This window comes from Sarcophilus harrisii, chromosome 3 (genome assembly GCF_902635505.1).
Source record: "Sarcophilus harrisii chromosome 3, mSarHar1.11, whole genome shotgun sequence".
Classification (NCBI taxonomy): Eukaryota; Metazoa; Chordata; class Mammalia; order Dasyuromorphia; family Dasyuridae; genus Sarcophilus; species Sarcophilus harrisii.
Genome location: NC_045428.1, coordinates 312,156,142 through 312,300,320, shown reverse-complemented (window position 1 = coordinate 312,300,320; position 144,179 = coordinate 312,156,142). Strand labels below are relative to the sequence as shown.

Sequence of the window (144,179 nt, the reverse complement as noted above, 5' to 3'; positions counted from 1 at the left end):
CATGTGTGTTTACAGACATGTCTTAGTGATTTGTCCATAAGGTTTATTTGCAAAGAGGGCTAGGGGAATTTTACTAGAGGAGGCAATCTCCCTTGTTTGTTTGTTAAATAGCTTGTTTAAAAGCAGTAATAAAACAAAGAAACTGCTTCTAGTTTATACCAAAATATTATGTCTTGGTTTCAGCCTGGTCAAGGCTCCAGAAGTCTGAGTAGGAAAGTGATTATAGCTGTCTTGAGAGAAAAGGAATTCAAGATTAGATAGGAAAAGGAAGAAGATACAGAGGGATTCAGGGAAACATAGACAAAAGAGACAAAGAGATATATACAGACAGAGAGATGGGGAGAAGAGAGAAGAGAGGGAAGAAGGAAGAGAGGGAAAGGAAATGAAAGAGACAGAGAGACAGAGACAGATGGAGACAGAGACATAGAGAGAGACACAGGGAGAGGCAAAGAAAGATACGGAGGGAGGGAGGGAGGGAGGGAGGGAAGGAGAGAGAAAAAGGGGGAGGGGAGAGAGAGAGAGAGAGATTGATAGACACAAAAAATAAATCAACAAGGCATGGCTCTATCCACTGTCCCATCTAGTTGTCCCCTCAGACACTTATTAACTATGATCTTGGGTAAGTCATTTAACTTTGCCTCAGTTTCCTCACCTGTAAAATGAGTTGGAGAAGAAAATGGAAAACTATTCCAGTATCTTTGCCAAAAAAACAAACCAAAAACCTCAACAACAACAATAACTCAACTCACAATGATTCATGAAGAGTCATCACAACTGAACAACAACAATTAAGTAGGAATTAATTACCTCCTAAGAGTGGATAGATCTAATTGTTAGGAAAAAAAAGTTTTCTGTACAGTGAATCAAGGTAGTGGTTCAGGTCTTTACATACTTTAGGGAGGAAGAAAGAATTAGTCTCAGCTACTGGTGTTAAGAACAACTTAAAACTTCGACACAAGCTATCAGTTTCCAGAATAATCCTTTCTCTTGATCTTTATACATATATATGATCCTCCCCAAATCCTCAAGAAAATCAGGTTCACTTACCACCTGCTTATTCCATGCCCTTTCATGTAATTGTCTCTTATGACCCTGTGACGCTGTTCTTAATATTTTCTTGTAATCTGATTTCACCTGGTCTTACCTCTAGGGAGAGGTAAGAGAGAGGTCTTGGCTTGTAGAAATGTCTTTTCTATCATTGTTAAGTGAGCAAACATTTCTTAGGTTCTCAATATATACTAGGTACTGTGCTAAAAATAGGAAGTACAACTAAAAGCAGTTGGAAAGACAATCCCTACCCTCAGAGTGCTTCCCCCTTCTAATGGGGGAAGACAACACATAAAAAGAAGCTGAAAAAGGTGGTAGAGAGGCAGTCCATTTAGGGGAAGAATAAAAGAGGCTTGTAGAGTTAGGATGTAGCAGAAGAATGCTGATAAAGCTAGCAAGATTGAGGTTCTGGGAGGAATCAGCCAATCAGAAGGGAGTACAGGGACAGAACACAATTCTGTCAACCTGATAGAACTGGCTTCTAATCTGTGGATGTCTTTGGCAGAACCAAGCAAGCTAGAGACAGGAATCAAATAGAAGTTTAATTTCAAAATAAGGGAAAATAGTTAGCAAGTAAGAACACTTTTCTCTGAGCCCTGCCCTTAATGGGGGAAAGGGGAGGCACAGAACAGAGCTGAGGCATTGTGGGGAAATTTCAGTTCTTATACCTATCACTGTGTAATAAACTATAGCCCTGACACAATGAAACAAGTTTGATTTACAGCAGGACTTCATGACCAGAAACAATTCTGGGATTTTTCTGTGGCTGAAGTCATCTGGAGAATGAGCACAAAGGATTGTTGTTATGTCAAGTTCAAGATACAGACTGCTTGCTGGACTTTAGCTCAAGAGAATTGGATGTCCCCTATCATCGTCACAATTTCAATGTAAAAAGTCAAGGTCTGAAATAAACTTCAAGATTCAAAAGGTTTCTGTGGTTTGGGTGGGGGGAAAAAAAGAAGTATGGAGAATCAAGAATGGAGCTTGGAAAGGAGTGGATTGCAAGTTCTTGAAGGAAGAATTCATGTTATTCCTGCTTTTCCTTCTTTTTTAAAGAGGGAAGGCTGTAACACCTTGTGATGTCTTGGCTCGTGCATGAATTGTATTTAAATGATTATTCGGTATTGATGAAAACCTGAAAGTACCATCAATTTGTGTTATATCTGACTGGGGATCTCCAATATCTAATACTCTGCCTTGTATATGTTGTTGTTATCATTTTACAGGTGAGGAAACTGAGGCAAACAGGGTAAAGTGACTTGCCCAGGGTCACACAGCTAAGAAGTACCTGAGGCTGGATTTGAATTCTGGAAGATGAGTCTTCCTAACTCCAGACTTGGCAGACTATTCACTATTCACTTGATAAATAATTGATAGATTGAATTGGCTTTGAAAATCAGTCTTGGGAAGTTGAAGCTCTTTTCCATATTTGCATAAATATTTTTCTTCCATTTCCTTGTTTCCTTCAAAGCTCAGTTGTTATCAACACCTACATGACATTTTTTATTCTGTATCCTTAGAGAATAACACAGTTCCTGGCATAATTGTTGTTGTTGTTCAATCATTTTAATCCTGTCAAACTCTGTATGGTCCATTTGGAGTTTTTTTGGCAAGGATATGGGAGTGATTTGGCCATTTCCTTCTCCAGCTTATTTTACCGATGAGGAGACTGAGGGAAATAGACTTAAGTGATTTCCCAGTGTCTCACAAGTAGTAAGTGTTGGAGGTCAGATTTAAATTAAGGCCTGGCATTCTATCCACTGCACCACCTTGAATAAAATATGCACTTAATAAATGCTGGTTGATTTCTTGTTTCTTTCATTATACCCCATATGTCACACTAGATTCAGGCCAATGTCTTATTTGTTGACTTTCTCCACAATCAAAAATTATAGAATCCATGATGAATGGGTTCAAGGCAAACATTTTCAGGATTGCTCCTTCAAAACCCTCTTAGGCAGCTGAATCATTTCTAAAAATGTTAGGAGGAATTTTTCTGGGAAAAATTCCTTTACTGCTATTTAAGTGGAGAATGTGTGTACAATCACTCAAATAACATAAACAGAAATTACACAATAAAAATTAACAATATTTTATGGTGTATACAATAACTCATACCCAGATTTCTTCCTCTTTAAGGAGGAAGGAAGTAAGTTTTCTTGAGTCTGGGAACAAGTTTGGTTTATAATTATACAGTGCTTCTATTTTTATTGTTAATTTCTGTTTGTTATTGTAGTGATTACACACCATATACACACCCACACACCCACCCACACACACACACATATGTTCTTTTCCTCATTTCAATTCATTCTGAATCACTTATGTTCTCTGAATCTTTCATATTTGTATTTTATTCTATTTTGCTTCATTATTATTATTATTTTACAAATTCTCAACTCCTCTCCCCCAACCTCTTGAAACAAACATCTATAGTCAAGCAAAACAAATTACCCGTATTAATCATGTCAAAAAAGTCTCAATCTGCACCTTGAATCCATCACCTTTCTATCAGGAGATGGACAGGTTGTTTTGTCGTGAAGTCCTCTAAAAATGTTGATTCAACTATGTTAATAGAGTTCTTAATTTTTCCAAAGTTATTTGACTTTACATATTGTTATAATATATTATATTTATACTTATTTATACATATTATATTTATTATATAAATTGTCCTCCTATTTCTGCTCAGTTCACCCTTCATGTACTTATAAAAGTCTTCTTAGGTTTCTTTGAAACTGTCCCCATCATCATTTCTTATAGAATAATTGTATTCTTTTGCATTCACAAATCATAATTTGTTCAGTGGTTCCTCAATTGATGGCATCTCCTCAGTTTCCACTTCTTTGCTACCATGAAAAGCACTACTATAAGTATTTTTGCACTTATTAATCCTTTTCTTCTTTTGACTTCTTTGTTATATAAACTTAGTAATATTTTCATTGAATACTCATTATTTCTTATAGTATGATAAGTGTTTCCTTTCAATTAAAAAAGGTGGGTTTTTAAATCATTTTAGGAAGGTAAAAAAGATTTTTTTATCTTTATTTAAATTGAGAAGTAAATACTGATTTTACTTTATAGAAAATTGTTCCATAAATTATTTTTGCTGTAAATGTCACATAGATATTATTTATACATATGTATGAACATATCTTAAACTCATGTTAGCATGTTTTACAATTATGAAGTATATAAGTATCAAAAAATTCTGAAATGAATCATAATGTAACAATAATATCTATAAGTCTATATATTTTAAATATTATTTGAATAAATTTACAATATCTTATCATTTTCATGCACTATGATTTGTTGTAACTACCCACATCAAATTCATTTCCATTTCTTTGTTACCACAAAAAGTACAACAATGAATATTGTAAGATACATGTAGAATCTTTCTTCTTGTCTTTGACCTACCTGGCATATATGTTCACAGTGGGATGTCTAGGGCAGAGTGTATGGACATTTTCATCTTTTTTTTTTTTTTTTAGCATAATACCAAATTTGATTCCAGAATTGTTAGACTAATTCACAGCTTAACTAATAAAGAATTATTTAAAAGACTATTACTATTTCCATTTTTGCCAATCTTTTGAATTTGAGACATAATCTCAGAATTGTTTCAATCTAAATTTATCTTATTATTAGTTATTTGGAGCAATCTTTTTTTAAGTTGGAAATTTTTTGAGAAAATTTTTTGAAAAATTTTATTTTGAGAATTATCTATACCTTTCCCCTACATCCCATCATTAGGAAACAATTCTAAGTATTATTTAAATTAATCTTATATATTTGGGGTATTCCTGAATGATGAAATGAAAAAAAATATTTATTAACTATTTGCTTTGTACTTTATCAGAGGTATTAGATATAAAGGTTTCTTCCCCTCCCCCCAATCAATAGTTTCCCTTTTTATACTTGCTGAATGAATATTGTTCATGCAAAAGCTTTTCAGTTTAATGTAAACAAAATTCTTCCCTCAGCCATAGTGATGAAAGGAATGTAATTCCATTCTTTTCTAATTTTAATGGTATATATATATATATATATATATATATATATAAAATGAAGTTTATATTTATTTATATTTTTATATATATATAGCATGGTTTGGTCTTTTACTGACCATTATCTCCCTAAGTCCTCACAGACAAGTTTTTTAATAATGTGTTCTAAAATTTTCCACAGACCAGAAGTCAAACTATAGTCTTGCAAAATCTACCTTATTTCCCTTTTGGAAAGTGGGATGAAATCTACCTTTTTCCAAGCCCATCGTACTTCTTTTATTCTATAAAATCTTATAAAGATTGTTGATTATAGTGAACTTTAGAAAGATCTTAGAGAAAATATGTAGAGATGTTTTCCAGTTCATTCAATATCCTAGAACAAAGCTTCTTAAAAAGTGATTTGATGTGGGAATCATGAAATTATAATTTATATCAGTAAATATTTGATTTTATATACTTATTTTATTTATCTATATACCCAGAATCACATAAAAAAATTCTCAAGTGAAAAGAGTTATGAGGAAAAACTTTAAGAAACTTACTCTAGAATATAATTTTCCTGGGGTTATTAATTTAAAATTGTGAAAGGCAGCAAGATGCCAAGTGCTCATCTCCTCACTTGAGTTCCTTCTTCCTAGTAACCATCTTATTCTCTCTTTCCCAAAGATCCTTCTCTTTTGTTGAGATAATATAAATAAAATAAATGTTGAATAGTTCTGCCTTCTCACTATTTGTTACTATCCTCCTATCTCCTCAAAGAAATAATACTATTACTTCTTTAATTCTTTTCTTGCTTTTAACATTCTTTAAAATTTTTTTTCTTATCTTCAGCTTTCTTCTCCAGCCTCTATTCTGAACCAATGCTATGGCAGTTTTTACAAGACCACACCACTCTTTTGTATTAATTAATCATTGCTTACTTATCTTTGCTTCTATCTTCAATATTTGTCTCTAAGTACATGATTTTGTTGGTAGTCTGTGTGTACATATCTATCAAACTCTTTTGGCCACCTCCCTTTATTCATGAAAAACAATAATCTTTAAGAATGTCGGACAACTATATATCAATGCTCCAAGTATAGATAATCAATGGCTTGAGACTCATTTAACCTTTTTGAACCTCAGTTTCTTTATCTGTAAACTGAGGAGTTCAAGTAGATGAAGTCTCATTAAGGTCTGGATTGATGATCCTATGATCATGTGGTCCCAGAAGGCTCCTTGCCGTGTTTCAGATATGTGTCCTGAGAAGATGACAAACCTCTCTGTTACTTTTGTCCATCCTTATCTGATTATCCCCTTTCTTTATTCTTTGAATCTTCTCAGTTTCCCTGACAGGATATATTTGGAGGATCAGGACTTGGCGTTAGTTTCCTCCACAATCTTTGCTGTTGTTTGTATAGAGAAAAAAGTTTGACCTGAGTTAACTCTTCAAAAAGAGTGGGAAACCAGGACCAGTCTATCACACAATGGCACCTATTCATTTTTGTGTGATTGCAGTCTTCCTTTACCAGTATAGAGTGGCAGTGACAATAGAATCACTTTCATGCTGAGTTTTTAAAAATGTACATGAATATAATTAGATTTGGAAAATGTTCTTTGTAGACTAACAATAATCTTTTGGTTTCCTTTCATAGAGAGATAGGGCATCCATCTAGAATTCTCTTGAGAGAATTTGACAAGAGATAATTATGCTTTTAATGTAAGGAGCTAGAATGATAACTTGATAATATTTCTTTGGGATTGTATAATGTTTTATATTTTTCCAAACTCTTTCAAATCCATCATCTAATTTGATCTTTTTGACAACTTTGAGGTAAATAAAGTACCGGTTATTATTCTAATTTTACAAATGAGAAAATGAAAGCATATAGAGTATAAGTAACTTACTTAAGCTAGATCTAGAATTCAGGTGCTCCTGACTGCTTTTCAAAAGCAAAAAGATGCCAATAGGAAAAAAAAACATTTATAAGATTGACCTCTAATTGCATAATTAAAGAAATTGGTTTTTTCTTATCATATGACTTCAGAAGATTTAAATCAGAAAAGTGGGGTCTTAACTGGCTTTTTTCCAGAGCAAGAAATTTAGAGAGCAAGAAATTGAGAGGGTCATGACAAAAACTGTTCTAAGGATGTTTCCTTCTCTTCTCACCCTGATTCTACTAAGGCAGCAGTAGTTGCTTCAACTCTAATGTTCTTCTCCTTCCCTCTACAGATGAAAAATCTTATGATTTTTGGCAACCCCATGTGAGTCAAATCTACTCCCTTAACTCTCTCCCCTTCTACCTCACCCCCCAAAAACTACTTGCTATTTGTGCAGAAATTGTTATTGTTAGTTCCCTAGCCTCAGCTCAAAAAAAGGCTTTATTGATAAATGATCAGCTTATGATTGTCACCTTTGCCCCTTTCTTTCCAATTTTCCTTTGTTTTCTGGAGACTTTTTGGAACTTCAGGACCATTTTTGTGGTTGAGTGCCAATAACTTAGAGGGGGAGTGCATGATGAGATTTAAAAGGAAAAAAAGAAAAAAAATGGCAAAGGCATTTGTCCCCAGCTGCAGCCTCAGGAGGAGGTGCTAATTCTATGGGAACCTTCCCCCTTTCTTCTCCCCCCCACTCCCCTCAGCTAAGCCCTACCTTGGTCTTCACCATTAGGTAGGAATAGTATTAAAAAGAATTCACTTTTAGAACCAAGAGAATGCTGTACACAGCAGCAAGATTATGTGATGATCAACTATGATAGACCTGGCACTTTTCAACAATGAGGTGATTCAGGGCAATTCCAATAAATTTTTGATGGAGAGACATCTGTATTAGAGGACTATGGTGACTGAATATGGATCAAAACATAGTATTTTCACCTTTTGTTGTTATTATTGTTGCTACTTTTTTTCTCTTTCATTTTTTTTTCTTTTTTGGATCTGTTTTTTTGTGTGTGCAGCATGATAAATGTGAAAATATATTTGGGAAAACTGCACATATTTAACATATATTGAATTAGTATTTGGAGGAAGGAAGTGGGGGTAAGGGAGGGAGAAAAATTTGATATACAAGGTTTTGTAGGAGTAAGTGTTGAAAGCTATCTTTGCATGTATTTTGAAAATAAAAAGCTATTATTAAAATTATTTTTAAAAATTCACTTGCTCTAACTCAGCCAAGACTAAGATATGGGGAATGTCAGTTGAAAGGGACAAGTCAAAGAAATCTCCCAAACCTATTTGTATTTCTTGTGTACTCCTTGGACAAAAATAAGGAAGCTTTTTAATGGCAAAGATACAGATTATTAAATAGCCTAAAGAATGTAGTTTTAGGAGCCTTCCTCTAAAAAAAAAAAAAAGTAATAATGATTCCCCCATGCAGCAGCAGAGGTGGTCAAAACCTCATTGGATGACAATTAAGAATTCAGAAGTACAATGTCACAGTCAAAGAGAAGTGATAGAAAGCGACCTACTAGTAGCAAGAGAATTGGAATTCCTAGTCACTGTGGCTGTAGAGGAAGTGGACCTGAGGCACAAGAGACTTTGGACCATGCCAAGGAGTTATGCGAAGTAGAATTGTGCAGATTTGGGATGAAGGGATTTTCCAGATATGAAGTAAAGCAAAATAAGCTCTGAAGTTATATCAATTCCCCACTTTGAAGTTTGAATTTTTCCAGGCAATGGTTTCCTTTTCTATCAATGCACAATTTTATGAGACCTTATTAATTTCTATATGTTGAAGGAAAGGAAAAAATAAGGGAAAAAGTATTTATTAAGGGCCTACTCTATGCCAACTACTGTGCTAAGTAGCTAATAATTATTATTTTATTTAATTTAGATAACAATCCAGGGAGGGATGTACTAGAGAAGGGAAGTTACTGGCTCAGGATCATACTGTGTCTGGAACTGATTTTGAGCTCAGGCCTTGGTGATTCCAGATCTAGCATTCAATCTAGACTAATTAGCTAAGAATAGATCTGCTACTTGACTTGCCACACTATTTACTTTGCCATAATTTTCCAGTTAAAGATTCTATTTGCTATATGGCTCTCACCTGGTCTCTTGGTAGAAAATGCACTGGGTAGGGGCATGAATCCACAATTAATTACCTCTGCACTAAAGCTAAGAACAGTGTGATTACAAAGTATCTTGACTGATTGATTGCAATATAAGAAAACCTGAGTTATAATTTTTTAACTTTTAAATCTCTTATTAGAGAAATGGGATAAGGGTGCAACTGTCCTATTACTTTAATTATTTATAAACTGATATGGCTGGACCGGAATCTTTGGATTAAATAGTTTTGCATTGATTTGGGCAGATGCAATTATCATTTAATTCTATTAATTTGTTTATCTCTCAATCCATCCCATCCATATATTTGACCAACAAATGTTTATTGAACTATTATTGTATTCAAGGCATTGCACTAGATACTCTGGGGAATAAGTTTTATAGGACCAATCCTTACTCTCAAAGACTTTATTCTTCCAGTAATACTAATATGTGGTTTTATATATAACTGTATGTTATCATTGTCATCAGAGTGGGGAAAAGACCTTAGAAGTTCAGACATTAAAAAGAATATGTTCCAGTTGGTTTTGTCCTAGTTGAATTCATGGAGTAAATCACATTTGAGAAGATCCTTGAAGAATTGCTAAAATTTTGATTGATGGGGCTGTTTGGGAGCTTATTTCAGGAAGGTTTAACAAATGTATAATGGTACAAAGGGAAGCACCAGGTACATTTGAAATCCAGTATGGTGTTCAGTCTGATGAACACAGAGTTTTGTGAACAGGTGTGGATTTACTGGGGGATGAGATTAAACAACTAATTTGGGGCTAGGCTTTGGAGGATCTTAAATGCTAGTCTAAGAAATTTAGATCTTATTCACTGGTCAGTGGAGAGAGATTGTTTATAAAAAGGGAGATGAGATAATCAGAATTGTGCTTTAGAAACATTAACCTAATGGTAGGCTACAGGATGGATTGAATAGAAGACAACTAGATATGAGGGAATCAACTAGAGATTATCACAAAAGTTCATGTGAGAAATAATATATTTTAGGGTGGTGGAAGAGTAAAATTAAAGCTATTTTTATGTGTTTGATTTTTCTGTTTTGTTTTTAATCGCCTAATTTGATGAATCTAACAAGCATAGAAACTTTTACAAGCTAATAGATTTATACTACTTAATTTTAGACTGAATAGCCTTTACAAGCTAAATAGATTTATACTACTAAGTATTAGACTGAATAGCTTCAAGATGTTATTTGATCTCTTTATAAGCCTAGAAATGGCATAGCTGTTGCAAGGAATATATACAGTTTAGTGACTTTGGGGGCATAGTTGTAAATTGTTTTCCAAAATTGTTGGACCAACTCAAATGTTTCACCAACAATACATTAATCTACCTTTTCCCACAAATCCTTCAACATCTCTCCCTCTTTCTTTTTATGTCATCTTTGCCAATCTGATGAGCTCAGTAGAACATCAAAATAACTTTAATTTACATTTCTCTAGTTATTAGTGTTTTGGAGTATTTTGAATATCTGGTTGTTGATAACTTAGATTTCTTCCTTTGAAAACTAATTATTCATATTCTTATCAATATAAATCTATTTCTTATGTATTTTGTATATAGGACCTTTATAGAGAAACTTACCATAAAGATTTTCTCCAATTAACTATTCCCTTTCTAATGGTATTATTTCTAATAGAGAAACATCTGGAAATGATTGTTCAATGATTAAATAATAGCTGAATGAAGAATGATATATAAATGCAATGAAGTAATAATATAATAATGTTAAAATATAATAATAATGTTAAAAGCTGTTCTCAAAGTCAGGAAAACCTAGATTCTAGGCCTACCTCTGATACACTATGTGGTCCTGAATAAGTCATATAACCACTAAGTGTTCTCTAGGCAACATTCTAAAACTAAGTTAGAGAGAAAGAGTGCCAATCTACATTGACAGAGTTTCCACATTCAGGAGTTCCCTATACCAATGAAATCTCAGGTCCATAATCCATCCCTAATAATAAAAATAACAGCAATTATTTGTATATTGCTTTGAGAAAGTGCCTTATATGTTTTCTTATTTGATTCAAATGACTCATATGAATATCATAACCCCAGAAGAAATGATGACTAATATTAAAACAGTTATATACTATTACCAAATTGTATTTACACTAAGAATGCAGAATTGGCATAATTTTAGAAAAGCTATAAACACAAATAACAAAAAATAAAATATTAACAAATTAATAATATGTAAAACAAAAAGATGATGATATTAATAACATCAATATCAAATAATAAAAATATAGTATTGTATCAATAGATACAGAAAAAGGTTTTGATAAAAATATAATGCTCATTTGTGCTAAAACCCTAAAGAGAATAGGAATAGGTGGATCTTTCCTTAATATAATAGACAGCACTAAAAATAGTATTTTTAAAAAAATATTAATATTATAATAAATAATAATATGTTATTTATATAATATGCTATTATGTTACTAATATACTAATTAATACTAGTTACTACTAATAACTATTAATTATTACTATAACTATTAATTAATTATAACTATTAATATTACTATAACTATTAATAGTATAACTATAACTAATATAAATTACTATAATAGTTATAGTAACTAATTAGTAATTAACACTAAATACTAATACTAGTATAATACTAGTAGTTAATATGTTACTAATATTAAAATACTGTTTTAAATAAATAAAATAATAAAATATTAATAAAAAACAGACTAATATTAAAACAATAACATCAGGAGTAAAAAAAAACAAACAAACATGTCCATTATCAATATTATTGTTTTTATCCAAATCTTAATACAGTGCCTGGTACATAATTGTACCTAATAAATGTGTCTTGACTTGACATATAGCTATAAAAATGCCAGCTATTGCAATAAGACAAAGAAATTGAGAGAATAAAAACACACAAAAAGCCACTAAAATTATCATTAACTGTAAATGATATGGAGATTTACTTAGAGAAGACTTAAGCTTCAATTTAAAGCTTAATTGAAGCAATAATTTTAGTAAAGTAGCAGAATATAAAGTAAAAATACAAAAATCATCACGCTTTATGTAAATTCCTAACAAAAATCCAGTAAGAAAAGTTAGAAAAAGAATCTATTCAAAAAAAGCTACAAAATGTAGGTCTGGCAGTCTATCTGCCAAGACACACAAAGTAGTAATATAATAAAACTACAAGGGGCAGAGCCAAGATGGTAGAGAGGACACATGCTTCTTTCTGAGCTCTCCTTCTATCCTCACACTAAATATGAAATTCAGCCTCTAAAATAGTGTTAGACTGACAGAATTCATGAATATTGGGAGTGCAGCAAATTATCAGCAGAAGATAATTTCGAAAATCACCAGAAAAGGTCTTTTTTGATGGGGCATGGGCATGGGTGTGGGCGTGGGTACAGACAGGGCCAGGCACAGACCCAGAGGCCAGTGCTCACTAAGGAGACTGAGGTGGGGTGCAGCATCTGCGGGGTGGAGAATCTACAGTGAGGACTCTATCACAGTGTTGGCTACTCTGCCCTGGTTGCAAGCCAATAGATCAGTAGAGAAGTTATAAAACATCCAACACAAACACAAAAGTGCCAGAGTCTCACAGGACTGGCCACACCCACCCAGCACTGGGAGTGACTCAGCATGATCCCAGTGCAACTGCTGTCACTTCTTAGTCTATAGAGGAAGCTTGGAACCTCCTCACCCTAAAAGGAGATCCGAATTTTTTTTAAATGAGTAAAAAGGCAAAGTGAGCTCTTACTATAGACAGCTTCTATAATGAAAGAGAACAGATTTCAAACCCTGAGGACACTAAAAGCAGATTGTCTCCAGATGAAGTCCCAAAGGGTGATATAACCAGGTCTCCACCATAACACAAGCCTCTCCTAGAAGAAATTTAAAAGGATCTTAAAATAGAAGAAAAATGGGGTAAGGAAAGGAAAACTCTGCAAGAAGGTCTGGAAAAGGCATATAACTCATTAAAAGAAAGATTTGATAAAGTGGGAAAAGAAAACAACTCCCTGAAATGTGAAATGGAAAAGTAAAGAACTCCCAGGAAAACAGAATTTGTGAATTGTAAAAAGAAAGTAACTCCTTAGAAAAATTTTTTGTGAAATCGAAAAAAATTCCGTAGAACAAAACCACTCATTTAAAAACTCAATTGAACAATTACAAAAAGAAGTAAAAAAAAGTAAATGAAGAAAATAATTCATTAAAAATCAGAGTTGAACAAATGGAAATGCATATTTCAATGAAACATCAAGAATAACTGGCAAAACCAAAAAAAATAGAAAAAATATTTAATACCTGCTTGGGAAAACAACAGACATGAAAAATAGATCTAGAAGAGATAATCTAAGGATTATTGGACTCCCTGAAAACCATGATGAAAAAAAGAGTCTAGACATTATTTTTCAGGAAATCATTAAAGAGAACTGCCCAGGTGTCATAGAATCAGAAAATAAAATAGCCATTGAAAGAATTCATCAAAAACCTAATTAAAGAGACCACAAAATTAAAACCCCAAGAAATATTGTGGCTAAATTTCAGAACTATCATACCAAGGAAAAAATATTATAAGCAGCTAGAAAAAAAAAAACAATTCAAAAACCAAGGAGCCACAATAAAGATCACTCCGGATCTCGCAGCTTCCACCTTAAAGTATTGAAGGGCCTGGAATCTGATATTCTGAAAGACAAAGGAAGTTGGAATGCAGCCAAGAATAAACTACCCAGCTAAACTGAACATTTATTTCCAGGGAAGAAGATGGGCTTTCAATGAAATTGGTGAATTCCATTTATTTCTGATGAAAAGACCAGAGCTAAACAAAAAATTTGACCTCCAAATATAGGACTCATGAGAAGCATAAAAAGGTAAAAAGAACTCTTGAGAACTGTATTTCTGTTATGGGTATATGTAAAGAGTATATGTATAATTTGGTTTTACTCTTATAATATGAAAAAGGTATCAGAAAAAGGGAAAAGTGGAGGTAAAAAGAGGGAAATTACATCTCATGAAAAGGCAATGGAAACTCACTGTATCTGAGGGAAAGAAGGGAAGGGGATGAACATTGTGAGAATCTTACTCTCATCAGATTTGGCTCAAAGAGAAAATATTAGGCATATTTGGTCTACAGAGAAACTTCTCTCACCTTATTGAAAAGTGGGAGGGAGAAGGTGAAAAGGGAAGGGGTAGGCTAAATAGAAGGGAAAACAGAAATATAGGGTAAAGATATAAGGAAGGAGAAGGGACTCTAAGGGGGAGGTATTCTAAAGGGAGAGGGCTTCTTGAGGCAAGTGATGACCATAAGTTTAATACTGGGGAGGGGGGTAAGGGGAAAAGGAAGGAGAAAAGTATAATCTGGGGATAATAAGATGGCAGGAAATACAGAATTAGTAATTTTAACTGTAAATGTGAATGGGGTGAACTCTCCCATAAAATGGAGGCGGATAGCAGATTGGATTAAAAGCCAGAATCCTACAATATGTTGTTTACAGGAAACACATTTAAAGCAGAGTGATACATACAGAATAAAAGTAAAAGGCTGGAGCAGAATCTATTATGCTTCAGGTGAGGTTAAAAAAAAAAAAAAGCAAGAGTAGCCATTCTGATCTCAGATCAAGCAAAAGCAAAAATTGATCTAATTAAAAGAGATAAAGAGGAAAACTATATCTTGCTAAAGGGTATCATAAATAATGAAGCAATATCAATACTAAACATACACACCAAGTGGTATAGCATCTAAATTCTTAAAGGAGAAGTTAAGAGATTTATAAGAAGAAATAGAAAGCAAAACTATAATAGTTGGAAATCTTAACTTTGCACTATCAGAACTAGATCAATCAAATCACAAAATAAATAAGAAAGAAATTAAAGAGGTAAATAGAATACTAGAAAAGTTAGGTATGATAGCTCTTTGGAGAAAACTGAATGGAGACAGAAAGGAGTACACTTTCTTCTTGGCAGTTCATGGAACTAATACAAAAATTGACCATATATTAGAACATAAGGACCTCAAAATCAAATGTAGAAAGGTAGAAATAGTAAATGCATTCTTTTCAGATCACAATGCAATAAAAACTACATTCAATAAAAAGCCAGTGGAAAATAGACCAAAAATTAATTGGAAACTAAACAATCTCATCCTAAAGAATGGATGGGTGAAACAGCTAATCATAGGCATAATTAATAATTTCACCCAAGAGAATGAAAATAATGAGACAACATACCAAAATTTGTGGGATGCAGACAAAGTTGTAATAAGAGGAAATTTTATATCTCTAGAGGCTTACTTATATAAAATAGAGAAAGAGAAGATCAGTGAATTGGGCTTGCAACTGAAAAAGCAAGAAAAAGAGCAAATTAAAACACCCTAATCAAATACTAAACTTGAATTTCTAAAAATAAAAAGAGAGATTAATAAAATTAAAAGTAAAAATACTATTGATTAATAAATAAAACTAAGAATTGGTTTTATGGAAAAAAACAACAAAATAGATAAACCTTTGGTAAATTTGATTAAAAAAAGGAAAGAGGAAAATCAGATTGTTAGTCTTAAAAATGAAAAGGGAGAAATTTGCACTAATGAAGAGGAATTTAGAGCAATAATTAAGAGTTACTTTGCCCACCTTTATGCCAATAAATTTGGTAACCTAAGTGAAATGGATGAATACCTACAAAAATATAGATTGCCCAGATTAAAAGAGGAGGAAGTAGATTGCTTAAATAGTCCCATCTTAGCAAAAGAAATAGAACAAGCTATTAATCAATTCCCTAAGGAAAAATTCCCATGACCAGATAGGAATTCTACCAAACATTTAAAGAACAATTAACTCCAATACTATATAAATTATTTGAAAAATTAGGGAATGAAGGAGTCCTACCAAATTCCTTTTATGACACAGACATGGTACTGATATCTAAACCAGGTAGGATGAAAACAGAGAAGGAAAATTATAGATCTATCTCCCAAATGAATATTGATGCAAAAATCTTAAATAAAAAATTAGCAGATATTAGAGAAAATCATCCCTGGGATAATACACCACAACGAAGTAGGATTTATATCAGGAATGGAGGGCTGGTTCAATATTAGGAAACCTATTAGCATAACTGACTATATCAATAACCAAATTAATAAAAACCATATGATCATCTCAATAGATGCAGAAAAAGCATTTGATAAAATCCAACACCCATTCCTATTAAAAACACTGGAGAATATAGGAATAAATGGACTTTTCCTTAAAATAGTCAGTAGCATCTATTCAAAACCATCAGTAAGCATCATATGTAATGGGGATAAATTGGAACCATTCCCAACAAAATCAGGAATGAAACTAAGTTGCCCACTATCAACATTACTATTCAATATTGTATTAAAAATGCTAGCTTTGGCAATAAGAGATGAAAAAGAGATTAAAGGAATTTAGTAGGTAATGAGGAAACCAAATTATCACTCTTTCCTGATGATATGATTGTATACCTAGAAAACCCCAAAGGTTCTATTAAAAAGCTATTAGAAATAATCTACACCTTTAGCAAAGTTGCAGGATACAAAATAAACCTACATAAGTCATCAGCATTCTTATATATCACTAACAAAATCCAACAGCAAGAGATACAAAAGAGAAATTCCACATAAAATAATTGTCAATAATATAAAATATCTGCCAAGGGAAAGTCAGGAACTATATGAGCAAAACTACAAAACACTTTCCACACAAATAAAGTTAAATCTAAACAATTAGAAAAGTATTAAGTGCTCTTGGATAAGTCGAGCGAATATAATAAAGATGAAGATACTACCTAAATTAATCTATTTATTTAGTGTTATACCAATCAAACTCCTAAGAAACTATTTTACTGACCTAGAAAAAATAACAACAAAATTCATCTGTAAAACAAAAGTTCAAGACTTTCAAGGGAACTAATGAAAAAAAAAACAAAACCCTCAAATGAAGGTGGCCTAGCTGTACCAGATCTAAAAGTATATTATAAAGCAGCGGTCATCAAACCCATTTGGTATTGGCTAAGAAATAGACTAGTTAATCAGTGGGATAGGTTAGGTTCACAGGACAAAATAGTCAGTAATTATAGCAATCTAGTGTTTGACAAACCCAAAGACCCCAGCTTTGGGGATAAGAATTCACTATTTGACAAAAACTGCTGGGAAAATTGGAAACTAGTATGGCAGAAACTAGGCATTGACCTACACTTAACACTGTATACAAAGAGAAGCTCAAAATGAGTTCATGATCTAGGCATAAAGAATGAAATTAAAAATAAATGAGAACAACATAGGATAGTTTACATCTCAGACTTATGGAGGAGGAAGGAATGTGTGACCAAAGAAGAATTAGAGATCATTATTGATCACAAAATAGAAAATTTTGATTATACTAAGTTAAAAAGTTTTTGTACAAACAAAACTAATGCAGACAAGATTAGCAGGGAAGCAATAAACTGGGAAAACATTTTTACATTCCAAAGGTTCTGATAAAGGCCTCATTTCCAAAATATATATACAGAATTGATTCTAATTTATAAGAAATCAAGCCATTCTCCAATTGATAAATGGTCACAGGATATGAACAGACAATTTTCAGATGAAGAAATTGAAACTATTGCTAGTCATATGAAAAGGTGCTCCAAATCATTATTGAACAGAAAAATGCAAATTAAGACAACTTTGAGATGTCACTACCCCTTTCAGACTGTCTAAGATGACAGGAAAAAATAGTGATGAATGTTGGAGGGGATGTGGGAAAACTGGGTCATTGATGAATTTTTGGTGGAATTGTGAAAGAATCCAGCCATTCTGGAGAGCAATTTGAAACTATGCTCAAAAAGTTATCAAACTGTGGCATGCCTTTGATTCAGCAGAGTTACTACTGGGCTAATATCCCAAAGAGATCTTAAAGAAGGGAAAGGATCCCACATGTGCAAAAATGTTTGTGGCAGCCCTTTTTGTAGTGCTAGAAACTGGAAATTGAATGGATGTCTATCAATTGGAGAATGGCTGAATAAATTATGGTATGTGAATATTATGAAACATTATTGTTCTATAAGAAATGACCAATAGGATGAATACAGAGAGGCTTGGAGAGACATACATGAACTGATGCTAAATGAAACGAGCAGAACCAGGAGATCGTTATACACTTCAACAACAATACTATGTGATGATCAATTCTGATGGATGTGTCTCTCTTCAACAATGAGATGAACCAAATCAGTTCCAAGTGTTCAGTAAAGAAGAGACTCAGCTATACCCAGAGCGAGAACTATGGGAAATGAGTGTGGAAATAGCATTTCCATTCTTTCTGTTATTATTTTCTTGGATTTTTGTTTTTCTTCTCAGGTTTTTTCTTTCTTTCTAGATCTGATTTTCCTTATGTAGCAAGATAACTATATAAATATGTATACATATATTGGATTTAACATATACTTTAACATATTTAACATGTATTGGACTACCTGCCATTTAGGGAAGGGGGTGGAGAAGAGGGGAAAGGTTAGAACAAAAGGTTTTGCAAGGGTTAATGTTGAAAAATTTCTCATGCATATGTTTTGTAAATAAAAAGCTATTAAAAAAACCTACAAAAATTAATCTTTATAGAAATCAAGGCAGATAATGAAACAAATATTAAAATTTTCTTGGTTTGTCTATGCAAATATAATAAAAATGATTATATTACTGAAATAAATTGATGGATTTGTAATTCCAAAAAAACTACTAGGGCATAACTTTATAGAACAAAATTTTAAAAAATAATAATCTAGTGGAACAAATGTTCAGTAATCTCAATAAAAATTAAAAAAAGTAGACATGAAAGGGTCCTTCTGATATTAGATATGAAACCACAACATGAAACTATATTAATTATAATATAATTATATTATATAATATACAAATATAATATAATAAATAATAGTTATAAAAGTTATAAAAATGGAAAAAGAATCAATTTGGTCAACAAGAAATAATCAATATCATAATAATGTATAACAAATTCAAGGGCTCTACGACCTGGCATAAGAACTCTATTTAACAAAAAGGACTAAAAAAAAAAGTCTGGCAGAAATTAAGTTTACATAAATACCTCTTATAGTGTATTAAAATAAGTTGCAGATGCGCTATGACCTAAGCACAAAAGAACAAACATATCATAAAGGAATTAGAGAAGTGAGATCTATCATAATCATTGCTAGGAGAAACAATCTCAACTAAAAGATGCAGATGACCATAGGAAATTAAATGGATAATTATAATTATAAAAAACTGAAGAGGGTTTTACACAAAATTAATGAATGCATTTTAAAATAGAAGAGATAGTTAATTAGAAAAAAATTGCAACAAATTTCTCTTATAAAGATGATATCCAAGGTATCAAAAATTGATACAAAATTAAAGAAATGAGTTATTTTCCAATAAGTAAATGGTTCATTGATATTATATTAATTGATAGAATCATATAACTTTCAAATGAAGAAATGTGAGCACTATTAATAAAAAGAGAAATACAGTTCCATCACACACCCATCAAATTGACAAAAATAAAAGGAAAAAGATAATTGCTGGAGAGGCTGTACAAAGACTGACATAATAATGTATTTTTGATGGAGCTGTGAATTAGTCCAGTCACTGTACAAAGCTATTTGCAATAATAATCCCCAAATCACTAAACCATGCAGTATATATGTTTGATACCTACCAAACTATTACTACCAAATATTTCCAAATACTAACAAAATATTAGAAACAAAGTGGTTGTCTAGAAATTGGGAAATGACTGAACAAATTACCATATATTAAATAAATACATTTAAATATTAGTGGAATAAAAGAAAATTTAAAATGAATGCTTAGAGAAGTCTAGGATTACTTGTATTAAAGAATTAATGGAGAAAAATAAGTAGAACCAGAAGAACAATTTAGAAAATGGCCATAATAATTTAAAGAAAAACAACATTGAAAGACTGGAACTTTGATCAAGGAAGTGCATAATCATGTCTTCAAAATACTAATGATGTGTTCCTCCCAATTTTTGACAGTGAAGTGATCGACTAGAGGTATAGAAAAAAAACAACATATACTTTCTTTGTTAGATTAAATGTTTATTGATGTCTTCTTTTTTTGCATTATCATAGTTTTTTTCCCCCAGTATTCTTCCCTTAAGCCCTTCTAGAGAGATAGCTCATATAACAAATAGCATTTTTTTTTAAATTTAATAGCCTTTTATTTACAGGTTATATGCATGGGTAACTTTACAGCGTTAACAATTGCCAAACCTCTTGTTCCAATTTTTCACCTCTTACCCCCCACCCCCCCTCCCCTAGATGGCAGGATGACCAGTAGATGTTAAATACATTAAAATATAAATTAGATACACAATAAGTATACATGACCAAAACATTATTTTGCTGTATAAAAAGAATCAGACTCTGAAATATTGTACAATTAGCTTGTGAAGGAAATCAAAAATGCAGGTGGGCATAAATATAGGGATTGGGAATTCAATGTAATGGTTTTTAGTCATCTCCCAGAGTTCTTTCTCTGGGCGTAGAATAGCATTGTTTTAAGAAGAGAAAATCAGTGCAACTGACAGCATGTTGAAAAAGTCCAAAACCATGTATGATGTGTAATGCTTTGGGCCTCCCAAATCTATGAAGGGGTGAATTGGGGCTGTCTTCTCATAACTCTTCATTCAAGTCATGTTTGATCTTTATAATTTCATTACATTATTCACTTTTGATTTATTTTGGCATGTACTTGTTTTTTTCCCCATTTATGTTGTTATATTTGTTCTATATATTATTTTCTTGGTTGTGCTTACTTTAATCTGCATTAGTTTGTAAAAATATTTTCATGCTTCTCCATTTGCATCACATTTATCATTTTTATAGCAAAGTAATATTCTATTACCTTCATGTGCCACAATTCATTTAGTTATATTTTATATATGATATATATAATAGTTATACTATAAATACAGTTATATTTAGCTGATGAACATACTTTCAAAATCTTTGCTATCACAAAAAAATTCTGCTATAAATATTTTAATGTATAGGATGACTTTCTTTTTATTGATGGCTTCCTTGGGTTATAATTCCAGTAATGGGATCTCTGGTTCAAAGTTTATGGACGTCTAAATAATTTTATTTGCATAATTCCAAATAGTTTTGCAAAACCGTCTCATAACTTTACCAACAATGTCTCAGTGTGCTTTTCATTCTATAACCCCTCCAACATAGAGTATTGCCATTTTTTGTGTCTTTAATGGTTTGAAAAATATAAAGTGAAACCTAGTTTTAATTTATATTTCTACTATTATTAGTGTTTTGAAGCATTCTTTCACATAGTACTTTGCAATTCTTCTTTAAAGAATTGTTTGATTATATCTTTGACCATTTATTTTTTAGAGAATGGCTATTATATGTACATACACACATATTATATATTTATATATACTACATATATGTGGATATTTATTTGTTGTTTGTCTTGGATACAAAACCCTTATCAGAGAAATTTGATACAAAAATCCTTTCCATTTTGATTACCTCTCTTCTTATCTAAATGCAATCATGTTGTCTATGAAGAAACTTTTCAATTTCATGTAGTCAATTATTTGTTTTTAAGAAAAACATTTTGAAATATAGCCAAGGTGCTGATTTTACTTGTTTGTCTATATTGATGTTTCAAATAAAGCATGCTACTTGGTGAGTGAGATTATAGGCTGTAATAGATATGATTCAAAAGAAAAAAGACAAGTAATAAACAAATGTTAAATATTTAAAACATAATTATTTAGATGGTGCAGTAGAGCATCAAATTGGAAGTCTACAAACTTCAGTTCAAATTTGGACCCACTTTTTAGTTGTATGATCTTGGGCAAGTCATTTAACTTTAACTTATGTCTACCTCAGTTTTCTCATCTGTAAAATGAGGATGACAATAATAGCAACTACATCCCAAGATTATGGAAATGATAAAATGAAGAATTATAAATTATAAAATTTATAAAAATTATAAAACATTTTGCAAACCTTAAAGTACTTTATAAAGCTAGCTATCATCACTATCATTATGCAGAAAAGAGCAGAAGGAAATTCTGAAGGGATAACATAAGCAATATAATTTTGTTACTATCCTGTTGAATTTAACATGCAATTAAAAATAATGTAAAAGAAGTTCACAGTTTCATTTGAAATTTCTTTTCTGTTCTTTTTCTGTAACAACATTCATATTTACTGATGTTTAAGTTGATAATAAAAAGAAAATTTAATATAAAGAAAGAGTAGATTTGGAAAATTCAGAAAATATAGGAAGACATATAAAGTGACGGAGCAAATAAAATGTACAATCAACACAACAAATTTATTTACTTTTTAATTAATTAATTAATTAAAGGCACAATAACAACAACAAATCCATGTAAAAAGCACAAAACAAGTTGAAAGGTATCACTGAAACAAGTAGGACAATTTGGTGACTACTGCATTAAGGTCAACATGTATATCTTTAGTTTTGGGTTTAACAATCAATAAGAGAAATTGAAACATGCACACTCATTTACTACCTTATTCTTTCCTTTATTCAATTTTCTCATTTTCCTTTGTTCTGAATTATATATTTGAAAACATTTTCTTTTCAATGAAAGTTAAAACATAATTTACTTTTTAAAGTATATAACTCTCCTATTTTTTTCCTTCTCAACTAATTTCATTATATTTCTCTGTTTTCTTGTTATGATGATAATGATTATGCTGATTATTAATTACCTATACAACTGCTGTCAGTACATATTTTCATGTCAGTGCATTGTTCTGATCTGACTTTTTCCACTCTATTTTGACTCATATAATTTTCCCCATATTTCTTTGCACACTTCATAATTCTTATTTCTTATGATAAAATCACATTTTACTTCAATTTCATTTGATTACTCTGGTTTTAGCTACATTTGAATGATTTTGAATCCACATACAATTTGGGAAGATGTTGGAGATGTTGGAGCTCCACTGGCCTTAGCTCCACTGGCCCCTCAAAAGATTAATGAAAAGACAAAAGGAAAATCCACAGGAGAACAGGGCCATAATTCATTGGGTTCAATATTATCTCCATGGAGATTTCAGTGAAAAGTAAATTATTTCCCCTGGCTGTTTCCAGAGGAAATCCTGTATGGAGCAAAAAAAAAAAAATCCAAATTCTGCAGTTCACTGAGGAAATACTGAATAGGAAAATGGGATAAAGATTTTTAAGAAGTCTTGAAGATATAACCTAATATATAAAAATGTTAGAAATTGGGATTGGCGGTCAGAGGTTATAGTAGGATTGGAGTACTATAAATTAGAATGGGAAGGGACTACAAAGATTATCTAAGCCAATGTTTAAATGAATATGAATTGCTATAATGTGAACTCCCTCTAAGTCTCTTAAATATTTAATTTAATTTAACTTAAGTTAACCCTGGATCAGAGGTAAGATAGTGGAGTAGAGGCAGGAACTCATCTGAACTCTCCAAAGTATCCTTCCAACCAACTTTAAAATTACAACTCAAAATAAATCCTGGGATGGCAAAGCTAAGAAAAGTTTAAGGTGAAGCAATTTTTCAGCTTTACATAATTTAGGAAGTAGTCAGAAAATATCTGTCATCCCAGCGTGATGGTTGGTTCTGAAATGCAGTGCAGGCTATAGTGTATCAGTGCTAACAATAGGTTTTAGATTACTGCATCCGTTGCACCAGCAACTTTGGAGCTCTCAGCAAACAAGACAGTAAGGGAGTTAGAAACTGATCAGAAAGAGATTAGAAGGGATGCTTGTGGTGCTGGATTTAGGACCCTAATGCATTGCCTAGAATTATGTCTGGATTTCAATTTAAGGCTGAAAAGGAGTAAAAGGCAAGCAGGGGCTCTGGTCAAAGTTTTAGGAGGGAGAAAAGTGTTTATAGTCATATACAAAAGAGTAGGGACCTTGAGCTCAGTTACAAGGAAGAATGTAACACCAACATTTGGAGGTACAGGAAAGTAGGAACCCTGGATAAATAAGAAGGCCAACATTTGTGGCTTCAGGGGAATAAGGTTCTTTATTGTTAAAAACTAGAACACAAGACAGGACAGCAATGACCATATTTCTTCAATTACATCAGTTTGGAAGCACTACAAATTTATAGACCTCTAGAACTAACTGAAAAATTGTGTGAAAAAACCTGTAGCTTAGGACAGTGGGAGTACTGTCCAATGTTGAAACAGAGGTGAATGAGAGAGAGAGAAAGAGAGAGAGAGAAAGAGAGAGAGAGAGAGAGAGAGAGAGAGAGAGAGAGAGAAAGAGAGAGAGAGAGAGAGAGAAAGGGGGGGATTTTCAACAGGGGAAATTAATAATCATATCTGTGAACATGAATGCAATGAACTCATTCATAAAAAGAAGCAGATAGAAGAATGGATTAAAAAACAGAATCCAATAATATGTTGTTCAAAAAAAAAATACTTGAAGCAGAGGGACACACAAATAAAAATATATATGCCTAATTAAAAGAGGTAATCAGGAAAATTACATTTTGCTGAAAGGTACCTTAGACAATGAAATAACAATAATACTAAAACACATAGACACTAAATAGCATAGCAACCAAATTATTAAAGGAAAAGTTAAATAAGTTTCAAGATGAAATAGCAAAACTGTACTAGTGGGGTACCTCAACTTTCCCCTTTCAGAACTGTGTAAATCTAATTTAAAAAAGAAATTAAAACAAATATAATTTTAGAAAAGTTAGATATGATAAACTTCTGGAGAAAATTGAATAGTAATATGAAGACGTATATCTTTTCTTCAACTGTACATGGCACCTTTACAAAAACTGACCTGTATCAGAGCATAAAAACCTTAAAACCAAATACAGAAAAAATAGAAATTTTAAAGGCATCCTTTTCATACCAAAATGAAATAAAAATTATAGTCAACAAAAAGCCATAGGAAGATAGATTAAAAATTAATTGGATACTAAATAATCTAATCCTAAAGAATAAGTGGTCCAAAGAAGAAACCACAGAAATAATTAATAATTTCATGAAAAAGAACGACAGCAATATGACAATACACCAAAGTTATGGATTGCAGCCAAAGCAGTTAGGATAAAATACAATCTCAATGATTATATCAATAGAATAGAGAAAGAAAATTTCAATAAATTGAGAATATAATTTAAAAAAACTGAAAAAAGAACAAATTTTAAATCCCTAATTAAAGACCAGATTGGAAATCCTGAAACTCAAAGGAGATAAGCTAATTTGAAAGTAAGAAAATCATTGAGCTGGTATATAAAACTAGGAATTGGTTTTATGGGGGTGAGGGGAGAATGATAAAATAAGTAAATTATTGATTAATTTGATATACATTTAAAAAAAAGTTACCACCATAAAGACAAAATCAAAGCAATTACTAGGTTCTGTTTTACACAATTATATGCCAGCACATCTAAAAATCTAAATGAAATGGGTAGACATTTGCAAAAATATAATCTGCCCAGATTAACAGAAGAAACAGAATGACATTTTAGAAATAACCATCTTGGGAAAAGATATTGAATAAGCCATAAATTCCTTAAGAAATATCCCTAGGACGCAATAAATTCAAATGTGAATTCTACCAAACATTTAAAGAACAATTAATTTCAACATTAAACTATAATTCCAACTTTAAACTATATTAAACATATTAACTTTTTGGAAAAATAGACAAAGGAATCCTACTAAATTCCTTTTATAATATAAATAGGATGCTGAAATCTAAATCAGGAAGAAAACAGAAAAAAACTATAGACCAATTTTCCTAATAAATGTTGGTGTAAAATTTTTAATTAAGTTATTAGCAAAGGGATTATGGCAATGTATCACAAAGATCTTATATTATAAACAGTTGGGATTTATGCCAAGAATGCACGCCTGGTTCAACATTAAGAAAACTATAATCATAAAACATATCAATAACAAAACTAACATAAACTATATGATTATTTCAAAAAACGTAGAAAAAGCTTTTGAAAAATAGGTCTCATTCCTATTAGAATTACTAGAAAGTATACAAATAAATGAATATTTCTTTAAAATGATAAGTAGTATCTATTTACAATCATCAGTGTACGGGGGCTGAAACTCTAAAAAGGTGTATTTGAATCAGACAGCAGAGCACTTGAGGCTAATTACCCATTTGACATGAGATAATGGTTCTATATACATAGATTTAGATGAGATGCTGGCTCTCCTCACCATTGATGCTTGCTGAATGTGTGGTAGTGAGGTAATCACAGGCAAGGATTGGAGGGCTGAAGGAGAAAGTCAGAATTGCTTTGCCAAAGGACAAGAAGCTGCTGAGTGGCTTTACTTCTCTCCTTAAAGATCAAGGATTTTGACTGATCCTGACTCTGACTGATCCTGAGGCCCTCCAGAGAGTTAGCCCGGACATTAAAGAGTTAGTCCAGATGCTATATATTGGCGCCCCAACATGGACTAAGGACCTGAAGGAAGCTTGATTGTAATTTCAGTGAAGAAGTCCCTGTGACCAGGAAATAGGGTGAGCATTAAAATAGACAAGCAGGAAACTTTGTTAAGGGATGAAATGGGGCAGATACTAGGAAAAGAGCTTCCCTCCACCTCCACCCTCACCCCTACCCTGAGGGAGGGCCATAAAAAGCATATTTAAGTTAATAAAGAGGCAAGGTTTGCTTGTAACTTGGGAGCAGATTGATGACTCTTAGAAACATTCATGTCCTTAGAAGAATTCATGTCCCCTTGGTTCTCCAAGGAAAATGAAATAGAGGCAGATATATGGAAACTAGTAGGAAAGCAACTAAGTGAATATTACAATGATAATGGTCCTGATTCAATTTCTAAGGAAACATTCTATATATACAACATAATACAATTGGCCTTAAAGAATCCCACAAATTCTAAAAAGAAGAAAACTTTTAAGGAGACTAGCCAGACAACAAAGTGTGAGGAGAAAGAGGAAGAGAAGGGGGAATGGTACTGATAAAATAGCTGAAAGGCATGAGGAGTTGAGTGAATTTAAAGGGTGTGGTGATTCTCACTCTCACAGCTCAGCTTTACCTCCACTTATATCTGAGCAGGTTCTGACCCTCCCCCATCAATTTCACCTTCCTGGGTGAAGAGAGGAGGAGGAGTGGGAAGGGCAGTGATACTTCCCCCTCCTCCCAAGTAAACACCCTCCCCCATGACTCATTGCAAAAGGCACTACTTAAAGCTAAAGAGGGAGAATACAGCTGATTTGAGAATAGAAACTTATCCTGTGACTGAACATCTGTGACTCTTCAGGTCAAGGAAAAAGAAGATACATTCCTTATCTAGAAATTATCAAAGATCTGAAAAAGGCTTGCATTCTTTATGGGTCTACATTGTCTTATGTTAAGATGTTATTAGAGAATTTGACTTGTGAAATTTTAACCTCTAATGATTGGAAATCTATAGCAAGGATATGTTTAGAACCTGGATAAAACTTGTTGTGGCTTTCTGAGTATAGTGAACTCTGTAGGATACAACCTGGAGTTAATATAACAGTCACCTGTGACCAACTAACAGGTGTAGGTCCTTATGCAGACACATTAGTACAGATTTATTACCCTGAGCAAATTGCTTCTGCTACTATCAAAATATGGGGCACACTCCCAGGAAGGCAAGATAGAGGGGAAGCCTTCACAAAAATAGCACAAGGGCCAAATGAACCCTTTGATTTTGTGGGACGTCTGCAGACAGCTGTCATATGAACTATTGGTGAAAATACAGCAACAGAAATTATGATAAGATAATTTGCTAAAGAAAATACTAATGAGGTTTGTAGAAGAATTATACTAGGACTATGCAAGGATGCTCCTTTAGAGCAGATCATAAGACTCTGTGCCACAGTGGGCACAAATACCTTTTATACCCAGGCTATGATGCAGACTTCTCAAGATCTAAATATGGGAAGACTGGATCCCTTTTGGCAAGGGACTTCCAGAGAGACTCGTTGATGCTTTCAATATTGTAAAGTAGGGCATCTGAAAACTCAATCATAGAGCCAGAGTGAGAAAACAGGGTGGGAGAACAAAACCCAAAATCCCATGTTCAAAATGCAACAGAAGCTTCCATTGGGCATCAGAATGTAGATTGATTTAGGGAAATGGGATGTGGGGCCCAGCCCTAGGGCCCAAAACAAAAAATTCTTGGGACATGATGGCAGCCAATGCAACACCCACAGAGCCTTTAGAAGTACAAAACAACTTCTTTTTAGAACTCATGGGATTCTTTAAGGCCAATTGTATTATGTGGTATATATCACTCAGACATGACCAATCAGCCAAAAGCAATCTGATGGGAGAAAGGGATTACATAATCAATCAGCCAGGGAGCACCCTGATGAGAGAAAGGGATTACAATTGGGAAGAATAGAGTTGTATGCAGCTGGGATGACTGAGATATCCCCTGGAGAGGTGAAATCTGTTCCTCTTCAGGCTATGGATCCCTTGCCTCCAGGCACAGTAGGCTTGACCATTTCACTTCCTTAAGAGTGCTTACAAAACAGTGTTCATCCATACACTGATGTGGGAAACTGGGGAATGTGTAGATAATATCTCAGTCACTAAAAAGGTAGTCAAAGTGTGACTTACCAACTAGGAGAAGTAGTAGCATCAGGTTCATTGATACAGACTCCTATGCCAGGTATATAGGTGTCTACCTTAATCTTTAGCCAGTGACTGGGCCAGCTGGCACCTCTAATGACTGTATGATCTCCACTACCAATCTTTTTGTGTCTCCCAATCCTTCTAATGGTATGCCATTTATATAGATAGTGAGCATATGTCAATCAGCTGTAACTGTTGCAGTCTAGAATATTCCTGGATTCTGTTGTTGGGAGTTAGAATCTGGGCAACTATCATCAGATTGCCTATTAGGAGTCTGGATAGCAAGACACTCCTCCAAAAACAAAAGAAAGGGGGAGCCACAGGTAACCCTAGAGAACTTCTAAATTTAGCTCTTTATACAATTAACTTCTTGATTTTTGACAAAGATGCACTGGCTCCGTCAGACAGGTTTTATAACCCACTGGAAGGGCAGTGTCCAGTGCAAGCAGCTCCACTATCTTTAGATAATTGCCAGGTGATGTGGAGAGACCCAGAAATTGGTGAAAGGAAGGGACCAGATAGGTTAATTGCTTGGGGAAGAGGGTTTGCTTGTATCTCTAAAGATGGAGAAGGAATCAGATGGGTGCCAACGAGTCGTATTCACCTTGTTCATCGGAGAGGAATGGAGCAGACTCTTGAAAGGAAGGAGAAGACCCAAGAAACATCAGGTGGTTCCATCGCTGATTGTGCCCACCACTGAACGAGCCTGGCTGTTATGGCAATTGACTCATAGACATCAAAAATTTTTGATAAAACTGCTGTAGGAATTTAAAACCAGCAGGAATCATTGGATTCCCTAACCCATAATAAGACTGTTGTAGGACTTCAAAAACTTGCAGAGATCATTGGATTCCCTGACACATGAAGTAATGGACAATAGATTGGTTTTGAACTATCTCTTGGCTGATGAAGGAGACATATGTATGATTTTTATTTACACACCCTCCTTCTAGGACTTCTGGAAATCTTTTACAATACCATGTTGATTCATAATGTTTGTTATATCACTACTTGCATGTACAATTCATGTTTATTACACCACATTGAGCCTGCATCAGCTGTGGGGAGAGTCACCACTAATAACCTGTGCATTATTGCTATGTGCTTGTGTAATACCTCCCATGCTGATGGGTTTGTGCATGTCTGTTTCTAGTAAGACCCTTCAGTCCAGACACCCACTAACAATATCTGCCTTGACTCCCCACTTCCTTTTGGTGTTTTTCATCTCTCTTCCTAAGAAGCCAGGGAGGGTGTGACTCTGTGTTCTAAAACAAAAGAAAGCAGGAAATGTAGAGAGCTGAAACTTTGAAAAGATGTGCTTAAATCAGACAGCAGAGCACTTAAGGCTAATTACCTATTCAATGTGAGATAATAGTTCTATATACAAAAATTAGATGAGATGGTGATGTGATGGCTCTCCTCACCATTGATGCTTGCTAAATGTGTGGTAGTGGGGTAATCGTAGGCAAGGATTGGAGGGCTGAGGGAGAGAGTCAGAGTTGCTCTGCCGAAGGACAGGGAGGAGAGATATTTCTGGCTCCAGTCTCCAGAGTTCAGGATTCATCTTTGGCAAGCCACATGGCAGCTTGCCTGCCTCCTTTACTTCTCCCTTAAAGACCAAGGACTTTGACTGATCCTGACTCTGATCCTATCCAGAGAGTTAGACTGGACATTAAAGAGTTAGTCCAGACACTATACATTAGCAAGCATTATCTGTAATGGGGATAAGCTAGAAGTCTTCCCACTAATGTCAGGAGTGAAATGAGAATGCCCATTTTCATTACCATTATTCAATATTGTACTAGAAACACTGTTTATTCCAGTAAGATGTGGTGATTAAAGTTACCAACAATAACCTACAACCTACAATAAAAGATACTAAGAAGAGCTCTGAGCCAATGGCATTTTATTGAAGAGTCCCTCCAATGAAGTAAACTTCAGATCTTCCTCGCAATCTAAGATACCCCATTCTTCCAGGGCCTTATTTTTATAAGACTTGTACCTATTTGATACCTGAACTTTTTTTTCCAATAGTATTTTGTTTTTCCAAATATATGTAAAAATAATTTTCAACATTCATTTTTGTAAGAGTTGTGTGCCAAGATTTTCTCTTTCCCTCCCTCACCTTTCCTCTCCCTAAGACAGCAAGCAATCTGGCATAAATTAAATATGTGCTTTTCTTTTTAACATATTTCCATATTTGTCATGTTGTGCAAGAAAAATTAGACCAAAAGGGAAAAAATTGTGAGAAAGAAAAAATAAACAAACAAATAAACAAATAAGATGAAAATACTTTGTTTTGATTCACATTCAGTTTCCACAGTTCTCTGTCTGGATAACGATGGAATTTTCTGTCCCAAGTCTATTGAAATTGCCTTGAATGACCAGGGTTGAGAAGAGTCAAGTCCATCACAGTTGATCTTCACATAATCTTGTGTCACTATAATGTTCTCTTAGTTCTGCTTATCAGCAGTTCATGTGAGTATTTCCAAGCTTTTCTGAAATCAAACTATTCATCATTTCTTATAGATTAATTATATTCCATTACATTCATATACATAACTTTTTTAGCCATTTCCTAACAGATAAGCATACACTTAATTTCCAATTTCTTGCTATTACAAAAAGGGCTGCTACAAATATTTTTGCACATTCAAGTTCTTTCCCCTCTTTTATGATCTCTTTGGGATACAGACCCAGTAGTGAGACTGCTGGATCAAAAGGTATGTGCAGTTTAATAGCCCCTTGGGCATAGTTCTGAATTGCTTTCCAGAATGGTTGATTCATTTCACAACTCCACTAACTATTCATTAGTTGGACAGTTTTCCTACATCCCCTTCAACATTTATCATTATCTTTTCCTGTCATTTTAGCCAATCTGAGAGGTGTGAAGGGATACCTCAAAGCTGTCTTAATATTCATTTCTCTAATCAATAGAGATTTAGAGCATTTTTTTCATGAATATAAATGACTTTCATTTCTTCATCTGAAAATTGTCTGTTCATATCCTTTGATCATTTAACAACTGGGGAATGACTTTATAAATTTAAGTCAATTCCCTATATGTTTTAGAAATGAAGCCTTTATTAGAAACACTGGCTATTAAAAAAAATCTTTTTCCTAGCCTTCTGCTTCCCTTCTAATTTTGGCTACATTGGTTTTGTTTGTGCAAAATCTTTTTGATTTAATGTAATAAAAATTATCCATTTTGCATTTCATAATGTTCCTAGTTCTTCTTTGGTCATAACTTCTTCCTTCTCTAAAGATTTGATAGATAAACTTATCCTTTGCTTTCCTAATTTGCTTATAGCATCACTTTTTATGTCTAAATAATGAATCCATTTTGACCTTATCTTGCTATAGGATATTAGATATTGGATACCTCCTGAACTTTCTAAAGAGGTGATATAAAGTCCAGAAATCCCATTGGTTGAAAGATCTTGCTTTGGGGGCCAAAAAATGATGCATCAGCTAGAAATTGTATGTCATCAAGGAGGCCTTGGGTTGAATGAAGTATGGATTATATCCATTAAGTGGTTATAAGATAGTCATATTAGACATGGGAGGGTGGTCTGGAAATACAAAAATAAGTTGCAAGACTTTCCATATAATTTTTGAATCACCTATTCCATACTGGATCTGTTCATCATGATAAGGAAAAACAAGGGTGAAGGGCCTCTAGTTAGCTTCCTATGATTAAGCAAGTGAATTTATAATATATCATTCTGGGGCCTATTGTACATAAATTATAATCACTTCCCCTATGGAATCATATCAAACTGATCAATACTGATTGGAATAGAGTAGAGGTCCAAATGAATTATTTCTTACATTCCCCCCTTCAATTAACCAAAAGACCAGTCTTTGAATCTTTACAATCTAAATGCATGGAGTGCAGTCTTCCATGGGCAACACAAAATCAGAAGGGGAGCACTAAGTCATAAAGATTGATATTGAAGAAGAGGGAAATGGGAACAACTTACAACATATGACTATGTTCCATTCAACTAAATATTAACTTATAATATACCAAATATTCACTAAGTATCAGAAGTGATTCACTGACCAAGAATCACAAGAGCAGGTATCTCCTGGTAAAACATGTCCTATAAGATATATAAATTGGGAGTCCAAAAGGCATTTCTTCAAAGGCAAGCATTATCTGCCCTACATACAAGTTGGGGAAATCTTTTGAGTTTATAAAAAATAATTCAAGCAATTTTGACAAACAACCACTCCATTACAGTGACAAGAGGCCACATTCTTGTAGACAACACAGACTTAAATGGTTGTAACATAGGGAGTGGGGAAAATATAAGGAATAGGTTGAGGAAAAGTTCTGAGATTGGATATATACATACATTGAATAGTCAATTTCAAGACAGTAAAGATTAAATTAGTTATTTATAATAAAACATGTAAAAGATTGTTGGAATCTTTACAAAGTGTTAAGACATTGGAGTTGATAGAGACAATAGTTATCTGGTTTGGCATGGTTCAGTGTGATTGATTTGATCTTAGAAAGAGATATTTTGGGCCAGAACTTGAAACAAGGTACTAAGTGGAACTGATAGAACAATGCCTGTGTTCACACCTTTAGAGAGCTCATAAGTATCTAAGTACTCAATGGAGTTCACACGTTTGGGAGAGTTCAGGGTTAGGGTTTTGCACTCTGGGAGATAACCCAGAATCCCTCTCCCTCCAAAAGGCGGAGTTAACCTTTGGGAGATCACATATATAGAGGGAGCTCTTGGAGCTTGGGGACTGACTAGAGGTACTTACTTGAGTTAGTTACTTGAGGAGTTACTAGAAACTCTGGGAGCTCGAAAGAGTTTTACTTGGAGTAGGAGAGAGCTCTTGGAACCCACAAGCCCTATCTTCGAGGCAAGAGTTTCATTGTATCTTCCAACTTGGTGCTGACTGGAGGCTGAAGAAAGCAGAGACAGAAGCCAAGGACAAAGCTGTAAGATCTCTTGGAACCTAGCAAAGAGTTAGGCCTCAACTAACCGGGCTATTTTGGAAGGAGAAATAAACGTTTGCATTTTTACCAGCTGGCTGCATTTTGGAGTAATTATTTATTTCAACTGAGACTAAGGCTGCCTCCAGAAAACCTTCACAAAAGATGTTTACCTTTCAAGACATGCTCAATATCCAAGTGGTAATAGTAAATTTAAATAAAATTGACTTTTCTCATTCTGATAATACTAAATAGTCTAACATTCTTTTCTTCAAATCAAAACTGAAGATATTTGTTTTAGGCTTAATAAATAATAAAATAACACTTTGGTCTCATAGACTGTTCCATCAATATCCAATTATCATCACATTAATTTTAGGAAGAACTAAAAGTGGAGCTAAATAGCTCAAATCTTATACCTGTATTTTATTATAATAGCTCACATGTACTCCAATATCAACCTTTGAAATAAGGATTTCATATTGTATTCATGCTGATAATCTGCCATAATTATAAAAAATTTCCACAGAAAGAAAATAGGGATGTCATACAGTAAGGGAAAAAATGTTCCCTTAACTTCATGTCAATTCCAGGCTAGTGTCATATAAATGGTCACTTTTATTGAGTCAGGTTTAATAGGTGGGATATTTTCCATTTAAAAGGAAAAACATCCTGGATAAATTGAGTCAGATAAATCCTATTTTAGCCATGCCAAGAATGATTCTCCCAGCCTTCCCCATGAGAGCTCCACTTGTAGTTCATGGATGTCAATTTGATAGGATTACTGGAATCATGGTCATTGGTCTATTGGGATTCCGTGATGATCATACCTGCAATCAAACTCATAATAATATCAATTATAGTACCATGAGATCTAACAGCAAGTTCCAATAATCATAGCTTCATAGCTTTAGATGGGTACAGTTATTTAGACTCATATATCCTTGATGTAAATGAAAAAAGTCCAGAGTCTATAATTTTATATTTCTGAAATAAGCCACATTCTTAAGTCAATCCTGAAAGGGCTTCTTCCTTCTAGATCTAGATCTCAAGTGCCAAGACTTAACATAAACTCAATATAAAATAGAGCTATAAAAAGAATCATCATGTTAAGAATACACAATTCCCTTGAGACTTGAGAGAATTTCATTTGTAGCATCCTGAGTGCCTGAATTGGAAAATAAGTCTGTATTCCTCTTAATATACAAAGGTTTCAAGTAACTTTTGCATGTAAAATTCTTATTCTACTTTTTAAAAATTGTGTCACATTTCCCCTAAGTAACAAATCCCCTTAATCATATTTTCATAATGAAAATTTATTATAAAGTGATAGCTTATAAACTGGATAACCCACCAATTGAAAGGCAAATGACAATTGAAAATGATCCTTCATTATACCAGCACATACAATTTTATCAAATATCACCAATAGAATTCATCTTTTGTTTTTTTAATTTGCCCTTCTCAATGGAATCTATATGAAAAAAAAGCAATGACACAGCAGTATTAGTTCTGTTTTATTTCACTGCAGCCAATTTGTATGACACAATGTTATAACCAGCCTCAGAATTAACCAGTTGGGAAATTTCCTTATTTACCATGATAGGGATAGAGCAAGATAATCCTATCTTCATCTTTGCAGGGTTATTCTCTTGATTTTCCCAGGGATAGAGAGGCATCTGTGAGAATCCTCAGACTATAGACACACAGGATTTCCCCTAAATAATGAACCAGCAGTCTTATACAGGGTCAGGACATTTATACCTGGATTTAAGACTTAAAACAGGAACACATTGAAGCCCAAAAAAACTTTTACTCAAACACTAAACTTTCACTAATCATAGCTTAGGGTTAGATAATTGGTTTGTTTTTGCTGTTTTTTTCCCCCCAAACATTAGTTGTAGAAAGCTGAAACAAATTCATGCACTGAGGTTGGACAACCAAGCACTTAAGGCTAACTACCGATTGGATAATACTCTATAAGCATATGCTTGAGAAATGGCCTTTCCCACTATTCTGTGCTGGCTCGATAATTGGTGTATATAGAGAATTGTAGGAGGGACTAGGGGGTGGAGTAAGATTGGCCAGAGTCACTTCTGGGCAGGAGAGGAAGAAGGAAGGTCGAGGAGATTCTGCTTCCATCCAATTCAATCCTAACTCTAAAGACAAAGAATAAAGATCAAGGACTTTTACTTATCCTGACTCCAACTGATTCTAAGGTATCCAGGGTGCTAACGCGGTCACAATTAGCCTCAAAATCTCATCTAGAATTTTCAAGTACTCATAAATTCTATCTATTCACAATTATCATTTCCCATCTTGATCTGCAGATAAAACCAAAAGGAGAACATCAAATGATTTCTAGAATACAGTGGGATTATAATAAGATGGAATTCCCCCATCAGAGTCCATGTAGGCAAATAGGTCATGTCTGGACACAATTTCCTTGATGAAAGCTACAGTATCAGAGGAAGATGTGAGTTTAGAACCAGGATTCAACCTTGGTCAAAGATTGACTTGGATACAATTTTAATCTCTTTCTGAAAGTGTTTAAGGGGGAGGGGGGAGGGTTTACAAACTAGCAGATGGCCAATGTGACTTGAAATGTAAGCTGATTAAAAACTACACAAATTGGACCAGTGCCTTTCATTAAAGTTGCCACTGAGGTGATGTCTAGAATAAACTATTCTTGCTTGATTGAATCTATTATTCTTTGTATGCCTCAATGATACCACCACGCTCCCTTATGAACTAAAAATACACACTTGGTGATTGAAGTTCTGGGGATGAGTGGCTTCTCTTTCTCAGTACACTCAGACTAAACACCTGTTTAGCATTGTATTACTGTTTCCACTTCTTCACTTCAAGTTAATACATACTCAGTAGTTGGCTTAAAATTATACCATTAAAAAAAATACAATTTCATGAATTTCCAAATGATATTAAATGACACTCACTATTCAAATGTTTCCTTTCTTCATACTAAGTGGGAGAAGGCTGAGTTCCGCAAATGGCAGTGCTGTAGAGTTTCATGACATCTCGTCAGGAGGGCTTATCCCTAGGAAGCTCACAAAGATATCCCCAGAGGATTTTAACCATGTTTTTCTCCTAATGGTAAGTCATTTATCATCATCATGATAATGTAGGGTTTTTATGCAAAAAAAAAAAATGTACTCTAAAAATTACATAACAGATCTATTTGAAAAGAGGAAGAAACTTGCTTTAATGACTTTTTTTTTTGCATTCTTGTATTTTAAACATCATCAAGCAGGTAATAATAATAATTTAGTTAAATTCCTTCCACATATTACTTCATAGAAAGTGATTTATTTCACTTTTATTTTATTACCTCTAGGATTTTCATGTTAACTGTAATAGTTATATGCCTATTACATGCCAGTCTTTTTCTGTTTTATAAGTTGCATAAAACATTTTTTTCATAATACTGTATAATGTTTAGTCTATAATTTCTCAATTTGTTAACATTCCATGCCAGTTAGCAAAAGTACCTGGAAGAGGGATAGCTTTTTGTACAATTATATTTCTACAAGGACTCAAGGTCTGAACACTACAATGTTCATACGTTACATAAGTCAGGCACTGGGTTAAGCTCTTCATAATTGTGTTTCTCCCAGAAACCCTGGGAGATAGGTATAAATATTTATTATCCCTTTTGTACATAAAAGGACTGATTCGATTCTCCAATTTATTAGCATTAAAATATTTTCAAACCACCAACTATTATTTATAATGACTAGTGGCAATAACTAATTAGTAGTGGCAATAACTAGTAGTATCATTTCACATAAAGTTGCATTATTTTTAGTTGACTTATAATTTTAAAAAATCATGTTGACATTCTCAATTTCCCATTACTGTTTCTTTATTTCTTTGAGTTACTCAAAAAGCCAGACAGATTCCTTTTAATTTTCTAAATTACTAATCTTTTAGCAAAACTATTTAATCTATCAAAAGTTATAATTTAATAGAGATTCCAAATCACTGGGGTTTTTTAAGACTTTGCAAGCTTCAAACTGATAAGATTTTTTTAATATTGTAAGTTTCCATATTTCATCCTATAAAATGTTTATTTGTCCTGAAATAATTTGCAAGATCTTTTCCCTCTCAAAATTTTAATAGTTTATGCTTTTATGTTATATGCTCATTTAAATTTGATCTTTTATAATCGGAATACCCTTTATCAGATGTGTACACATTTCATTTGTTTTTGTATTTATCATTCTAAAAATATTTTTGTTCAATTCTATCTTCAATAATTTTTTTCTCTAACACATTGTAACCTTATTTATACAATACAAACTTATTTTCACTAAGCAACTGATTTTAACACATTTTATTGTGTTTCAATTGATTTAAATGGCAAAAGTATTATTAAACTTTACTTGCCTTTACTTGTTTTCTGATGTCAAAACAAATTTTCTTTTTTTCTGGCAGTACTTTGGGATTCATCTTCAATTCACCTTCAAAATAAAATTTCCAGATTTTTATTTCCTACAATCAGGACCTGCTTAGTGCCTTCAGGTTGGTTGTTGAAAAGCTATAAACAAAAAGGTAAATGAACTTCAGTTCTACCTGCTTTTATTCTTTTCTGAAGATGATCTAAAATTTCCTTATTCTGCCTTATAATAATAATAAATATTCCTACTTGCAATAAATTTATTCCAACTTGAAGTAGTTTTTTAAGTGTATTTTTATCCTAAACTAAAATTAAAGTCAGTTTCACAGAATGAGTCCCCAAAAGTTCAGACTTAAAGACTGGTTAACTGAAACCACTTCAGATTAGCAAATGGGCTTCCTTTTTAAAATTCTGAGTTGTGAAATTAATTACTTAAACTCACAAGAGTTTTAATCTAATTTCTCTTATGCTAGTTCCTAAGTTTTTCTTATTTTAACCATTTCCTTGAATTCCTATTTCACTGAATTTTTCTTCAACATCTCATAACTAATAAAACAGTGTCTAAAATTCAAATTACAGCTTTAAATTAATCTTTACTCATTTTAAAAGTCCCATTAAGAAATAACTGATCTGTGAATTTTTTTCCATTAAACTCTACAGAGTTTGGTAGTATCCTATAAGCTCATCAAAATACTTTGAAAAACATATAAATTATGATTCAGAAATTTAAAAATTAATTATTCTTTTTCACATTTGGTTTTATTGTATCTTAATTTTCTTTTTTTATTGAAGCTTTTTATTTTCAAAATATATGCAAGGATAATTTTTCAACACTGACCCTTGTAAAACTTGTGTTGCAATTTTCCCCCTTCCTCCCACCCCCTCTCCAGATGGCAAGTAATCTTATATATGTTTAACATGGTAAAAAAAGAATTATATGTAAATAAAATATAGACATACACATTTATACAATTATCTTGCTGCACAAGAAAAATCTGACCAAAAGGGAAGAAAAATGAGAACAAAAATAGAATTCAAGCAAACAACAACAAAAGAAGTGAAAATGCTACGTTGTGACCTACATGCAGTTCCTCTCTCTGGAAATGGCCAGAATTATCTCATTGAGAAGAGCCATATCCATCAGAATTAATCCTCATATGTATAATCTTGCTGTTGCCATGTATAATGATCTCCTGGTCCTACTTATTTCATTTAGCATCAGTTCCTGTAAGTCTCTCCAAGCCTCCCTGAAATCATCCCAGTGATCATTTCTTATAGAACAATAATATTACATAACATAACATATATACCATAACTTATTCAGCCATTCTCCAAATGCTGAGTATCCACTGTATCTTAGTTTTCAATTAATTTCTATATCTTTCTTTCATCTCAGCAATTTCCAACATGTTTAGTGTTGGAAACAGAGAAAAAAGATATTTGTCTTCTTTTAAGACTTTTTTTTAAAGTTTGCTTTTTTTTCTAACAGCCTGTTTCTTTTGGTTGATCATCCCAAAAGAAAAGTCACAGGCAAAACGTTTGTTGGTTATGGGTTAGCTCAAAGGATGACCAGCATAACACAGACACTTGTTTCCCATTCACTTAAAGATTTTACTAATTTTATTAAGTACCTTTCTATCCGAAATAAAGAACCCATTATTTCTAAATTTAGTTTCATCATTTGCAAAAGATGTACATATAGAATATATAACAAGAAACAAATAAAATCAAACCTGAACTTCTCAAAAAATTTTTCTCTAGGAGATTTTGAAGTCAACATCTTACCTGTCTTTTCTATGAAGTATAGAATTTATAATCATCTTGTTATTGGAGTCCCTCTGTCAGTCTAAGATAATTCCTTTGTTTCCTACTTATGCTAATACTTTTAGAATTTTATTTTAAAAATATAATTTAGTAACAATGCAAAATTGTTTTAGTCTCATTTGTCAATGGTGTTCACCCATTTAAAGTGCACTTTATATTCAAAACTAGTCCCTATTATGTAGAAGAGCTGGTTAAAGTTCCATTCCTCTAGACTTTTTGAGAAAATATAATCACAGGCAAAAAACCTAAGACTGATGAAGGATTTAGCAATATCAACAATTTGTTTTAAGCTGATTTGGGAGATAAAATTCCATAATTTTCTAAGTGGCCAAAAGTTCCATGCTTTGACCCAAATAATCCCTAAACTCTTTGCATTCTCAAATCAAATTTTAAACAGCTTAATAGATCTTCCTTTAGTTATCCAACTACAAGTTATCCAACTATACACCCTTGAGCCAATAGGGATTCTGTAGGATGCATTAAGCCTGATCCCATCACTCCTGGGGGTGTAGTGGTCCCCAAGCAGAAATGGCAATCTTTGGAGCAACTTCTGAGAAAATTTTTTACATTCCCAAGGTACCTGCCTTTTGTCTTATTCCATCTGAGAAGTTCTCCAATGGAAGATCCTAGAGATGGCACCTACCCATACATACTTTGATTACAAACCAAGGGAGGCAATCTTCTATCCACCCAGGTTCTACCTACATGGAAGTACTTTTCCTACAATTAATGCTGTAATATTCAGCAATTTATTTTGGCAAATTCTCCAATACTTCCAATTCTTAATTTCTGGACTTACCCTCTAGGGTCCTACAACCAGTCAACTAGGGAACTAAAAGTCCTTTATGAGTGAATATTCAACAAAATGTAACCAGTTTTCATTTAAAACTTCCAAAAAGTGCATACCCTTTGATCCAGCAGTGTCTCTACTGGGCTTATACCCCAAAGAGATACTAAAAAAGGGAAAGGGATCCGTATGTGCCAAAATGTTTGTGGCAGCCCTGTTTGTAGTGGCCAGAAGCTGGAAAATGAATGGATGACCATCAATTGGAGAATGGTTGAGTAAATTGTGGTATATGAATGTTATGGAATATTATTGTTCTGTAAGAAATGACCAGCAGGACGAATACAGAGAGGATTGGCGAGACTTACATGAACTAATAATGAGTGAAATGAGCAGAACCAGGAAATCATTATATACCTCAACAACAATAGTGTATGAGGATGTATTCTGATGGAAATGGATTTCTTCAACAAAAACAAGATCTAACTTAGTTTCAATTGATCAAGGATAGACAGAAGCAGCTACACCCAAAGAAAGAACACTAGGAAATGAATGTAAACTACTTGCATTTTTGTGCTTCTTCCCAGGTTATTTATACCTTCTAAATCCAATTCTCCCTGAGCAACAAGAAAACTGTTCGGTTCTGCACACATATATTGTATCCAAGATCTATTGTAATCTATTTAACATGTATAGGACTGCTTGCCATCTGGGGGAGAGGGTGGAGGGAGGGGAAAAATCGGAACAGAAGTGAGTGCAAGGGATAATGTTGTAAAAAAATTACCCTGGCATGAGTTCTGTCAATAAAAAGTTATTTTAAAATAAATAAATAAATAAATGAATAAATAAAACTTCCAAAAAATTTAGCTTTGATTGTCAATTACTGACTTAATCCTAAGAATTTAAGTGATAATAATCTTTTCCCTTCCTTATCTCTGTAAAAGTATAAGGAGCCTTCTTCTTGGGTCAGAAGAGGGTAGGATTGCTTATGGAATGGTCACAGGCCTTGATAGTTTATTGCTAAGGCAGGGAACCCCTCTCCTAAGGCTATGGGATTTGGCCTGAATAATTGCTTCCTCAAGATGAGATCAGAGCACTGTGTGAGGAAATCCCACTCCCCCAAATGCTACCCATTCAAGGGACTAGTCTTTAGTCCTCTATTTGGGTTCCTTGCCCTGCTGTGACCTTAGTAACATAGTGTGTGATAATACAAAGATGCTTTGGGGACCAAAGAACTCACTATTTAACAAAAATCATTGCAAAAACTGGAAGGCAATTTGGCAAAAAGTAGAGTTAAAGAAGCAAATCACAAACCACTCCAGAATCTATATCATACCTTATGCCAAGTTAGGGTAAAAATGAGAACATGATTTTGGCATAAAGGGTAATATGGCAGTAAAAGATGAAACGACTGAAAAAAAAAAAAAGGATAGAGCTTCCAAAGATATCAGTTTATTAAACAATGCATGCCAATTGCATAACAGATTAGGACTAGGCCTCCTTAGCATAGGCACTGCCTTTGGAATACTCAAGAAAACAGATTTTTATGCACTAAAAGCAATCAATTAAAAGGAAATTATTAGAATACAAAATTAGTTAACCTGGCTTCTAATTAGAGGAAAGATTAGGGACTTTCTAAGTTGGAAAGAAAGAACAAGCAGGAACAATTTCCTGATATCAGAAAAAGAATTATCTTACTTTCTTCCAACTGACTATATTCAGTTAAAAAAAAACCATGGAAACAAATACTGATTGACCAGGAGAGGCCAGTTTTCAGATAAAACATATGAGTTTATTTTAGATGTATAATTTTGAGATAAAGATAGTAAGTGGCATGTAAAAACTGACGTTCTCTGAAGATTCAGGTTTAGAAAGACAAATTTAAGAAATTGTACCAAATTATCAAAGAATCTCTACAAGTTATTTGGAATCAGAAAAGTAGAACTCCCTTCAGAGATACCCTGAGAATAGAGATTATTCCAGAATGTCCAAGAGAACATATTTCCATGGGCCATACTATTATGTGGGACAGCTGGGGTTCATGACAAGATGTGATGATTAAATGGATATTAGGAATATGTTACTGAGATACAAGGACACTTGATGTTATGTAATATTGATTATTGTCCTTTGAACTTTTGTTTCAAAATGTTTTTGTTTTCTAAGTGTTCTTGGTTAATTTGGTAAATTTCCCCTCTCAAAATTAGTACATTATGAGACCTCTAGGTGATTTGATTTTTAGTCTGATTTATGTAATTCTGATTATGAATATATATGTATATATATTAAACCTAATAGATTTGGTTTATAGATGACTAATGGGAGAAGTTGGCTGACCCCTCTCCCATGACTCCAAAGGGGAAATTGAGAAAATGGTGGGAATTGAGTGGTATTGACTCCATCTTGTGACTCAATTCTGAATCTAGGTCAGTTCCCTTTCTATTTAATTATGGATCTAATTTAATTTTCTGTCTTGTGGAAAAACTTAATTAAATTATGGAAATTGTTTGAACCCAACCCTGTTTGGCTAGAAAGCTGGATCACCACTACCTACTGCTTAGAGACCCTTAAATAAGAATTTAGATTATAATGATTAAGAAACCCCAATCTAGAAATGAAGACTGATATGAGAAATTTTCTCACAAATATGTTTGTGCATACATATACACACACATATAAATTCTCAAAAAAATATATACATGTATATAAATACATGCATATATATACACATAACTCCCACACTCACCCACCCATGCCTACATACACAGTATATATGTATATCTTATCATGTATAAACATGTCTTATCATATATACATATATTTCATCTGAAAACTGGTTCCATACTTGTCAATCAGTTATTGTTTCCATGTTTCTTTGATTCAATAGTCACTTGAGAAAAGTAAAACACCTCTTTTTCTGATTTTAGAGAATTGAATTTATTCATTCTCCCTTCCAACTTGAAAAGTTCCTAATCTTTCTTCCAATTGGAAATCAAATTCCTAATTTTGTATCATAGCTAATTGTTTTCTTTTAATTAATTGGTTTTATTTGATTAATTATTTTTAATGTATAAAAATCTGTCTCTTCCTGTATTTGGTGCCCAGTGCCAAAGCTGAGAAGACCTGATCCCAATTTCTTTTTTTTTTTAATTTATTTTAATTAATTTATTTATTTAATAGCCTTTTATTTACAGGTTATATGCATGGGTAACTTTATAGCATTAACAATTGCCAAACCTCTTGTTCCAATTTTTCACCTCTTACCCCCCCACCCCCTCCCCCAGATGTCAGGATGACCAGTAGATGTTAAATATATTAAAATATAAATTAGATACACAATAAGTATACATGACCAAACCATTACTTTGCTGTACAAAAAGAATCAGACTCTGAAATATTGTACAATTAGCTTGTGAAGGTAATCAAAAATGCAGGTAGGCATAAATATAGGGATTGGGAATTCAATGTAATGGTTTTTGTCATCTCCCAGAGTTCTTTCTCTGGGCATAGCTGGTTCAGTTCATTACTGCTCCATTGGAAATGATTTGGTAGATCTCATTGCTGAGGATGGCCAGGCCCATCAGAACTGGTCATTATATAGTATTGTTGTTGAAGTATATAATGATCTCCTGGTCCTGCTCATTTCACTCAGCATCAGTTCGTGTAAGTCTCTCCAGGCCTTTCTGAAATCTTCCTGTTGGTCATTTCTTACAGAACAATAATATTCCATAATATTCATATACCACAATTTATTCAGCCATTCTCCAACTGATGGGCATCCATTCAGTTTCCAGTTTTTAGCCACTACAAAAAGGGCTGCCACAAACATTCGTGCACATACAGGTCCCTTTCCCTTCTTTATAATATCTTTGGGATATAAGCCCAGTAGTAACACTGCTGGATCAAAGGGTATGCACAGTTTGATAACTTTTTGAGCATAGTTCCAAACTACTCTCCAAAATGGTTGGATTCGTTCACAACTCCACCAACAATGAATCAATGTCCCAGTTTTCCCACATCCCCTCCAACAATCATCATTATTTTTTCCTGTCATCTTAGCCAATCTGACAGGTGTGTAGTGGTATCTTAGAGTTGTCTTAATTTGCATTTCTCTGATTAATAATGACTTGGAGCATCTTTTCATATGACTAGAAATAGTTTCAATTTCTTCATCTGAGAATTGTCTGTTCATATCCTTTGACCATTTTTCAATTGGAGAATGGCTTGATTTTTTATAAATTAAAGTTAATTCTCTATATATTTTGGAAATGAGGCCTTTATCAGAACCTTTGACTGTAAAAATATTTTCCCAGTTTATTGCTTCCCTTCTAATCTTGTCTGCATTAGTTTTGTTTGTACAAAAACTTTTCAGTTTGGTATAGTCGAAATTTTCTATTTTGTGATCAGTAATGATCTCTAGTTCTTCTTTGGTCATAAAGTCCTTCCCCTTCCACAGGTCTGAGAGGTAAACTATCCTGTGTTCCTCTAATTTATTAATAATTTCATTCTTTATGCCTAGGTCATGAACCCATTTTGACCTTATCTTGGTGTACGGTGTTAAGTGTGGATCAATGCCTAGTTTCTGCCATATTAGTTTCCAATTTTCCCAGCAATTTTTATCAAACAGTAAGTTCTTATCCCAAAAGCTGGGGTCTTTGGGTTTGTCAAAGACTAGGTTGCTATAGTTGTTGACTGTTTTATCCCTTGAACCTAACCTATTCCACTGCTGATCCCAGTTTCTTATGTAATTCTCATGAATTGTTTATTCTCAATATAATCAGAAGCTCTAACCTTTGTTTACTCAATCATTTTATCTTTTACCTAATACAATGATATCACAAGAAAATTAGAGGAGCATGGAATGTTTTATCTAACAGATCTATAGATAAGAGAAGACCAAACAAGAGACTGAGAGTATTAGAAGATGTAAAATTTTTTATTTTGATTATGTTATATTTAAAAAGATTTTGCAAAGAGTGAGGAAGGAGAGAATTCAGATTTTAAAATTTTTAAAAAGCAAATGTTAAAATTTTACATGTAATTGAAAAAATGAAATCAAATTAATTTTTTAAATCTAAATTCATCCTGAACCCTCCCAAATTTCCACCAATTACAAAATGAAATTTTTCATTGCCATTGAAAGGAAAACATCAGAATACTTGGAATGAGGCTCAGTGGTATGCTGGTAAATATTTAATGACAAGTTCTTGGAAAAAATATATATTCATGACACATTTAAAAGTTTACTTTGCATTATTAGCATTTTCTCCATCACTTTCTTTCATCTAGACAATTAATGAAATAAGGATCCCTTATTTATAGAATTTGTAGATTTCTGACTTGTAAATATCTATATTGAAAATATAAAAATTAGCAAAACCATGAAGTAGGCAAAATTTCCTTTTGTTTCCTGTCACTTTTCCTTTCTTTACCTCAATTAATCTTATCTTTTAAGAACTCATTCTTACTGAACTTCCAAGGCTGTGCCTAATGGTTCAGAATTGCCTCCCACAACTACCCTCATCATTCTCATTTCCTCAGTGTCTGTCTCACAAGGGAAATCATGAAATGGAAAAATAATAAATTAATTCACACAGTGAGATACTAATACTTGATATTTTCTTTTCCTATAGTATTTTCAATTTAAGAGACGATTTTGAAGAGGACAATGACTCTACTCAAAGATACCCAAAGGACTTTTGGTAGGAAAATAGAAGGAGCTTTGCTGCTGTATCCCAAATCCCTAGAGGCCACTCTGTTCATGTATAATTTTGGTTTTCTAGAATGCATCCTCTTTTCTCTAATCAATTTGTTAAGCTTTGACTCAAGATGAATCATTACCAAGAATCCCACCCTAACTAACTTCAGTCTCTCTTGATAATTCTTATACTATAGTCCCTTTGGCACAAATCATGCTCTTTACAATCCATTATCTTGTATTTAAATTTAAATTGCTTTGTCCTTGTTCTGTTATATCATGCATGATTCCTTTGATCAGTTAAGTGGCCTTCTCCTGGACCTTCTCCAAACCTTTTCTAACCCTCTTGATCTACACTGATCAGAACTGCTCAGACACACTATTCCTATATCTCTCATCCAGACTCTTTCTTTTGACTTGGTTCACTTTGAAAGAACCTGTTACGGGATGAGTTAATTAGTAGCCTAATCTGAGTATAGTTATCAGCCTAAGCTTGACGTGGCTTAATCTTGTCTTGCTGTTCTTATAAGATCTTCTGACTGAGTTAAGAAATCTCCTTGCCACGTAGTAATGAATAATGATCTTTGCCCCATGGAAGAGATTGTTCCTGGATGGTAGAAGAAAGGAAACTGCCTTTCAGATGAGGTGGCCATTTGCACATCTTATCAGGGCATCAGGATATTGCCTTATGAGGACTTAAGAAAATTGCTTATATCTTGCAATTTGTGAATTTGATCATTCATATCCTATGATGATAAACCTCAAGGCCATACTAAGGCCCCAAACTACTTATGTCTAGGTGCAGTTATCCAGGGCTTTATCAAACCTGAGCTGGGATCTAAATACTACTCAACCTTTCAAGCTCAATGCAAGAGGCACTCCTGTGGAATTTTCTACATTATTATAACCTACATAGGTCTCTCCTTTCTCTGCATCCTTAGTTCTCCTAGTGTGAAGCACACAATCTGAAACCATAGTTCCATGTGTTGCTTGCTAATTATTTAATGTTTGTATATTTTATATCTTCCAACCATATTTTACAATCTAAAGTAGGGACTGTGTCTTCTCTTATAGAGCTCATAGTGAGTAACTATCATGCATAACTTCTTGATAAGTTCTCATTACTTGTTTGGTTGATACATTCAGAGTGCATTACCTTTGCTCTCTCTCCCTCTCTTGTCTAGGATCTGGTTCATTAAATGTTTTGTTTCTCCTAGGATACGAGGAGCCAAGGGCCCTGTCTTTTGGAAGGTGGGCTTCCCTTAAAATCCACAATAAACTGGAGAAATTTTGTTAGATATTCAGCTATGGCTTCATTTTGGAGGCCTTCAAAGCTACCTCTATGATTCAGGGCCTGAATCTGTAGCCTTGAAGATATAACTATATGTCTCTGTTGTCTTCCATCTCTGTCCTCAAAGTGAGTGTTTAACCTCTACAACCTTTCAGACTACAGCTCTTTCCTCTGAGATGATGAATGATCACAAACGCTCTGGAACCACTTCAGAAGTACAGAGCTGAAAACTGTGCAAAATGCAATTGAAACTAGATTAATAGAAGATTAATAGAATTAATAGAAAAATTATTTGTGACTGGAGGCTTTTGTCCAGCCAGGGTGATAACCATACTAGTGTAAAAGCAGTAGTGATAAAATTCCAACATAGGCTGGTACTCATTATCCCAACTCCCACAAACATTAACAGGTTGATTCCCTATCCCAGCTAAAATCCCCTCAAGGTTCTTGAGGGCAAATCTAAGGAATTGTCAGACTTAATACTATTCCTTATGAGCTTCCATCCATTGTTTCCTCCAATATCATTCAACCAGTTAAAATCTCCTGAACCTCAATTAACTAATTAAAATCAATTTCTTTTACAAATGGGTATTGACTAAAAAGCTATAGCAAGGACAAAACAAAAACCAGAGGTCTTTCTGTCCACATCTACTTGGTGCCTGGGAAGAGTAGTTTTAAAATTTAAAATGATTGTAACCAACAACCCCCATGCAATCTGGAACAAGGGGGCTACTTTATGGACCAAGTTCTTTTCTCTCTTTGTAGTATCTTGGTGAAGTTCATTCCAAAGGGTTCACAAAACCCTCATTGTTAAATTTTCAATGTGAGCATTTTCACCTTAGAAATTAACAAATGTTACAAATAAAAGCTTGTTTTTTGTGGTTGTTGTTGTTAAATGTTCAAACTAAATTAAGTGCTGGAGAAAAAGTTAATAAAACCGATTAAACTTAGAAATTTGTTGAGATTGGGGTAGCTTTGTGGTGCAGTGAACAGAACATTGGCCTTGGAGTTAGGAGAACCTAAATTAAAATCTAGTCTCAGACACTTACTGATTGTATGACCTTAGACAAGTCACTTAACTCTGATTCCAGCCCCACGTCTCTCCAGAAAAAGGAACGAAAGAAAAAGGAAAAAAGAAATGTGTTAAACTTTCTTTTTTTTTTTTCTCCTGCAGTTAGGTAATAAAACATTTACCAGACCACTGTTGCTTCTGGCTCTAAATCCAATACTCCCACGACACATTAGGATTGGTATAATCCTTGAGAAGAGACTTTGATTTGAAGTCTTCTTGGAAGGAGAGAATAAGGATGGATTGTAGGTGCCAAAGAAGAGAGCAGTGTCTAAGTATCAAATACCAGCCTTTCCAATTTAAAGAGCAGAATTTTTGGAAAAAAAATTTCTCTTGCAACAGGAGGGTTTTTAAAAATTTTTACTTATTAGTATTTTTTTTTCCTAATTACATATAAAGATAGTTTTCAACATTTATCTTTGTATGAATTTGAGCTCCAAATTTTTCTCCTTCCCTTTCTTCCTCCCTCTCCTAGACAACAATTTGATATAGATTATACATGTGCAATCATTTTAAACATTTTAAAAACAAAAATTATTTCTACATTATTCATATTGTGAAAGAAGACTCAGAAAAAAAAGGGAAAAACCATGAAAAAGAAAAAAAAACAACAAAGAGGTGAAAGTAGTATCTTTTGCCCTGCATTTGGTGCTTTCTCTGGATGTTGATGGCATTTTCTATCATGAATCCCTTGGAATTGTCTTAGTTATACAGTTATCTGTATTGCTGAGAAAGATTCATAGTTGAACGTTGTACAATGTTGCTGTTACTATGTACAATGTTCTCCTGGTTTTATTCACTTCAGTCATCGTCAGTTCATATAAGTCTTTCTAAGTTTTTCTGAAATCCACCTGCTCATCATTTCTTATAGATGAATAGGATTCCATTCCATTCATATACCACAACTTGTTCAGCCACTCCTCGATTGATGGGCATCTCCTCAATTTCCAATTATCTGCCATCACAAAAAGAGCTGCTATAAATATTTTTCTAAATGTGGATGCTTTTCTAAAAAGCAGAATTCTTAACCTTCAGAAAATTAGCTACTTTAAAAACTTTCCATCACATATTAATCTGCCACCAGTGGACACTGTGGCTACCTGAGGTAGACTCTCTTAGAGGAATGTTTAAGGAGTACTCTAAGTCATACTAAACAAGGTCACTGGATAACTGTCCTCTTGGTATGAGGCACCATCATCCCTCCTCAAAATATCTCTACTCTGACAGCTAAAATACCAACAGGTTTAGATTTCATGCAAATGTCACTAGAAGGCATTATATATAAAACAAAATTGTGATTGAGTTTAATCATCTGTTGTCTTCCTAACAGCCAGCCCCCTCCCAGATTTATTTATTTAGATTTTTATTTAGATTTTTTGCCTCAATTGCTACCTAGCCTTAATCACTGAATGAGTACAGCCTTAGTTGAACTGAGACCTATTGACCTTAGCTTAAAAAAGCCAAGGTCTCCTGCTACATCCAGGGTCATCTCCAGTAGTTCTCATATATCTGGCTTCTGGACCCAGATGGTTCAAGAGGGCAACATCAGGCAGGTGATGTTGCCCAGCCTTCCCTTACTTAAATCCAACTCACAGCATCACCTCCTCTTCTAGAACAAAGGATAAACAACAACAGTCAGTTATAAAGTTAGAGTTTTAGAGGTGGAAGGGAATGCAGGAGTTGTTGAAACTACTTCATTTAAACAGAGGAAAATGAAACTCAGCAAGTCTAAGGGACTTACCCAGGATTGCACATTTAGTAAAGACACAAGAAAAGATTCAAACTCAGCCCTTTCTGATTCCAGTCTGGCCTATTCACTATGTCATGTCCTCTTCTCTTGTTCACAGAAATGGAAGTTGTGATAGATTAGGAGGGGCTGATTTTGTAACCTAGTATCATAATGGAAAATAAGCATGGATGGGTGGGACACTTCAGAAGAAATCTTTTAATAGTGCTAGACATCTAAGGAATAAGGTATGAAGACCATGTAATGGGAAAGAATGAAGTAAAGGAACTTCAGAACAGAAAAATAAGCTCAACCTTCTTCAGGAATGTGTAACGGAAAGATACTGGGCTTAGAGTTAGGAGACCCAGAATTTGAATCCAAGCTCTGATACTTAACAATTGGATAACCATGGATGACTATTGAGCCTTAATTTCTGCCATGTATAAAATGAGAAATTTGATCTAAGTGAGTCTTAATATACCTTCATTATGTCACAGATATGGAAAATTTAGAGAACTAAGGAAACTTAGAAATCATCTTGTCTAATCCCTTCAGACACAGAAAAGTTAAGGAATTCTTGTAGGATCACACAGCTGATAGAACTGGGACTTGAATCAAGCACTTCAGAATCAAGCACTAAGCTAGCACTTTATGATTTTATGGGAATAAAAGTAGATGTGCACTATTGGCAACATGGTCTTGAGAAGCAACCCTTTTGTAATTCTTTATTAAGCAGTATGGAAATGTGATCTATGATCTATCTAAAAATTGCCAAGTAGGACTTGGATGTGTATTTCTTCACTCAGTGAAATTGTGGTTGTTTTGAGATTTTCCTTGGGGGAGATGCCAGCATGGCACACTGTGGAACCTGGACTTAGGTTTCCATTCTCTGAGGTCAATGTCTCAATGTCATCAAAGTCTAGGGCTTATCTGACCTAGATAAGAGTCAGCAGCTCTGGTGAGAACTTTTGGCCACCAAATAAATATTAATTACCCTAAAGCTCTACTATATCACAGGCTAAGTATTTTCTAAAAAAAAAAAAAAAAAATATATATATATATATATATATAGCAGTATTTAATTTTTCTAAATATTTTAAAAGATAGTTTTCAACATTCACCCCCACAAAACTTGATGTTCCAAGTTTTTCTCCCTTTCCTCTCCTCTCCTCCCCTCCCTACCCAAGACAACAAGCATCTCAATATAGGTTAGACTACAGATCACTCAAGGAAAGGGGTAGTATAGTGTAATGGGTGGGTACTGCATTTGGAGTCAGAAGGACCTGGCTTCAAATCTTGTTTCAGTTTCCCAATCTGGAATGAGGGTGTGTGTGGAATTGAGAACCTCTTAAGATTCTAAATCTATAATCCATTGAAAGAGATAGCATTCATTCTGCTTGCCTACTTGTAGGGCCCACTTTGCACAATAAAATGAGCAAAATAACCATGCCTCTGACAAGTTCTGTGGCAAAGAATTCTTGACTTATCAGTTGGTTTCTACCCTTGAAAAAGGACTAGGACATTTTTACATTTAAGAAAACAAAAGTTTATCCTTAGAAAAACTAGCTTTTCAATGGGATCTGAGAGTTCTCTTGGTCTCAGTTTCTCCTTTCTGCCTGGAGAGTACTCCCTTATTATTTCCCTAGGCTCATTCTTCAAGACCCAACTTATTAAAATTGTGAACCTAGAAGAAATACAAAAATTTAAGTGGTCCAAGCCTTTCCATTATACAGATGAAGAAACTGAAACTGGAGTATGTTCCATAACTTGCCCAAGGTCATATAGCTAGTGGAAAAGACAGGATTAGAACTGTTTTATATATGTTTCATACATATTTCTCTTATCTCTCCAACTAGATTATAAACTGCTTGAGGACCTGGATTGTATCTTCTGCCTCCTTAAGATCTAGAGCAGTAAAAGCTGCACAGTTGGCACTTAGAAGTGATATTGTTGATGGACTGATATTAATGGAGTTTTTTCTAGAGTTGCCTTCCTCTGGCTCATCACCAGGTTAGCTGCAGGGTGGTCAGACTTTGGCATGTACCATGGTATTTCATAGGTGGAAAAAATTTACAGTGATGACACCATGGATTTCTTGAGTATTGAAGGAAGCAGAAAATACATAGAAAGTTTATCTTTTTTTTAAAAAAAAAAAAAAAAAGCTAATTTGATTCTTATAAAGAAAAGTTTAGATTTATCACCCATCTTTGTTCATGGGGATGTGGTTATTCATGGGAAGGTGGTTGTTCATGGGCAGTGGTCTGCATTGTATGCAATGATATAAGATAATTTTAAAAGACTCTTAATGAAAAATATTATCTACTTCTAAAGAGAAAACTGATGGGCTCTAAGGTAATTGAAGTATAATTTTCTTACCTTTTTGATAAATGGCTAATATTGAGGTGTTTTGCATGATTTATCTAAAAGAATCTTTAGAGGCCCCCATGTGCAACTCCCTCATTTTTAGGAAACCAAGGCACAAAAAGATTAAGTAATCTTCATGGGGTCAAAAAGCTAGCAGGATTTGAATACAGTTCTTTTTTATTCTAAATCTAAAACTGTATTTACTGGGCCACCTAAACTGGCAAGTGGCCAAGCCAGAGTGAGTCAGCATAAGTGAAAAACAAGGAAGCAAAAGATTTTTTTGTGATTCTTTTGAAGCTTTAGTTAAAGTTCCTGATAAGAACAAAACCTTCCTTTCTTCTCCCTTCCTCATTTTATACTTTCACTGCATTGCCATGACTTCCAAGGAGGATTTGGAATTCTTAATAACCAACTGCATGAGACAAGGAGCCTACAGAGAGTGAGAAATCATAGTATCATCAGAAGAATAAAAACCAAATCTCTATATAAGAAAGCTTAGTTTAATAGTGGTGAGTATATAAAGAAGATCTTGCAGGGATAAATAATTTAAGGCTTAGTGTCAGAAACAACAACAACCCAACAACCCTCTACTAATGAGCGTTACCTAAAGGTACAATGGATTGCTTTATAAGGTTCAGGCAATCATTCTGTTCAATAATGATCAATTGTGAGAAACTTAGCTACTCTGATCAATATAATGATATAAGATAATTTAAAAAGACTCTTGATGAAAAATATTATCTACCTCTAAAGAGAAAACTGATGGGCTCTAAGGCAATTGAAGTATAATTTTCTTACCTTTTTGATAAATGGCTAATATTGAGGTGTTTTGCATGACTTCATATGTATAAAATCAGTCTATTATATGACCTCATATAATAGCAAGAACAATTCCCCAAAAGTACTTAGGGGTAGGATGAGAGGAAGGGAGAGAATTTAGAACTCAACTTAAAAAGAAAAGAATGTTTTAAATAAAATACATATATATATATATATATATATATATATATATATATACCTGCACATATATATGTATATATAAAAAATGTATATACATCCATGTATATGTGTAGGTATTTGTTCAAATTGTAGTGGGGAATCTTTTTCAAATATGGAATGGATTTAATAGATATGAAGACTCCTTCCAACTCTCTAATTCTGGTATTCAGTAAAAGTGAGAAGACCTTCTAGGAGACTATTGCAATAATCAAGGTAGTGAGTCTTTACTACTCTGATGACAGTGAGACTAGTGAAGAAACAAGAGATGTGAGAGATAGAGAGGTAGAATCAAAAGGAAGTCATATCTGTTTGAAATATGAAGATCTAAAGAGAATGCAGAGTCAGAACAGAGAGGATACTCAGAGCAAAAATGATGGTGATGATCATCAAAAGGTCAATCAAGCATTTATTAAGCAGTTATTATATAATTACTATATAATGTTAGATATTAGAGATTAAAAGATTAAAAAAGAACTTAAAAGACATTGGAGAAAAAAAACCAAAATAGCCTCTGCCCAACAACCTATTGATATGGACTAGAGAAAACAACATGTAACTTTTGGGTTCATACATGGTACAAACAAAGTAGAAAGGAGATAATCTTAGAGAGGAAGTTTCAAATGACCCATGCATCTCAAACTCAACATGGCCAAAAATGAGCTCATTTTCTTTTCTCTAAAACTGTTTCTCTTTCGGACTTCTACTTTACTATCACTCACATCACATATTCAATTCATTGCCAAATCTTGTCTATTTTATGATAATAATATATCTTTTATGTATTCCACTCTTTTAACTCAAAAGTTACCTTCTTCTGATAGATATAATTGTTCATAAGAAATGATGAACAGGTTGACTTCAGAAAAGCCTAGAAAGACACACATGAACTGATGCTGAGTGAAGTGAACACAACCAAGAGAATATTGTACACAGCAACAACAAGATTATGTGATGATCAACTCTAATGGACTTTTCAGCAACAAGGTGATTCAAGGCAATTCTAGTAAACTTGTGATGGAAAATGTTATCTGCATTCAGAGGGAGAACTATGAAGAGTGAATGTGGGGGTAGCTAGGTGGCACAGTGGCACAGTCCTGAAATCAGGAGGTCCTGAGTTCAAATTTGAGTTCAGACACTTCCTAGCTGTGTGACTTTGGGGAAGTCACTTAACTCCAACTGCATCAGGAAAAAAAAACCTATAACCTGAGGATTGCTAACTGTTTTGGGAAGAGGAGAGGTATGGTGACTGTGAATCAGCTGGAGTCAGGATAAGCTAAAGTCCTTGGTCTTTATTCTTGGTCTTTAGAGGTAGGATTGAATGGGATGGATGCAGAATGTCCACGACTTCCTTTTTCCTTGTCTACCGCCAAAGTGACCCTGGATAATCTTACTCCACCCCTTAGTCCCTCCTACAATTCTCTGTGTATACCACTTATCGAGCCAGCACAGAATTGTGGGAAGGGCCATTTTCCAAGTATATGCTTATAGAGTATTGTCCAATCGGTAATTACCCTTAAGTGCTTGGTTGTCCAACCTCAGTGCATGAACTCAAGAGTTTCAGCCCTCTACAGAGAGGTGAGGGAGAGGGGGAGAAAAATATGGAACACAAAGTTTTATAAAAATGAATGTTGAAAACTATCTTTACATGCATTACTATTCAATTCAATTTAATGCACAACAAAACAAAAAAAGTTATTCAGAGGATCAAATAAAATGAGCATGTAAGATGTTTTGTAAAAACAAAATGCTAAATAAATTATGAATTCCTAATATCTTCAAAAAACTTAACTTCTTAATTCAAGCTCTCCATCACTCTTTACCTGATTTATTATAATTGCCTTCTAACTGTTGCCCTAATTCAAATCTCTTCCCACTTGAACCTCTCCTTTATATAGCTGCCAAAATGATTTTCCTAAAGCATAAAAAATGATTCCTACTGTATCACTCACTTTTCAAAAAATCCAAGAACTCTCCATTATCTCCAGAGCCACATAAAAAAATCCTCTGATATTTTAAGGCTATTCACAACCTAACATCTTCCTACCTTTTTACACTTCTCACAACAATACATGTCTCTGTGCACTCTAGTGTCAAGCACTAGCATCATAATTGCTATTTCTCACCAGGGATGGACAGCTAGCTAGCACAGTAGATAAAGCACTGGACTGGAGTCAGGCAGACCTGAGTTCAAATCTGGTCTCAGACACTTATTAACTATATGACTCTGGGCAAGTCACTGACCCCTTTTTGCTTCAGTTTCTTCATCTGTAAAATGACCTGGAGAAGGAAATGGCAAACCACACTAGTATCTTTACCATGAAAATCCCATGAAAAATTATGAAGAATTAGACATGACTGAAATGGTTAAACAACACACAGGATACTCTACCACCCAGTCTCTCTGATTACACCAGCTGTCCCCCATGCCTTAAATATTCTCTCTCATCTCTGCTTCTTGACACACTTGACACACTCAGCTCAAATATAATCTTCCACAGGAAGCCTTATTGATCTCTACAGTCACTTGAGCCTTCTCCTCTAATATTACCTTACTCCTATACAGTTTCTATAATGTATGTATGTTTACATGTTGTCTCTTATATTAGTACAAAAGCTTCTTGAAAGTAAAGGCAGGAGCAGCTAGATGGTGCAGTGGTTAGAGTACCAGCCCTGAAGTCAGGAGGACTGAGTTCAAATCTGGCCTCAGACAGCTAACACTTTCTATCTATGTGATCCTGGACAAGTCACTTAACCCCAATTGCCTCAGCCTAAAGAAAAAGTAAAGGCAATTTTTATATGTTCTTTGTTTGTATCCCTATGCATGGGGATTATGTACCAGTGCCTGGTATATAAGTACTTAATGAAGTACAAGTATATAAGTACTTGTTAATTAATTGATAGATAGAGGTGAAAAGCAATGTTAATAATGAATCCCCATAGTAGGATCAATTTCATAAAATATCAATGAAATATAGGCTGATTCTTCCTTAAAAATATTGAAACCATCTTCCAAACTAATTTGCTGCAGGTACTAATGTCATGGATTACTGACAAAGCTTGCTAGAAGCCTAGGTACAAAGAAGCCAGGGCACAAGAAATAGTCTGGATCTTCCCTTAGGCTTCTGACCAAATGACCATCATGACCAGCCCAGGCACAGGGAAATTGCACTCAAGTGGGTCCATGTTGTATATTTGCTGAATTTCCTTTCCTTGCTTTGAATGTCCTTTGCCTGCTATAACTGATCAGTCAGTAATCATTTATTAAGCTCCTACTATGGGTCAGCATTACCCCCCATCCTCTTGTTGGGGCCGCTCCCTTTGGGGGGAGTTGCCGAAGCTGACATAATTAAATATTTCAAGGCCCTTGGATTTGTGAACATATAAATATGTTGAATCCTGGGGTGTTGCCATTATTGAAATATTTTCATATATGCCTGTGTCAAACCTGAATCTTCCCTGTGGCCACATAGCAGTTGAGACCTTGTCTTTTGCATGGTACATTATAGGACCAAGGAGGATTAGGTAGTATTAAGGCACCATCCACACAGTTGTCAGAAAACAATTCTTTGTGTCCATCTTATGGGCAAACATGATACCCTAACTGTCCTTGAAGAAAAATAGTAGCTCTAATAAAGTTATTCAGCCAGATGCATTGGTCTTGTAACTTTAATTACTTGAATGATGAGAATCAAGAATGTGGCAGGAGGTGCTTTGGGACAATTATTGGATTTTATATATTTGAAACTATTTGTTCTTTAACTATTTGCTTGTCACCAAATGCTTTTGATTTTAAGTACACTTGGAGAACTGTTCTTGCTATTATTTGAGGTCATCTGATATCCATAGATTGTAGAGGGCTGAAACTCCGAAAAGGTATGCTTGAATCAGACAACTTAGCACTTAAGGCTAATTACCTAGTCAATGTGAGACAATGACTCTATTAGCATGTTTGGATAAATTGATAAGTTGATGCTTGCTGAATGTTTGGTGTTAAGATAATCATAGGCAAGGACTGGAGGGCAGAGAGACAGAGGCCAGAGTCACTTGGCAGCAAGATGAGGAGGAGAGAGGCTGGAGATTCTGGACTCAGAATCCAGGAGAGATCTTTGGCAAGCCTCATGGCAACTTGCCTACATCCTTCACTTCTCCCACTAAAGACCAAAGACTTTAATTCAGCCTGACTCTGGATGACCCTGAAGCCCTCCAGGGAGCTAGCCCGTACTTTACAATAGATTGTTTTTGTTTTTTTTAATGAAAGGGAAAAAGAGATTTGGCATGTAGGGCCTCAAGAGCATCACTGTAAATAGTTTTAACCCCAAACTAAGAAAATGCTTGATTACTGATACATGTGAAAAACATATTGTAAACCCTAAATCATTAGGAAAACATCAACTATCATTATTGCTGTTGTTGTAATCACCATTTTACACAAGACAAAACAGAGACTGACTTAACTATGATCACAGAGTCCATGTCAAGCTGAACTCAAACAAAGGTCTTCTGACTAATTCTGGTTTTCTTTTTTGTAAACCTCCAAGAAAAGTGAATCTAAAGACATTTTCCAATACTTTCTAATGGCTAGTTTTTAAATAGTTAACATAAATATTACCAGATGGACAGTTATCTACAAAGAAATATTTAGTCTGTAAGATCACTGCACCTGCCACAAGATTAGAATGATACATTCTGAGACTTGGCGCTGAATCCAGGAGCTAAAAAGAATAGCATTGGCAAAGGTTCATAAATCCAAGTGTCTCGAAGTAATTCATGCTGCCAGTTTCAGTAGCTCCCACAGCAGGAGGACACCCCCATGGGAGGATGGGGGAGGATACTGCCACAATGGAGTCTAGGAGTCTGATGTTTTCATTGTAGTTCTTTGAGTTACTGATCTGGAAATTCTAGTTCGTCCTGTAGAATTTAATATAGCTTATCCTGGGGACCAAAATAGGGACTGACTATAGGCAAAAACCCTATTTAAATCCCTTTTTGTGACATTTTTTTCATTCTGACCCACTTTGGTGAATCTCTGCCTCACTGAAGATGAACCTAACACTGGGGGCAAATATACTGAGCTTTTGAAATAGGGAATATTTATAAGGGGAAGAGGATTTAAAATGCTTCTTCTTTAGGGGAAGAGAATTCCTCAGACTGGAATTTAAAGCTACTGGTTAATGAAGTCCTTCTTATCCCAGCCCTAAAGAGGAGAATAATTTTGAGCTGATAAATGCAGGTAATTCAGTGCAGTAGAAACATTACTCTGATTAAAGATCTAGATTCAAATCCTGACTCAACTTCCTAGGGGTACTTAAATTTAGTGGTAGAAGAGACTTCAGAGACTACTTAATCTAACCCTTCATTTCTTTTTTTAAATTTTTTAAATTTTTATTTAATAGCCTTTTATTTACAGGTTATATGCATGGGTAACTTTACAGCATTAACAATTGCCAAACCTCTTGTTCCAATTTTTCACCTCTTACCCCCCACCCTCTCCCCCAGATGGCAGGATGACCAGTAGATGTTAAATACATTAAAATATAAATTAGATACACAATAAGTATATATGACCAAAACGTTATTTTGCTGTACAAAAAGAATCAGACTCTGAAATACTGTACAATTAGCTTGTGAAGGAAATCAAAAATGCAGGTGGGCAAAAATATGGGGATTGGGAATTCAATGTAATGGCTTTTAGTCACCATCCAGAGTTCTTTCTCTGGGCATAGTTGGTTCAGTTCATTACTGCTCCATTGGAAATGATTTGGTTGATCTCATTGCTGAGGATGGCCAGGTCCATCAGAACTGGTCATCATATAGTATTGTTGTTGAAGTATATAATGATCTCCTGGTCCTGCTCATTTCACTCAGCATCAGTTCGTGTAAGTCTCTCCAGGCCTTTCTGAAATCATCCTGTTGGTCATTTCTTACAGAACAGTAATATTCCATAATATTCATATACCACAATTTATTCAGCCATTCTCCAACTGATGGACATCCATTCAGTTTCCAGTTTCTAGCCACTACAAAAAGGGCTGCCACAAACATTCGTGCACATACAGGTCCCTTTCCCTTCTTTATAATCTCTTTGGGATATAAGCCCAGTAGTAACACTGCTGGATCAAAGGGTATGCACAGTTTGATAACTTTTTGAGCATAGTTCCAAACTACTCTCCAGAATGGTTGGATTCGTTCACAACTCTACCAACAATGCATCAATGTCCCAGTTTTCCCGCGTCCCCTCCAACAATCATCATTATTTTTTCCTGTCATCTTAGCCAATCTGACAGGTGTGTAGTGGTATCTTAGAGTTGTCTTAATTTGCATTTCTCTGATTAATAATGATTTGGAGCATCTTTTCATATGACTAGAAATAGTTTCAATTTCTTCATCTGAGAATTGTCTGTTCATATCCTTTGACCATTTTTCAATTGGAGAATGGCTAACCCTTCATTTCTAAGGAAACAGATCCAGTGACCAGTGCAAGGAAATGATCAAGACAAAATTTGAATTAAAATATTCTCAAGCCCACACATAACACTCCTCCCATGGACACTATGTTGTCCACTAGAGTAACTTGGCCAACCTCCTTTGGGAAATTTCCCTTCTTTGCTCTATAAAATGAATCTTAAAGCATTCAAAAGAGCAAATCATCCCCCACTTATTTGTAGCTGACTTAGTCTAATGTACTTTTATTCTTATATTTGAATTTTGCTCTATCAAATATGGAAATTGAATTCTAATAAAATAAAGTCACACTGTAGAAGTGACTCAGGGATTTTAAGCCTATTCCATATTTTAGCAGTTTTGGCCCCAAATTAGCAGAAATCAGGAAAATATATCTTTTAATAACAGAGAGTGAAATATATTTGTGTCAGATTCAAAGAGTACTGAGATAGAAATCCAAAGGCCTGGTTTTAGTTTAAATTTGACCTCTGATTTACCAGGTGGATCTTGGGCAAGTTATTTTTGTGTGTCATATTTTTCCATCTGTCAATGTTGATAATCCTTGACATTTCTATTCACAAGATTGTTTTATATTTCAAGTAAAGTCAACTGAATTGCAATAGTACTTTGAAGACTATAAAGGTACAGTACAAGTGGCACATTAGCTAGAATGCCAGGCTTGAAAATAGGAAGGCCCTTTTTCCTAAATTCAAATCTGGCCTCAGACATTCAATAGCTATGTGACAAGTTATTTAACCTTATTTGCTTCTCTTTCTTCATCTGTAAAATAAACTAGAAAAAGAAATGGCAAATCACTCCAGTATCTCTGCCAAGAAAACGCCAAATAACTTCATGAAGTCACTGAAATGACTGAACAACAATAACAAATATAAGGGATTATCATTATTATCATTAATAATATTGTTCATATTCAGGACCCACAGAATTTCAGTAAAAGTAAGGAAGACCTTGATTAGAGACTGAGATATCCAAAACTACCTTACTCTCTTTCCTCTTCCCTTATATTTGATTCTCATGGGAATTTTTATGTAAAAAAGTTCATCAAAACCAAACTTCTGTCTCAAAAAGAAAACAGACAATTTGCTTCTGTTTTTTAAAAATTTTCCCCCTTTATTTGACAAGAGGGTGAAATAGTCCCTTGGGAAAGGATTATTGTTTCATAGTTTTGATTAAGCAGTGCCAAGACTATATGAACTATCCTGCTGATTACAGCTAAGGGAAAATTTTCTTCTCCCATTACTTGCAGTTTTTTAAATTGTTTCCTCAAAGTTCCAGACAATGTAAACAGTGTCACATAGTGACTTTATATATTATATGTATATATTACATTTATTATGTTAATGTATAATATATTATATTTATATTATGTTATATTACATATTATATTTATATATATTTGATTTCCTTGCAACCAAGATGCCTTATAGCTTCATAGAGCCATAGAATTTGGAGCTGAGAGAGAATTCTTAGGTTAATTGGTCCAATCTCTTCATTTTTACAAATAAACAAACTGAGTCCCAGAGAGTCAAAGTAACCCAAAGCCACATAGCTCCATTAGGGGCAAAACTGGGACTAAAATACATTTCTTGTTTTTTTAGAGCATTGAATCACTCTCTAAAACATACAATTAATGATTGTCCAATTTCTAGTTGAATTTAGGGAGAGCAAAGAGGTGATTTAAAAAAATGCCCTACATAACCAACCCCAATTGCTTAACTTCCTCTTTCCTTCTGCCTTTCCCAGGACAATTTTTTCTTTGAGGTCTAACTTAAATCCCCTTTCATTCCTCTCACCACAGATACAGTGCTTCAATGAAATGTCTTCAAATTGTTCCAGCCTCTCAAGAACCACAAGATATATTACTTAATTAAATACTTTGGAATTGTTTTTGAATTGTTTTCTAGAATAGACTTTCACTCTCCAACTAGACTTTTGGGTGTTAACTGCTTTAAATTCTCCATAGTATAAGCATAGAGCTAGGTGGTAAAGTCAGCATGCAGACATAGAAGGAGTGACTTTCATTGGTCAAAAAGTAAGGTTTCTTTCCTAGCATTTGACCCTGTGTCCAGCAATCTTTTTCATGATAAATTTTGAAAGCATTGGCTGATTTTAATTTAATACTAATGCATTAGAAATGAAGATGATTACCTTAAGTTTTTGTTTGTTCATTTTCCCATCCAATTGGGGTTAAGAGTCTTGTTAAGGATCACATAACTACCAAGTATCAAGTGTCTGAGATCAGATTTGTATTCAGGTCCTCTTGATGCCAAATGCTCTATCTAGCTACCCCTATACCTTAACTTTAAATTGCTGGTTTATCTACCATATTGAAGTCAAATGATATCATACATGTTTTTAATAGTCACATGTTCTATGTTTTTTAATATATTTCAATAAAATCCAAAATTTGTTATCAATTTTTCATGAAAATGTTAGAGGAAGATCTGTAATCTTTTTGAACATTGTTTTAAAGTTTCTTTTAAAAAAAAAGTCTAATTTTGAGTGGTTGCCCTCTGCTTATTGTAAACTTAAAAAAAAATTGCTATTAGAACTTTGATTTCATTGGTGTAAAATATTCCCTAATGAAGAAACTCCCTTTAGCAATTCAGGTATCTTTGCTGTAGTTTGTTGTCTTTAGCTTTCTAGAACACTGAGTAGTTAAATGACTTGCTTTGTATTACAATTATGTATCAGAGGTGAAAGTGAAACTCTGGTTTGAGAAGTCATCTTGAGATATCTCAGAAGCTAGTTCCCTATCCACTATGTCACACTGTTTATATAAAATTTCTTTTTTAATTTTTTTTATTATTTTATTTAAAAAACAGAACAAGAAAAAAAAAGAAAAGCATAAAAGACATACAAAACAAAATAAAAGAAAACATTGTCATGTGCCCAGCAGAACATCAGAAAGGATTCAAAATATATAACAGCAAATTACCAGTTCAAGAAAAAATATATATAATTAGTAGAAGAAATTATATTCATAATTGTCCATCTTTTCTTTACTTCTTCGTAAATTGTTCTTTTGTTCTTTGCTGTGCACCTTTTTTACTTTATTCTTTTTTTCCCTTTCATCTTTCCATCATCGCCAAGCAGACGATAGTTAAGAAAGGATATATTTATGTATACATATGTAGATATATACATACACATACACACATACATACATCCACATACATAACCCCCTACCTACACACATATCTTTCCTATCCTCGCTGACTCTTTGGTTTAATTCTGCTCCTTAACTTGCCTTGCTATTTCTTAACCTCTTCTGACCCATGATTCTCTCTCTTTTCTTCTTTTTTCACTTTTGCTTTTCCATCTACCAATCCCTCCTCCCTTATTTCTTTATAGGTTTTGGAGGGTACTATAACCTTTGGTATATATGTAGTGTTGCCTATTTAACCCATTCCATTTTCTAGGTTTTTCAGAACTACAAGTCCTACCCCCCCTCCAATACCTCTGTGTCTCTGCACCTCATCAATATAACACAATTACTATTTACCTTAACTCTATCCCAGTCTTTCTTTTGAGCTACCTTATTGTTGATACCAATCTTAAACATATGGTATACATCTCCCATGTTAAAAAAAAAAAAAACCATAAACAATTTGTCCATGTTGAGTTGAACTTTGATATTGGCTCTTATATGTTAAATTTTCTATTCAATTCATATTTGATTGATAGAAAGTCTTGAAAATCTGCAAGTTTGTTGAATGTTCTTTTTTTTTTTTCTCATTCAGTATTATGGATAATTGTGCTGGGTAAGATATTTTTGGCCATAGGACTAATTCTTTTGATTTTTGGTAGCTATGATTCCAGGACCTACAGTCTTTTATTATGGCTACTGATAAGTTCTGTACAATTCTAATTGTAGTTCCAGAGTATTTAATTTTTTTCCTTCTTTCTTGCAAAATTTTCTCTTTGATCTGGGGATTTCAAAGTTTGGCAATAATATTTCTATGTGTTTTCCACAAAGGATCTCATTGATGTAGTGATCAGTGGATTTTTTTTTTTTTCTATTTCTACTTTCCCCTCATGTTCTATCACTCCAGGACAGTTTTCTTGCATTATTGTGTCAAGGTTCTTTTTTGGTAACAACTTCCAGGCAGTCCGTTTATTCTTATATTTTCTCTTTTTTGATTTCTTCTTCATATCTATTGTTTTTCTTATAAAATGTTTCATATTCTCTTCTATTTTTCATTCTTTATAACCTGTTCTGTTATTTTTTGGTCTCTCATGACTTCACTGCTTCTCCTTGCCCAATTCTAATTTTCAAAGAGTTATTTTCATCTTTGAGACTCTGTATCTCCTTTTCTAGTTGGTTAACATTTTTTTTTCATAATCTTGTTTTTTTGGAGGGTTTATTTTTATTTTTTAGTTTTTTCTCAATGTCTCTCATTTGACTTTTAAGTTCTTTTTAGATGTTCCCAATCAGCCAAGGTTCCCTCAATCTTCCAGGATTCAAACACCTGCAATCCAGGAGGTGAAAGTATCTGTAGTTCCTGCTGAGGCTCCAGTCACTCCCAGCTATCCCCAGGGCTTTCCCACTTGTGATTTCTGAAGAGCTAACTTCGAGGTGTTTGCACTTCACAGGGATTAACTCCTAGCCTGGGATCTTTCTTTGGATCTTTTTGAATTGTACCTGGAGGACTGGTTCTGCCCCAAATCTGCCTGATTTTTCACCAGTAAATGTTTTCCTTGAGGCACAAATTTGTTCTATTTGTGGGGGAAATCTGGAGAGCTGAAAATTTACCCACAAGTACTACACCATGTTTCCAGAATCTTTCCTTTTTTAAAATTTTCCTATCTACTCTTGCTATTAAAATTTATGCTGTTTAAGAAATGTTTTTTTTTTTTATTTTAGAAAAGAAAAAGATGAAAATTTATTTTCCAGAATTGATATTTTTAAATCAATGTGGAAAACATTTCTTCAAAATGATATTATGGAATATGAATGAAAAATTTTATAAAAATCATTAAGCTCAGGAGCTGCTTTGCTTATGAAAAGAAAATTTTGTGCATATTTTAATGTTAATAGTAGTTTTAAGACAAGTTGACATAGAGAAAAAAGCACTGGATTAAAATCACACAACTTGGATCCAAATCTTTGCTCTCTTAGGGACTACCCTTGTGACTCTAAGCAGCTAGGGGATGCCATAATGCACAGAGCTCCAGGCCTGGAGTCAGAAAGACTCAAGTTCCTGAGTTCAAATTTGTCTTCTGGTACTTCCTAGCTATGTGACCCTGGGCAGGTCACTTAAAGCAATTTATCTCAGTTTCCTGATTTGTAAAATGAACTGAAGAAAGAAATAGCAAACTAGTATTTTTGCCAAGAAAACCTTAAATGGGGGTATGAAGAATAGGACAAGGCTGAAATAACTCAAGAACAAATGTGACCATAGGCAAATCATTTCGTCACTTAAAACTTCAATTTTCATCATCCATAAGATGAAGAAGGCAGATGAAATATAAGTTTTCTCTTCTAATTCAAAATCCTATGGTTTAGTCATAATTACAAAAATTCTTTCTTTCTGAAAGTAGATCTTTTCTGTAGATCTCTGCTTATAGCAATTTTAATGTAATGCAAATTCCCTCTACCCACCCACTTCACTTAGTCTGTATAACAAAAGCATAAACAAAGTAAAGTCTTTATGCAAGTCATAAAGTGTACTAAAATGCAGACATATTGAATACTGAGACATGATAATAAATAGAATTATGAAGTGAAAGGTAAAGTTAATGATAAAGTATGCAAAGTGTCATACAGTAAAGTTAACATAGATGCACTTAGTCTTTATTACTGGTAGTTAGCCATTCAACTTTTTAAATAAAGCTATCATTTCCCTCATATATCTGAGAATAGAAAAGAACATTAACTTCAACTAGTCCTTCAAAATGCTTTATATAAAGTCAAATTTATGAAATGCAAATTTACATAAAATAAGAAGTACCTGTAGTCTTAAAATGTCATTTTAAAAATAGTCAAATAATATTTATAATTTGTTAATTTTTTCTGTTAATTTGGCTTTTATTTTTAAATGCTTTTGATTTACAAATGTTAATACATTTACATTTGTAAATAAATTTATAAAATACATATGAATCATAAATTTACAAAAAATTCCTGTGATTTCCATATACATACTCAATAGCTCAGAACATGATTAGTATCTACTAGGGTTTTTTTCTCCCACCCTTAGTGTACCATGGGGATTGTTCTTTTCTTCTTGGCTAGCAAAAAGAGAATCTCCAGTCATGGCTAAAGGCATGGGAATTTTCTTTTCGCTGGGAAATGTCAGGTTTTCAAAGCCTGTGGAGGAAAGGTCAGAAAGGACAGCAGATCCCCTTTCTCAGGATTACAAAAATCAGTACTAGGACTGCTTGGAGCATTTTAATATAAGCTCTTAGGAAAACAAGTTTAGAGTGAACTATGCAGCATCTCAGTGACCACAAGCTAGTTAAATATAGCCTCTTGTCTCAAAGACCCTGAAATCAGCATGCAGATTTGCAAATATTACTGGATATGTCTTATTTTTCATCATTCCCCCCCCCCCCCCCCGCCCCTATATTTGGGCCATGGTTGTCAATGGTATCCTGTTGGATTTACCAACATGTAGAATTGAAGAGCAATGTTGGCTCTTAGAATATCATTTTTATCCTCCTACAAAAACTATTTGAGAATAAAGCATGGAAGAAGACTTGACCCTACACATAGAAATAGTATATTAATACTGTTGTGACTTATGGGACCCTGAAAAAATCTCCCTTGCCTCTAGATGTCTCTTTTACCTACTAACTAACATTTGGCTAAAGTTTTTTCAAAGGACAAATAGTTCCACAGATTGTAAATGAAGCAGGACCTTGAGATGGTCTGGTAAGTAAAAGAAAAGCAAGTTTCCCCGCTGCCTCCCACTAGAAGAGGAAATAGTTACATATTTAAATGAATGGTTAAGTGATTTATGAAAAGTACTATCCTGAGAGCAGGTTTTGGTCAATGGAAAGCATATAGGGCCTGGGCAGTGGAAGAAGAAGATGGAATCTCTCAAAGAAGAGATATCATGATCATAAAGGGGGGTATGGAAAAGAGGAAAAATAAATTATCGAATACCTACTGTGTTTCAGGCATTGTGCTAAGAGTTTTTACAAATATTATCTCAATTGAACCTCACAACAACCTTGTGTAGTCAGTGCTATTATTATCTCTATTTTTCAGACTAGAAAACTGAGCCAGAGAGAATAATTTATTCAGCTTCACAAAGCTAGTAAATATCTGAGGAAGAATTTGAAGTCAGGTCTTCCTGCTTCCAGATCCAGGCTTTATCCCCATGCCAACTAGCTGCCTACAAATGGAAATACAAGCTATATCGACATTTTGCCAGGATAGCTGGAAAAGACTGTCTTAGAAATGGATTATAAGGTAGTTTCTGATTCTAAGAATCTGCCCATGATTGGATAATTAATGCTATTTCCTTAAGTTTGTAGGATTTTTTTCCTTTAAAAATAAAAAAAACAAGATTCACCTACTCATTTTTATTTTATCATTTGGTAGCAAATGATTTTCCAAATGAGTGGTTCTCTAATGAATTCGCATCCATATTAGGGAGGGGGAAGAAAAGAGTCCACACATAAATTCTTACTTATCAAAATGGAATTTATTAAAAGCTATTCATTACAATCCACATGGGCTTCAGGAGGGCTTAATAAGAGATTGAAATCTCTGAATCAAATTTAATTTATGTAGTTGTGGGTGAATAGCAATTGCCAATATAATTTTCTTAGATTCTCTTTTTTATAAAGGAAGTCTCCTCATCTTTCACATGTATTGATCAGATTTTTCTATATTCCCAAAGGTTCAAGTGTAGTGATTAATGGAGAAGCAAGGACATATTTCTCTTATCTCTGCTTCTTAATCCCTCCTTGGTATATTTTGTTGTTCTTGCTTTCCATTTGGGGTTTTCTTGCAAAGATACTAGAGTGGTTTGTCATTTCTTTCCCCCATTCATTTTACAGATAAGGAAAATGAGGTAAATAGAGTTCAGTGACTTGCCCAGGGTCACAAAGTGGTAAGTATCTGAAGTAGGATTTGAACTCAGGAAGAAAAGTCTTCCTGACTTCAAGCCCAGCACTCTACCATACCATGTGCCTGCCCTTGATATCTTTAAAGACTTTGTTCTTTGAGGGACAAGGAAGGGAGAAAGGGAAAAAGGAAAAACATCTGTAATTCTCAAGGTTTATGTTTGAGTTGGTCTTCAGAGCGAACGGGATTTTAGTTCTCTTGGTCTTGCGTAAATTTTGGAAACAGAAGTGCTGATGAAGTCCTTGATATTATTTCATCTCAGTGGAGTTCTTTATCCTTTTATTCCTCCCTGATTCGATTCTTTACCACATTCACCATAGCAACTGTTCCAAACTTCTGTCCTCATGCCTCCCATAGCAACAGTCTTGGCTGAGGACTTCTCTTATATGCTGCTTTAAAAATTGAAGCTGTTCTTTGTGAGTTCCCTCTACTCCCTTTCTGCTCATACTGCATCCCTCTGATATAATATCCACTATCTTCTATTTTACTCTAGTTTCTGGTGAAGAAAGAGGTAGTTCTTCTCCTTGCCAAAGCAATCCCTTTATAGTGTGTTTGATCCCATCTCTTCCTATTTTCACTAACAGATTGTTCCCACTATCATCTTCCCCTCTAATCTTTAATCTCTATCTACTGGCTTTTTTTCTGCTGCCTAAAAAAGTCTATTTCTTTCCAATCCTTAAGAAATTCTCATTAGATACTACTTGCAAAATATTGCCCTATATCTGATTCTATAACTTATCCTTGCTAGCCCAACTTTTCTCCTTTCTTTCTCAGGTAAATTTTCTTCATTTTTTCCCCCAAGTAACAAACACTTACTTTCTGTCCCTTTTATAAACCTCTATTTAAAAAAAAGGAAAGGAAAGAAAAAGAAAACCCTCATCACAAATATGCATAGGCAAGCAAAACAAATTCCCATATTGACCATGTCCAAAAATATGTATCTCATTTTACATAATCAGTTTACTATATCTCTGTTAGGAAGTAGGCATCATTCTTCATCATTGGTCTTCTGGAATCATGGTTGGGCTTGAATTGATTAGAGTTTTTAAGTCTTTTAAAATTTTTTATTTTATCAACTTTTATTTATCTTGCATAAATTGTTTTCTTGACTCTGCTCACTTTACTTGACTCAGTTTATACAAATCTTAGATTTCTCTGAAACATTCATTATTTCTTAGTGCATAAGGGTATTATGTTACATTTATGGATCATAATTAGTTTAATCATTGTCTAATTTATTGGTACTTAGCTTCTAGCTTTTTGCCATCACAAAAAAAGCTACTCTAAATATTTTTGTACATATGAGTAATTTTCCTCTTTTAATCTTTTTGGACTATCTCTTTAGTGATATCTCTGGGTCAAGAAGTAGATACAGTTTAATGATTTTGAAGCGTAGTTACAAATTGCTTTCCAGAATGGATTTATCAATTTAAAATTCCAACAATGTACTTATTTTTTCCAAATTCCCTCACCATTTGTGACTTTCCTTTTTTTTTTGTTGTTGTTAACTTTGCCAAACTGATATATATGATGCAGAATCTCAAAGTTGTTTTAATTTATATTTTTCCATCTGTCACAGATGTGGATCTTCATAAAGATATTGATAGCTTGGATTTCTTCCTCTGCAAACAGTCTGTTTTTATCTTTAGATTATCAATTGGGAAATGGTTTTTTAAAAATTTAAATGAATTCCTCATTTGCCTTGGAAATGAGACTTTTTATCAAGGAACTTCTGATGCAGAGCTTTTATCCTCTTACTTGTTTCTCTTCTAAATTTGTCTGCATTTGTTTTATTTGTTCAAAATCTTTTCATTTTACATAATCATGATTTTCTAATTTTTCTTCTGTGATTTTCCTTATCCCCTCTTTGGTCATGAATCCTTCCCCTAATCATTGATCTGAAAGTAAATTTCTTCCTTGTTATTTTAATTTCTTTCTAATGTGACTTTTGAGATCTAATTCATTTAGGGTAATCATGGTATAGGTGTGAAGCATTCTTCTAAATCTTATCTCTGTCATATTGCATTTTATTTTTGTCAGAAATTGTTGTTTAATATCGAGTCTTTGCTCCAATAACTGGGAACTTTGAGTTTAATGACATTAGATTACAAGATTCTTTTGTTTCTTTATATTGTATAGCTTTTAGCTAGTTGACCTCTCTTAATAACAAATTATTTTGATGATTGTTACTTTGTAGTATAGTGTGAGATGGTTCTGCTAGGCTTTCTTCCTTCCCATTTTTTTTAAACATTCCCCTTAAGATTCTTAATCATTTCTTCATTCACATGCTCTCGGTTAAATTCCTTGAGAAAAACCATCACCATAAGGTGCCTCCCCTTCCCTAACCTTCTTCAATATGACTTCTAACCTCTTCATTCAATTGAAACAGCTCTCCCCAAAGTGCCCATTGTAGTGTTCTCTTCTTTTCTATAATCTGAGGGTTCTCTGGGAGCAGGCTCCTTAGGGAGGTTTTCTGGAGGCAGCTTTAGTTTCGATTCAAAGTATTAATCACCTCAAATGCAGCCAGCTGATAAAATCCAAACGTTTATTTTCTCCTTCCAAGTCTTGTTTTTTTCCTTGGACCTGGTTAGCTTTCTTAGAGGCCTCTCTCCCTCCTTGGTTTCAAGAGCTCTTGCAGCTTGTATTTTGTTGCCTCCAGCTCCCTCTGAATCTTGGTTCTCCTCCTCCAAATCCTTCATTTTGCCCAACTCTAGTCTCTAGCTTGTCAATCTTCGGAACTGACTGACTTGAGCTTTCTTTGGTTCCAAGAGCTTTCATTGCTAGTCTTTTGCCTCTGCCAGCTTCTGCCTCTAGCTTAACTCTGACTCCTGGCAATCTTCCGAACTGTCTGACTGACTGACTGAAGCTCTTTTTATACTCTTTTAGAGGTGTAAACTCAAAGGTTGACTCCTCCTCCAAGAGTGGGATTATGGGAGGTGTGAATTCGTGGATCTCATACTGAATACTGACTTGTGAATCTTTCAAAAGTGTGAACTAACATGTGTGAGCTAATGTGTGAACTCTCAAAGGTTCAAACCCAAGCACACAAGCATTGCTTCCATCAATTCCAGTGAGTTATTACCTTATATCAAATTCTGGCTCATAATAGCCCATGATTTCTAAATTGCCAAATCTAGTGTCCTCTTTTCTTTCTTTCTTTTTGCTTTTTCTGTAATTTAATATTGTCCATCACACTCTTCTCCTGGATACTCTGTTCTCTTTGGATTTCATGAAACTGTTCTTTCTTGATTTTCTTCTTACCTGTCTGATTGCTCTTTTCCAGTTTCTTTTTTCTGGATCTTCAGCTATACCACATCCAATACTTGGTGCTATATCCCAAGACTCTGGTTTGGGTCTTCTCTTTTTTCTCCATATTTTTCTAATGGTGAGCTCAACAATTTCCATGAATTCAATTATCATCTCTATGCAAATGATTTTTACAGATTTATATATGCATTCCCAATATTTCTCCAGCAGTGCTCTCCAACTAACTTCTTTTTTTTTTATTTTTTTTTTATTTAATAGCCTTTTATTTACAGGATTTATACATGGGTAACTTTACAGCATTAACAATTGCCAAACCTCTTGTTCCAATTTTTCACCTCTTACCCCCCCCACCCCCTCCCCTAGATGGCAGGATGACCAGTAGATGTTAAATATATTAAAATATAACTTAGATACTCAATAAGTATACATGACCAAAACATTATTTTGCTGTACAAAAAAAATCAGACTCTGAATTATTGTACAATTAGCTTGTGAAGGAAATCAAAAATGCATGTGTGCATAAATATAGGGATTGGGAATTTAATGTAATGGTTTTTAGTCATCTCCCAGAGTTATTTTTCTGGGCATAGCTAGCTCAGTTCATTACTGCTCCATTAGAAATGATTTGGTTGATCTCGTTGCTGAGGATGGCCTGATCCATCAGAACTGGTCATCATCTAGTATTGTTGTTGAAGTATATAATGATCCCCTGGTCCTGCTCATTTCAATTTCACTCAGCATCAGTTCGTGTAAGTCTCTCCAGGCCTTTCTGAAATCATCCTCCAACTAACTTCTTATCAAGCATTTCAAACTAGATATGTCATAATCATTTCAAATGCAATTAGAATCTAAAATTAAAATCATTCTCTTTCTCTTTAAGACTATCCTCTTCCAAACTTTCTTTTTACTTTTAAGGATATCACTATTCTAGATCACTATGATCCAGATTTACAACCTTGGTATCAACCTTAACTCTCTCTCACTCATCCCCGCAACTGATGGCCAAATCTTGTTCTTTCTATCGCCAAAATATTTTTAATCCATTTTTTTTATTCATACAATTCACACAATTTCTACCCTAGTATAGCCCTTAAAAATAAGGGCTAGTATCACCTTATTGCCTCTTGGCTTCCTACCTCAAGTTCCCTCCCTACTCTAGTCCATTCTCCACAAAACTACTAAAGCAATTTACCCAAAGAACAGGTCTGACTATATCACCTCTTACTTGTTAAAATTCAGTAGCTCCCTCTTGCCTTTGGAATCAAATACAAACTTTTTCTTTTGCATGTAAAATGTTTTACAACCTGGATCCTTCCTATTTTCCCAGTCTTTTAAAACATTAATTCTTTCTATGAACTCTGTGGTCCCAAAATAAAATTCTTCTTGTTATAACCCATACATGGTGTCCTGACTCCCATTTTCATGCCTTTACATTTCAGGCATGGGAGACAGTATAGAATATATCCCATGCCTAAAAATGTTCTCCCTCATAATCTCTACTTCTTATAGTCCATGGCTTCTTTTAATATTTAGTTCAAGCTCTACTTTGTGCAGGAGACCTTTCCTCATCCCCTAACTATTAGTACTTTCTTCTCTATAGGATGATCCTATATCCTATTTTGTGCAATGGATGAGTTGCTGGAAAATTTCATATGTTGAATATTGTTTTATATATCTAAAATTTGATGTTGAGGGAGAAATTTGCAACAACAACAAAAAAACTTCTTGTAAAATGAAAAGTCCTTCTATAAAGTGCATAAGATAATCCCATTTTACTTTCTTAAATATTGATGATTCTTTATAGGGCATATATATATACACATATATATTCAGGTCATATCATGTAACATGTTGTGTGTGTGTGTGTGTGTGTGTGTGTGTGCTCATGACCCAACTGCCTCGCACTCCGATGAAAGTTTAATGAGATAATATATAATACTCTCTGATCATCCTTCTATAAGACTGGTTTTAATGGGCTATTGGTGTTATATTAATTTCATGTATAATTATTCTATATCTAGGGATAACAAATAAACCTCATTATTGACTGACTAATGAACCAGTTTTGCCAGATTGTTGAATCTTAGAGGAATTGCCCCACATTAGGTTTGTGGTGCTTACTAATTCATCCATGTAAAGCTAAAGGAACCCTGCCCTTGCATTTTTGGAGAAAGGGAGGGAGAGGGCAGGATTAGAGTGACAGTATGGGTGTGGACAGAGCTGGGTAAGAAAATACCTTACTGAAGGTATTTCAGAATGCAGTGAATTCAGCATCTGGAAAACCACTCTCCCTGAGACTAAAGGTAAAATGGTTGGGTATTTTTCTTAAACTTTTTCTTTCATTAACTCTAAGTAGCTAATAGATCTTATCATTCTGGACATCATTTGTTGGGTATATTCTATTAAATGAATTCAAATTTGGACCCACTAATAAAAAGTGTCCCTAGTAAAGTCTCTTGTAATTTAAATAAATTTTGGACCTGTGAGCTATCCTAGATGTGCATCCATCTGAGAGACTGAGATAGATTGATACATGACTGAGCCACACAAATTACTAATGAGACTAAGGTAAGAAATTAGGGAGAAAATGTATAAAATGTTAGGGCTCAAAAATACTTGCTAAATAAGTCATCTAAATTCCAATAATCTTGTGATGAAGAGATCCATCTACACTCAGAGAGAGGAGTGTGGGAACTGAATGTGGACCACAACCCATTTGTGGAGTATCTGAGGTCCATAGATTATTATAAGGAAAATGGAGTATTGTATATATGATCTCTTGATCATTAGTGGTGGGTTTAGAACACTGCAACTCTAGAGAGTCCATTTTCTTTGGTGATTCCATGAGGTTGAGGTACTGATATCTCAAAAGTTTTATGTATTGCACTGTGGTAATAACCAAGTTAGCCTCTTCATGAGAAATCCCCAGCATCCTTAGTTCTAGGCATTTTCTCATTCTGATTCACCTTACTTAACAACTTAGAAAAATATTGACCTTTTCTGTATAAATTCAGTAAATCAATAAACAAGTATTTATTGAAAGTATGTCATGTGCTTAGCATTTTACTAGACCATATGGAATATACAGAAAAATGGAAACACTTAAAAATTAGGAAGTTATTTGCTAAATTACTATCTCTTTCATTCATTTCTCTTTTTCTCTCATCTTTTTTTTTTTTTTAGAAAGGATTGATTTAGAACTAAAGGACTTGTACCCCCTTCTAATTTTAAAACCCAAAGAGTCTTTAACTGTTAACTTCAAATAACTACAATCTATGTGGAGAAATAAGACTAACATGTAAAAGGATGAATGAATTGTATAATTGTATTTTTTAAATGTTTCTATCTTTTGACTTTCAATTATTTTTATTTTCTAAAATATCTTTCTACTTTACGTTTCCCATCAAACCACACCTTATAGGAATTTTTTTAAAAAGAAGGAAAATCAATTCAGTACAATTAACCAACATGTCAATCAAGTTCAATAGTGTAAGTAGTGCTCCACACCCATAAGTCCTCACTTCGGTAGAGAAGGGAGTAATGTATTTTGCTTTAAGGCCAAACTTGGTCATTATAATTGGATTTGTTTGTTTCACTGCTTTGTTGTTGCTGACTTTCTTTTCATTTATATTATTATTATCATTTTTATATTGTTTTTTGGGTTCTTCTTGCTTCACCTTTGCATCAGTTCATATGTCTTCCCATGTATCCCTATTCTTCATAATAATTTTCTTACTAGCATAGTGTTAGGATACATATTTTTAATGTAATAAGTGCTCTATCTATCCATTCATCATCTATCTATGTATCTATCTATCTATCCATCCATCTATCTTTATCTACAGCATTCCATTCTATTCCATTTCTATATCACAATTTGTTTATCAATTTCTTCAATAGGCTTTTGCTTCAATTCCATTTTTTTTTTTTTTTTACTATTTCAAGAAGTGCTACTATATAAGAGATATTTAATTGGAAAGATTTTTTCCCCCTATTTAATGACTTCTTGTCTTCTTCTGACTGCACTGGTTTTGTTAATGTAGAAGCTTTTGGTTTTCTATAACCAAAATTATCAATTTTCTCTTTTTATGACCCAGCTTGGAATTGAACTTTGAAAATACCTATATGTGAATTCTTACAATGTATTTCCCTGTCCACTACTACTTCCATCACTTGATTTTCTAGTTTGTGGCTAAGCCATTAATATCCTCTCTGGTTACTTTTGACTTCCTTCACCGCATTTTGATTCTATTTCTGAGTAGCTGAGTACTTTTTTATTTTCTCCTGCTTTTACCCAGCTCAAATAACTGTTTACTAAAAAATGAATACATTGTTTTACATTCCCTTCAGTACAGTTTCCCAACAATTAGCATATATTACCATGAATTTCTTAGAGCTATGATATTTGATCACTATGTTTAGAGATATGAAGTATAAGGCCCATTCAATGTGGTAATTGAGTTTGTTCCTAGCTACTGAAAATCTTGTTTATTTAAATTCATCCTCTCTTTCCCTTAACACTTTAATCATGTCACTTTAATAGCCAAACTATTACTGGCTTTCCTTTGCCTATAGGATTAAATCAAAATTCTTACTTTGCCTGGCAGTGATTCTCTGGAAAGTAAGGAAATAAGCAGGTGATTGACATCTGCTATGTGTCAGCACACAGACACGTCACAAATATTATCTCATTTGATCCTCACAACAACTCTGTGATGTAGGTGCTATTATGAAACCATTTTAAGTTGAGAAAACTGAGGCAGATATTGGTTAACCAATTTACCCAGGATTACTCAGCAAGTAAGTATCTGAGGTCAGATTTAAACTTAGATCTTCCTAACTTTAGGTCTAGTACTCTATTCATGATTCCACTATTCCAACTAACCTTTATTTACAAACAGCTTCCATGAGATGAACTACATGAACTTTACCTTCTAGCCAGATCTGTCTCCTGACTGTAGTGTGGATGTACTTGTATATTCCTACTAAATTAATTTGTACTTTCTGAGTAGTGATTATTCTTTTCCTCAAACTATCATTCTATTCCATTCATTTAACATAAGTTATTATGTTAACATAAGTTAACATAAGACATAAGTAATTATTGTGTGCAGAAAGAACAATTGAAATCCTATCTCCTTTGTAAAGTTTTCCTTGATTATCCAGCCCACAATGATGCTCTCCCATGATTCAAAGCATTTATAGACTGCTTTATTCATTTAACATTCCTATTATGAATTTGTGTGTGTGTGTGTGTTGTTGTTATTGTTGTTGTTTTCTCAGACTGAATTCTATTTGAGTGAGTAGACTAGATCTTAAACACCATATCCTTAAAAACATACAGTATATGTTCTATTAATATTTGTTTATCCAACTGGGTGTTAATTCACTAGGGTACTTCAACACTTTATATATGACTTTATTCACATGGGGGTCATCATTGCCTGTTAGTCCAAAGTAAAATATTTGCCCTCATGACCAAGTGGTATAGAATCAACATTTTTTTCTTAAAGTGCCAGACAAATTATTTCAAGTTACGCCCTGAGAGTCCCTTATGAGAACATAGAAAGCAAATGATACTTAAAAGCATCGTGGCAGCCCTCTGCAAGGGTCACTGCATGAACCAGGACCTTTACTTGGTGACTCTCTCCCAAACTTTGTTCTTCATTCACCTGCAGTCCCACTGAACTTTGCTAATGAAAGTAAAGTTCTTTGATAATTGTCTTTCTGACCTTTGAACTCTCTTATCTATTTCCAAAGTCATAAACTGTATTCTAACAGGATATAAAATAGCACATTCTAACTCACTCTCTCTATAGCTCTTGTTTCTATAGCTTCACTTTTGTTCCAACTCAAATCAGTGTCTGAACCAGCCACAATGCCTAGTGACCAGAATGGAACCTGGGAAATGGAGAGCAATGACAACTTTGAAGGCTACATGAAGGCATTAGGTAAATACTCTAAGAGGGATGGGACTACCCAAAAGGGAAATGCTTTATCTAAATTGTAAAGGAAAATAGAAGCATTAGGATAATGGAAAGATCCCTGGACTAGTGAATCAGGAGATGTCACTTATTTGCTGTGAGACTTTCAACAAGTCAATTTTCTTCTCTGAACAACAATTTCCTCAGGTATAAAATGAAAACATTGGAATAGCTCTTCATAGTCTTTTCCAACTCTAACATTCTATGAATATGTATATGCTGTGATAAAGATTCCTCTGGCTATTTGAGTCTTTGTTACATTTGAGTTACTGTAAAATTCTTCTATTGAGCCTACTGATTAACTCAAGACCATTACTGTAAGGCTGATGTATGTTGAAACAATTGCTCAATTCAAGAGGGGAAAGATTAGACAAAGTTTTCTTTGGAGTGGTGTAGACCAGCTAATGGGTTGCTCATCAGAATTGTAAGCATGCCTAGAATGCTAAAAACCAGATTAGTATTCTGAAATTTTTCATCTGACTCTTGATAGACTCAAGGGTCAAATCTGGAGCCAAGGTAGAGCAGTCAACAAATAGACATAACTTCCTAAACAGTCATTTGACTTTGGATAAAGCCAAGTTTCTTTTCAACTTCATCTACCTTTTATAAATATCAACTCCTTTAAAACAAAGATTATAATAGATTTTGAGAAGATCTAGATCTGTGATTTCTTTGTCATTGGGAATTTCAAATGAGGAACTTTCCTCTACTAATTTCAGTGACTTGTTATGTGTGTACATATCAGGGGCAGGATTTGAACTCAAACTTTCCTGATCCTAAGGTCACCTTTCCTTTTAACTGTACTCTCCTGCCCTCAGCATGATATTACTACCTTATAACGTTTTGAATGATCAAAAGAAATGATATTAAAGTAAAAATTATGTTTATAACAACAAAAACAAAAGAAATGAAAGTCTGAGTATGTCTATATTGAAACAAATGAATTCTACCTCTGATGTTTACTACCTACATGACTTTGAACTATTTGCTTAACTTCCCTTGGTCTGTTTCTTCACTGTAAAATGAGGTTGATCTATGTGACTTTGGAGGACCCTTCCAATTCTAGGTCTATGACCTTTTGGTCCTTTTGATATGGATAATTTTATATACTATTAAAGCTAGAAAAGACCCTAAGAGCATTTGGTCCAGTTGCCTCATTTTTATTGATGAGAAAATCAAGGTTTATCATTACTAAGTGATTTGGTCAGTCACAACAGTTAGCAGAACAGGGACCCAAGTGCTTTGGATTAAAATCCACCACTTTTTCTTCTATAATTTACTGTCTTCTCTGTTTTAGAGGGAATTTCTAATTCAGAAAGGAATTGGAGAATGATATTGAATCAACTTTTATATTCTTTACTAACCTCAGAAACTGTTATAGGAGAATGCCATGGGCAATTCTCTTTGTGGTGTCTATATTGCAAATCAATGAAACCTTCAACTTATATACCATCATTAACAAATTGTCTAACTTTTATGCATTGAGTCTCCACAAAACAGGATGGTGACTTGGCCATTGGCCAGTGAGTTTAGCTACTCTGACAGCTTCTGTGGAACATTTATAACCCAAATTCATTTTGGTGCCTTGATTTACCCAGCTACATGATCTGCACTGTCCAGGAATTGTTCTTCTCCAAACTCCAAACTTGATCAAAGTTGTTTTTTATTATGAAATAAGGGCCATAGAATGATAGAATATAATCTATATTCACCAAAGGAATAATATGAAAATGAATTTGTCAGTGTCTACTAGAGTAGGAGATAGGCCAAAAAGAAATGAGGTACTCATAGGATCATAAACTTAAAGCTAGAAGAGACTTTTAAAGCCATCTATGTCCCACCCCTACATCATATAGATGAGGAAACTAAGACCCAGAAAGCTTGAGTGCCTTGCTCAAGTGGAAGAGTCAGCACTCATACTCAGGACTTGTGATGCCACTTTTTGCTATCTTTCTATTCTACCTTCATTTGGCATCTCAGTTCTGATAACATCATGGTATAGCCTGAGCCCCGGCTGTCCAAAGTGGAAGATCCAGGTTCAAATCCTACCTTAGACACCTATTAAAAATAAAGGCCAAGGCAAGTCACTATACTTCTCTAGGTCTGATTTTTCTCATCTGTCAAATGGGGATAATATGCTTGCAATTTACTATAGACATCTAGTTTCTTGTCTCATGAAGAAGGAATTGGATGAGAAAAAAACCCCCATAAACCTGTTCCTTATTTTCCAAAGATGATTTCTATAGTGTACTATAGTTATAAATAAGTTATATGGATTATAGAACTTTAAAGGATCATTGTGAGGGTCAGTCAGATAAAAGAATGTATGTAAAGCTATCCACAATTTTAAAGTGTTATATGTTTGATATTTATTATTTTCCAGCCCTTTTTCTTCTTTTATTGCAATCAATTTAAAAAGATGAGTTTAATCCCATATATAAAAGATCCCACTAATCTAATCTTTTAGGCTGATCTGGCTAGTCATAAAAGAGCCAAGTCTGTAAAGCTTGTCTTCCTTCTCTAGGGCCAATCTGTTCTTAAAGTGGGTTGCAGGACACTGGGGCCCTCATACTAAACTCAGACCCTATAGTTAGGTAGGTAGATCTGAAATTCCTGTCACCTTGAGACATTTGGAACTTGACTAGTTTCCACTCTAAAGGGGATTCACATTTTAAAAAGGAATTTCATTCCTTATAGTTAATGGTGGGGAATAGTTTTTCAGAAGTTTGTGCTTGTGTGTGTATGTGTGTGTGTGTGAGAGAGAGAGAGAGAGAGAGAGAGAGAGAGAGAGAGAGAGACAGAGAGAGACAGAGACAGAGAGAGAGAGAGACAGAGAGAGAGAGAAACAGAGAGACAGAGAGGAGAGACAGAGAGACATAGAGACAGAGAGACAGAGAGAGAGAGAGGTACAGAGACAGAGAAACAGAGAGAGACAGAGAGAGAAGGAAAGAGGGAGAGAAAGAGAGACAGACGGACAGAAAGAGACAGACAGACAGAGAGACAGAGAGACAGAGAGAGAGATAGAGAGAGACAGGGAGAGAAGAAGAGAGGGAGAGAGAGAGAGACAGAGAGAGACAGAGAGACAGACAGACAGAGTGAGTGTGTGAGTTGGGGGAGATTGAAGGAGGATGTGAAAGAGTTCCAAGTTCTCTTCACATCAAAGCTACCTTGTGTGTGAGCCCAGCCCTTACTGTAGGAAGAAAATCTTTAAAATGGGAATTGCCAGGTGCATCCTAAGAAGCAACGATACAAACATATGCTGGAACTTGTATGTATGTCCTAGGGCAACTCGTAAATAACAGGACCACAAGCTAAATTCAGATGTGTTTTTTTTGGTGCACACAGTTTAGCCCACAAATGTTAATGCTTCTATAAAATCAAATTTTTTCTCTAATTCAAAAAAAGTAAAATAGGCAGCAGACTTTAGCCTATAAAAATCATCTCTCTTTTTATATATAAAAAAGCATATCATTAAATATGTGCATACTGGGCAAAATAACTCAATAAACATTTATTAAGTGCTTGTCACATGTCAGGTACTATACTAAGCTCTGGGGATACAAAAAATAAAAAGTATAGTCCCTGCCCTCAAGGATCTAGCAATCTAAAAGGAGATGGGGGTGGGGCTAGTCACATATAAAAGAAGGCAGGAAAGTAAGATGTGTCATGTATGTGTTCCAAGGAGTTGAAACCAGAGGGAACAATAGATGCAAAGTGAATGGAGCTGAGTCTAATTTCTGCCCTTCATAAATGAAAGTAATAGAAAAAGTTTGTATTCTACCCTCCAGCCCTCCACTCAGTGGGGAGAGGAGATGTTAGTCAAGACTTGAATTAGCAGCACAGTAATGGGATTAAAAGTGATGATCTTAATTTGGGAGAAATATCTTAAAACCAGGGAAAACTATAGCTGTAATATCTAGCAAGCCTTCTAGCTATCCAAACAGTTTTTCCTGTCCATGTTGGTATATGGTAAAAGCTCTTGCCTCTTTGAAAATCCCTGCCCTAAATGTTTAGGAAGATGAGAAGCTTAGATAAGAAAATTCTTGCCTTCAGGGAGTTTACAATCTACTAAAAAAATAAGGAATGAAAGTGAATAGCTACTGGGGCAACCCAATTTCTCTTTGTCTTAGGCTAGGATGAGTAATAGGACATCTAGGGCAGCTGGGTCTGGGTCTAGAAGTAGTAGAACAGTTCTTCTAATATGATCTGACATTTATTAGTTGTTTTACTTTGGCCTCTATTTGCCTCAGTTTCCTCAATCGAAAATAGTATGGTAATAATATTTAAACTTCTAAGGTTGTTGTGAGGATCAAATTATATTTGTGAAGTATGTAGTACACATAGTAGATGCTTAATAAATTCTTATTTCTTCCTAGGGAGAAGCAGGTGAGACACTAGGATAGAGGACAAAGGGATACATCCTAAAAAAAGGAAGCATCCCTTCCTTTTATTAATCCTTCTTTTCAGATCAGATATAAAACTGTTTTGTAGCTTTCTAATATTCTGATCATAGATTTCACTTACTGTGAAAGATAACATCAACTAATGAGTAGGGTCCTGGATTTGGAATGAGAAAAACTGAGGTTAAAATCCTACTTTCTCGCTATGTTACCCTAGGCAAATCACTTAATCTCTTCATACCTCAGTTTCTCATTTGTAAAATGAGATGGCTGGGCTTTCTAGGCTCTAGTTCTAGCTCTACCATCCTATGACTTGACCTCACAAGATCTGGATTTGAATCTTTCCTTTGTTAATTATTAGCCTTGAGACCTTCAAACCTTATTTAAACTGCATGGCATGTAAATATATGTGTAAGTATGTGTGAGTGTATGTGAATGTAATGAATACATGTGAGAATGTATGGACATATGTGTTGATGTGTAAATATGTCTACATGTTTAGGAATATGATGGTAGAATAAGAGCATGTTCAGTCTAAAATTCTAAATATATAATCCTTCTCTAAATGTGTTAGCAGCAAAAAGAAATGGCATGGAAATAAGAAGAAGATTGTTCTTCCACTCTGTTTCTCATGATTTTAAAGATGGTTGATGTTTTGAGTATTAAGGAGTTCAGGTTCAAAGCCCATTTAAGCTGAGCTTCTGGATGTTCGCACATCTCTTAAGATGAGTACATAGGGATCTGGGCTCTTTAATTTACAAAGAGAGCTGCCCTTTAAAACAGGAACCTTAGCTTTTTCCACCAGCCCATTACAAAGCATTTTCATATTAGGTGGCCAACCAATAGATCAATTTTATGACTTGTATTGTTCAGAATGCAGCTATGAAAAGTACGCTTCAATAAAGTCTCTCCTGGTTAGGTTTTTTGGAGGGTGCCTATGTGTGGCAGCTACAAGAATTATATATTATTCAGAAATAGCTTGCTTTTAGATTCTTTCCTCTGAGATCTAAATTCACTTTTCCTGGCTATAAATCAGGTTCAGAGATAACTTTAATCCATAAAAGCGGATAAAATATGTTTGATAACTATTGGACTAAAATACCAAATAAGAGAACCATTCCCTCTGGTAAGTGGAAAAACAAAATGATTCTGTTCAAGTGTGTGGAGGGGGAGGTGAGGATGTAATCAGCTGTTTCAGTCAAACCTCCCTCTCCTTTTGATTAGAAGCACCATGTAGCTTCCAATAGAAAATTTGGTGCCATTTTCTTGAGGAAGTGGGAGGTGACATGATTAACTCACATGGGAAAAAGCTAAAGAGTGGCTATCAGGCCAAGCCATTTTTCACTCCCTAAGAAAAGAAAAAAAAAACAACTTAAAACCCATACTATGTTTTCATTTGCATAGAGCTCCATTTTCAGAGTCCCTGGGAGCTGTTTGGAAATATTGATTGTAGCTGGCAGTGGATATTGGCATGACCAGGGCAGCTTGAGTCATGGGAGAGAGGTATATAATTTTGGTTCCTTCCTGGGTACCCAGAGGCAAGAACTAATTTTTATTACGTGCCTTTTTTTGAGATGCCTACTAAGCAGAATGTGGAGAAAGGCCAGCATAAAGTCTGAATCTCAATTTTGACAAGGCCATGAGGGTCTTTTCCTCTTGGGTATTGGGTAGCTAGCTGTTATGTCCAGTTTTTAGTGCTTAACTTCCTCGTAAATTTTAGTGCAGTTATAAGAGTAAGGATGATCTTGAAGATGTTTTTCTCCCACAGGTTTCTCCTCTCTAGACCAAAATGAGAACAATTTTTGGTCATTATGTCATAATAATAGTGTTGTGGGGGGGGGGAATCACTTTAAAAACCTTAAAGGCTATATAACAATATTGTTTTGAGGATAATGATGAAAAACTGTTTTCATCTTGGAGTAGAGGGGAGAGGCCTCTAGATGATCTAGACATTTCAGACATTTTACAAATGGAGGAACAGGTTCACAAAAAATAAGTGACTTGCCTATGGTTGCACAATTAAGCAATATGAATTTATGATCTTCTTAAGTGATAGAGCTAGGATATGGGCTCAAATCTCAAAGTCCCACACTCTTTCTACTATACTCCATTGCCTTTCATTTTAGACCAGATCTCTTCCCTTTCTCCCATCTGGCTCCTTGGATTTTTGAATAGCACAGCTCACTGGAGCTCAGGTCTTGGGCCTCAGTTCATAGGGCCTGCTAGGCAACTAAGACTGTGTCTATATAATGGCAAAATGGTTTCATTCAGTTTGATGAAACATTTAGTCAAACTGCTTCCTTGAATCATATAGACAAAAAATCCAGAAGTCTGACAGCAGCTTTGGATAAGAGCAAGTGATTGTATCAGCTTTTTTTTTTCTTTTTTTTTTTTCTTTTTTTGATTGTTTCAAATGATCAGAGTCAAGCAATCATTTTTAACTGTTTCTCTACTGTAAAATGAGGGGGTTAGACAAAATTACCTTTAATATCACTTCCAGCATTAAATATATGGTCAGTGTGTGGTTCTACAGAATGCTAGTGGAAGAACAGGTCAAAGTATACTGAAATAGATGAGGAAGGTTTCATTAAGGAGCTAGAGATGGAGTTGGGGCTCAAAGAATACAGGTAAAAGATGATTCAAGGTAAGGGAAAATAGTGTGAGTAATGTGGTGTTGACAGGAATTATCTGACCAAGAGTAGTGAATAAGGAGAATTTGGCCCATTTAAAACAGAAAGTTTGCACTGGGGAGTCAGGGAAAATAAGAGAGGGTGGAGAGAGACATCATCATTCTTTATTGTTTGGCTCTAGCACAGGAACAGAGGAATATTATGGGTGAAGATATAAATATTGTCCTTTTCATATCCTTCCTGTCTCCTGCAAAGGAAGATTTTTGAATACTTAGAATCCAGAAGATATTCTTCACTGGATTTTTAAAGGAAGCACCAGTCCAAAATACTTGATCACTTTATTCAATAAAAGATATTTTTTCCTCCAAAGGCAACAACAGATATTTTAGAAGGTTTCTTTCTTCTCCCTCTCTTTCTCTCACTCTCTCTTTGTCTCAGTGTGTGTATGTGTTTTTCTTTTTGGGGGGGGAGGATGTAGATTTTATATATATATACACATATATATACACACACATCAATATCAATATATATGCACATATATATTGATATTGACATATGTCCAATGTTAAGCAAGCCAAATGAACTATTTAGAATATGCTACATAAATACTAGCTGTTAAGAATAGAAATATTAGAGGTACAAAAATGTCCCAGAGACTGTTTGTGTCCTTATTTCTCTTTTGACCCTGCAGGCTGTGATACTTCAAAATGTTACTGGATAATTCCTTAAACCAGAAGTTTCCTAAATAGCTGACAGAGAATTTAAAGAGTTTAAAGTGTGTTTTCTCCAGCTGGGGCTTGTTTTAGAAAGAGCCGTGGGCATGGGAAGCAATTGGTGTTGAGCAGGGATGGCATGTGATGGCAAGAGTAAGAAAACTTTCATCCATCTGTGTAAAGAATAAACCTCCAAAGAAGGGGAATTATAATTCAGATGGGTCACAGAAGTCCCTGTGGCAATGAGGGGAGGGACAAACAATAAAGACACTCATATGTCAACAAGACAGAGGAGGTACATAAGCCAAGACAGTATATCTTTAAGCTTCGACATTTTTAAGAGTAGAGCAACTCCAGTACTGTTCAAGAATAATTCGAAACCTTTCGCCAGAATCATTTTAAAATTGCATGTTGTATGGAATAAGAGCCATGGTTCAGCCAGCCCAGAACATGATGTCTTTTGGGAACATCAACATAAATGTGATAGAAAAATGTTGTAGGTTAGGCTTGATGGAGATTAGTCTGTTATTTCAGATTAAAAACTAGAATGAAATAAGGTATTTGCAGATCTTATTTAATCATTTTATAGTCATATCTAATTCTTAATGATCCCCCTTGAGGTTTTCTTGGCAAAAGCATTGGAGTGGTTTATCATTTCCTTCTCCATTTTATTTTACAGATGTGGAAACTTGGGGAAACAGGGTTAAGTGACTCGCTTAGGGTCATACAGCTAGTAAGTGTCTGAAAATGGATTTGAACTTGGGTTTTTCTGATTCCAGGCCCAGTGTTCGATCCACTGTGTCACTTAGCTGCCCACTATAGATTACCTTACTATTAACAAGAGGAGGTTTACTTTGTCATAACAGGGAAAAGGATATTCCACAAGGATGTACCATTGTATGATGTAGCCTTCTTGGTCTGCTGGTCAGCAGCATGAGGAATAAGTTACTGAATCCTCTAATTCTGACTTTTTGCATTTAAGTGACCAGGAAGCTATATCAATGGCTCAAGGGGGCATTGGTAACCTGGACTGATATTTCATATGTTATTAATAGGCTCCTTACCAAGGTCACCATCCCATATTAGTCATTTGGGTTTATCGAAGTGCTGCTTCTTAGGATGTTTAATTGCCACATTTCACATCTCTATTCTCACACACATTTTTTTCCTGACCAACTTTTCTTAGCAGTCACTAAGATGATTACCTTTCAGATAAAGGTACCTCTAATTGTAATTGGATGGTATGTGAACTTACCAAAGAATATCAGCCATGAACTGTTAATAAAATTATCTTTTATTTCAAAAACAAACAATAGACAAAGATAGACATGACATTCAGTAGATCTGCAGGAAAATCTCCCCTTATTTGTTAGTATACTTCTGTATATTTGTGTATATTTTATCATTCTTTCCTAAGACAAACTAAAACACGTAAATCTTGACATTTTCAACACCTGCAGAAAACAAGCCCCGTCTAAAGATACATATTGCTCCCACCACCAAGAACAAAGTCATTTTCTTTAAAAAATTAATCTCAAAAAATCAGAGACATTTTCCTAAATGTTTCTAGACTTCCTTAGTAAATAATAATCAAATATTTATGGTGAGTTCTACTGGTTCTATTCTTCTCACCAGTTTCATCTCCCAGAGCTGGAACTTTAGTTCCCCTTATCTGTTTGATAAGCATTTCATATTAGATGTTTCTCTATCACTTAAGATTTAATATATCTAATATCACACTTTCCAACAAAGCTTGCTCTCTCTTTTGACTTTTCTGTCCTGTCAATCGCACCATCATTTTCCTGAGTAAAAGAATCCAGGCATAAAAACGAAATCATCTTTACCTTTGACTTTTTCTTCTTTATCCAATTAGTTACCAAGTCCTTTTCATTCTTCCTGAGTGACTTTCAACAGGTTACTTGGTTTATGTGATCTTCATCCATAAAAATGAGGACTTTAGAGACAGATGGGTTCCAAAGTTCCTTCCAATTCTTAACATTTCATAATACTATATCTCTTTAATCTGTCATTCCCTTTCCTTTCTTGTTTCTATCAACCTGATTTAACTTTTATCCATTTCACCTCTGGACTATTAACCCTAACTCTCTCTCTAACTTCCCTCCCTACTTCTAGTTTCTTATTCCATAAATCCACATGGTACCATGGTCAGATTAGTCATCCTTTAATAGCATTGCATTCATGTCATAGTCTAATTAAAATTTTCACTGGCTCACCCTTGTCTGTAGCCCAGTTTCTTGAGCTGTGGATCACAACCATAACTGAATGTGGGATCATGACAGTATGATTCATTATCAGTAATTATTTGATTTGTATTAGTTATTTTATATACTTACATACTTGGGGTCATATAAAAATTTCCTGGGTGAAAAGAGGTTGCTAGTGGAAAAAGTTGAAGAAGTCCTGGTCTATAGAATACCCTGTCATTTGAGACTCTTTACAGTAGTTTATATGTTACCCTTTCTATTCTTTGCTTTTATTACCCATTGACATAAGGAAGTATTATTCAATGGAATCAAACCTGGATTTGGAATCTGAACTCTCATTTACTACCTCATCTTCCTCTTTGGGGAAGTAATAACTTTTCTGAGCCTCCATTTTCTAAGTCGATAAAATGAAGAAGGGGCAGCAAGCTGATACAATGGTTAGAGTATGAGACCTAGAGTCAGGAATATCTCAGATACTAGCTGTGTGATGCTGGGCCAGTCACTTAGTTTTGTTTGCCTAAGTTTCCCCATCTGTAGAATGAGCTAAAGAGGAAAGTAGCAAACCATTCCATCTCTTCGTTAAGAAGACCCCAAATAGTCATTAAGAATGAAACATAACTGAAAATGACTGAACAACAACAACAAAAGGGAAGAGATTGACTACCAGGTATCTGACATCTCTTCCAGTTTTACTGAGGTAAATGGGTGGAGACTCAGAAATCACAGCATCAGATTCATTTCTTGTACTCACTACTTGTATGAATTTAGCCAAATTATTTCATCTTAGTTTCCTTTTCTTAAAGAACACTTTTTTATTAATGAATTTATTTACTCCATGAACTCTCAGGCTCCTCACATCTTAAAATTTTATAATCTGAAATTAGGAGAAAGGATAAATAATTTAATGTAAAAGAATAATGGGAGGTGAGACAAGGAAAGATATGAAGAATATTTTATTATCAGGGTTGTTGTTAGATGCTAAACTATTTCCTCAGCTTCTCAATAAATATAATAACACTTTATCTATTTATTGCTAGATGAAATAATAGTGTTTAAAAGTGTTGGTGTAATATTTTAATTTCTTGGAAAAAATAACTTTAAAAATTCAAACTCTTCTCATTGTTATCATAATCATTATTGTCCATACTATATAGTCAGTCCCAGAGTTTTTTTTTGTTTGTTTGTTTTTTGTTTTTTTTTTTAAAAAATGAGACACTGCTAGGTAATTATTTTGAAGAAAGCTAGGAGTTTTTATGTGTTGGTTAAATATTCTAGAGCAGTTCACTCATACAAATATATGTATTTTAGCATTTGCTATAGCAAATATGACTTAATAGCTATATTTGGCTAGAAATCAAATTCTAACTAAATCAACAAGGGAAGAACAATAAACAAATTATAAGCTATTCTCTATTCCTAATGGGAATACTGGCTACTGTACTGTTCCTCAAAGAAGACACTCCATCTTTCAGCTCCAGGTATTTTTACTGGCTGTCCCTCATGCCTGGAATGCTCTCCCTCTGCACCTCTGCCTGCTTACTGGCTTTCCTGCCTTCCTTCAAGTTCCAGCTAAAAGCCTACCTTTTACAGAAAGCCTGGATTCTAGTATCTTCTTCCCCTCTGTTAATTATTTCCTATTTAAACTGTACATAATTTGTTTGTACATTTTTTTTTCATGTCTCCTCCATTAGATTGTAAGCTCATTAGGGCAGGAATTATTATTATTTTTTCCTTTCTTTTATTTCCAGTGCTTAGCACAATGCCTGGCATATAGCAAGTGTTTAATGAATGCTTATAAAACTATTGTCTAATTAATAGCATTTCTGAAGACTTGGAGTGGTGCATAAAATTCTGATATGACCAGAGTTATTGGCATAAGTTCTAGGTTAATTTGACTGACTAATATATAAATTGCAAGACATATAGATTTTATATCTACTTTTGAAAATGCAAATATTTTCATTTGCTAAGAATCACCATTATATAAATGAACTAATTATTTAGTGCAAACTATGTGTACTATTGCTATTAACAATGTAGAAAATCTTCACTAAATATAATAGGGAGAGAGACAGAAATAGAGAGATGATAGATAAATCATTTAAGTTTTTACTGTGAGCAAGAAAGTACTTACTGGACCTTTGATTTCATTGGTATAAGAAACTCCCAAGTGAGGAAACTTCCTCTCCCAAGGCAGGTTCTCTAAATCATGGAACCTTTTCTAAATCTTAGAATTGCTTAGAGCACTGAAAGACTCAAAAAGTTGCTTAGGGTCACACAGCCAATATGTGTCAGAAACTAGGTTTGAATCTAGGTCTTCCTAGCTTTGAGTTCATTCAGTTCACTATTTCATATAAATCGTCCAATTTGCTTTCAGAATTAATGCATTAAGAGAAAAAGAATTTATGAACTTCTTGTTTTCTGCTGCAAGAAGTTCACTCAACATTCAAGATATTTAAAGTTATTTCCATTACCCCTCCAACCCCTTTATGTGATAGACAACTCTTAATTAGCTTATAAATAATGGAAAGATACCTGACTATGATCTTTATTATAGATGCTGAATGTTTGGTCTTGTTAAAGAAATGAATGATCTTGCTTAGAGCACTGTAAACTCAACAGCTCTTTTTGCCAACAGATATTGATTTTGCCACCCGCAAAATTGCCAAGCACCTAACTCAAACAAAGATAATCGAACAAAATGGTGATAACTTCAAGACAAAAACAAATAGCACATTCCGCAACTATGATTTGGATTTCACTGTTGGAGTTGAATTTGATGAGCACACTAAAGGACTGGATAACAGACATGTGAAGGTATTAGCCTGGGTTTTGATTTTGTATTTCATACAGTATTTAATAGAAGGTCAAGCTAGTCTGGTACATAATATGAAAATAACATGAACAATTAAGTGAATCGGGGTGGGGGAAGCAGGATTTTTTGATGCTAGCAATGAATAGGAGCAGATGAAGCTTTCTCTTTTTGCTATGAATGGTGTTGCTCATGCAAAAGTGGGTCATGAATTAAAAACCTGGTTCTAATTTCCTGATTATTTTTAGATTATAAAATATATATGTATATGTACATATGTATGTGTATGTATATATAATATTATACATATGTTTTATATGGTATTTTGGTAGCATAGTTGAATTATATGAATGCACATATATTTATATATATATATATATATATAAACATATGTATGCTTATATAAATATACGCACACATGTATATTTGTCTATATCTATATAACTATATATATTTCTAGATGCATATTTCTATATTTCTATCTATCTATTTATCTATCTCTCTATAGTAAGTAGGTGATGCATCTGAACCTAAGTTCAAATCCAGCCTCAGGTGCTTACTGTAATACCCTGGACAAATCACTTAACTATGTCTTCATTTCCTCATCTATAAAATATGGATAATAATATCACCTGTATCCCAGAGTTATTGTGAGAATCAAATCAAATAAAATTTTTTAAAGCTCTTAGCAAAGTGTATAGCATATAGTGAGAAATTAGGTGACAATGGATAGAGCACTAAATTTAGAGTCAGGAAGATACATCTTTCTGAATTCAAATTTGGCCTGATATTTAGTATGTGTCCCTGTGCAAGTCACATAACCCTATTTGCCTCAGTTTCCTTATCTATAAAATGGGCTGGAGAAGGAAATGCCAAAACACTCCAGGATCTTTGCCAAGAAAACTTCGCATGGGATCAGGAAGAAGGGGACACAATTGAACAGCAACAAGACATCCAAAAATGCATATAGCCATATAGCCATACATTATTGCATTATTGGTATTATGTGTAGCTATGTATGTATTAATAAATAATAAGCATATGTGTATATGTGCATATCTGTAAATAAATAAGCCACTTATTCCAAGGGCAGATTAGTAATATTTTCCACCATCAGAGCTGGGAATCTCAAAATAATTCAAATAACTAAAGAAAGTCTTAGAGTGGCTTTTAATGGTAATAATGCTCTTACTCTTTACACTGTAGATGAGGTAGGACTTTAAGACCCTTACAAAATAGAGCTTTACCCTTACAATCATATGTAAAACATGGTAATACATTCAAAGTAGTAGCAACATGGTACAGTATGGAAAAGAGTCAGAAATAAAATATAAAAAATCCAGCAGTCAAAGACCATCCATTCACTGAAGGAATAAATATTTCTATGGGTCTTAAGTCCCAGAAGTCATCATATTATATTATGTACAATGTGGAGAAATGACTTAAATCCATAGTGATTCAACAAACATGTCAATTCAACAAACCTTTATTAAGTACCTTCTACATACAAGACCCAGGAGATAAAAAGACAAAAATAAAGCAGTTCCTGCTTTCAGGGTGTAGGCAGAAATATGTAATCATTAATTGTTAATATAATATTATGATATTAATATATTATATTATTAGGTGGACATGTGTACAAAAGAGATTTTAAAAAAATAAAACAAAGTAATTTCAGGAGAGAGAGTATACAATTAGGAGGGAGCATCTAAGCCAAGGTCTGAAGGAACCTAATGTTTCTAACAGGTGTAGGTGAGGAGGAAGTATGTGTGAAACATGGGAGTCTGCTTTTGCAAAACACAAGTGATGAGATCCTAAGGCACCAAGAAAAAGCTCTATTTTGTTTAATGAATTCTATTTAAGAAAGCTAAAACAAATAAACAAAAAACATGTTTCATTTCCCACCCCACCCTTTTTTTGAAAATTCACTTCTGTAGGAAACATCATTTTCCTATAATGTTGGATAGATGAAGAGTTACTGTGTTATGAAGACTGAAAGCTAATTAATCAGAAATCAGAATCAATGCCAAAACTTGCCTGGGTATTTGCATCATTCTTCGGTTCTAATGTCACCTCAAAATGAATATTATATATCATTTAATTCATTTCCATTCTTCTTCAGATCTGGTTGTCTGCTCACTAGAAACTAGGCCAGTCCTCTAGCCTTATTCTTTTAGTATCTCTTATGGAACATAGTCTCTCCATTTCTTTCAGAATAATCAATTTTCCAAAATTTTTTGCTGATGGTGAGACTATTCCATCTGTTCATAGCCATCCTGTCTCTTCCTCAGCCTTTAATAGACTCTCTTCCTTTTAAATCTTGTCCACCCTCAATATCAGTTGCTAATCCTGTCAAACACACGAAATCCCTTTTGCAGTATCTCCTCTCTTTTCCGTACAACAATCACAAGAGGGGGAGGAAGGAAGGTAGTTTTAGAGACAAAATGGGATACATAGGGATTTTCCCAGAGTTCCTGGGCAAAAATCTTTTTTATCCATTTTATTAGAAGGTTCTGCCTGAGGATATTTGTTACAAGCCTCTTTATTTCAAAAGCAGATTCTCAAATTTGAGAGCACAATGATATACTTCTATGTATTTGTGTGTGTGCATTTTCATATATATATATATAAATTTATATACACATGTGCATATATCTATAAGTATATACAGATTTGTTGCTGTTCAGTTCACTTATATCCAACTTTTCATCACCCTATCTTGTTAAAGATACTGGAATGAATTTGCCATTTCTTCAATATACACATATATGTGAATATATAAATGTGTACATGTTTATATAACACAAAATATCATGTATTATTATTTTTAATCATGCATATTTTCATCATTATGGGGAACTTCCAGTGAGGGGATGTTACCAGTTGTTCTGCAAGTTATGTCTTAGAGATTGGCTTGTAACACATGGAAGGCTCAAATCTAGATTTTCCTGATTCTGAGTCCAGCACTCTATCCCTGAACTATGTTTCTTCACAAGACACTATATGAACATGATAAGTAGATGAATGTTAGGGAGTTACCTAAGGCACGTAAAGGTTAAGTGACTTGCTCGATAGCATCATTCTGAGGTGGCTGATGTAGTGGAGAAAGTGCCAGACTTGGAAGCAAAGACCTAAGGGGCCTATTAGTTGTTTGACCATAGATAAGTCATGTGACCTCTCCAAGCCTCATATTCTCATCTGCAAAATGAGGAAGTTTGACTAAATGCCTTCAGATGCCCATTCCAACTCTAAAGTTAGGATCCTGTGTAGATGTGAGTGTCAGAAGTGGGATCTGATGCTTATGAGCCCAGCACTTTATCCACCATGCTACAAAGCCTACTTGCATTCATTTAGGCATAATTAATATTGGAGAAAGAGAATGAAATAAATAGAATTTCAAATGATATTAACAGGACTGATCTTATACATACATAGTCTGAGTAACTGCTTGCCTAAATGGTATGTATATCTAAGTCAGATGTGTTGAATTATAGACAGCATAAGAAAATGGAAGACCAGGTTTAGAATCAGGAAGAATGGGGTTGATGTTACTTTCAATCTTTACTAGCTATCTGTCCCTAATCAATTCATTACAAATGTCTTAGACTCAGTTTCCTCATCTGTAAAATGTGGCTTAATCATACTATCTCAGAGAGTTGTGAGGAAGGTATTTTGTCAACTTTAAAGTGTCTTAAGTGTTTTATAAATGCAGGTGTGTATGTGTGTGTGTGTGTGGGGGGTCTGTTTCTCTCTATTTGTCTCTGTCTCTGTCTCAATCTCTATCTGTCTCTCTCTATCTCTGTCTGTCTGTTTTTCTTTCTCTGTTTCTGTCTCTCCATCTATCTCTGTCTCCCTTCCCTTTGTCTACTTCTGTCTCTCTGACTCTGCTGTCTCTTTTTCTCTGCCCCTTTCTGTCTCTATCTCTCTGTCTTTCTGTGTCTCTCTATCTCTGTCTCTGTCTTTCTCTGTGTCTCTGTCTCTCTCTGTTTCCAAAAAACAAACAAACACAAATCAGACTATTCTTTATAGGAGGAACACAGTACTGCTCCATGCTCTCCTCATGCTTTCCTCATTCAGCATATATTGAAGTCACAGAGTAAACTAGGGATGTTGTGTTGAGGACTAGTTATAGGGTCTAGTACTTTCTTAAGAGCAAGGACAAATTGGTAGCATATTTCTATCCTGCTCTCCATTGTACATATCTTTTAAATACCCTAAAACTAGTCCCAGGACAAACTGAAAAGTAAAACAATTTGATTGCAGTGTCTCTTTTTATCTTACTTTTTAATATCAATTTTCCTTCTTCTGCACAGATGCTGCCTTCATGCTACTCAGAGCTCCTAATGGCAGCACTTGGCTCGGGCTTGTCTAAACAAGTTTCTGTGTTCCATATCTTTCCTTCATCCTACTCCTCATTCTAATATAGTCATTTTCATTTATTCCTTTCTCTCAGGACCCACTAAGTGACTTGATAATCTTGTGACCTAATTTTCCCTAAGGTGTTAATGTCTAATAATGGCTAGACATCTGTTCCCTTTCCAGGTAGGGTGTGCATTTTATCCATTGCCCTAATACAAGTGAATAAATTTAGTGGTGAAGATCTTAGACACTCCAACAGGACAGTGGGGAGAAATTTTGGGGAAGGATGCCTTTCCTGGAACCCTTCAAATTACACATGTGGGCAGTCATCTACTCTGACTATATGTGAATCCAGCTCTCTGAGCACTATTTGAAATGATTTTCCTTTATCTTCTTCCTGCAAGATTCTGACTTCCATCTCTGTTTATAACCTCCTTTCCCATCTGCTCTTTTGAAGATAATTGAGTCTCTTTCAAGTGTTCTGTGATATGGGAGATGAAGGGTGCCATATAAAAATGAATTGAATGGTGGTATATTGAATGCTATTAAAAGAGTTTCTTACCCTCCCTCCTACTGTCTGTTTCACATTGAAGGAAAGATATTAATATTGCATTTATTCCTATGATTCATTGATACCCAGTTACTTTCTGCTTAGAATAATTTTGAAACTGACCATTCTAGTTTGAATTCTTGAAATAATAAGTGGTGGTGGTGGTCTCCTTATTCAAAATAACTATCATTATTGAATATTATTATTAGAGGAATTCTAATAATATAGTCAAATGTTCAGTCTTTTACATAAAATATCATTTCAACAAAATCAGAAAAATCAACCAGCGTGTATATAGAGTTCTATTGCTTGTGAAACAATGTATTAGATGGTCTGAATTGTAATTGGTTGAGGATGCAAAAAAAAAAAAAAATGATTAAACACTCTTTCTCTAATGAAGCTTACAATGTAGCTGAGGAGATAACAAGAACATATGAAAAGATAACATGAATCATAATGTGTGATACATGTGATAATAATAAAACTACCTAGTAGTCATGGTACCATCTCTGGAATCAGAGATCCTGGATGCAAATCTCATTGCTTGTATCACCTTAGGGGATCCCTTGATACTTCCTGGGGCTGTTTCCTTTTACTGTCTGAGGAAGGTGTTACATTTGATATCCCCTGATGTTGCTTCCATTTCTAGATCTATTATTAATAGCACAGTATACTTATTATCTCATTTGATTGTAACAACAATCCTATGAGGTAAGTTATCATCCATATTTTATAGATAAGAAAACCAAGGTTAAAAAATACACAAATGTTTTACCCCCAACTAGTAAGTATGTGAGGGAGGATTTAAATGTGATTCCAGGTACAGTCATTTATACACTATACCACATTCCTCTCACAATAAGGTACATCCAATGAGAGGATAGCAAATCAACAAAAGGAGACATTGTGGAATAAATGGTTGAGGATGTTTTGCATTTTGATCTGGAGCTGAGCCTTTAAGGTTAAGTAAGATTTAGAGAGGCAAACTAATAGAATGAGGGCTCACCTCAGAATGCTGAAATGATAATCATTGGATATGGGTTCAAATTCTGGTTTTGGTGCTTACTGCATTTCTGATCTTAGGAAAATCATTTAAACTCCATAGGCTTCAGTTTATTCACCTGCAAAATAAAGTTGGGCAAGATAAGACCGAAGGCCCCTTCTAGTTCTACTTTATGACTCTTTGCTCCCAGATAGGTAGAAAGGAAAGGTAAGGGGATTAAATACAGGGAGAATATTGAACAAAAGCACAGAGACCAGATAGAATTGATAAACTGTCTGATGTGTGAAAGGAAGAGGGAGTAGGGGAGACAGTGTTTAGACCAATTTGATTGGAGTGTGTGTAGTGGGATAATAGGTTTAAAATGTCAGGGGCTTAAATACCCGAAGTTCAGACTTTATCAGTAAGATAAAGTGAAAAGAAGAAATGACTGAAATATCTTAGAGGAATTATAGCAGTCATCTTGCATTAGTTTGTTCTAGGCCTTCTTATCTGGATTGCTCTAACTCTCTTACAGACTCTAGTGACCTGGGATGGGGATAAGCTTGTGTGTGTGCAGAAAGGAGAGAAGAATAACCGGGGATGGAAGCAATGGATTGAAGGAGGAAAACTGCACTTGGTAAGAAGTGGTTTTCATTCACTGTCCCCATATTTTTTCAATAATAAGCCACAGTATTCACCCAGTGTGACTCCTCAACAAGAAAAAAACAAAACAAAACAATAGTCCCACTCTACTTTCTTGAGTTCCAGCCAAAGGCACATCATCACACAGACCAGAAAGCCATTTCTATCCTGCCCAAGGGAATATAGGAAACAATCTTGATAGCAGTTTCTGTGAACTGTTGCATTAGTTTTAAAGCTCTAACTGCTGAGTTAAGAATCTAAGATTCAAGGAGAAGAGCAAGGAACCTGCAAAAGACCATCTGGATCTGGAGAGAGAAATGAATATGGAGCTAAGGCAAATCCGAGGAGAATTGGCAGAAATATCCTGCTGTCTGAAAAAGAGAGATCAGAAACAGAACAGAGAGAAGAGTCAGAATCACCAATATTCAGACATGCAATGAATCTTAGAGATGCAATACCATCATTTTACAAATGAGGGAAACTAGGGATCAAAAGCAAAGTGACATACAAAGTCATGCAACAAATTAGAAACAGAGCTAGAAAGGAGAGAGTTGGGAAATAATCAAAAGATATAAAAGGATGCCTGCTCTACAGATGGCAGCTATGTTGTACAGTGGATCGAGTATACTCATCTTTCTAAGTTCAAATCTGGTCTCAGATACTTACTAGCTTTGTGAGCTTGAACAAGTTCCTTAACCCTGTTTGTTGCAGTTTCCTCATCTGCAAAATGAACTGAAGAAAAAAATGCCAAACCATTCTAGTATCTTTGTCAAGAAAACACCAAATGGAGTCACAAAGATTCAGATAGAATTGAAAATAATTGAAAAAAACAAACAACAAAAAAACTCTACAAGTAAGCATTTTGCAATTCTCCTGGTCAGAGAGAAGCTATATCTACATATCATAAAACATCTAGTCAGTTTAGTAAGGGGAAAATTAAATTGTAAAAAATAGCTGCTAGTATCCTGAGAATCCAGAATCTGGTTGATGAATTCAATTGTTCCTTTTTCAATTCAATGTGATAAAATGAATGAGTTTGATATAGACTGAGTGACAGCAAAAAAGTAGTGACAATCACAACCACCACTGTGCTCATCATCTTTTATTCTCTGAAGTTTTCTCCATTAGCCTCCATTTTATAATTTTACTCAAGGGACTGGTAGAACTGCTTCCACTACCCAAGCCTGGACTTCCAGGCTCCTATGCTCTCCTGGTTCTCTTGCCCTAAGAGTGGACAAAGCCTTCTTTTTTTATTAAGCTGAGAAAATATCAGGAACTTTCTTGGAAGATAAACTAAAATTAAAAGATACATAAATTGACAAAGTATAGATTTTACATCCTAATTTGACTTTTGTTTAGCTACAAAATGACATAGCGAGCACAACTTAGGGAATACTGAGCTTTTACCCATTTCTTATTTCTTTCCTATCTTGAATATCTGTTATTCTTCAGCAAGGTTTTGTTTTTCTCCTGTGGGTCTAGACTAGCATATGGGTCTAGTCTCACTAGTAAATATATGACTTTGAGGGTAGACAACATCATGGGAGATGTCCAAATATCTTATGCAATCTCCCTCTATCTACTAGCTAAAGAATTCAAAGATTTCCTTTTAGAAGCTATTCACATTGGGTTGGACTTTTTACTCTGCCTACTTTTCCTTTTCAACTGTTTTCAACATTCAGTTTTGTTGTAGAATGGAGATGACTGATATATCCAAAGCCCTAAAGCTTGGCTTAGAATGCTGGCTCAGCCTCCAGGTTCCCTTTGATGCCTTATTCAAATTTCCCTAATTAATGGTCCTCCAAAATTCTATCATAACAGTTTTACAATATCAAAAATTTGAAATATATAATGCCAATAAGCAGCTTCTACTTTTGGTAAAAAGAGATGTGTTTCTTCAATTTATTTTAACACTGCAAGTATTTATTTATGAAGCTTCATGCTCTGAGGAAAGCACTTTGTTAGGTATTGGTCCGCCTCCAGTATTTCATATTCCAACCTAGGTATGTGCATCCAGCTAGATGATTCAGTGGATAAAAGATGGGACTTAGAGTCATAAAGATACAAGTTCACATCTAGCCTCAGATACTAATTTTGTGACTGTGGAAAAGTCTCTTCTGTCTGCTCCAGTTTTTTCAAGCCCTATTCTCTTTTTTTTTTCTTTTTATTTATTCATTTATTTTTTATTTAATAGCCTTTTATTTACAGGTTATATGTATGGGTAACTTTACAGCATTGACAATTGCCAAATCTCTTGTTCCAATTTTTCCCCTCTTTCCCCCACCCCCTCCCCCAGATGGCAGGATGACCAGTAGATGTTAAATATATTAAAATATAAATTAGATACACAATAAGTATACATGACCAAACCATTATTTTGCTGTACAAAAAGAATCAGACTCTGAAATATTGTACAATTAGCCTGTGAAGGAAATCAAAAATGCAGGTGGGCAAAAATATAGGGACTGGAAATTCGATGTAATGGTTTCAAGCCCTATTCTCGCCAGCTTTGCTAGGAGACCCAGACAACTTCTCATCAGCTAATCCCCTAAACATCCCTCCTCACATCAAACTAGAGTGATACTTTCTATTTGCATATACCATCCTCCACTCAATCCCCAATAAACTAGTGGAGTTCGAATTAATTAGAATTAATTATGAAATTAGAATTAATAATAACACAAACTTCCCTGATTTGTAAAGATAAAATTACATAATCTGCAAATGTTTTGCGAATCTATAAGTGCTACATGAATATCAGTTATCATCTTTCCATATATTTAACATAGGTCAACTCAACATACTAGGGACATTCATTGAATTATGTTAACATTGTGTAGCAAGATTTTGGATCGGAATAAATATAATGGAGCTGAACCCTTTGATGGCTCTGGTCTTTTGCTAAAAGACATAGGTACTCAGAAGGGGTCAAGTTCCATGGGAAGTTCTCCAACACCATCCACAATTTCATGGATACCAATGGAGCCCCCTGGGTTGTGCAGATATTATTCATTCTCCCTATGTAATTAATCGATTTTTTTAATAGTCACAAGTTTCTATGGTGACAACCATTATATTAGTTCCCCTATATAATTCTTTCAGGTAATGTTTGATGGTCAACTCATTTCCCACATTTTCTTCCCTTCATTTTTTCATTGAATTCTGGTGTGACTCAACTTCACTTCTTCAGAGACTATATTATTCTTCAACTGTACCACTTGGGGTCATCAAAAGAACTGGGCAATTTCCCAAAAGTTATGCAGGCTTCCTCCCATCCTGTACAATTCAGAGGTTCTTTCCATTATCTGTTTCCATTGTCTTGCCAAGATGGATGTGCACTATAAGTTGTCCATTCACCTGCACCTTAGAATCTAGAGAGTAAACAATCTTCATTCTTCACTTGTTTTTGCTTTTTTTTTTTTTCTATGTGGATAGTTTAGGCAAGCTCTTGTAGTATCTGCAAAGAGAAATCTCCAACCATTCAACCAATCAACAACAGGCACTGTGCTGATTGCTTGAGATACCAAAAAAAAAAAAAAAAAAAAAAAAAAAGGCAAAAATAGTCCTCATACTAAAGGAACTTGGGGGATGAGAAAAAAGAACATGTACGTGTGTAGTACACATAAGTATATACAAGATGCAAAGTAAATCAATTGTAAAATAGGCACTGAATAAATAAAACTCAAATAAGACCAAGTGCCACGATGCCTTCTCTGTGCCCATTAGGGAATTTGTGGGTTTAGTATCAACCAAACATTTATATTTCAGTTTTGCAGTGTTACTTTTCAGGGTTCAGTTTTCTTTTTGTTGTTGTTGTTATTGTTGTTGTTGTTGTTTTTAAGGTAATTGGGGTTGATACCTTGCCCAGAGTCACACAAGTAGTTTAATGTCTGAGTCCACATTTGAACTCAGATCCTCCTGACTCTAGAGCCAGTGTTCTATCCACTGTGCCATCTAGTTTCTCCTCAATTTTCTTAAAGAAAGAATTAATAATAAGTGCTTTAATTTTGGCAAATTGCTTTACATTCAGTGTATCTCATTTTATCCTTATAATAACTTTGTGAGATATGTTGCTGTATTAGTCTCAAGAAACTAAGGCTAATAGAGTCTAAATGACTTGCTAGAGTTAAACAACTATTAAGTCATTATGGCAGAATTTGAACTCAAAACTCTCCTGATTCCATGTCAGCACCATCTAGCTGCCTCATTTTTTTTTTTTTTTGAATAGTTCACATAACTCCTAGTCTAGAAATACCATTCACACAGCTTACTGAATTAGAGATAAATATAAAATGGTTTTCTTTTCTCCTTTTCTGGGGATGTTGCATATTAAAAACATTGCAAAAACATCTCTGCCCCAAGGGGTTGTATTTTCCCTTCAATTCCAATGTTTGTGTAAATTCTAAGATTCCATATCTCTCTCACACTTTCAAAGGTTCATTATGAGTAACATAAAGCCTGTTTTTCTCTAACTAAACCAAAACCAATGTCCTAGTCAGCTTACAGGCAGGGTTTTAATACCTTTCTGCAACATAAATCCAAAATTTGCCAATAGTTCCTTCAGGCAAAGTTCTAATTATCTACCTCCCACATTGGACTGAGCTCCCTTACAAACACAAGACCTAATGGAGTGAAGTCACATCACTCTACTGAGCAGCTTCTCCCTCTCCCTTCACTTTTAAAAGCTTTTCCTGCTCTATTTCCTACCTTCTAGGTTGCTTCATTACTTCTAATAAATTACACCATGTTGTTTTAATCATACAGTATCAGCAATCCCACCATTAGAGCTTGATTTCAATGCATTTTTCATTTTTAGAGTTGTAAAAGCTCAATTTCCAATCAGAACCTAATCATCACAGCCTCACAGTGTGTGCTGGTTCACTGGATTCATGAAAAACACATTAACAAATGCTTCTGAAAGTCTTTTTCCTGTGGTCACTCACTTCATCTCTCCCTGAGAAATCAAGGGTCACAGTACAGGCCAAAGCACTGAAAGGGAATAAAAGTCTATTTGTTCCTCATTAACTGGTCATTTTTACATTGCAGGAGTTGACATGTGAAGACCAAGTGTGCCATCAAGTATTTATAAAGAAGTAACAGTTGACTGGGAAACCTGTTGAATTACCAGTTAGGAATTATTTCTTGTGTTTTGTGAAAAAAGTTTCAGAACTTCCTCCTACTCTTAACATGGCTTTGGGAATGAGTCTGTGTGGAGTATTAAGCAGAGGGAAATGTGTGGGAACGTCAAGCAAATATTTCTTCTTTCTGAGCTGGCATTAAAATAAACAGTTTTAAAAAACCCAACTCAATGAGTTGTCTTGAAAGTTGTCTATATTTCATGTTTAGAACTAAATACATCAAAAGTTCCTAACTTGTGCATGGGGTGGGGTATGGGTGTGTGTGTGTTTCATGGACTCTTGATCAGCTTGTGAAGCTAATGGACCCCTTTTTAAAACAAGGTTTTTTATAAACATAAAGCAAAACACAGAAGTTTATATTGAAATAAAATGTATTTTTCTCCCAGCCACACTTGACATTGCAAGGACTTCAAGTGAAGAAACCCTGCTTTTAGAGCATCATTTTTCCAGAATAAGATAGATGCATTGATATGGTAATCAAATGCCTGGATGACATAATCTGAAGGACTCTGAATATTGCCCCTCCCCAACTGTTTCATTGAATTGGAGAGTAGGCAGTGATCTTAAAGATCTTGTAGTCTGATTTCCTCACTTTACACATAAAAGTGGATCCCAAAGAGTTCCCAGATCATATTGTTACTGAATAGAAATGGGAAGTTAGAACTCAAGTCCCCAATGAAAAGGGTTGAACTGGATGACCACCAAGGTCTCTCCCAGTTCTAGATTCTTTGATCATTTCCCCCTTTAGTGTTAGTTCAGTGTTCTTTCTAATACATGAACCTTGCCATTCTATATTATAAGCATATCTTACTAATTCTTAATTTTCCACCATTAGAGTTTTATTCATTTAATGTAAGCCTTACTTCCAGGAAATTGTTTTTATTCCCCTAAAAGGGGAAACCTATTAAAACTCTAGATCCTTATTGCTTATTAATAATTACTAGACCTCTTCCTTCCCTGAAGGGTGCATGAAAGCATTAGTCTTTTTTTTTTTTTTTTTTTTTTTTGCTTAAAAAAAAAGACTTTTAAACATTAGTCATTAATTGGAAGCAAGAAAAAGAACAAAGAAAGTGGACTTACTTAATTTTGCCATGAGACTACGGGCAAATCCCTGCCTGGGCCTCAATATTTTCTATCTATAAAATGAATGTTGGACACAACTTTGCTGAAAATCTATAATCCTAGGATGTTAGATGGTTTCTGATATCATTTTTAATTCTATATATAATAAAATAATAATCAATTCAAGCCAATGCTATCATAAAATTCCTCTGGTTATCAGCAGACAGGAAGAATAGAAATTGGCCTGGATAATGTTTGGGGTGACTGCATATATATCCAGAGTGGGGGAAAGAGAAGATCCTGCTTGATGAGATTGATTTTCAGAATTTCCTGATTCTTGATGTGAATGTGTGCCCAGTGTGAGACCTCAGGAGGATGAGCTACAAAGACCACTTTGGAATGGCTCAAGATATGGCTTTGGAAACATTTCCACCACATCTGAAACTCCTCAGCACAGGCTCTAACCACAGAGTTGCCAACTGGGGGCCAAAATTCTCCCAGTATAAAATATCCCCAGGCTATTCTGGAGCCCCTTCATGCCCAGGGGAATAATTGAGCCCTTGCCCAAACTGCTTGTATTTTCTAATTAATTTAGTTCTAGGCCACTAAATCTACAATTCCAGGGGTCCGGATGAGTGGACACTAAGTAATAATGCCTTAACATTTGCTAGGCTGCCTGCTGCTTTTAAACCATTCAGTTAATTAATCCTAGTAGTTTTCCATTTCAGCTGCTGGTTAAGAAAAACCAGCCAGAGCAAGCTCCAAGGGCTGGAGTATAGGGCTGGCAGAGACCTCTGGGCACAGAGCTACTGGCAAGACTGGCTGCCTGTACCACAAATTAGTAAAATAAAATGATCCCTGAAATCAGAAAATCTGTGTTTGAATCTCATCTCTGCCACCTGCTGACTGTTTGACTTTCCACAAGTCACAATTACCTCTCTAAGTCTAACTTCCATTCTATAAAATGGGGGAGAGGGGAGAACTTAGAATAAACAACATCTAAATTCTGTTCTAGATCAAAAGTCTGTAATTCTCTAGTTTCAGCCTTACACTACATTAACAAAAAAATTTAAAGCAGCCTTGCAAAGTTTATGAGGTACAGGATGACCTAGATTCCTGTCCAGGCTCTTAACTACTCTGTGTGTGACCCTGGGTGAATCCCTTAATTTAATCCCTTAATTTATTGGTGCCTACTCACCCAAACAACTCCTTAAAACTAAACAATTGCTTATCTGCATTGGTAGATGTCTTCTCACCAGGAGTTGCTTAAACAAATGAAATCATAATTCAGGTGGAGACAAAAATAACCAAAAAAGTACAATGATTTGCACATAGTAGGGGCTTAATAAATGTTTATGGAGTTGAATTAAACTATGAATTGCTCATCAAATTGGATGATTCCCAGAGGACTAAGGAGGGAGGGATTGACTGGAAGAAGGTGTGTAGAGATAAATTGTACTCATTTCATAATTTGGGAGAGGATGAATCCTGGCTTCTGTCCCTTTCTGATTACTTGGAAGAAGAGCTAAAGTTTGACTGCCTCTCTCCAGATTTAGGAAGCATCCCCAAGTGTGCTAGAGACAGTGTTTCTATTTATCAGAAAAACTAGGGATTGAGAAAGTTAGTGTTTCAGTCTGGTGGAAAAAAATGGGCACTAGGATACTTTATCCATAGGCACAGTTCCTTCTAACTATTCAATTGAAAAGCAGTGGAATAAATTCAGGTCCTGCCAACAACAGAATGAATCAATGCAAAGAGCCTTTAATTTGTTATAAGAAGATTTGGATTTGAATCCTAGCTCTGCCACTTTAAAGCCACATGACCTTGGATAAGCAACCAATCAATCAACAAAAATTTCTTAAGCATCTGCCATGTGCCAGTCACTAGGTTGCATGCTGGGAATAGAAATAGAAAAGATGTAACAATCTGTACTTCAGCATTTAACTATTCTTAGTCTCAGTTTCCTCATTTGCAAACCTATCTCCAAATCTATAACTCTGTGAAAAGTTGTCAACAAAAGTGTGAAACAGGTAAAACTTATCTTGAGTTTCCTCCCACCATTCCTTTCTGTATTCCTTTCCCCATTCTGAAACTTTCCCCTGTCCCCCAAACACAGCTCTGCCCCAATGATACCCAAAGCTCTCATAGTAACCCCTGGTGGCTCAGAGTCTTACACCACAGTGTTCCAATCAAGTCTTCTCTTCCTGATCAGTGAGTGCCCAGTGATTAGAATAAACCTATAGAATTTAATTTATATAAAATAACATATTAGAAGTTAACCTTCTTTCTCCACTAGACTTTCTAATTTCCTTAGTGTCATGTGGTCCATTGATTTCTCCTTTAGAATCATAGGATTTAGAGCTGGAAAGAAATTTTCTGTTCCAGTTCCTCTAATTTAGAAATGAGGAAGCTGAGACCATAGAAATGGTGACTTGCCTACTTCCACACAGGTAACAGATCCATATATTTGATCTACATGGTCAATGCTGAGGCATAAAATTTTAATGAAAACAGATCTAGACAGGTGGAGAAAAATTCACTGGGCTAAGGAACCTTTCTAAAATCACCACATTGATGACTAGATATTGATTTTAAATAAAAAGATGATCTTGCTTTCCTACTTCATATGTCATTTCCTTTTCTTCCTCTCTCTCTGTCTCTGTCTCTCTCTCTCTCCTTGTCTCTCTCTCTGTCTCTTTGTCTCTCTCTTTGTCTCTCTCTCTCTCTGTCTCTCTCTCTCTTTCTCCCTCTCTCCTTCTCTCCTTCCCTTCCTTCCTTCTCTCCTTCCCTCCCTTGATCTCTTTCCCTCCCTTCCCACCTCTCTCTGTCTGTCTCTTTCTCTCTCTCTCTGAATCTGTGTCTTTCTCTCAACTCTTAGCTACATAATTCAAGGACTGGTAGTACTATGTCCTCCAGAACTTATTTGATGGAAGAAAAAATAAAGCATATAACAGGATCTTTGAAAAACATATTCAGACTCAACATGTGTAATAGGTTGCTTGCAGGAGAATGTTGCTAAATATTTTAGAATGAATCTCAAGAAAAACAAAAAGTGTGCTGTAAATATTTTAAGTTTAATCTGAATTATTAACATTTTCTCTACCATTTTCTTAAGTCTAGACAATCAATAAAAATAATAAATCAAGTCCTAATTTGCAGCATTTACCAATTTCTGAGGTACAAATGCTTGCATTGAAAATCTAATAACTGGTTTCTTTGATAGTCTTGACTTTTTGTTCATCTTTTTGTTATATTATGTTTTATTCCATAAATTAAAAATAAAATAAATTTTTAGAAGAAAAACATTATATATGAAATAATTCAGATATCCACATTTTAGCCTCTTATCCAAAAGTGTGTGTATGTGTGTGTGTGTGTGTGTGTGTGTGTGTGTGTGTGTGATTTCTAGGAGGAAAAAAGAAAATCTAATAATTGTTTTTTGAGAGACATGGTATGAGCTAGCTCCATTAACCCTCTAGTTACCTGCCTTTTGAAGTCCCAGGAACAGCAGAGTGCCCAATTGATAATCATTTCTCTAGCCCCTTTCATGTAAGTTCTCTCTCCAAAGTCCTCAACCCTGTTGCAAATTTGTTGATTCATATTGCAGAGCTACTGCATGTCTCAGGAACTGGGTAAGCAGAGCCTAAATACACTAGTCATTGAAAGAGCATTTATTAAGCTCTTACTATTTGGCAGGCACTACACTAAGTGTTAAGGATCTAAAGAAAAGCTAAAACACAGTCCCTGACCGTAAGGAGCTGACATACTAATAGAAACATTAAAAATCACTATAAAAACAACATAAAATAACTATGCACATACATATACAATGTAAAGGGGAGGTAATTTCAGAGAGAAGGTGCTAGCCATTGGGGGACTGGGAGAAGAAGCAGGACCTAAAAGGCTCCCTGAACTATATAGAATCTAGCTGAGTTTTGAAGGAGGTTAAGGTATTTGTGACACTTTAGAAGGAGAAAGAACATTAGAGGCATGAAATCAGTGAAAAAGCTTTGGTTAATGATTAATGAGCTGATGAACTTTTAGGGGAATTAAAACACATTATGATGGATATTCTTGCTATCAAGCAAGAGTTATATATGAGAAAAAAGAACAAAATTTCAGTTAAATAGAAGGCCAGCTTCTAACTTCTCAGAGGGCTAAATATAGGAGTTGGCAGAGTTGGTTTTATCATGCAGTCATCAACACCCCCAAATCCATCATGTCATGAGATTCTTTATCTTTAGATTGTTCACAGTAAGCATAAATAACAAGACTGCAAGGAAGATTTTTCCAGTGTTAGCTCAAAAGATGAAGTAGAGCAATTCAACAAGAAGCATGTCAAGATCTCCCAAAGGAAATCAAAATATTTTTTGATACTTTGTGATATCATTATGAAGGTGGGAAGAGGGGAGGATGATGAAAAATACATTGAAAAATATGGTTTGCAACGAATATATCAGAGAACAGTAGTTTGTAGGTGACTTAGAAGTTTTATATCTAGATATCATGAAAGCTTTCTTTAAGAAATAGAGTCCAAAGTCCTTGGCTATGACAGAATCAAACAAAAGAATCTAAAGGGATATTGACTGTATCTTAACAACTAAGAAATGACTTGTTCTAGATTTGGAAGTAATTTCATAATCAGTTATCTATATAATCAGACTGGTTTGTTGGAACAAATGAACTTTTTAGAACAAAGTTCAAAACTGATAGCTTATTAAAGGCTAAAGATGAGGAAAATATATTGTTTCAAACTATGTTAGTCCTGATTTAACCTATGTAAATAAATTGTTAACTCTTAAAAATGAAAAATGGATAAAAGTGAAGACATTGATTGATTGTCAACATTTCTTTGAAAGGTATAACCAATGCATCATAAGGAAGTCAAAAAATCAATCAACAGGCAATGTATAGAGATGTATGACAACCAAAGCCAACATTGCTTTAGAGAAGTCATGTTAAACTCAAATAAATTTTTATTTATATTTATATCCCTACCTAACATCGATTGACTTAGAAAACCATGAATTAATATTATCTGTATAGCATTATCCACATGTGGGTTTTAACTTGCTGATGGGCAGCCAATTTACACCTTCTGCTTTAGTGTATAAGCTCATTTGCAAAATATAACAGAGTAGAAAAATGAAAAATTATGAGCAGTGCTATGTAATATAATAGGTAAAAGCAGTGGGGGGGCGGAGAATGTGAGTCTATAGAAGGTAAAATTTCAAGTTATCCTAATAATATTTATATATGGAGCTAAAAGGACAATAAATAGACATAAAAAGGCATACGTCTGCAAGCATTTTCGATTAATATCACTACTTATAATAGTGAAAAAAAATTACTCATAAGTATCTCTTGTGTGCCAAGCATTGTGCTAAGCACTGAAGATGCAAAAACAAAGGGGGAGGGGTTGGGGGGGAGGAAGTAATCTCTGCCCTTCAGGATCATACAATCTATTACAGGAGAAACATGGAAAAAAAACAAACAAGCTATCTATAGAATGAATAGGAAAATAATTACAAAAGGAAGGCACTAGAATTAAGAAGAATTAGGAAAGACTTTTCATAAAAGATGGGATTTTATTTGGAATTTGAAGGATGTCCCAACAGAGCTGGGGAATGAAAAAATTCTAGGCATGGAGAACAGCCAGAGAAAATTCCTAGAGCTGAGAGATCGAGTGTGTTGTTCATGGAATAACAAGGTAGCCAGTATCAAGGAGTACATTTCAGGGAATAAGGTGTAAGAAGACTCAAAAGGTAGGAGGGGATTAAGTTAGAAGGGGCTTTGAATGCCAAACAGAGGATTTTGCTTTTGATCTTGGAGGCAATAAGGAGCCACTAGAGTTTATTGAGTAGTGGAGTGACATGATCTATCCTGTGCTTTAGGAAAATCACTTTAGAGACTGAGTGGAAGATGGAGAGGGAGGGAATTGAGGCAGACAGACTCATCAGTAGGCTACTGCAAAAATCCAGGCATTAAGTGATAAAGGTTTGCTTGCACTAGAGTGATGGCAGGAATAAAGAGGGTATATAGAAGGATATTGCAAAGGTAAAATCAACAGTCCTTACCAACAAACTGGATGAGAGACAGTGAGAGTTGAAGATAATTATTAGGTTGAAAGTCTAAGGGAATGGAAAGACGCTGCTGCCATCTATAATAATAGGAAAATTTTGATAAACTTAGCGTTTAGGGGAAAAGATAATGAATTCTTTTTAACATGTTTAGTTTAAATGCTGACTAGATATACAGTTTGAGATATCTAAAAGGTAGTTGGGGATATAAGATTAGAGGACAGCTGAGAGGATGAGGGAGTGGAAGTAGATTTTGAGAACTGTCAACATAGAGATGGTAAATAAATCCATGAGAGCTGATGAGATCACTAATGAACTAGTCCAGAGAGAAAGAGAGCCCAAGACAGAAGCCTGAGGGATTTCTATGGCTGGAAGGCATGATTTGAAAGCTCGTTGTTGTTCAGTCCTGTCTGTCTCTTTGTGACCTCATTTGAAGTTTTCTTGGAAGATACTGGAGTGGTTTTTGCCATTTCCTTCTCCAGCTCATTTTTTACAGATGAGGAAACTGAGATAAATGGGACTTATACAGGATCACACAGTATCTGAGACCAGTTTTGAGGTCACAAGGATGAGTCTTCTTGATTTCTAGCCCTGTGTTTTATTTACTAAGCCATCTAGCTATCTCATTTAAATAAAGATAGAGAAAGAGAAATTAAATAGAAGAATAAGGAAATGAGAAGAGAGTACAAAGAGAAGAGGGTAATCAGTAGTGACAAAAGACTTTAGGGAAGTTAAGAAAATGTGGATTAAGAAATGACCATTGGAGTTGGTAACTAAGATATAATTCATAACTTTAAAGAAAACACTTTCAGTGGAATAAGTTCAGAAGACAGATAACAAGAGATTAAAAAAAGAATGAGAGATAAGAATGTTTCACCTGTTGTAGACAGTCTTGTGTGGTTAAATTCCAAGTAACCCAAATGGAAGGATCAAATGAGAAATTTTTGAAGATGAGGGAGACATGGAAATGTTTGTAAATAGTAGGGAAAGAGGTAGCAGACAGAAAGAGATGGAAAGTAAATACCAGGATGACAGAAGAGGCAATCTATTGGCGGAAATGGATGAAATAGAATTGCTTGTATATGGCTTAGCCTTGAGTAAGGTGTAAGTCCACCTTATCATGTGAACTAGGAGTAAAGGAGAAGATGATGGCAGAAGGCATCTGAATGATAGATGGAAAGTTTGAAGAGAAATAAAGAGACCCTTTAGTGAGTTGATAAAGGGTGTGCTATGTGAAGACATTAAAAAGGCATTTAAGAAAAAGATGAAGTCAAGATGAGTAGTAAGACATGACCAAATATATACAGAAAAAATCTATGCAGTAAATTTTTTTAAATTTTGAGTACTATTTTGTTTTTTCTAATCTTGTGGGGAAATAATTTTGACATTTCCCTTTTCAAAAATTTTGAGTCCCAAATTTTCTCCCTTTATCCCTAGTTATGCATGTGAAACCATGCAAACATATTTTCATATTAGTCATGTTGTAAAAGAAAATACAGACACCCCCAAAAAAAACTATGGAAAAAATGAAGTGAAAAATAATAAGTTTTGATTTGCTTTCAGACTCTTATCAGTTCTTTCTTTGGAGGAGGATAGCATTTTTCATTGTGAATCCTTTGGAATAGACTTGGATCACTGTATTGTCAAAAATAGTAGTCATTCACAGTTGATAATCTTACAATATTGTGTACAATGTTCTCCTGATTGTACTTACTTCACTCAGCATCAGTTCATGTGAGTCTTTTGAGGTTTTCTGAAAGCATTCTGCTCATCATTTCTTATAGTACAATGATATCCCATTAGAATCTTATATTAAAACTTTTTTTGTCTTTTCCCAGTTGATGTGTATTCCGCAATTTCCAATTCTTTTCTACCACAAAAAGCTTTTATAAATATTTTTATATAAATAAGTCCTTTTCCTCTTTTTTCCATTTCTTTGGGACATAGACCTAATAATGGTATTTCTGGATCAAAGGATATGTACGGCTTTGTAGCCTTTTGGGTGTAGTTCCAAATTGCTCTGCAGAGTGGTTGAATCAGTTCACAATTCCCACGTGGTAAATTTTAAGGGCATAAAGGAGTGAGTTTTCAAGACATCTCATATAGGGAAACATTCCCTCCCAAATTGGGAAAAACATTCATAGACAATTTGATTACTTTTTTTAAGTGTCCAAGAAGAAATCAGGATTTACAGCTTACACAGAGATTTTTAATCTTTATGAGAATTACCTTGACTCATACCGAGAGCATCCTTGATGACAATATGAGGTAAAACCACTCAAGCTCTTACAAAAGCTTGTCCACCACAGTCCCCATTTTCTCAGTTGCACAATTGAATGTATTCCCTCTTTCCTGGGGGTAAAATATCTTTTGAGGATTGCAACTTTCTGCCACTTGTTCTTGAGAATGGTCCTAGCTCTGTCTTGGTCTCTCTTTCTTTGAAGTCTTGTTTCTGGAGAAAACTATCCTTGCCTCACTCCCAAGAATTCTCTCTCCATCTCTTCTTCTCCTTTCCTCCTTCTCTCCTTCTCTTCTTCTCTTCTTTTCTCTTGTCTTCTCTTGTCTTGTCTTCTCTTCTCTTCTCTCCTTTCCCCCTCTTTCTTCCCCCCTTTTTTCCCTCCCCTGCCACACACACACACACACACACACAGACACTCCATTTGGCTTTGCTGATCTCCCTCAACAAATTATGTCTCATACAAATGTTAAAATCTTTCTTGTTTTAAAAGGAGATTGAACTACATTTAAATATATCAGAAAAAATGATGACTTGCAACCCTATCTCTTCATATCTTTTTAGCAGGTTGAGCCTTCTGAACAGAAGCTTTATCACTCAGCAGAGAAAGTTTCAAAAAAAGTTCAATTTAACAAAAATTTATCAAATTACTTCCTATATGCAGAACACCACTAGATATGGAGGTGATAGAACACCCTATCCATCCTCTCCCTTAGGATCCTTGGCCTAGAATAGAATATCTTTGCCTCTTGTTCTCCTTTAAATCAAGTTTCATTTTCTAAGTCGATATCTGTACCTGTAAAACTAATTCTACCTCCGACAGAAAGTCACTTAAAGTCATTTATTTGCATTCTCTCTAATTAGTCTCTATATATTTAACCTCCATGTGGAGAGTCTGATATAATGGATAGAAACATTTGGGCCCCTAATGCATATTTCCCCACTTGATTTGGCTCTTTCCCTTTTAATTTGTGATTGATTAGAAAGGCAGGATTGAGAATAGTTTAATTTTGGTTTGCTGATTATACTTGATAAATAGATGGATACAATTAGAAGATTAGGTTTTGTGAAAATGAGATATTAAAGGGAAAATAGAATCAGGCAAAAATTTTAAGAGCTGAAAAGATTTTATAATTTTTTTTCCTGAGCTTCGCACTTAATTAAAACATGTGCTCTGGTGTTGCTGTGATTAAGTAATGTTAGAGTATAACAAAGGGCAGTCATGTGTAAGATAAATAAGCAGACAGAGGTAGAGAGAAGTGCAGAATTAGAATTGGAAAGGAGATATAGATACTTATAATTAAAGTGAGAATATCTACCCAGCTATATGATCTGATCAGTCCATCTGTGTTTTGACTAATGTGACCTTTCCCAAATGCAGAAAGGATCTTAATTCAATGCTTAAAATACAATGAAGTTAATAAAAGAAAACAGTATTGAGCAAGAAAAAAGCAGATTACTTTATTGACTTGTTTTAACGCTATTTTCAAAGAACTCGATAGGAATGTTTTATTTTTATTAACCTTATTGTTTTAAGATTAAGAAGCAATGAAGTAATGGGGATCTCCACTTAATTTTCTTTAAGATTTTCTCTGGGGTTTTGGCAAGTTCCCTTGATGAATGAGAGATAGCTCGCCAAAAGCTGGCAAATATTCTAACTTAGACAAGTTAGAATATTTGCCAGCTTTTGTCCAGCTATTGTATGGTTGTCCTTTACAAGTAATGATTTTACCACAGAAGAGTGATTATAAGAATTATGGTTAGCCGCTTTTTTAAAAGCAGAATTCAATGTTCTATAATCTGACCACAACTACTCACCTTTCTGTCCTCATCATCACTAATCTTTTATATTAAATCCTCTGCTCCAACTTCAAGAGTTTAATTTCTGCCTTTCAAATACAGAGCTAATACTTATAAATTTTATGATCAGGACAAGTACCACAGTAAATGGCATGAAATATATAGTCATTGGGGGAGGGGGGAGGAGGAAGGAGAAGGAAAGATACTGGAAGACCAGTGTGATACCATCACTATGAAGTCCATAGCAGGTTTGGAAAGGGGATGTTGTGGGGATTGGGTAGGTATATTCTTCCTAACCTATAATCTGGTAGCTTCCTAATTTAATTATTTCTGCTAATTTGTGTAAACTTTATATTTATACCACTGATAGACAGTGTTATCAGAATTCTTTAAATTTGCTACCCTGTCAAAGAATATGAACAGACAACTTTCAGATGAAGAAATTGAAACCATTTCTAGTCATGAAAAAATGCCCTAAATCACTATGATCAAGGAAATGCAAATTAAGATAACTCTGAGATACCTCTACACACCTGCCAGATTGGCCAAGATGACAGGAAAAGATAATGATGAATGTTGGAGGGGATGTGGGAACACTGGGACACTGATGCATTGTTGGTGGAACTGTGAATGGATCTAACCATTCTGGAGAGCAGGTTGGAACTATGGCTCAAAAAGTTATTAAACTGTGCATATCCTTTGATCCAGCAGTGTTACTACTGGGCTTATATCCCAAAGAGATATTAAAGCAGGGAAAGGGCCCTATATGTGCCAAAATGTTTGTGGCAACCCTTTTTGTAATACTAAGGACCTGAAAACTGAGTAAATGCCCATCAATTGGGAAATGGCTGAATAAATTATGGTGTATGAATGTTATGGAATATGTTCTATAAGAAATGACCAGCAGGAGGATTTCAGAAAGGCCTGGAGACACTTACATGCATTCATGCTAAATGAAGTGAGCAGAACCAGGAGATCATTGTACACCGCAACAAGATGATGGGAGAAGGGAGGGGAAGGGGCAGTAAGGAAGTGGGAGGGAACAAATCAGTGACCAGAAAAGCAAGGAAAAATTCAGGATTTCATCCTCCTGAAGGGCAGGATATAGGACACAATCAGTTCACTGTGCTGTACCCAAAAACTTCATCTCCATTCTTGACCTATGGCAAAAGCAAAAACTAATATCTAGGAAGCCTGGGTCTGAGCCACAGGAGGAGGCAAAACTAAATTCTGGCAAAGGATGGACCTGATCTTATCTAAGTGAAGATCGTGCAGGGCCTATATACACTGCCCAGGAAATTAGGAGCAAATTTTTGTCCCAAATATAAAGCCCCAAACCAGAAACTGAGGCCAGAAAGATGAATTAATTGGGAGGAGAGAATTAGGGGGAGTGGGGAGAGGCAGAAGTAGAGACACTACACAGAATGAAAAAAATGCATTGAATTGAGAAAAGTCCAAGAGATAAAAGAGAGGAAGTACAAATTAAATCTAAATACATCCTCAGAAAAAAAGAATTGTGGCAGTGAGGATACTGAGAAGAAATAAAATAAGAAGCGCAAAATGGAATAACAGAAGGGCAGGAGAAGGGAAGGGAAAGCAAATCGGTAATTTAGAAAATACATTGGAAAACCTTACCTAAGGACTCCATAAAAATTAAAATGGAATCCCCTCCAAAAAAAAAGTATGGCTAATATTACCAAAAATTCCTAAAAGAAAACTACATAGATCTCTTATAATAGGTAGGCAAGTAAAAATGGAAAGAATTCAAATTATAGTCCAAATTCAGAGGATCCAGTTCAAAGGAAAAAATGTAACGCACAGCTAAAAAGAAAGAGATTAACCAACATTTTAGAAAAAAAATTAGAATTATGCTCAAAGAGCTATAAAACTGTGCATACCATTTGATCCAGCAATGTCTCTACTGGACCTGTATCTAAACGAGATCATAAAAAGGGAAAAGGACCCACATATACAAAAATATTTGTAGCAGTCCTTTCTGTAGTGGCAAGGAACTGGAAGCTGAGTAGATGTCCATCAATTGAAGAATGCCTGAATTAGTTATGGTATGTGAATATTATGGAATATTATTGTTCTATAAGAAATGATCAGCAGGATGATTTCAGAGATGCTTGGAGAAACTTACATGAACTGATGCCAAATGAAGTGAGTAGAAACAGGACAACATTGTACACAGCAACAGAAATATTTTATGATGATCAATTCTGGTGGACATAGCTCTTTTCAATAGTGAGGTGATTCAGGCCATTTCCAACAGTCTTGTGATAGAGCCATCTATACCCACAAAAGGGACTGTTGCATCTGAGGATAGATTAAAACATAATATTTTCACTTTTTAATGTTATTTGCATTTTGTTTTGTTTCTCATTTTCCCTTTTTTGATATGATTTTTATTGTGCAGCGATAATTGTATAAATATATATAGAACAATTGCACATGTTTAACATGTATAAGATTACTTGCCATCTAGGGAAGGGCATAGGGGGAAAGAAGGGAAAAAAATTTGGAAACAAGGTTTTACAAGAGTGATTATTGAAAATTATCTATGCATATGTTTTAAAAATAAAAAGTTGTAATTAAAAAAACCTATTTACCAACAAGAAAGAAAGAAAGAAAGAGGGAGGGAGGGAGGGAGGGACGGAGGGAGGACAAACAGGATGCCTTCAGAAAAACATAGGAAGACTTACACAAACTGATGCAAAGTGAAATGAGCAGAATCAGGAGAACATTTTTCATAGTAATAGCAATATTTTACCATGATAAGCTGTGAATGATAGCTATTTTCAACAATACAGGGATCCAAGAAAATTTCAAAGTATTATGATGCAAAACTACCTACAGATAAAGAACTTACGGAGTCTGAATTCATAATAATGTATATGTATTGTGTCTATATCTATCTCTATATACATATATATAAAACTATTATTCTTGGGATTTGGGGGGGTCTGCATTTTCTTTGGCAATGACTAACATGGAAATGTTTTACATGACTAAATGTGTATAATCTCTATCAATCTGCTTGCCATCTTGAGAGAGGGAGGCAATTAGAATTAGAATTCAAAACTTTAAAAATGCTTGATTTTTTACATGGAACAGAAAAAAATAAAATAAAAAAATAAAGATAAAAAATAATGCTTAAAAAAATGTTAAATGAACCTGTTAGAATGAAAGCATGAATCAAGGAGCCATAGTTAAGATTCTATAAGAAGTGGCAGCCACCACATAAAAGAGACATAAAGTTGGAATATGATAAATTCAAAAAGGCAAAAAATACTTATGATGAAGAATAACCTACTAGCAAAACTGAGTATAATTATATGGAGGAAAAAAATGAATCATTAATTGAAAAAAAAGATTTCTAAGTATTTCTACAGATTACCAAGAATTCCCAATAAAAAGGGAATGTGTGAAGATGAATTATTTACATGGTAATGGGAGAGAAGTAATGTGTTCTCTCAGAACCAAAATACCTTCAGAAATCACAGAAAAGGTTTAAGCAAGGCTGAAGGAAGAGAAGGAAAGAAATAATTATTAAGTGCTTGCTATGTATCAAGCACAGTGTTAAGTATTTTAAAAGTACTATCTTATTTGATGCTTGAAAAAAACTTGTGAAGTAGGTGCTATTATTTGCTTATTTTACACTTGAAGAAACTAAAGCAGGCAATGTTTAAGTGACTTGCCTGAGGTCACACAGATAGTAAGTCTCTGAAGACATATTTGAATTCAGAACTTCCTGAATCCATGTCCAATGCTCTATATACAAGGGCAGTCACCAAGAGTGTTTTTGTTTTATTGATGGTCTTCAGAGCAGAAGGAAAGTGTACTGTTAGAGGCAAAGGCATTGTGAAGCTCCGATGAGATAACTGATTGTAAAGGACTTTCAGAATTTTTCAGTAAATGCCACTTTCTCTTATTATTATAATTAGTCTACAATCACAAGGGCTGTGTGATAACTTTATTCCCTGAGCCTTCTAGTGAACTCCTGCTGAGCTCAAGAAGGTTTATTATAGAGCAACACAGGGTGTGCCAGGAAATGTTTAATGTCTAAGCTGGAGAGCAGGGGCAATGTATACACACACACTTTTAAGTTTAATCTCTATTATTAATGCTTTCTTAAATCCAGACAATCGGTAAAACCATAAATCAAGCCTTGGTTTCTAGCAGTTGCTGATTTCTGAAGTGTAAATGTTCACACTGAAAATTTAGCCTTCTGTTCTCATAAATGTTAGATCTGACTCCAACAGGAGTCTGGCTAGAGGACTATATTGGAGAGTGAAGGAAGTGGAAAGGGGGAAAATGCATTACCTTATACAACAGGAGGGGCATGACAAGAACCATATACAGAATTGGTTTCCCATGAATATCATTTTCATCTGAACTGTAAAAAGGAAGGTATGAGGCATACATAAAAACACACATATAGCATGACGTAACCATGCTAAACTTAATAGAATAAGATAGGGACAAGAAAGAGGGGGATTAAACAAAATTGTTGAGCCAGTCGTCATAAGCAAAAAAAAAAAAAAATCTAAGTCAGAGGATGAAGTAGAAAGAAAGAATTAAAAATTAAGAAATTGCAAAATTTTGTCATTGAGGATAGAGTAAAGGGAAAAATCAAGAGGAAAGAGATCATGTTATTAATAAATCACTAATGTCAGGTTAAGCAAACTTTTCTGTCACTGCTTTCTTTTCATTAAAAATAAGAGGGAGGGAGAAAGAGAGAGAGGGGAAAGTACAAGAGTAAATGCTCATTGATAACTGCAAATACAAATGGAATGAATTTGCCCATAAAAGAAAAATGCACTTGAATATTTGTTGATAATTAATGTCTATTTATTTCTAATAGGAACTGTCCATGCTGCAAATAGATAACTGCCCTTCTTTAAAAACACTGCTTCTTATTTCTTCTTCACAATATTGCTCTATATGACAGTTGTTTATCATTTAAATTTTTCATACATTGAGGCCCTCAGGACTGTAATAGAAACTATGACTGAGTCAAGGATCTTTTTTCTAAGGATCCAATCTCACCATTTGATATTAATTGAGTGCTACTTTTGAAATTGGTTAGGAAGATAGAGATGTTGCATGATTGCTCCAAAGACCCAGGGCCATGGGGACACGATGTTCTGAGAGTTAGTTTTCCTGAGACCATGCCAGAAGCACATTATACAAAGAGTCAGGAAATTTAAAAAAAAAAAAATTTAATCAGGTGGTTTTGCTTAGTAGTCTTAAAACCAACGTTCATTTTTAGGGAGAAGTGAAGACAGGAATAAGCATTTATTAAGCACTTATTTACTATGAACCAGATATTATACTAAATTCTTTACAAATTTGACTCTCACAACAAACCTGTGAGGTGGGTGCTATTATCATCCCCTTTTTACAATTGAGGAAACAAACAAATAGAACTTATGTGACTTGACCAAGATCATATAGCTAGTGACAAGGCAAGAATTGAACTCAGGTCTTTTTGATTTCAGTCCCAGAACTCCATTAAATATACTACTTAATTGCTCTTCTAATTGAAGAAATATACTTTTCACTCATTTATACAGTTAAATAATGTTAATCAGTATAAAACCGATGTAGAAAAGAGAGGAAATTAGATGGTAGCAGAAGAAAGGACACAAGTCCTGTGCCCTGGTACTGACACTAGCTATATGACTTGGGGGCAATGAGGTGGAACAGTAGAGTGCTGGCCCCAGAGTCAGTTCCTGAATTCAAATTTGCTCTCTGACACAAAAAGCTGTATGACTCAGGGAAAATCACTTGATACTGTTTGCCTTAGTTTCCTCATCTGTAAAAGGAGCTGGAGAAGGAAATGACAAACTATTCCAGTATCTTTGCCAAGAAAACCCAAATGAACTCACAAAGAGTGAGATATTAGTGAAATGACTGAATAAGGACAAAAATGTAACCTTACCCAATTCATACTCTCTTGATCCTCATTTTCTATTCTGTAAAATGAACGGGTTGAATTAAATGATTTCTAAAGTTTTTTCCAACTCTAATCTTTTATAATCCAAGTACTGAGACCTATGCGCCTAGCCCCTGCTCTATGCTAGATGTTAGAGGATGTGCAAGAGAAAATGATGTCCCTGTTGTGTGGGAGTTTACTCTCTAATAGAGGAGATAAAATCTCTACACATAAAAATTTTTCAAAATAATACAAGTCAATAAATAATTAGCCAGCACATATCAGCATATTTAGCCAGTGCATAATTAAATCACAAAATGGAGCACAATCACTAAGTATTAAGGGAGATTGAAGCCTAGAAAAGTCAGAGGAAAAGTAAAGTATTTGGGGAATATTTGATGAAGAGAATGAGACTGAAGCTTTTGACTCAAGTCATAACTTGACATTTTTGTAGCAGGGAAAATAATGTGAAAGATCCTGGAAATGCAATGCTGTTCTATAATGGGGAGAAATACTCCAGAATACCAATTTATGGCACTGATGGAGGATGGTGGCACAAGGTAAGGCAGAATGGAAGGAACTCATTCCAGGATGTTAAATGACAAGTATTATTAATATGCTTTCATTTGGTGCCCTGAGACAAAACTCCAGCCACTTCAACTCACTGATTCAGTTCTCTTTGCTTGGTCCCCTTTTCTGTAAAAAGGCCATAATAAGAGCACCTATCTCACAGGTCTATTGTAAGGGTCTAATGAGATAATAGTTGTAAAGAACTTAGCACAGTACCTGGCTCATAGTAAGAGCTTAATAAATGCTTATTTCTTTCTTCCCTCCTCCACCCCCCCAAAAGACATTAAAACAGATAAACAAAACCACTGATTACAAATGAAACCACATTATATTTTCCATATTTTACTACCTATTAACATTAAGAAACATTCTGTCCCTGTTGTACTTGACCTGAATTCTGTTGCTTCTCAGGGCTGACATTAGTTTATATTATTGTCTTCATTGTACAGCTCACTCTTTTGACTTTGATTCATCACTCTGTGATTTTGTAATCTTCTGTGATTCATTGGTTTCTTCCTAGAATTCCTGCCCTATTGAACAATACTATTTCAATATTTCATTGCATCCACAAACCATAATTTGTTTAATCATTCCCCAATTTATACATATACTTTGTTTCCTGGTTTGTTTCTGCTGGGTGTGTTTTCCATTGTGTTCCCATTATACACTCCCTGATAGATGTCCCATCATGCTAGCTCTCTTAGGATGTCACTGCTAAACCCGGTATGCTTCCTTGTCAACAAAACAAAACAAAACTTAGGATTTGGTCCATGAAGTACTTTCTTCCAGGTAGAAGTTTCCTAGCAGTGATATTTGAAATGATGCCCTCCAAAAGTGCCCTCTCCCTTGGCTCCCTATGCCATCAGTCTTATGGCCCTTTTGTGAATGTTAATGCACTTCCAACTTCAAATTCCACTAGAAACATTGAAAGTCAGTGTCTAAGCCATGTGACTTCACTGACGCAAGCTTGAGCTCTTTCAGAAGCTCCTGCAGGTTTAAGGGAAAATGGCCTTTTCAGAAATGCCAGGATAATTAGAAACAATGACGCTGTTTTCTCTAATCAGTGCAAGGTTCTGGAGACTGCATTGATTAGGAATCAGCTGCCTCTTTTCAAATACATATTGGTCCAAGCAATTGGCTAGTCTGGCAATGACTGGGAATTCAAAGAATTGACTCTTGGAACCAGGCTAATTCCAACTAGACTGAGGGACCACTCTTCCAGGGTCAGGTTGTCCAAATCCCACATTATGCTGCCCTCAAATAATTATGTGGAATTATATTTAAATAGGATAGCAAAAATCAAAGAAGATGGTTGATGAAAGTAATAATAATCCTGAGGTTAAATAATGATGCCCAGGAGACACAAATAGTAAATCACCATGCCTACTAAGTGTCCAAATTTTAATGTTTTGGAAGAGATGGCATCTAAGCTGAACCTTGGAGGAAGTGAGAAATTCCAAGAAGTATATAGAGAGAATATTCCAGGTACAGGGGGAGGGAAGGAAGAGGGAAAGAAAATGTCATGTGCAAAGGCATATAGGTGGAGAAGAAATATGATGTATAGAGAACAGTATATCTATTAATATAGTTGAAACCAAGAGTTTAAGAGAAGAAATTAGTTGGAGCCAGATTATAAAAGGCTCAAAATGTCAGATAGAGGAGTTAGCAATACAGTGAGATAGAAAGGGAAGAAATTGCCATGCTTGTTGGATAAATGAGGGGGTCAAGAGATTGACTACTAGCAGAGCTGTATTTAGAATAATAGAATTCTGAAGCTGGAAGAAACCACAGAGGTCAATCTTATCTGAAATACAAATTCCCTCTACAATATCCATGATAGGAAACTCAGTACCTAGTGAGATAGCCCTTCAGATTTAAAATGGATCTAATTATTAAGAATTTTTTCCTTATTATTGGTTCAAATCTGTCTCCTTATAATTTCTATTATCTCTAGTTAGGCCCTGTGAGGTCATAGTAAATAACTCTAAATCTCTCTTCTTCAAATATTTGAAATATAATATCAGGTTTCCTCTAATCCTTTTCTTCCTCAGGTTAAGTATCCTTAGTAGTTTCAAAGCATTCTCAGAGAAAATGATTATATGTTCCTTCACCCTTCCGGTCATACTCTTCTGAAACACTTAACAATGTCCATTTCTTCCTTAAAATGCAGTGGCCAGACTATAATAGTCCTCATGTGATCCAGGCAGTACCAGCTACAGTGATGGTCACCCAGGGGTCTGCTGGGAATTAACAGCTGCCTCTGGGGAGTGGGTGATTGTAAAGGGCTGAAACTCTGAGTTGATGCACCAAGGTTGGAGAACCAAGCACTTAAGGCTAATTACTGATTGGACAATACTCTATTAGCAAATGCTTGGAAAATGGCCCTTCCCACTATTCTGTGCTGGTTCAATCTTTTGGTGCATACAGAGAATTGTGGAAAGGACTAGAGGGGTGGAGTAAGATAAGTCAGAGTCACTTTGGTGGTAGAGGAAGAGAAGGAAGGTCGTGGAGATTCTGCATCTAATCTGTTCACTTCTACCCCTAAAGGCCAAGAATAGACCAATGACTTTTGCTCATCCTGACTCCAGCTATTCTAAGGTATCCAGGGTGCTAACTCAGTCATCACAGGTGATATATAGATCAAACACTTCTGAAATTTAATCAGCTTCATTAACACTTTTTTCATCACTTTCTTATGTCTAACCAAGCCCTGAAATAATAAATCAAGCCCTGACTTGTTGCTCTGTGCTGATTTCTGAGATTTAAATGCTCACGATGAAAATTTAACAATCAGCTCTTACAGAGCCGCTTGCCACCTCACCTGTTCTGGATGCCATGCTTCTATTAATGAAGTCTAAGCTACAATGAGCATTTAGGACAGCCCACTTCACATATTTGATTCCCACTAAGTTTTTAATCATTTAATCATTTTCAATCATAGACTGCTCCCCCATTAACTGCTATCTAGATACATCTTTTGCATCCTTTACTTGCAGGATTTTATAGAATTAGAATTTTTTTTTTTTGTTGTTGTTGTTATTTAGTTGTTTTTCAGTTGTCTGCCTCTCTAAACCCCTTTGGGGTTTTCTTGCCAAAAATACTAGAGTGGTTTGCCATTTCCTTCTCTAAGTGGTTTGCCATTTCCTTCTCTAATTCATTTTACAAATGAGGAAACTGAGGTAAATAGGGTTAGGTGATATGTCAAGGGTCAAATAGCTACATACTAAATGTCTGAGGCTAGAACTGAGCTCAGGAAGAGGAGTCTTTCTGACTTCAGACTGGATACTCAATCCACTTGCTCCCTCTAGAACATTTATTCCTGTCCAATTTCACCTTCTCTTGACCAGTTGCTCCAGGCAGGTGAGAACTCTCTGAACCTTGGTTGTATTTCTAGAATGTGAATTCTCTCTCCTAGTTTGTACCACCTACAAAATGAGAGGAATTCTAGACAGAGTTCTGAATAACGTCATGTATGGCTTTCTCCTAGACTGATGTAGATCATTAATCAAAATTCGCTGGGCGTGCTTATTCAAGTGGTCATGAGTTCACCTGTAGCATCACCCAGTCCATAGCTCTCTCTATTTTCCAAAAGCATATTTGAGGGTTTGGGAGGAGGGGGAGACTTTGCAGAATACCTGACTGACATCTAGATAGACTATATCCATAGGCTTTTCTTGATGTAGTGCCTTTCTCAAAAAATAAAATGTGATTACCCTGGCATAGTTCAATCTGGTTTCTAGTCCATTCCCAAGGACTTCCCAAGTCCTTTTGTCTGTGACCCTAGGAGACTCAGTGACTTTTACTTGCAACATCCACTTTTCTTCCCTTTTTAGGCCACTGAGATGCTTGCCCTTCCTCCGTCTTTCAACTCTAACCTTGGATCATCCTTCAAAGCCATGACCAGTGATTCCAGGATCTGGCCTAACAAAGCTCCAAACTTGAAATTCTATGAATATTCCATTAGAATGATGGCAGGAGGGAGCAGGGGACAGAGGTCCTCAGGTTATTTTCCATCCTCATTAATGTATTTCAGAAAGTGCAGACCCCTTCGGCATTTGAAAGGGCAGAAGCCCATTTCTCCCAGAAAATCCCCCAGGAATTAAGGACTGCCTGATAATGAGACTCACTTTAAAGGAGAGACTAAAAGCAGGGTGTGTAAGCACTCTGAAACTGAGACAAAGAATTATTTATTTCAGTTCTCGAGTTCCAGGACTAGGGAAAGTGGAGAACTAAATGACTAAAATGAGCTTGATTCCTCAGGCTGACACCATTAAAGAGGATCAGGAGGTACAAACTGCATGTTAACCACCCCTCAGAGGAAAGTGAAACTGAGAATTTATTCTCCTTTCTTGTGGTATTCACATTTGAATAGGCATTAGGAACTGAAAGGGGCCAAATTGCCGGCAAAAAGATGGGAAGCAAATGTACAACCCAGAGCTAGCTACTTGCTAGATGCTAAAATCCTTCAGGCAACAAAAGTCACTAGACCAGTCAAGCACTTGATTAATAGGTCCAACACCTTGACAATTCTCATGCTAAGAAAGGACTGGAAATGGCAAGAGTCCTCAGCATGGGACTGTTTCTGAGAACTCCAGGCTCTCTGCTTGCTATGTGGGAAGCTCCATGCTGGAGGTATTCGGTGAAAAGAGACTTGGAAGGCTAGGAGAGAATTCAGACACTTTTGAGCCCCCTCTAAATGACTTCTTTTCAATCCTTTATACCTAAAAATTACAAGAGATACCCTGAAAAGAAAGCACAATCTTTTTGAGTGACAAGTCATAAACACCTTTGCATAAAAATGGAGAGCTGAATGTCAAGATCTCTACAGGAAGTTTCTTGGTCTGCTCCAATATATTTCCTGTCAAGACCAATCTTTTAAAGAAAGATGAGTTTTTAGAAAACCCTGGATAATTCTCCCTTTCCCCCTGCCTTCCTGGCCTTTTCTCCCCTCTTTAACTTCCAGGCCTTGCAAGCAACAGCCACCTCCATTAAAATGAGACCTAGAGGATAGTAAATCTTGTGGACTATTAAGAGACAATGTATATGAAAGTATAATAAACTGGGAATAAAACTAGAACTTTGCTTAGAAAGCAAAAAAAAAAAAAATGATGGGGATAAAGTTACAGAGACCCAAGCTAAGGGACTGACTATGTAGTATATGGGATATAGGAAAGATGACCACCCAGGAACTGGACTTGTTAGGGAAAACTTCATGGAGAAAGTTAAGTTTGACCTTAGCTCTTCAGAGGATCTAGCTCTCTTTTGCCAATATCAAATGGCTCTGGAGGGGAAAATGAGGCAGGTGACCTTGCTCAGCCCTCCCTCACTTAAATCCAATTCACTTGCAAGTCATGATAATCACCTCTCTGATGTCAGGGCCCTATTTGAGATTTAAGGGCAAACAACCAACATCAACCCTTGCAGAACCTTTCCTCCTCTGGGGAACAGCATACACCCATTAGTCCTTATTTGCCCAGTCCAGGAAGGATACTGAAAGTCAGAGCTATCATCCAGCTGCAGATTCTGTGTTTTGTGGACCTGTCTGTCTAATTTATTGATTCTACAACATGACTGTCATGTTGCAGTAGCAGCGAGCAGGCTTTCTAGCCGAGAGACTGAATCCATTCCCAAGTTCCCCAACTTCCCTCAAGAGTTATGCCCTTTACACCATATTACAACTTCCTCCCTCCCCCCAAAAAAGCCCATTGACTCAACTATTACTACTTAGGGCTGTGAAGTTAGAATAAACAAGCACAGAGTATAAAAACCAATATGAAATTCTCCCATGTTGCTAATTGAGTAAAAAATGTGTCAAATTGGAATAGACATGGAGCCACTGAACATATTGACTGAAAAAAGCACATATTAACATTAAGAATGTTCTATTGCATTTTTATTTCTTTAATTTATTTTATTAAATATTTCTGAATTACATCTTAATCTTTTTCTGTTACACAATGCAGCCAGCCTGCAAAGTATCTATACTATCTCTCACATGATGTATTGAGCACTATTTCATATCCTAAATGCAGATTATTAAAGTGATCTGATTTGGTCCTTCATTTTTTGGTATTTTAATTTAATGGTTCCTGTACTAGAGCTGTGGCAATTGTACCTGACTCTTTCTGAGACTATTTTGGTCTATGCAAAGCACTGAAAATGGGAACCAAGATTCTGTGTCTGGGCACTGGTTCTGATATTTAATAGCTAGGTGATCTTAAGAAAGTCTCTCATCTTTATGAACATCAATTTTCTCATCTGTAGAATTAGTGCTGTATGTCTATTCAATGAGACTAAAGAGAATCACTACTTAGTTCTGGGTTAGCTGAATTACTAGTCAGTGGCTTATGATTAAAATTAGCTTCTAGTCAAGTCAGTCCCTAGAATTCATATTTTTGCATTAATTGTCCCTCATATCACTAAGATTTTCCCTTCTGTCTTCCATCTCTTATGCTCCCTTCAAGATCCCTTCAAGATTCAACCTATATCCCACCATTTGCAAGAGGCTTCTCCCCACCCCTTACCTGCTAATGTCTTCCCTCTAAAATTAATTTCCATTTATTTTGTATGTGTCTTAAATGTTCCTGTTTATGTATGAGTGATCTTTTCCATTAGAATGTGAAGTCCTTGAGGGCACAGGACCCAGAACAGAGCAAGTGTTTAAAAAATTGGTTCTTGACTGATTAGCTAACTGACTGACTCAGTATATCAGCTAGATCAAAGAAGAAGTGCCAGCTAATACTTTTCCAAACTGAAATTTGTTTTCTCTTTGTTCCTTTCTTCCAAGCTTCAATTCCATTTAATGAACATTTTAAAGCACTTACTATGTGACAGACAAGTACTCGGCTAAGTAAACAGGATACAAATAGAAAAGAGAAACAGCTTGTGACTTCAGAAAAGCTTGCATTTTTCTGGGGGAACACAAAAAAACGATTGATAAGTATGCTACAGGATAATTTGGTGAAGGAGAAAGCACTGGGAACTGGAAGCTCAGGGGAAAGACTTGGGATAAGAGGTAAGAATTGAAGATTTCTTAAAGCTGAGCACTTATTAGACTCTTGATATGTGTCAGAAACTACTAACTGCTGGGGATATAAAGAAGGGCAAAAACAAGGTTCTGCTCTCCTGGAGCTTACATTCTAACGAGGGGAATGACATGCAAAAAAAAAATTCTACATAGAAGATAGAGTCCAAATGGAGAGTAATTTTAAAGAGAAGACACAAGAGGTGAGGAGTATGTGAAGAAGGTATAGTGTAAGAAGTCTTGAAGAAAAGCAGGGAAGCTATACTTTTTATTTATGTACTCTAGCCCAGTGGTCCTCAAAGTGTAGTCCAAAGAATTGTTGGGGTCTCTGAAACCCTTTCAGAGGGTCTACAAATTCAAAATCATTTTTTATTTCTAATATAGTAAATAGCTATAAATATAACCCATGTGAACAAAACCTCTTTGAACAGATCCTCAATAGTTTTTTTTTTTTTTTTTTTTAACAATATGAAGATACTGAGAACAAAAGTTTGAGAACCACTGCAAGCCCTTTGGCCATGATCTGTATCCTTTATTCAGCTTAAATCCAACCAATGGATTTGGTCTATTGAATGCTGGTCATTCTAGTCTCCTAGGTGGAAAAATATGCTCATAGTGGCATCATAAACAGAATTAATCTTTCTCAGTCTAAACAAGTTGGTCAGTGGACCCTAAATGGATAATCTAGTTTACCGTGATGTGATTATTTTAAATTCAATACCATAGGATTTTAAGGTTAAAGGGAAATCAATGATTACAGGATGGTAAGTTTAGAGTTGGAAGGAACTGTAGAGAGTAAATTAGTCCAATTCTTTTTGTTTACAGATGAGGAAACAGAGACCTTATAGATTTTATATGATTATTTAAGTTGTATATACTTTGTCTTTTGAGCTAGATAATAATTCTTTTTTGAAAACAGACTGTCTTTATCTTTTTAAATCTACTACAAACATTTAGAGCAAGATTATCATATTAAATTCAGGAATAAATTGGGAGTCAGTACCCTGTTGCAGTTGTAGAGAAATGGATGAACATTCAACTCAACTCAGATATTCAAAGTAAATTCCATCACTCTTTTGGATGGCCCCACTATTGGAGTTCATTTTGACTTTTCATTCTTCCTTGCCATCTCTATCCTCATATCTAACCAATTGTAAGCCATTTAGATTCCACATCCATAAAATCTCTCACCTATCCCCTCATTTCTGTTTATTGGGTCTCCTTCAAGCCCTTCTCCCCTTCTTAACTGGATCTTTGCCACAGCCTCCTAAATAGTTTGGCAGATTCTAATTTCTCATCTCTTCACTCCATGATATTTCCCTGCTCAAAAAACTTTAGCAAATCCCTATTGTTTCTAAGAGTAAACATATTCTCTTCAGCCTGGCATTTAAGACCCACCACAATCTGGTGCCCACTTCCCTTCCTGGATATATTTCATTTTATGCCCTGTTATATTAAAGTCAAATGAAACTATTAATTGTCAATCTAGACATTCCACCTTCCAGTTCATTGCATTCATGCTGGTCTTCCTCCTAGCTAGAAAGCATTCTATCACCTTTTCCAACTGACAGAATCCATATCATCCTTCAAGACTCAGGTCAGATATTACTTCCTTTGTGAACTAGAAGTTGTCCTGAGAAAAGAACCCAGGCTTTAGAATCAGAGAAAGCTGACAATCTACTTGTGTGACCTGGGATAAAGACTTAGCCTTTCTGTGCCTTAGCTGAGAGTTTTCAAATTCTAGCTATGGGTTGGTAGCTAAAACCCAGATTAAAATGTTAAAATAAAAATACAATAGAACATATTGCATGTTAAAGTTAATTTGTGGATTTCTAAATCCATATATTTCCTACAGGGATTCTTCTTATTTGAGTTTAACACCAGTGCCTTAGAAGCTTACCCACAAAATGAAGCAGGGTGGATTAAATCTAAGGTCTCTCCTGGCTTTATTGTGATCCTGTGTTCTTTCTCCTAAGAATCACAAAAGAAAGCATGAGATTCCCACAGAAATTCCCCTTGTTATGTTTTGTTTTATTAACATTTTGTTTTTATGTTGTATTGTTTTGGAATGTATCCAATGTTTCTTGTTTGTAACAATTTTTTTAAGAGAAAAAGAAGCAAGACGTTTCAGTAAAACCAACTAATTTCAACTACATCTGACAGTACATGCAGTACTGCGCACTCCTAGCTGTTCAGCTCTACAATGAAGAAGAGTAGAGTTTTCCAGCTCTCTTTTAGAATCAAATTTGGTAATCAAATAACATTTGCTTTATTTTGTTGTTCTTTCCATTTTCATTTTCATAATCCTAGGGCATATTGTTTTTCTGATTCTGCTTACTCAGCTCTACATGATTTTATACACATCTCAATTTGCTTTTATTTCTTCCTGTTTATAATATCTTCAGGTATAATTATATTTCATCCTATTCCTTTACCATAATTCGTTGTCATTCCCCACTCAATGGGCACTTGACAGGCCCGTTTTCTTCTCAGTTCTTACCTAGCCCTTACTCATTGGATGAGCATTGCCTCAGATAAATTGAAGACTGGAAAGACCTTAATTTGGAAAGGTCAAAGTCATTCACTGCATCTTGGGTCAACGTTAATTTTCTTGATTTTTTCATGCCATTGGACTTTGATGACTTTGGAAGAGAGTTAGGCTGATGACTGCACAGCTCTGCCTCACTTAAATCCAGTTCATGAGCATGTCAAGAGACCACCCTCCTGATACCATTGGTCCTCTTCCAGGATGAAGAACAAAAAACAACAATAACTTCATTAAGTCAGTGTATTTCACAAGGCAAAATCATGTTTCTCTGAAGCAATGTGATTATGGATGTCTCCTGAAAAGGGAAAGGGATCAATTTTAATAGCTTCATGAAGTAAGTACAAAACTTTTTACTGCATGAAAAACAGAGCCAGATTGCTAGGAATGAGGGAATCCTCAGTCTAGTGGAAAAGAGTTGAAATTAATCCTTGCTCTTGATATCATTTTCAAAGTGCTATTGAAATGCTGAGTGAACTATAATAAATACAGTGAAAACCTCGCTCTGTAAATAGATATGGATAATTAAGTGATTAGAGAGAAGTGAACAATGCTAGGACATGACTTGTCTAGAAAAGAATTTTTCTCATGAATGTGAAAGGTGAAGGTTGATCACTTTAGGGACTCTGGGTGAATTTATTGAATAATACTGGAACATTTCAGCTTACTGGGAGAAAAACCTTAATTATTGATCTTATCAGTGACAACTAAGAATATTTTTATCAGGGTCAAAATATTTGAGAGAAAGGGATTAAGCCAACTCAATTAATCAATAGATATTTATTAAGTTTTTGTAATGTTCCAAGTGCTATGCTAAGCGCTGATGATACAAATAAAAAAAATAAAGAAAGCAATTCATATCCTCAAAGGATTTATTTTCAAATGGTAGGGGGAAAGAAGGAATATGTGCATAAATAACTCTTTATTTAGCCAAAGTTTGAACATAGAACATGCAAAGAACAGCCCTTCCTTCTGTTAGTTCAGGACTTCTTTTTTTTTAATTGAAGTTTTTTATTTTCAAAACATATGCAAGGATAATTTTTCTACATTGATCCTTGCAAAACCTTGTGTTCCAGTTTTCCGCCTTTCCCCTAGATGGCAAGTAATCCAATATATGTTAAACATGGTTAAAAATACATGCTAAATCCAATATAGGCATACATATTTATACAATTATCTTGCTGCACAAGAAAAATCAGATCAAAAAGGGAAAAATGAGAAAGAAAATAAAATTCAAACAAACCACAACAAAAAGAATGAAAATGCTATGCTGTGACCCACTCTCAGTTTCCACAATCCTGTCTCTGGGTGTAGATGGCTCATCATCACAAGATCACTGGAACTGGCCTAAATCATCTCACTGTTGAAAAGAGCCACGTTCATCAGAATTGATCATCATATCATCTTGTTGTTGCTATATACAGTGATCTCCTGGTTCTGCTCACTTCACTCAGCATCAGTTCATGTAAGTCTCTCCAGGCCTCTCTGAAATCCTCCTGCTGGTCATTTCTTACAGAACAATAATATTCCATAACATTCATATACCACAATTTATTCAGCCATTCTCCAATTGATGGGCATCCACTCAGTTTCCAGTTTCTAGCCACTACAAAAAGAGCTGCCACAAACATTTTTGCAAATGTGAGTGTCTTTCCCTCCTTTAAGATCTTTTTGGGATATAAGCCCAGTAGAAATACTGCTGGATCAAAGGGTATGCACAGTTTGATAACCCTTTGGGCAAAATTCCAAATTGCTCTCCAGAATGGTTGGATTTGTTCACAATTCCACCAACAATGCATCAGTTTCCCAGTTTTCCCATATCCCCTCCAACATTCAGCATTATCTTTTTCTGTCATTTTAGCCAATCTAAGAGGTATATAGTGATACCTTAGAGTTGTCTTAATTTACATTTCTTTGATCAATAAGGATTTAGAGCATCTTTTCATATGACTAAAAAAAATGATTTCAATTTCTTTATCTGAAAATTGTCTCTTCATATCCTTTGACCATTTATCAATTGAAGAATAGCTTGAATTCTTATAAATTTGAGTCAATTTGCTGTATATTTTAGAAATTAGGTCTTTATCAGAACTCTTAAATATATAAAGTTTTCTCAATTTATTGCTTCCCTTCTAATCTTGTCTGCATTAGTTTTGTTTGTCCAAAATCTTTTAAACTTAATATAATCAAAATTACCTATTTTGTGCTCAATAATGAACTCCAGTTCTTTGTTCACAAATTCCTTCCTTTTCCACAGATCTGAGAGGTAAACTATCCTATGTTTTTCTAATTCACTCTTTATGTCTAAATCATGAACTCATTTCAACCTTATCTTGGTGTACAGTGTTAAGTGTGAGTCAATCCTTAATTTCTTCCATACTAGTTTCCAATTTTTCCCAGCAATTTTTGTCAAATAGTGAGTTCTTATTCCAAAAACTGGTGTCTTTGGGTTTGTCAAAAACTAGATTATCAAAGTTATTGACTATTTTTCCTGTGAACCTAACCTATTCCACTGATCTACTAGTCTATTTCTTAGCAGTACCAAATGGTTTTGATGACCATTGCTTTATAATATAGTTTTTAGGCTTGACACAGCTCAACCACCTTCATTTGAATTTTTTCATTAATTCCCCTGAAATTCTTAACCTTTTGATCTTCTAGATGAACTTTGTTATTATTTTTCTAGTTCTGTAAAATAATTTCTTGGGAATTTGATTAGTATGGCAGTAAATAAGTAGATTAATTTAGGTAGCATGTCATTTTTATTCTTCTATTCATTCAGCCTACCCATTAGCACTTGATATTTTTCTAATTGGTTAGATCTGACTTTATTTGTATGGAAAATGTGGCTTAGGACTTCTTAAGCTTTTGCCACTTGAGATTCCTTTTTACCTGAGAAATTTTAACATAACCCTGGGTATATAGGAATATAAAATAGATATACAAATCAAACATTTCTTAATAATAAATCATAAGTTCACTTCCCCCACATTGTTACCTCAGATGGGGTGGCAACCTATAGTTTAAGAAACTTTGTTCAAGCTGACCAGATATGCTCATTTGGTATTTTATTGCTTTGGAAATGATAACATTCCTGGGCACTCTGACCATAGATTGGAATTTTGAGATGATGAGACAGTCCTTTTATTGGTTACTAAGCAGAAAGTGCTGGTGCTTCAGTGAACCTTTTTTCCCCCCTGAGGCAATTGGGATTAAGTGGCTTGCTCAGGGTCACACAGCTAGGAAGTATTAAGTGTCTGAGATCAAATTTGAACTCAAGTCCTCCTGATTTCAGGGCTGGTGTTCTATCCACTGTAGCACCTAGCTGCCCTCAGTGGACCTTTAAAAGGAAATTACTCAAGATGCTGGTCTTTAGATTCGCTACGTAGCAAATAGTTCTCCCATGAAGGAACCTCTCCCTAGTCCCAGTAAAAATAACAAACACCGGGCATATGGTAGTTAAAGCACATGTCCTACATAGGTAGACTTATTTTGAGTTTGGGGCACCTCCTTTGTGCCTTTTCTTTCCTGATCATAGGTGAACATATCCAGGTTTAAATTCTATCTTGTACATTCAGAGGTTCAGTAGTCCTGATCCCTTTGGTTCAGGTTGGTCTCAATTGGAAAGTGATGTTTGCTCATGTTCTAAATTTTTGATTCACATCAAATTCTCATATCCAATCTCCATACTCTAAGGCATACAATAGAGTGCAATCAATAGGTTAGCATTTATTTATAATATTGTTTAATATTTCATATACTGAAGCATCTTGAATCTATGAGATGGACCAGTAGAGAGTTACTTATGTGGGTCCTTGTAGATTTTATAAATAAACATTGGCAACTACTGTAGAACTCTTAGAGGAAATGGTCCCAAGAGAAGAGTAAGCTCTAACTCTGGCCCAGCTTGTCAGAAGATTTCTACAGAGAAGAGGACAGTATAGAGACTAGGTGAAAAGTAAGATGCATATTCATCAGTCCTGCAAAATTCTTTCTGTTTAAAGATGTTTAAATCTTAGTCTCCTAGAATAGCAGAATAGTAGTATTCATAAGTTAAATTGTTGACTCTTGTTTTAAAGCTTTTTATCAATGTATACTTGCAGATTTTTTTGCTTGGTACTTCTTTTATATGCATGAGAACTACACACATCACATGTTTGATTCATGTTGTATATTGAATATCATTCTACCCTCATTTTCCATGTATTGGAGAAACTTTATTTGTAAGCCAAAAAGCTAAGCCTTGAGCAATATTTTTTCTGGAACATTGAAGCAGATGATGGTTAATAAGGCAGGCGGCATAAGAAATAGGCTAATCCTTCTTACAGGTGGTCCAACTTTGCCAGGATTTAATAGTCCAGTCACTACATGTATGGGGTCTAGAGTAGAGGGACTGTTTATGGGAAAAAAGAGACAGCTTTGACATCTTTGGACCCAGCTGAGTTTTATTATTAAACAATAAATTTATTGTTTAATATACTAGATACATACAAAAAAGATACAATATAAGTTTAGAAGGGAAGGTCCTAGAATGGGGTGGAGTGGGGAAGTGGGGAGAAGAGGTACTGCAGAGACACCTTACAGAACATACTATTTGACAGTTCCCAAGAAGCAGAGATATTACCTGCTTCCTGTTAGAGTGGTAATAGATTCACAATGCAAATGGGAAATAGATTTTTAGACATGGAGTTTGCTTTGCTTGACTACGCATATTTGTTATCAGGGTCTTCTTCTTTCTCCCCCCCCCCTTTCTCATCTTTCTCTTTTTCCTTCTCATCTTCTTCCTCACATTTCTTTTTGGAGTACAGAAAATAAATCCTTCCCTCCAAAAAAGGATGTTGTGTTTCAATTGTCTTGCTCTATTATTCCACATTGCCTTATTTAATTTTTTTCTCTTTTATAATGAAATTAATCTGTAACAAAATTCAGGTCCAGTGGCAAGATATAGATCCAGATGACCACTACACACCTGTCAGATTGGCTATAATGACAGGGAAAGATAATGCAGAATGTTGGAAGGGATGTGGGAAAACAGGGACACTAATACATTGTTGGTGGAACTGTGAATACATCCAACCATTCTGGAGAGTGATTTGGAACTATGCTCAAAAAGTTATCAAACTGCATATCCTTTGATCCAGCAGTGTTACTACTGGGATTATATCCCAAAGAGATCATAAAGAAGGGAAAGGGACCTGTATGTGCAAGAATGTTTGTAGCAGCCCTCTTTGTAGTGGCTAGAAACTGGAAAATGAGTGGATGCCCATCAGGTGGAGAATGGCTGAATAAATTGTGGTATATGAATATTATGGAATATTATTGTTCTGTAAGAAATGACCAACAGGAAGATTTCAGAAAGGCCTGGAGAGACTTACATGAACTGATGCTGAGTGAAACAAGCAGGGCCAGGAGATCATTATATACTTCAACAACAATACTATATGATGACCAGTTCTGATGGACCTGGCCATCCTCAGCAACGAGATCAACCAAATCATTTCCAATGGGGCAGTAATGAACTGAACCAGCTACACCAGTGAAAGAACTCTGGGAGATGACTAAGAACCATTTCATTGAATTCCCAATCCCCATATTTATGCCCACCTGCATTTTGGATTTCCTTCACAGGCTAATTGTACAATATTTCAGAGTCTGATTCTTTTTTGTACAGCAAAATAACGTTTTGGTCATGTATTCTTATTGTGCATCTAATTTATATTTTAATATATTTAACATCTACTGGTCATCCTGCCATCTGGGGGAGGGGGTGGGGAAAAGAGGGGAAAAATTGGAACAAGAGGTTTGCCAGTTGTCAATGCTGTAAAGTTACCCATACATATAACCTGTAAATAAAAGGCTATTAAATAAATTTAAAAAAAAAGATATAGATCCAGATGACTGGAAATGGAAACTCTTTAAGATTACAAGTTAAAGAAATTACAGATCTGCATAGGTAGAGAAAGTTTCTTAAAAGTCCATTGAAATCACAGGTACATATTAAATAAATAAATATATAAAAGTGAGTCATTTTGATGAAGTCCTGAATGGTGTGTTAGAGAAAAACTAAAAAATTGATCCCTAAAGCAAGCAGGGAGAAGACACTGATAGAGATCGGTTTAGCTTCATGGTCCCACATTCTGTGAAGTCATCCTGTCAGAAATCCAAGTCAAACCCCTGAGACCTACCCCCCACCCCCATTTGAGGTCTCTACCAGTCTCACCTTGTCATGTCCTGTCAGAAATCCCTGAGGTAAAATTTTCCCTATAAAATCTATTGTTCAAAACAATGCACTTGAATCCTGTCAGAGTTAAAAATAGCCAATGGTATTAGCCCTAAATAGGAAAGACTTGAGTTCCAAGCTAACCTCAGACATTTACTAACTGTGATTGTGAGTGACTTAACCTCTGCCTCAAGTTCTCCAACTGTAAAATGGGAGTAATAATGCTATACTCACAGGGTTGTAAAGATGTAGTATTTATAAATAGTATTTATAAAGCCCCTTAGCACAATGCCTGGCAAATAGTAAATAAGTGATTAAAAATTTGTTTCCTTACTTCCTTCCATTCCTCTTCTACTGAGGCTGTGAAACTATTATAAAACTTGACTTTCTAGACCTCAGGAGTCTAGAGACAAGAAATAGTTCCAGGGAAGGCCTCAAAGGGGGATGAGAGAATGTTTCATTGTTTTGCATAGAAGGAAGAATGACAAAATGAATGTACACAGTCATACAAATATCCCCAGCCTCCCGAAAGTTTTGCATATTTCCAATACAAAAACTAACTGGAAAGAAACTCCCAGAAGCATTTTACCAATAGAGTTTGCAATGTTCCAGACAGATTTATATAGTTTCAAAACTTTGATGTTTAGAAAAATAATCTTCAGAAGCACTTTTTGAGTTAAGATATCCAAGTCTTATGTTCAGTGATAGTTCCAATATTGCTACATTATTCCTGTAGAAAATCAAATTTAAGGGTCTGCAGTCAAACTAGAGCAGAAATATAGCTATCAAGGTTCCTCTTCAAAGGAGAGAGGTTTACAAGGCACAAAATGCTGCTACACCAGCAGTATTCAATTGAGCTAGATAGCTTCTGAGTTTCCTTCCAACTCTGACCAGGTTGGGGAACAGAGGAAGACTTTAATGGAGAAAAAAGTCAAATTACTTTTAAATTATGATAAGAGATGTGGGTCTAATAACAAGAAACCCAATGGAAGGAAGTGAAAAGGAGAATGGGGCCAGGCAACAGACACCTTTTAACCTCCTGTATGTGTGGGACAAGACCACCAGCTCAAATAAATCAAATAAATTAAAGAGATTTCTCAAAGCAAAAGCAGAAAGGAATTTTATTCCGTCTCCCTCCCCACAAGCAGTTAGGCAAGGAAAGGCAAGGTCCAGTTAACAGACAAGAATTATACAGGGGCTTGAGCTAACATTCCCTATAGGCTGGATCTTTGCCCTGATTAGCCAAGACAAATGACCTCACATTCTAAGTCATAAATGAGGAAAAACTTTCAACCCAACCACATCTTTAGTATTACTAAATTACTTATATAGGAGCTTCAATGCCAATTCAACTTAGTCTCAGAAAGAAAAGGTCCCACTCCTTATAAACCACATGATTTCTGGAGAAAGAAACCTGGCCCTGGGGGCATAGCAGACCCTCACTCAATTTTTACAGTACTGACTCCATCTTGTGAGACAACTTTCACAGTTCACTTCATTCGTATACAATTGCCCTGGAGGATGAGTTACTTGACTCTTTAGGAGTTTGGAGTTGGGGGAGCAGAGAAGAAATGGATACATGAAAAATTCGGTCAACTCTGTGCTAGTTCTGCCTTTGATGACTGTCCAGAATTATTAAAGTTGATCTTGGGCTCAGTGCTATTTGTTTTACTTAACTATTACTGGTTTTTTTTTTGCTTGTTTGTTTTGTGTATATGTGTGTATGTGTGTGTGTTTGCTTGTTTGTTTGTTTGTTTTGCTGAGGCAATTGGGATTTTTTTTTTAATTCAATTGTACTTTATTTTCAGTTCTAGATTTTCTTCTTTCTCTAACCCTCTTCCTCACCCATAGAGAAGGCAAGAAATACAAAAACTATTACAAATGTGATGTAATATAGAACAAACTTCTTTAGCATCCATCTTCCTTTTTTAATTGAAGATTTTTTTAAAATTTTCAAAACATATACAAGAATAATTTTTCACCAAAGACCCTTGAAAAACCTTGTATTCCAATTTTTCTCCCCTTTCCCCCACCTCCCCTTAGATGGTATATAATCCAATATGTTAAACATGATAAAAAAAATATGTTAAATCCAAATAGGCATACATATTTATACAATTATCTAGCTGTACAAGAAAGATCACATCAAAAAATATGAGAAAGAAAATAAAATTCAAACAAACAACAAAAAGACAAAAGTGAAATGCTATGTTGTAATCCACCCTCAGTACCCACAGTCCTCTCTCTGGGTGTAGATGGCTCTCATCATCATAAGATTATTGGAACAAGCAGAATCATCTCATTGTTGAAAAGAGCCACATCCATCAGAAATGATCATCATATAATCTTGTTGTTGTCATGTACAATGATCTCCTGCCTATAATAACATTGTGAGTAAGGACATTCAACTGTGAAAGCCTTGGGAACTCTGATCAAAACAGTGACCAAGCAGAATTCCAAAGAACTTGTGATGAAACATGCTGCCCTCCTCTAGAGAACACTGATGAAATAAATGCAAACTGAATTTTATGTTACTTTTTCAACATGAGCAATGGGAGATTTTGCTTTGTTTGACTCTGATTGTCCTGCTTTCTCAAGAAATGGGTTTGGGAGTTGAGATACATGGGGGCAGAGAAGGCAGGTCTTCTTGGAGGGGGGGGTATTAAAAAGGGAGACGGCCCTGGCAAAGTTGTCCTAAACTGCACCTTGGGTGACATGAGGCAATTGAGATTAAGGGACTTGCCCAGAGTCACACAGCTAGGAAGTGTTAAATGTCTGAGATCACACTTGAACTCAGATCCTCCTGACTTCAGGGCTAGTGCTCTATCCACTGCACCACTAGTTGCCCCAATTATTACTGTTTTATGTGATGAAGTCATCTGTGGGTTTTTGAAGGCTATCTACAGCTTATGGGACAACAATGGATTTTTATAAGATGACTAGACCAACTAAGAGCACAGAGACTAGTCAGAAGATTTATCTCTAGCTGATTTTTTTTTCATCTTCAGAAACTCATGGAGAGTGTCTGCTACAGCATGGAAAGGTTGCAATCTGTGTCTGAAGACTGCAAACCCACACTAATGAAATCATAAATTTTTTAAAGTATTGAAGCATCACAATAGACATTGTGTTACTTTGCTGTTTGGGAAAATGGGCATTTTGATTAATCCAATTTTCCATAGAGTTGCCATACATCCTACATTATGATACCAATTTTTGAAGAATTAGAGTACTATGAAATCCCTTCAATATTCAACTCAGCTGCCATAGCTGACAGAGTGCCTTCCCTAATACTCCTAATTGTTAAATCTCTCTCCCACTTCTATCCTTGACTTATCTTATACTTTACCATGTGACTACTATATCTCTCTAGTAGAACACAAGTTCCTTAGGGATAGAATTAGATTTGTTTGGGTTTTTCTTGTCTTTGTAATCTCTAGTACCTAGCCTGAAGCCTTGTACATAACAGATGCTTAATAAATACTGAATGAGTGAATGAATGAATGAAATAGATCTTGACACAAAAGCTTTGTTGAATATTATTTAATTATTTTTTAATGAATCAGAAGGCACATCTGGATTTTGGAATACCTCAGAGCCATCAGGCCTTTATTTCCTCATCTTTGAAATGAGAAAATCATGCTAGAAAAAAGGAAGTCCCTTCAATTTCTATCATTTTTATGATTCCATGCCCATTTTGCAAATCCATTATTGAAAGGCAATTAAGGAATGGCATTTTCAGCAAATTTTCTTGTGAGATTTCTGGATGAACCAAGCAGGAAGGCAACAATTATTTATTAAGTGCATACTGTGTCTCAGGCATTGTTGCCAAGCATTGGGGATATAAATAAAGGCAAAAAGAGATTCTGTCTTCAAGGAGATAACATTCTAATGGGGGAGACATAGCATTCAAAAGAGAATGAAAATAAAAGTGGCGGAAAGTACCCAAATTAGAGTTTAAAGTCAAAATACAAAAAGTCAGAAGAAGAACCAGGAAGGGAATGAAGAGTGGCTGCCCTGGGACTCTCCCCAAAATGGAAGCCCGGTGAGTAATTCACAACAAAAGAAGGAGGACTAAATAGTGGAAGAATGTTTTAAAATGGGAAGAACCCATGTGTTGAAGGAAGTTTTGGGATGAAAAGGAAACTTAGACATGATGGCAAAATCTGGAAGGTTAGAAGCAGAACCTGGAGGGGAATGAAGAATGGCCTGCCTAAATAAGAGACAAGCTCTTACCAAATATTCTACAGACTGACTGATGAAGCCAGGAAAAATGGTTTATTCACAACTTTGCAAGGATGGATGTTCAGAAGCAGAATCTTAAAATTACTAAAGTATGACTTTTTTTTCTTTTCTTTTAAAATTTATTTAATAGCCTTTTATTTACAGGTTATATGTATGGGTAACTTCACAGCATTGACAATTGCCAAACCTCTTGTTCCAATTTTTCCCCTCCTTCCCCCCACCCCCTCTCCCAGATGGCAGGATGACCAGTAGATATTAAACATATTAAAATATAAATTAGATATACAGTTAGTATACATGACCAAACCGTTATTTTGTAAAGTGTGACTTTTTATAAGCTATTTCTGAACTGCCAGTCCCTCTTCTGATTCCCCATTGGCTGGGTACTACAGAGGGCACATCCTATCCAGAATGCCTAATCCTCTCATGTGAGTGTGACTCTCCAACCCTGATTACATCATTACTTCTCCCAAACATTTACTTTATTTGGGCATAATTCAGTCCCTCTCCTGATTCCCCATTGGCTGGGTACTACAGAGGTAAGAACCTATCCAGAGTACCTAATTCTTGTCCCCCACCATGAGTGTCCATCCCTAATTACATCTCCTTTTGACAGTACCTTATTTGGTCATAGTTTCCTGCAAGTAACCACTTACAAAACCAGTTACATGTTCTGTGTCACATACACATATAAAATTGGGTTCATGTTCTTTCTCTTCTCTGATGCAGAAACAACATTTTCTTTTTTTTTTATATTCCTTTTTTATTAAAATTTTTTATTTGCAAAACATATGCATGGGTAATTTTTCAACATTGACCCTTGCAAAACCTTGTATTCCAAATTATTCCCTTCTTCCCCCCACCCCACCCCTAGATGGCAGGTAATCCAATACATGTTAAATATGTTAAAGTATATGTTAAATTCAATATATGCATACATATTTATACAATTATATTGCTGCACAAGAAAATCAAATTAAATAGGGAAAAGTGAGAAAGAAAACAAAATTCAAGCAAACAACAAATAGTGAGAATGCCATGTTGTGATCCACCCTCAGTTCCCAGAGTCCTTTCTCTGTGTGTAGATGGTTCTTTCATCACAAGATCATTGGAACTGGTTTGAATCGTCTCATTGTTGAAGAGAGCCATGTCCATCAGAGTTGATCATCATATAATCTTGTTGTTGCTGTATACAATGATCTCCTGGTTCTGCTCATTTCACTTAGCATCAGTTCATGTAACTCTTCCCAGGCTTCTCTAAAATCATCCTGTTGATCAAGAAACAACATTTTCCAACACATTTTTAAAAATATTTGCTAAGATATTAAATAAAAAAAATATATATTTGCTAAGAGAACTTGGACTTGAAATCTGAAGATTTAGGTTTGAAAACTGGTGTTGACTTCATGAGCTGCAGCCAAGTCATTTCTTCTATCTGTCAGTTTCTTCATCTGTAAAATGAGGATAAGGTAGAGTTGTTATGAGGAAATACTTGTATGAACTTTAAAGTGCTATGGAAATCTGAGTTATAATTGACTGTTTACTTTGTGCAGAACACCACATAAGCTTTTAGTCATATGTTTCATATAAAATAGATTTCTTTATATCATTCACAATAATTGGGATCAAGTAGGGGGGAATGATGAAGACATTATAATTAAGTGTAACAAGTACTTTTTTTTTCTTTCCTTCACTATTCAAGTATCAGTTATTAAACATTTATTAAGCACTTACTTTTGTAAATCTTCCCCTGTCAGAAAGAAGCCCAACTAGCTATTATCAGATATAACCAATTCCCAGACTATTCTGTATATAGTGATTACAAGACTGAAACTCTTTATCAGCCTTCATTGTCTATCCTACCAAACCACTGAGCATCTTTAAACAACCTTTGAAATATTGATTAGCATTTCTTCGGACAGGTCTGGGACCTGGTCTGCCAGGTGCATTCCATCTGACTCCTTGATCCCCCTTCCTAGCACTTCCTCTCTCTTTGATCCTCCTGAGTTCTTGCTTGAGAAACCCCAAAGCTGTATTTCCTCTAAAATGGATCTGCTTATGATGAAGATCTTTGCTAAGTTCTTTTCAGGACTAAGTCCCCTATGAGGTTCTCTCTCTCTCTCTCTCTCTCTCTCTCTCTCTCTCTCTCTCTCCTTCATAATGCCTTCCCTTTAATGGTGCCTTCTTACTTACTCTTACTCTGGTTAGTCTGATAAACTCCTCCATGGATCTAACTTGACAGACCATGGCATCCCCAGGCCTCAAGGCACATTCCTTAATGGATTCTTCCAAATTCATTCCTTTCTAATTATATGCTTTCCCAACTCTATTTCATATTTGCCACTCCTGGTGCCTATTTTATCTCTTATTTAGTCTGTAAACTCTTCCCCTAAATAAACCTTCCTTTTGATAAAAAGAATGACCATTGTAAATTTGTTCCATGTTTATTCTGAACTAGGTATTGCTGTCCTGAATTCATCACTATTACATGCCAGAACCTAAGTACTGGGGATACAAAGAAAGACAAAAGATAGTTCCTGCCCTTAAAGAACTCCCAGTTTAACAGGGGAGACAGCAAAGCAAACAAATAGGAATAAATGAGTTACATATGCACAGGACAATGCTCAATTTTCTTCCACTCCATCTATTCTACCTTAATAGCACAGCCCAGGAAATTTTCATAACCCCACACAATTGCCCTGAGGGAAGTAGAAATCAAAAGACAATTGAGGGAAAACTGGGGTGTGTGTTTCATCAAACTTATACACTCATGGAGAATGTTTACTCAAGGTAGGAGATACACTGGGGTCTAGGGGGGATTGAGGAGATTACATTTTGAAGTCATCATAGCCAAACCTAATGTCGCTTTGATACTCCCTTCCCATCGGTACCTTCCACCCCTCTAACTAGATTCTTTGGTTGGAGGATGGAGCCACGAACTTCAAAACCTCCATTTAAGGGAGGTTTGCGGGTAGAGAAGGGAACCAGGACAGATTTCTCATTCCCCACCAGCTATACTGTTTTGGGAAGACTTTAGACTTCTCCATCATGACTCCATGATGAGTGTCTTCATCCCAACTCTCTTCAGCTTTTCAGCTTCCCTTTTGTCTAGTTGTTGAGCTATTTAAGCAGTCATATCTAATTCTTCATGACCCTATTTGGGATTTTCTTGGCAAAGATTCAGAAGTAGGTTGATATTTCCTTTTTCAGCTCATTTTATAGATGAGGTAATTGAGGCAAACAGGGTTAAATGACTGACCCAAGGTTACATAGCTACTAAGTTGCTGAGGCTGAATTTGAACTGAATTCCTCCTGCTCCAGGATTTATACTCTATTCAGTGAATTATAATTATATATAACTATAAATTCCTTGAGGGCAGGGACTGTGTTTTTATTTTTGTTTGTATCTGCAGTGCTTAGGACCATACCTGGCACATAGTAAATGATTAATAAATATTTATTGATTGAACTGTTACTCAATAAGGCTCACCCAGAAGTGATAGGATTAACACATCACCTGACTAGAAGACCAAGAGAAACATAATTTCATATAGAGAGGATCCTTGCTAGTAGTGTGTTCAAGCTATGTTTTAGGGGAAACCACATTTCATTTAAAGATTGAGAAACTAAGGAGTATTTCCTCAATGTAATGGGATAGATCCCATAAGAAAGAAAGAATTGTTTCCTGCAAAGAACTAGTGATATATGGAGAGCAACAATGAGCAAAATGGCCAAAGAACCGTGAAATGGGACAGTGAAGGGTTGCTGGGGAGAAGTATGGAGTCATATGCTGAGAAATTGTAAGCCACAATTAAGTCAACTCTTGAAAGCCTTACCTAGGAAATGATTATAAGTAACTGAAACTATACAGGGAAAGAAGGCCACTAGTGTTATTGATTTTACAAATCTCATATTTGACCTATACTTGAGGAAACAAAGGCTTTATCACTTATATTGATCTCAAGGTAAATGTCTGGGGCTGGGATTTGAACTCAAGTCCAACATTCTCATTGCATCATCAGCTGTCCAGATGACTCTGAAGGAGAGAGGGGAACTGATGACTTTGCACAGTCCTGCTTCACTTAAATACAATTCACTTGCTACTCAAAATATCATCCTCTTCCAGAAGGATGAACAAAAGCAACAGCTGCCTTTGAGGAGAGCCAAGCAAAGGATTAACAGAGTGGGTAAAGAGTAGGGGTCTCATACGAGAAAAAGAGAGAGAGAGAGGACAGGAATATATTGATCCTTCCTATTAACCACATACCAGTAGGGAAACTAGATAAGAATTTCAGGTTGCCTA

The 144,179-nt window shown here is 34.9% G+C and overlaps 1 protein-coding gene across 3 annotated transcripts; it reads left to right on the top strand.

Moving 5' to 3' along the window:
• The first annotated feature begins 36,039 nt into the window (after nt 1-36,039).
• RBP2 (retinol binding protein 2) lies at nt 36,040-102,313 on the top strand. Of its 3 annotated transcripts, none has more exons than XM_031959820.1 (7): nt 36,040-36,213; nt 36,725-36,851; nt 38,193-38,279; nt 77,538-77,669; nt 90,309-90,487; nt 96,909-97,010; nt 102,062-102,313. In XM_031959820.1, exons 4-7 carry the CDS (start codon nt 77,597-77,599, stop codon nt 102,110-102,112), a joined length of 405 nt encoding a protein of 134 aa, XP_031815680.1. In that variant the 5' UTR covers nt 36,040-36,213; nt 36,725-36,851; nt 38,193-38,279; nt 77,538-77,596; the 3' UTR covers nt 102,113-102,313. The 3 variants fall into 3 exon arrangements, with proteins under 3 accessions (XP_031815680.1, XP_012400076.1, XP_031815681.1); XM_012544622.2 differs by having other exon boundaries at nt 38,193-38,309; XM_031959821.1 differs by lacking the exons at nt 36,040-36,213; nt 36,725-36,851; nt 38,193-38,279 and adding an exon at nt 73,944-74,021.
• The last annotated feature ends 41,866 nt before the right edge of the window (nt 102,314-144,179 follow it).

Excerpts from the sequence above, each read along its gene's own strand:
- RBP2 (XM_031959820.1), top strand. The coding sequence starts at position 77,597 with ATGCCTAGTGACCAGAATGGAACCTGGGAAATGGAGAGCAATGACAAC. Across the intron at positions 77,670-90,308 it reads AGGCTACATGAAGGCATTAG|ATATTGATTTTGCCACCCGC; the intron begins GTAAATACTCTA and ends TTTTGCCAACAG. Across the intron at positions 97,011-102,061 it reads AAGGAGGAAAACTGCACTTG|GAGTTGACATGTGAAGACCA; the intron begins GTAAGAAGTGGT and ends TTTACATTGCAG.